The following is a 127,976-nucleotide window of genomic DNA, read 5'->3' as shown; positions in this document are numbered from 1 at the left end:
AACAAATTTGCAGGTGAAGTGTTGCCTCACCTGGCAGGATTATTTGGGGTCCTGAAATGAGGTGAATAGGCAAGTGTAGACTTTCTGTCACTGTGCCATGGGGAAGATTATTGGGGAAGGACGAATGGACAAGAGAATCATGACAGTTGCAATCCCTGTGGAAAATGGAGATTCGGGGGGGGGGGGGTATGAAGATGTGTTTGCTGGTAGGTTCCCCTTGAAGATGGCAGAAGTTGTAGAGAATGATACTGTGTATGTGGAGGCACATGAGGTGGTAGGTGAGGACAAGAGGAACTCCATCCCTGTTAAGATGGCAGGAGGATGGAGTGAATGCAGATGTGCAGGAAGTGGAGAATGCAGGTCAGAGCTTACCTTCAGCCCCTTTGCCTTTTCCACCTGTCACAACTTCTTACTTCATTCCCCACCTCCACCTGGCTTCACCTATCACCTTCTAGCTTGTACCTTTCCTTCTCCCCCACCTTCTTATTCTAGCTTCCTTTCCAGTACTGATGAAGAGTCTTGGCCTGAAACATTGACTATTTATTTATTTCCATGGATGCTGGCTGGCCTGCTGAGTTTCTGTAGCATATTAATAAATGTAATTACTTTAGGTATACCCATAAACTGTTGCCTTGACATCCCACTAGCATCATTATATGTCCATGGCAACTAGGAATTTCCAAAATTGTTCACTATTGCAAGCACACAACCAGCAAGAATCGCATCTGGAACCATTAGTTCGTATTCATGCCTCAGATTCCTGCCTTGAATTAACAAATTAACAATTCTGACTGCAAAGGTAACCTGATCGACATATAATAAATTTGATGATAAATTCATGATCAATAAAATATAATTGACTTGTTACAGTTCTGCTACATATGTGATTTTAATTTTCCACCTCATCAAATTAATGAATTCTTCACAAGTACTTGATGACAGATAGGAACACTTCGCTTTGCCTTTGGGTCTAATCTTTGCCAAATAATCATCCAAAAATATATCAATTTAAAAATCAATTCCAAAATCCCCCAAATTTTTCCATTATGTGATCATACAAGCTGCTCATCATGCCTGCAAAATGCACGATCACACTCACTTAGGTATTTGATATTTGCTTCAAGCACTTAAAGATTTAAAGGCACACTTCCAAAGATGTCCTTAGAGGTTGAAATTGTAAGACTAGATCTGCAGCTACTGGGCAGGCTGCTTTTGCACACTGCATCCCTTCCAGCGAATAGTTTCAAAGTTCACTCATGTTCCAACAATTTCCTCAAGAGGCTAAGGGAATTTGGCATGTCCCCGTCCGCTCTTACCAACTCTTACTGGTGAACCAAAGAAAGCATTCTGCTTGGTATGGCAACTGCAGTGAGTTGTGGACACAGCTCAACACATCACAGGAACCAACTTGCCTTCTATGGCCTCTATGAATACTTCTTGCTGGCTCACAAAAGGAGCCAACATAATCAAAGACCCTACCCCAGACCTACCCTCTTCTCCCCCCTCCCATTGGGCAGAAAAAACAAAAGCCTGAAACAAATCCTTCCAGTCTCAAGGTCAGCTTCTATCTCACTATTATCAGACTCTTGAACGGACCTCTTGTACCATAAGATGGATTCCTGGACTCTCAATCAACCTCGTTGTTTATCGTTTACCTGCAGTGCACGTTTTTGATAGCTATCACACTTTCTCCCAAGTTGTTATTGTTTTATCTTACTCTAGCTCACTGTAGTGTGTCGTGATTTGATCTGTATAAGCAATTTGCAAGACAAGCTTTTCATTGTTTCTTGGGAAATGTGACAATAATTAAAAGTACATATACCAGGTTGTTTCCAATCATTAACTCAATATGTTCGTGCACTTTGCTCAAAAGAGATTTGGGGGAAAGCAAAAAACGGTGCATAAATAAGCTATATCTGCAAAACATAATCACCATTGTACAATTGGTGAGAATACAAATCTCAATATATCATCTTCCCTCCAATTACCTGAACAGGTGCAAAGATTTTCTTGCAGTTTTTGTTCCAGCAGGCAGTTTCAATGCAAAATCTCCCGCAACTGACGTCAATGTCATTCCGCAATCTACAATCATTCGATCAATTGAAACTCCTTCACCTGTATGACTTGGTCTCAGTTCATCTGTTTTCCATCTTTTGTGACCTGCTGCTTTGTATTTGTGTTGAAGGCCTACAGTGTCCAAAGCACTGTCTGCCAAACTATTACTGTGATCTCTGCTCTGCAGTGTCTTGTTTCTTCTCTCTCTCAATGAAGTTAGTGCTTTCTAACTTTTGAAGCAAAGAAGCACTTATACTGTTTATCTGCTCAAGCTTTACTTCTTTACACAACTATGTCATGGAGTCATAAAGTAGTTCATCTCATTCTCAAAACCTCTGTCAAAAATCCACCATTGTCTCTTGGTCCTTACAGTTTTCAGACTAATCTCCTAGCCTCCTTTCCTATCCAGTCCCTGAATGTTTTGCTGCCTCTCAGATCTGAGGCCATCTTTCCTACACACCTATATTTCGACCCCTTCAGTCTTGCACTATACTAAAATCATCCTTTCAAGGCTACAAATGACATTCTGACTGAGCAGGCAACACAGCTGACTACTAAATCCTCCACTATACCTCCACACTTCAGTTGGGTTGACCACTATTACTTGGTTCCATTTTTTATTTATCAGATTCTTGCCTGATAATCACCCATGACATCTCTTCCCACGCCAAGATTCTATCTTTGCCACCTTCCAATTCCTCAATTACATGGCAAAATCTGATAAGTTGGTAAGCTGATGGAGAAGCTCCCGAGAAGCAGGATTTATGAACATTCGGGGAGGAATAATATGATTAGGAATAGTCAGCATGGCTTTGTGAAAGGTAGGTTGTGCCTTATGAGCCTGATTGAATTTTTTGAGGATGTGACTAAACACAATGATGATAGTAGAACAGTACATGTCATGTATATGGATTTCAGCAAGACATTTGACAAGTTACCCCATGCAAGGCTTATTGAGAAAGTAAGAAGGCATGGGATATAAGGGGACATTGCTTTGTGGATCCAGGGCTGGCTTACCCACAGAAGGCAAAGTGCGGTTGTAGATGGGTCATGTTCTGCATGGAGGTCGGTGACCTGTGGTGTGCCTCAGGAATCTGTTCTGGGACCCCCTACTCTTTATGATTTTTATAAAAGACCTAGATGAGGAAGTGGAGGGATGGGTTAGTAAATTTGCTGATGACATAAAAGTTGGAGGTGTTGTGGATAGTGTGGATGGCTGTCAGAGGTTACAACAGGACATTGATAGGATGCAAAACTGGGCTGAGAAGTGGCAGATGGAGTTCAAGCCAAATAAGTGTGAAGTGGTTCATTTTGGTAGGTCAAATATGATGGCAGAATATAGTATTAATGGTAAGACTCTTGGCAATGTCGAGGATCAGAGGCATCTTGGGGTCCAAGTCCATAGGACACTCAAAACTGCTGTACAGGTTGATTCTGTGGTTAAGAAAGCATATAGTTCATTGGCCTTCATTAATCATGGGATTGAGTTTAGGAGATGAGAGGTAATTTTGCAGCTATATAAGACTCATGGTCAGACCCCACTTGGAGAACTGTGCTCAGTTCTGGTTGCCTCACTATAGGAAGGATGTGGAAGCCATAGAAAGGGTGCAGAGGAGATTTACAAAGATGTTGTCTGGATTGGAGAGCATGCCTTATGAGATTAGGTTGAGTTTTTTCCTTGGAGTGACAAAGGATGAGAGGTGACCTGATAGAGGTGTATAAGATGATGAGAGGCATTGATTGTGTGGATAGTCAGAGGTTTTTTCCCAGGGCTGAAATGCCGAACACGAGAGGGCGCAGTTTTAAGGTGCTTGGAATTAGGTATGGAGGAGATGTCAGGATTAAGTTTTTTACGTAGAGAGCGATGAGTGTGTGGAATGGGCTGCTGGTGATGGTGATGGAGGTGGATACAATAGGGTCTTTTAAGGGACTCCTGGACAGGTATATGGAGCTCAGAAAAATAGAGGGCTATGGGTAACCTTAGGTAGTTTCTAAGGTAAGGACATGTTCGGCACAGCTTTGTGGGCCAAAGGGCCTGTATTGTGCTGTAGGTTTTCTATGTTTCTAAAATCTCTTGGAGACACAGAACAAATACCATATGTTTGCCGGTAATGGTCAGCTCAACCTCACTATTTGACATCCTTATAATGCTCAGTAACTTCCTACATCTAGGTACGTGGAGGTTGGTTTGTCTTTGGATCATTTGACAGACTTAGCCTCCAAGTAAACTTCTGAAGCAAAGCCAGACCATTTGTAAGTCTGATGTTTTACTTAAAGCGTGTGTTTTTGATTGAATTTCCATTTCCTCGTTAAGTTGCTGAAATCCCCCACTGATGCCTTTTTGCTCTGATGGTTCTCCTATTTTCCCCCTCAAATTTCAGCCCATTCATAATCCTGATGGCTGTGTTCTAATTCAGACCCTATCTTGTTCAACAGACAGTGCAAGCTTCTTGGCCTACACTGGCTCCAGTTCTAAAAGCACCTTGATTTTCAGATCCTTGTCCTTGTTTGCAAGTCCCTCTGTGCCTCAACTTTATTCCCAACCACCCCTATTCTTTCTTCCTTAACTTCTTCCAGTCCATCTGTATCTTACACTTACCCAACTCTGGCATTTGGTATGTCTATGATTCTATTCACTTCGCCACTGGGGGCTCAGCTTTTCAGCTGACGAAAGCTGATAGTGAAGAGCTTTAACTGCTGATCTCCTCATGAGACCAGTTTAAACAAAGAACTGCTACAATTAATTGCTACTTTTACCTTTCCTACCATAGGATTGATCCCTAATCAGTTCCCAACACAAACCTTACAGTTCTATAGGGCTCTGTTTCATAAATTAGCCTATCATCTTGACTTCTGGTCAAGATGATGCCAGCGTACAATGCTCCCTCAGATGACATCTTCAAGATAGCCCACAGAAAAGTCCTTTTTACATCTATTTTCCACCTTTAATGTGTTTCTGGGACTGTTAGAGCTTGTGATTTAAAGTTTGGAGAACAACTGAATGATCCAGTGGTTTGCTGGCTCATAGTAGATTCTAGGAAGCAAGTGCATACTCAGGTGGCCTTTATACGAAGAAACTTCAAGATAGGGTATGAGTTGATGTTCAACTCCATCTTGCCAATTAAAGAGTCCATTAATCACCAATTAAAATGTTGAGAAAGATTGAGACAGGGAGGCGAATGTGGAAGCTGAGCAAGAGTTCAGCACTGACTGACTTCCTTTTGGTCACTGCCAAGGAGTCAGTAAGCAGCTATTGCTGTGTGGCTCACTGTGGCAGGTGGGTAGGCCTCTTTGCCTCATTTGGCGTCCCTCTCTTTCGACGAATGTTGGTGATATCATGGTTCTGTGTTTACGGATTGGACAATTGTGTTTATGGACTCATTCAGACTATGGTTTTTGTATTCTGTGTTTTTATATCACCCATTACTTTTCTGTTTGTTGTGTGAGGGGAGGGTGTTTGAGGGGTTGATATTCTGTTTTATTCTGTTAGTTTGTTTTTTGTGTGAGGGCGGGGTTGTATTATGGGGGTCGATGTTCCTGTTTTGTTTTGTGCAGGGGGGCTGTTGGGGGTTTAATGTTTCTCTTAGAATGACTTTCATATTCTCTCTTTGTTTCATGGCTATTGGGACAATTCAAATTTCAGAGTTGTATGGACACTTGCTTTGATAATAAATGTACCTTTGAACCATGTGTCATTCTGTTACAGCATTTAGAAAAAGAGGCTTTTTCACCCTCCAATCTAATTAATAGCCCATGAAAATTCAGCCATATTACTAGAACTGGACTGGACACCAATTACCCTTTCCTGTTCAGGACAACTCAATTATCCTGTCTAACAACTAGTCAACAGCCTGTCAGGTTTATCAACCTGCAATGTACTCAAGTAGAAAATGCTATACAACTCACAACTGTATTGTTATAACTCAAATGCCTTATGTCTGACATTTTTTTTGAATATTGGTACAACACTTATCATTCCAAATCTTTAAAAGTGCCCTTTTTCTAGAAAGCAAGCTGTTAACTTGTAGCGTATTTAATATTCCTGTAATGTTTGAGTAATATTATAAATATATTGTTTAATTAAGCAATTATGTCATTTACATAATTCATTATGGGTTATAAGCAAGATGTATGTGATTGGCATATGCCATTACATCATCAGGTCAAATGTGAGTGCCTCAGTAAAAGAAAACAAAGTAGATAAAACATATCCCTGGCTCTCGTGTTTTTCTTTCTGAAGATACAGAACATAACAATGTTAACGTGCTAGTTTTAAAATGAACCCGAGATAGCTACCTACCTGTTGAAACAGAGCTCAGAAAAGAAGAGAGAAGTTTGAGTTAAAAAAAAATCACAGAAACACAGCAAGTTTCTTTGGAAGGGGAGAGAGATGTTAGCATTAAATTAAAGGCAGTAAATGGACGAAATAAATAAGCAACAAGTACAGTCTTAAATTCATAAATTCAACAAGTACAGTGTTAAATTCATAAACAATGAGTACCAGTTGATAATAATAACAAATAAGAAAGCAGAAAAAGCTGGCTACATTGGAAAGATAGATGTGTTTGATTGCACAATAGATAACTGGATGACATATACTGAACAAATTGAGTAGTATTTTAAGGAAAGTGGAAGAGCTGATAAGAAGCAGCTAGTGTTGCTGAATGCAATAGGTGCCAAAACATATAGTTTGTTTAGAAGTTTAATTGCTCCAATCATACCCACTGAAATTACCTTTGCTGCTATTGTGAATATAATGCAGGAACATTCAGAATCAAACCCATTAATGATTGTAGAATGCTTTAGGTGTCATTTGCAGAATCAAAGGAAGGGAAGTCCATTTCAGCTTATGTGACTAAATTGAAGAAATTGTATGAGCACTGTCAGTTCAGTGATGGGCTTAATATGCACTTAGAGATCATTTAGTTTGTGGAATCTTATAAGAAAGCATTCAAAAACAGTTCCTAACTGAAGCACAACTCACATTTAAAAGAGCAATTGAAATCACTGTATCAATGGAAGCAGCCACCAGAGATACAACTGAGTTGCAATCAGGAATGAAAGTGAACAAAATTGTAGCAACTGAACAGATCTGCCTGGCTGAACAAATTGTGTTACTGTTGTGGGAGGGGCTCACATACACCAGACCGAGCCAGGTTTAAATACAAACCTTGAAGAAAATGCAACAAAGTAGAAAACATACAAAAAGCATGTTGGATAGACTGCTCAGGGAGGAGAAAAAGATAAAAAGTCAAGTTACAGTTTCAAAAGGAGCACTAATCTGAATACTGTTATTGAAAAATCTGATAATGAGAGTAACACAGGATGGGGTAGCTTTGAGATTTACAATGTGAAAACTAACAGGAGACAAACATTGTGGATTAAACCAGAAGTTTGTTCTTTATATGCCATGTCATGGTCTTTCCATGACCATGATTGTTCTTGGAAAATTTTTCTACAGAAGTGGATTGCCATGGCCTTCTTCTGGGCAGTGTCTTTAGAAGACAGGTGACCCCAACCCTTATCAATACTGTTTGGAGATTGTCTGCCTGCCGTCAGTGGTCACATAACCAGGACCTGTGATATGCATCAGTTAATCATATGACCATCCATCACCTGCTCCCATGGCTTCATGTGACCCTGATCAGGGAATTAAGCAGGTGCTACATCTTGCCCAAGTGTGACCTGCAGTCTAGCAAGGGAAGGAGCACCTTCACCTCCTTTGGTTGAGACATATCTCCACCCTGTCACCTAACACCAGAAGTGAATAGCAAATTCATTAACATGGATTTGGACACTTGCTTGGCTGTTTCCATCATTCCACAAAATGAGTTTGAACTGCATTTCTAAGTTATTGAATTGAAGTCTGCAGATATTCAACTAAGAACTTATGCTAGAGAAGAGATAACTCCTTCAGGAATGGCAGTTGTAACAACCAGCAAGCCACATTGGGGAAGTATGTGGTAAAAATAGGAGGGCCAGCAGTGTGGATACATGAGTGGCTGAGACAACTACAATTTGTTTGGAGAGCCATCTGCTAGTTGCATAGTTGCATGCCACATTCACTGCATTAGGATTAACAGAAAGCGAGTTAATAAAGGTACTGGATGATGCCACAGTGGTATTCAAGGAAAAGACTGGAAATCTCCAACATATCAAGGGTAAAATGGTGTTACATGAAATGTCACACCTGGGTTTTACAAAGCCCGTGCATTTCCTTATATCATCAATGATAAAGTAGCCAGTAAGCTGGATCACATGGAGTCTGAAGGAGTTCTTTCTAAGGTTCAATGGAGCCAATGTGAAATGCAAGTGGTTCCAATACCTAAGGAGGATGGGTCTGTCAGGCTCTGTTGAGATTTAAGGTTACCATTTACCCAATTCTGAGAGTAAATCAATATTCTCTGGCCCAGGATAGAGAATATCTTTGCAAACCTTTCTGCGGGGTAACACTTCAGCAAAGTAGACTTAGTTGAGGCCTACCTACAGATGGAGATGGAAGAAGAATCCATCTTATGGTGTTTCTCACCATAAACACTCACAAATGACTTGATTGCCAAAATAGTCTTTTTGTTTGAGAAACATCTGCACCTACACTGACAGAACACTATGGGCCAGGTACTTCAAGGCTGTCTAGACACTCTGTGTTAACTTGATGACATCACAGTTACTGGTGTGGATGATAAGGAACATCTCCAAGATCTCAAAATGGTGTTAAAAAGATTAGAAGATTATGGGCTCAGAGTACAACACAACAAGTATAAATTCTTTAAACCAACCATTACTTATTATGGTCACACCATTGACACATAGGTATTACACGAGTGTGCTTAGATAACTTACGTAAGGGTGGATGCCCCAAGGCCAAAGGATGTGTCACAGTTGTGGCCCTTTTTAGGAGCTGTCAATTACCATAACAAGTTCCAGCCAAACCTGCCTACTGTTTCCACCCCTTGAACTCATTACGATAGAATAAATAGCAATGGACAAAGCAGTGTGAGGTGGATTTCCAATAAGTAAAGGAGACACTTCACTCACACATTATGACCCACATCATCCAGTGGTGCTTCACCTTGTGGTCTAGGTACAGTCATGTCACATGTTATGCATGATGGAAGTGAACCTTCTATTTCACATTTCCTTACCGCTGCAGAGGAAAAAATTCACACAGATTGACAGAGAGTTCTGGAGTCTGGGTTGCCGTATAAAATGTTTCAACCAGTACCTGTATGGGAGAGAATTTACCCTCATTACTGACCGTCAACTGCTGATGTCCATTTCAATCCACATAAGGGTTCCACTAACAGCAGCAACACCAATGCAAAAATTGGCATTGTTTCTTGAAAGACACAATTACAAGACCAAATTCAAGAGGACAGCTAATCATGGAAATACTCATCGATTGTCCCATTTAGCCATGGAAGAGGAAACATTTGAAAAATTCACAAAAGAGGACACTCCTTGATACATTCTCCCTAATGCATATCTAAAGTCTCCCTGCTAGGGCAGAGATGATCCAAAGGTAAGTCAGAAAAAAAACCCCACACTGTCTTAGGTCTACATGGCCACCCAGACTAGATGGAATGCAGCAAAATTTTCAGTTCCCCCATTTTTTCCAGCATTGGGATGAACTTGCCCTTGGCAGGTGTTGCCTTCTGTGGAGATTGTGTTGTGCCATCCAAGCTAAGATCTAAAGTGTTGGAGGAGCTACATATCAGTCATCTAGGCATGGTCAAAATGAAAGCATTGTTTTGAACCTTTGTTTGGTGGTCTGGGATGGATCAGCAGATCGCGCAGCTTGTCATTCACTGTTCAGGATGCCAACACGTCCTAAAGATGCCAAGAGCAGCACATCTCCTGGGAGTGGCCTGCAGAGGATTCATGTGAATCTTGCAGATGATTCATGGACAAAAATTTCTTGGTAGTAGTGGATGCAGCTACATAGTGGCCAGAAGTGGTCCCAGTAGCCTCTACTACAGCCTCAGACACTGATGATGTGCTGAAAAGTCTCTTCTCAGGGCCTGGTGTTCCAGAAAACTTAGTCAGTGACAATGGACCACTGTTTGTTGTAGAACAGTTTCTGTCACTACTAAAGATGAATGGAATAAGACATATTACATCGGCACCGTACCGCCCAGCTACAAATGGCTTGGTGGAAAGCTTTGTCCAGAGTCTAAAGAATGCACTGCGAGTAATGTCAGCAGAACACACTACACTGACACTGAATCAAAAGCTCATCAATTACCTCCTTGCATATCTCAATGTAGCTCACTCCACAACCAACACCTCACCAGCTATGCAGTTCCTTGGTTGACCTTCTCACGGACGATTGAATCTCCTCCAACCCAATCTCAGAAAGAGTATGCATGACAAACATCTGAAACAAATTGAAGGCCCCTCAAACAAGGAGATTCAATGTTTCAGTCCTGGACAAGCAGGCCAGAGATGATCGAAAGTGGGTACTTGGAAGGATTAAGGACAGAACTGGACCATTCTCCTCCACAGTGGAGATTGTGTCCTGGTATCATCCGGAAAAAAAAACACATCAATCAATTCAGGACAGCAGAGACAACTGTTAGAGAAGAAAGGTGGCCAGCGCTGTTGAAACTACTTCCTGCAGTCCCAGAGTCAACTCCAGCTACCACAGAGGAGAATCCAGAATCTGAGATTGTTTCACAGCCATAAGGTTCACCTTCCAAGAAGAGTGTAGCCCCCTTGTCAGGAAAGATGTTATCCCACAAGAATAAGAAATCCTCCACAATCATAAAATCTTTAAGCCTGAATGGGACAATATAAAATTTATTATGCTGTGGATGTCTATATAATAGTTGTATTATAACCATATAACATCTCGGCCCTTCTAGTCCGTGCCGAACACTTTCTTTCGCCTAGCCCCACAGACCTGCACTCAGCCCATAACCGTCCATTCCTTTCCTGACCATATACCTATCCAATTTTTTTTTAAATGACGATATCAAACCTGCCTCTTATACTTCTACTGGAAGCTCGTTCCACACAAATACCACTTTCTGAGTAAAGAAGTTCCCCCTCGTGTTACCCCTAAACTTTTACCCCTTAACTCTCAACTCATCCTCTTGTTTGAATCTTCCCTACTCTCAATGGAAAAAGCCTATCCACATCGATTCTATCTATCCCCCTCATAATTTTAAATACCTCTATCAAGTCCCCCCTCAAACTTCTACTCTCCAAAGAATAAAGACCTAACTTGTTCAACCTTTTTCTGTAACTTAGATGCGGAAAACCAGGTAACATTCTAGTAAATCTCCTCTGTACTCTCTATATTTTGTTGAGATCTTTCCTGTAATTCGGTGACCAGATTATATACAGACTATATACTATTATATAGTATACTCTGTATATAAAATGAATAGAGAGCAATACTTTACATATTTGAGTTTATAGCTATGCAGGGAGAAGTGTAGTGTATTTAATATTTCCATAGTATTTGAGTAACATTGTAAATATATTGTTAATTAAGCATTTTATTTTGTTTACATAATTAATTTGGGGTTATATGTAAGAAGTACGTGAATGGTATATGCCAATATGCTGCCACGTTATTTGTGAGCACCTCCCCTGAAGATAAACTAAGCAGATGAAACATATCCCCAGCTCCTGTGTTTATCTTTTGGTTATTTTCTGAAGTTACAAAACATAACAGCAATGACGGCCACTTTATTAGGTACACCTGTACATCTGTCAATAATGTAAATGTCCAATCAGCCAATCACGTGGCAGACATGGTCAAGAGGTTCAATTCTTGTTCAAACTAAACATCAGAACAGGGAAGAAATGTGATCTAAGAGACTTTGACCGTGGAATGATTGTTTTTGCCGTACAGGCTGGTTTGTGTATCTCAGATACTGCTGGTCTTCTGGGATTTTAATGCACAACAGTTTCTAGAGCTTACAGAGAATGGCGTGAGAACCAAGAAAAAAAAACAGTGAGTGGTGGGGCAGTTCTTGTTGATGAGGGCGGTCAGAAGAGAATGGTCAAAAGGTTCAAGCTCACAGGAAGGTGACTGTAGCTCAAGTAGCCACGTTACAACAGTGGTGTGCAGAATGGCATCTCTGAACACACAACACGTTGAACCTTGAAGCTGATGGGCTACAGCAGCAGAAGACAACGAACGTATACTGAATGGCCACTTTACTCAGCACAGGTCATTCTAATAAAGTGGCCACTGAGTGGAGAAGCAAAGGAATTGTTTTACTTCATTCCAAATCCTTTGATCATCCTTATAAAAATTCTATTGAGGATCAGCAGATGAACCTTATTCTTTCCAGAAATTATGCTGCATTGACTTTGGCAGCAGTAACATCAGTGCTATTAAGACACTAATTGCAGCAACTATTTTTCCAAGCTGATGCAAAGTACTCAGTGAAGCCCTGTGGAAGCATGATCATAGTGAACTCAGAAGCTGAATGAACAATGCATAACAGTGCCTTCAACTCCGGAAGTACACCTTTGAATGAAATCAAGCTTCCTCATTTACAACAAACCTCATCTGATACACATCAGCAGGTCAGGCATAAAAAGGACAGGCAGAACTTGTTTACGTCCTGCATAGCTGCCAACAATAGGCACCCTGGATCAGACTCCTGAGCACTGCTGAGATCATAGGTATTTGCATGGAGGATAGCAAACCAATAAATACACAAGAATATTTTTTTCAGCTCAAGAGCAATGTACATCTTTGACAACAGGATTAATATTATGATTTATGGTGTAGTTTCTATTATGAATAATCAAGATAATTGATTTGAAGTAAACATGTTTGCAGCAGCTGCTTCAACATACAATGTAATTTAGTGACATTCTTTCAAAATATTTGTGCCTTGAATTATTTAATTCAACAATTACACATTTGCCTAATAAGATTTTGTGCTATGAAGTACTACTGTGTTATAACACAGAATATCATTTGGCAAATGTGTAATATCTTCACTTAAAATTCCTCCCTTATTTTACCTGAGGAAATTAACTGCAAAGCAGGTTCCTATCTACATGAAAGCAGCAGACGAAAATTTGTCTGTTGGTACCACTAGGTTAACTTCAAGGCCACTCATTTGTGCCAAGTCTTTATAAGCTACTGGGAATTGTCTTTGTTCACTTTTGACCATTTTAATTGAGATTTACTGTGTCAATGTAACAACCAACATTATGTAAATATTCATTTATGTTCAAGTGCACTTGAATATATATGTATTCTAATTGAGCTAGACTAAAATAGGGTATAAATACTTATTTTTCTAGAAAGCTTAGTGAAGTGCAAATACTTAAAGCAAGGGGAACTATGATACGTTCTTAATTTGATGTTATCTCTGTGGCCTTAACTACAAACATCAGCCTGGAAACAGAACTAAACCAACTTAGTCTCAGTGGCCACTTTATTAGATACCCCGTAACCTGCTCTTTAATGCCAATCAGCCAATCACGTAACAGCAACACTTCCTTTATCAGTCTTTTTATTAGTTAAATAAAAATAGTACATATATAAATAAACAAGAGGAGAATTATCACAAATAACTATATCAATAACAGTTTGAATAAAAGGAAAAATAAACATTATCAAGATCAAACAAAGTATTAATCTAATAGTTTATAATAAAGAGAAAGGTAATTGATTCTCCTCTTATCCATAAAAAGAAAATAAAATAAAGAAACTTTTATAATTGACATAAACAGAAAAAAAACCCCAAAACATAAAAAAAAACAAAAACAAAGGAAAAAGAACTTGGCAGCTCAAATTGAGAGTGAAAGCCACAAACACAAGGAAAAACTTTCTGATCAAATCCAAAGCTTTGTCATGTAACAGCAACTCAATGCGTAAAAGCATGCGGACATTGTCAGGAGGTTCAGTTGCTGTTCAGAATGGGGAAGAAATGTGACCGAAGTAATTTTGACCATGGAATGATTGTTGGCACCAGACAGGGTGGTTTGAGTACCTCATAAACTGCTGATCTCTTTGCATTTTCATGCACAACAGTCTCTAGAGTTTACAGAGAATGACTGAAAAATACACCCAGTGCTTGGCCATACTGTGGGGGAAATGCCTTGTTAATGTGAGAGATCAGAGGAGAATGGCCAGACTGGTTCAAGTTGACCGGAAGGTGACGGTAACTCGAATAGCCACACCTTACAGCAGTGGTGTGCAGAGGAGCATTTCTGAATGAACTGTGGCGAAATGAAACACGGCGAACTTTGAAGTGAAAGGGCCACAAACATTTGAAGTAAAAGATCACAAACATATACTCAGTGGCGACTTTATTAGGTAGAGGAAATACCTACTAAGGAGGCCACAAAAGTGTAGGTGCATTATATGTTGCTGCATGCATTGGTAATGCCAATATAAATCCCTCCTAAAAAAAAAGTACTAACCTGGAAGAAAAGTCCTTTGCAAACTCATTATAGCACTCCCTAATTTAAGTCCGACCTCAGGGTTCAGATCAATTTACAAAGGTCGTGATGGCACACAGAGAAGGTCACCAATGTGATTCATTCCAAAAAAGAACAATTTTATATCATAGAGCATTGCAAAAAAACAAGTGATGTGTGAACCAATTTCTCTGCAATCTTATTTACCTCCTGGACAGTTATCGCCACATCCCTCAGTGACAAATTAGATTTTCACAAACCAGACAATTTTAATTGACATATAATATATCAAAGCTGCAGTCAGCACGACTATTAATATCCATTTGAATAATTCCACTGCAGCATCTTGGAGCATACACACACACAATTTGCTTTAAGCTCTTTAGATCATATCATGAAAATCTTCTAAATCTGCTGTGAATTGGCTGGCCCAAAGTTTTATTTAAAGCAGGAAGCAAAACTGAAAAGTCCAAGCAGTCAAACTATTGCCATGGGAGATTTCAGAATAGTTATGTTGTTACAGTGTTACATAGTTAAATTGAAATTATTCTGGGCCAAAGTAAAGACCATCCCCACTTTTACAGCTGTCTAGATTGCACTTAACTAAATTTACAAATTGCTATATAAAAAGAATTTGAGATATGGAATAAAATTTGCTGTTACTGAATTTATGCAGAGGTAAATAAACAAATATTTTTGACTCGTGTTTCCTGATACATGCAGATGATGTGACTTTGTTATAGAAAATTGCAAAATGGACTGTTCTCTGGAAACGCAATGTTGTGTATCTGATGAAATTTTAAGTGTGTGTTCATATATTGCATGGAAACAGGCCCTTCGGCCCAATTCAGCCATATCGACCAAATGAGTGAGCTAAGTGAACTAGTCCCATTTACCTGCATTTGGCCCAAATTCTCTGAAACCTATCCTACCCATATACCTGCCCAAATGTCCTTTTAAATGTTGTAAGCGTGACCATCTCTACTACTTCCACTTGTGGCTAGTTCAACGTACCCGCAACCCTCTGTAGGTAACAATACGCCTGAGCAGAATGAATATACTTGGGAATGGAAAATCATGTTTGAAGACTGGAGGTTTTTGATGATATATCGGAGCAGCGAAGGAACATCAGTGGCTGTAATTGGATTTTCTGAAGACTTTTAATAAAGCCCCACACAAAGGGTTGGTGAAGGAGATTAGAGCACTTGGAATTGTGGGTAATATACTGGAATAGACAGAGAGTTTGTTGATAGACAGACTGTAAGATTAAACAGGTCAGGATGCTGTGCTTTGTCCTGTGATTCAGAGGTCAGTGTTTGGACCTCACTTATTCACATTCTGTATCAAAGATACTGCTGAAGAGAACAAGGATAATGTTTCAACGTTTGCTGATGACTCAAAGCTAGGTGGGTATGCGTTTGGTGATGAGGATACAAAAAGTCCTCAAGAAGATGTTGAGAAGCTACGTAAGTGAGCAATAATATGACAGATAGGATACAGTAGAGAAAAATGTGAGATTATCTATATTGATAGGAAGAAATAAAAAGGTAAGGACACAAAAAATAGGAGCAGGAGTAGGTCATATGGCCTGTTGATCCTGCTCTGCCATTTAATAAAATCATGGCTGATCTGGCCATGGACTCATCTCCACCGACCTGCTATTTCCCCATAACTCTTAATTCCACTATTATGCAAATATCTATCCAGCCTTGTCTTAAATATACTTACTGAGGTAGCTGCCACTGCTTCATTGGGCAGAGAATTCCACAGATTCACCACTCTCTGTGAAGAGTAGTTCCTCCTCATCTCCATCCTAAATCTACTCCCCCGGATCTTGAGGCTACGTCCCCTAGTTCTAGTATCACTTACCAGTGGAAACAACTGTCTTGCCTCTATCTTATCTATCCCTTACATAATTTGATATGTTTCTTTAAGATCTCCTCTCATTCCTCTGAATTCCAGCAAGTACAGTCCCAGGCAACTTAATCTCTCCTCAGAGCAAATAGAAATGCCATGTATTGTGTAAATGATGACAGATTGAGAAATCTTGATATTTGAAAGGACTTGGGTGTCCTTCTACACAGGACACTGAATTACATACAGACCCAACATATGGTGTATTGACCTATATTTAGGTGAAGATTTGATCACAAGAGTGAAAACATCTCACTTCTTTTATGTAGCATTTTTACTAAACTACAGCTGGATGTATGTGTACAAGTTTGGTTTCCCACCTTTTCTTGCTACAGAGGGAAAGAGCAATGATTCACCAGATAAGATCCTGCAATGGAAGGCATGTCAAATAAGGAGAGATTGAGCAGGCTAAACCTCTAGTCTCTCAGTTTAAAAGAATAAGAGATGTCCCTAGTGAAACATTAAAAAAAATTCTAAGAGGACTGGAGAGGTTAGTTTCTATCAATGTGAAAAAGAAGCTAAGACAAATCAATATCTCCATAATTCCTTGTAGATTTTCCATGACACGTAAACAACAAAAAAAAAACACTGGAATACAAATATGGTGACATACAGTATATGTACTTCGATAATAAATTTACTTTGAAATTTACTTTGAACTTTGAAATAATTTGTTTCAAGTCGCTTAACTTTCAGAATCTGTTATGAGTCAAAATGCTTTTTATTAAAAGCTGGGCATGTGATTTTTGTTCCTTATCTTCTTACAGACTACGACAGGACTGGCAGCACAGTGAAATTCTAGGAGTAAGATACATGATCAAAAACGTTCAGGCAGATCTAAGATACAGCTGGGTTGTTTTTCAGCAAGAAATAGATCAAAAAGTTTTATTTTAAACTGTTTCATTCCAAATGAAACATTTGGTAAGTCTGCAATGGTTAACAAATGCTGTTTCTAAGAATCAACTGAAAATGTATTAGTGGATATTTCATTATGACTGCAACAATGATGTCAATCATTCCCAAAATTTATACCAGTTTCACAATTTTAAACAAAATCATGTTGCTGTGAAACAATTATCAATGGTCCTGGGATTTTTTAAAGTTATGGTTGTGGTGTGCATTCATATACAGTAATTCCCTGTTTGAACAAACTGTTCTGAAAGAAATTTGTGGAAGGCCTGTGTACTCAAACTCTTATTGTTAGACAGCACCAAAACAAAGAATACTTTTTCTTGAAGATATCTAATCAAAAACTCAGTAACAAAATGTGAAGGAAGTGTTTCTGTTTCAAGGAATATGCAAGAAAAATTACAAATGATCAAAAGTAAAATATTTCCTGTTGGGCGCAAATAGAATGAGAGAACGGGGAAACATGTTACATTAGAAATAATGTGAACATGGCCATCATTAATACAAGAGTGCCATGAAATTAGTGAGAAATGAGGTTTTTTAAGCATTGTTTCTTGCAGTCTAGACATTATTGATGATGATTTCAGTTACATTAAGCTTTCTCATAAGACCGTTCTCTGAGCTAGTTCTCTAACAGCGGGAATTTTTCAAAGGGAAGGCTGAAATTTCTAGGATTTCAAATAAAAACAGAAACTTCCTTCGGTCCACAACCCATTTCAACACATTACAAACTGCACTGGGAAACTGAGATTACTAAAGCAAGGATTAGAATATTTAATTTATAGAAACATAGTAAACCTACAGCACAATACAGGCCCTTCAGCCCACAAAGCTGTGCTGAACATGTCCCTATCTTAAAAATTACCAAGTGTTATGCATAGCCCTCTATTTTTCTGAGCTGCATGTACAAATGTACCTGTCCAAGAATCTCTTAAAAGACCCAATCATATCTGCCTCCACCACAGTCGCCAGCAGCCCATTCCACGCACTCACCACTCTCTGTGTAAAAAACTTCTTTTCTTCTTGACTAGATTTACAACAGCCTTTGTATACCATAGTTCCTGTACCCTGTATCCTTTCCCTGTCTTATTGGAATGAACCTATGCAGAACTCCATGCAAATATCCCCTGAACATTTGCCACATTTCTTCTGTACATTTCCCTGAGACCATCTGTTCCCAATTTATGCTTCAAAGTTCCTGCCTGATAGCCTCATATTTCCCCTTATTCCAATTAAATGCTTTCCTAATTTGTCTGTTCTTACCCCTTTCCAATGCTATGGTAAAGGAGATAGAATTGTGATCACTATCTCCAAAATTCTCTCCCACTGAGAGATCTGACACCTGACCAGGTTCATTTCCCAATACCAGATCAAGTACAGCCTCTCCTCTTGTAGGCTTATCTACATATTGTGTCAAGAAACTTCCTGAACACACTTAACAAACTCCACCCCATTTAAACCCCTTGCTCTTGGGACATGCCAATCAAGATTTGGTAAATTAAAATCTCCCACCACTACAAACCTGTTATTATTACACCTTTCTGGAATGTCTCCCTATCTGCTCCTCAATGTCTCTGTTACTATTGGATGGCCTATAAAAAACACCCAGTAGAGTTATTGACCCCCTTCCTGTTCCTAACTTCCACCTACAGAGACTCCGTAGACAATCTTTCCATGTCTTCCTCCTTTTCTGCAGCCATGACACTATCTCTGATCAACAGTGCCATGCCCCCACCTCTTTTGCCACCCTTCCTGGGCTTTCTGAAACATCTAAAGTCTGGCACTCAAAGTAACCATTCCTGCCCCTGAGCCAAACAAGTCGTCTGTAATGGCCACAACATCATAGCTCCAAGTACTGATCCATACTCTAAGCTCATCCACTTTATTCATGATACTCCTTGCATTAAAATAGACACATCTCAAACCATCAGTCTAAGTGCGTCCCTTCTCTATCACCTGCTTATTCTCCCTCTCACACTGTCTCCAAACTTCCTCTATTTGTGAGTCAACCGTCTCTTCAGTTTGGTTCACAACCCCCAGCAATCCTAGTTTAAACGCTCCCCAATAACCTTAGCAAACCTCCCCACCAGGATATTGGTCCCACTGGGATTCAAGTGCAACCCATCCTTTTTGTGCAGGTCTCTCCTGCCCCAAAAGAGGTCCCAATGATCCAGAAATCTGAATCCCTGCCCCCTGCTCCAATTCCTCAGCCACGCATTCATCCTTCCCCTCACTCTCTTCTTATACTCACCGTCACGTGGCATAGGCAGTAATCCCGAGATTGCTACCTTTGTAGTCCTGCTTCTCAAATTCCTTCCTAACTCCCTGTAGTCTGCTTTCAGGACCACTTCCTTTTTCCTGCCTATGTCGTTGGTACCAATATGTACCACAACCTCAGGTTGTTCTCCTTCCCACTTCATGATATCATGGACACCATCAGAAACATCCCGGACCCTGGCACATGGGAGGCAAACTACCATCCGTGCTTCTTTCCTGCATCCACAGAATCACCTGTCGGACCCCCTAACTATAGAGTCCCCTATCACAGCTGCCATCCTCTTCCTTTCCCTACCATTCCCTTCTGAGCCACAGGGCCAGACTCTGTGGCAGAGGGTCACTTATACCACAGTAGTTTCAAGGCAGTCATACACAGGAGAAAGATTTCAATATTTTAATCAGCTGGGCAATTTTACCATTCTTATAATTGCTTTGTGTTTACTGTTGGTGTGGCCCACAGTTCAGTCGACCAGATTAAGTAAATGCCATGTCAGCCTCGTTAATAACACTGAAATCATAAGGAAGCACATGACAAACAAGCAGGTTGCACCTAGTGGGAAATGCATCAGAGCAGCCATCTGAAGTTTCATATTTCACACAAAATTCCCAGAAGTTATAGTGTATGCAAATGAATCTCAGTTTACTGCTGGGATTGTTTGAAGGATGAGGCTTCTCAGTTTGTTAATTATTCACGCCTTTCCCACTGGGGTGTTCCAATTACTGTTGCTGCCAAATATATCTACACCTTTCACATAAATGAAAACTCAAAGAATATCTACCGCATGACAACAAACAAGCCATGATTCTGACCAAAGAAGCCAATGGATCCGACACAGCAAGACCACTCCAACTCTCTTCTTAATCTCAATTGTTGCCAAATACCACCTCCGCCTCCTACTGGAATGAAGCAAGTCTGCAAGATAAATGGGAAATTGTTGAATATCCATCACCTCCTCTCCAAAATTAAGGTCAGTCCTATTTGTCATTGAGCTGCAAGTACAGAGAGCACTTGATTACATGCACATTTACGGGCCAAGCTCAAGCCATTATTGAGGCATTCATTGAAGAATGAGGATTTCAGTAAATATCAGCAGAATCATGCTCCTCTACTAATCAGTTTCTGCTGCGCACCATCTCCAGCAGCCTATAAAGGTCTACTTGGAGACCTTAGAAAATGCAGCTCACTAGCTACTATATCTCAGAAGATACCTTCCAGCCAGGGCAGACAAGGATGATGAAGTTAACCACCACCATTCTTTGGCTCACTGATGTGAAGTGTGTGCAAAGCCCAAGGGTGAAAACCTAGCACTCTGATGATCTACAGAAGACCAAAGATGCTTTGTTTCCTGTATGTTTTAGAGACATGGAGTATTTGCACCCAAAACACTGGAGAGCTACCACCAATCTTTCAATTTGCCTTGATGGAATCAGCAAACCAATGTTAGCATCTTAACTCAGACCAACAACATTAGCTCTCAACTTATACTTCAGGGGCATCGGTGACAGACAGGCCACATCATCCATATGCACTACACTTTGCGTTCCATCACGGGAGTAGATTACCAAGAGAAAACAGGAAACAATTCAGTGTTGTTCTCAATACCTCCATGAAAAAAATGTCACATCTTCACTAACTTGTGGATATCCCTGGCCCTCAAGGAAAGAAATGGGCAAAGGAGCAACTGAGAAAGCTTCGAGTCTCTTCACTAGGTGCTCACACGAGCCAAGCATAAGCTGTGAACAAAATGCAGAACCTCATTAAAATACCTTCTGCACGTGTTGGAACAATGCATCTGGATCTCACATCAGCTAAACTGGAAATCTGCAGACCTGCAGTGGAAGTTGGCTGGTGTGCACCCTCTCAGCTACCTTACAAGAAGAGCCACAATAAACAGGAGAAACATTATTTAATGATAGTTAATTTTGCTGACAGCATTTGAGAGTAATTATAGTCAAATACCTTAAAGTTGGGGAAATATTAGCTTGGGAGCCTACAAATCTTACTCAAATTCTACTTTATTGATCCTGTAGTCAGTTAATTCCTCAGCACTTATTTCCCGCCCAGTTTCATACCTGCTGTCGTGAATCATGTATAGTATAATCATATTATTACATTAAGTGTGTGAAGTTAATGCAAATTGTAATTGTTGTTGACACCATTTACCAAGTTCTTAATGGTTATTGCCTAATTTAAATTAATAAGGTTAAGATTTGAAATGAAGGAATTCCATGCTAATCACTCACATGCTAATATTCAAAGAACATAAAAATCTGAATGTTAATAATAATAGCTTATCAGTACATGCAGTTACTGCAATGAGACAGATTATACTGGAGATGGGTAGCAGGCATTTTCTTGCACTCTTCAACTTGAATATAATTTGTGCTGTAGCTTTGTTTGAAGTACAAGACCACAATAAGTAAACAAAATACTTGGATTCAAGGAAATACAGTGACTCAGAGATGTTGTCTGACCTGCTGAGTCTTTTAACATTACAGCTTTTTATTAATTTCAGATTTACAGCATCTGCAGATATTGAATTTGTTTCTACTTTAATATCCCTTTGGTATTTTGGTGTCACATTAGTTTCATAACTTTCCAATAACACTTTTATATTAATTTTACGATATTAGCTGCTATACGAAACAATTATTGGTTGTTAATTATCCCTAGTGAATTTAAAGGACGATTCGCTAAGATTTCCTTACACTATATGATTTTATTAAAATACAATAGGGTCTTTAAAGAGACTCCTGGACAGATATATGGAGCTCTGAAAAATAGAGGGCTATGGGTAACCCCAGGTAATTTCTTAGGTAAGGACATGTTCGGCACAGCTGTGTGGACAAAAGGGATTGTATTGTGCTGTAGTATTTCTATGTTTCTATCTTTCTATTATTTTTAGACTTCTAAAGGATGCAGAATAAGAATCGATTGCTGTTTTGCCACATAGCGGTGAATGTGCAGAATTCTTCACACAATGATTTGGATTTATTTCAGTCTTTAACTTGAGTCACACATTCTCAGTGTGATGTAGCCTTCTAGAAGCTACCACTAATAGGCAATACCAGATTTTTCAGCTTCTCCTGAATCTGTTCAAAGTATTTTGTTATGGAATTTTGTACAGTATACGTCCCCTAGAGATTCACTTTTTACAGGTATTCACTGCAGAACAAAGAAATACAATAGAATCAAGCAAAACTACATTCAGATAAAGACTGAAAATCAACCAATGTGCAAAAGAAGACAAAACGTGCAAATACAAAAACAATTATAATTAATAAATATGTGAATAAGTAATATTGGCAGCATGAGTTGGAGTGTTCTTGAAAGTGAGTCCATAGGCTGTGAAATCAGTTCAGTGTTGAGGTGAGTGACGTTATCCACGCTGGTTCAGGAGTCTGATGGTTGAAGGATAATAATTGTTCCCGAACCCAGTGGTGTGGGATCTAAGACTCCTGTACTTCCTTCCCAATGACAGCAACGAGGAAAGAGCATGGCATGGATGGTGGAGATTGTTGAAGGTGGATGCTACTTTCTTGTGGAATCTATAGGGTTGCATTGAGACTTACACCTATGGCAGGAGCTTTAATTTGGGAAGAGATTAAATTTTCTACACACCAGTAATTTTTCTATCTATGGCTTACAATGTCTGCGTGTTCAACAAGAGAGACATTTTGTTCTAATGTGTTTTATGCAAGTCTTCTCAGAACTAGATCTAAGTAGCCAAAAGAAAGGAAATTATTAGCCATGCAGGAACTAGTGTTAGTCTATATGTAAATTCCCCTTCTTTCTACTTAATGGTTTCAAGGATTTAAATAATGGAGTATGTGTAGCTGTGTAGTATCTACCATTTGAAACACAGTAATCTCTTCCTGTAGATAAACGTTTAATCTTCACGAACAGAATAAAATAAACAATTTTGCAGTGAATAGTCTAAGGACTTAATAGTGTTCGCATTTCAACATCTAGAATGATTCCATTCATAAATAAAGTTGGAAATTTACAATCACCAAAAAAATGACATCCTTAAAGCTTTGAATTATTCTTGCTAATTATGCATTGTACAGAGAATTCTTTATTTCAACCTTTAACTTGAGATTTCAACATAGGTTCTTAAATTATTAAAACAAACAGAAGGTCAGATATAATGTGTGAAGGGAAACAAAACAAGTTAACATTTCATGTTAATGGTAGTTGTCAGAATTTTTAATTATTTAAAGAATCCTTCCCTTTCATTTCTTATCTTTTCTGGGATCTACGGATCAAAATTTCATCAACAAAGACAATTATTTCTAAGTTACAATTCCTCCTCCAATGTACATTGGCATCTGTTGGTTGAATTGTACAGGTAAACTGTAAGTTAGCTCTTTGGGTGCTTGGGAAATTGTTCAGATGGCAAGAAGGTATTTTTAATTGATTGAATATTGAATTTTTGTTATGCAATGTGTTATTGGCAATATATTACTGCTTAAACACTGCCAACATAAACATAACTTCTAGCACAACAACTTAAGGAACCAACATTAACTTATTTTTTTCACAATCTTCAATCTTACTGGAATGCAGTTCCTTGTGGCACATTCTTGATACATGCTTTTACCAAAGGTCATATTGTTATGAATGAGGAGCAACTCTGATGAGCAGAAAGGTGCAAAGTCGCTCCCCCCCCCCCACCTTTTTTGAGAATCACAAAATCGCTATTATTTCAGGTCTGATACCCAGGAAATGAGAGTGATTGACAACGCTCATGAAAAATTGATGAGAGAGAAGCCACAGGTTGGAATGTCTCCTATTGACAAAAAGAGAGATTACTGCTATTGTCTCTTGTAGAAGGAATTGTGTATTGAGTACTGTTCTATTCATTGAAACCCCTCAGGGGGCAACCAGAGTGGTCTGGTTGAGGGATTGCATCATCCCAACCTGATAAACACCTGAGACCCCGTGAGTGGGGATAAAAGTAGGGTCTGGGGAACATCCCTCAGATGCACCAGGAGAGATGCTACGAGACCGGTGGGGGCTTGTGTGTGTGTCCACCCTTGCCTGGGTGATGAGTCCTCCATGGAACGGTCTAGCTAAAGGACGGAGACGGATCAAGATCGTAAAAGGAAAGTCAGCAAGTTAATAGCTGTTATTCTCTCTCTCTTTCTCTCTCTCCAACAATTGCAACACTGCGAACAACAACTACTGCAGCCTGTATGAATGGAACTGAACCTTATATTTCCATTGGACAATTCATTATCCCCTAGACAATGATAGAGCTTATTTCTTATTGATTATTATTGTACCTGCACTTTCAGGTTTAGCATTGATGACGTATATTATCTGTATATTTGCATTGATATTACTTTTGTGTATTTTTACTAATAAATACTGTTAAAAATAGTATCATCAGACTTCAATGGATACTCCTATCTTTGCTGGTAAGACTCCCAGTTACGGGGTTTGTAACAATATTTTAACTATTTTGGCCTCATTGCATCCAATCAACAGTTATCATAGATCATCCTGAAAAGATATAGTGAACAGAATATGAACTGGCGCTTCCCTACAGATCAGTTGGTCTCAGAAAGCAAACGGAACTTTACTTTGTTAGAGCCATAAAGCTACAAAATGAACTATTTTATGATTCGCCACTCAATAATGTCAATAATTTTATTTCTATTGTTATTTGGAGTTATAGCACAGTAATATGCTCCTCTGGTTCAGAGAGCTATCTCCTTTACCATGACATTGGAGAGGGATAGGAACAGACAAGTTAGGAAAACATTTAATTGGAACAAGGGGAAATATGAGGCTATCAGCAGGAACTAGGAAGCATAAATTGGGAACAAAAAACACAAAATGCTGGCAGAACTCAGCAGGCCAGACAGCATCTATGGGAGGAGGTAATAACGATGTTTCGGGCTGAAACCCTTCATCAGGAGTGAAGTAACATGGGATGGTCGAGGGAGGATAAGAAGTGGGGGGAGGGATAAAGTAGAGAGCTGGGAAGTGATAGGCTGGAGGGAAATGGGCTAGGGGAAGGTGTAGAATTATGGGAAATAAAAGAGAAAGAAAGGTAGGGCTGGGGGAGAGATTATAGTGAGGGGGGAAAAAGAGAGAGAAAGAGAACCAGACTAAAATAATAGATACAGACGGGGGTGAGGGTTGGGGGCAGGGGTATCAACGGAGGTCAGTGAGTTGGATGTTCATGCTGGCAGGAAGGAGGCTACCTAGGTGGGAGATAAGGTATTGCTCCATCAACCTGTGTGTGGCCTCATCTTGACGGTAGAGGAGGCCATGGACAGACATGTCGGAGTGGGAGTGGTCTGTGGAATTGAAGTGTGTGGCCACAGGGAGATCCCGCAGGACCGAGCGCCGGTGTTCGGCGAAACGGTCTCCCAGTCTGCGGCAGGTCTCCCCAATGTTTAAACGGCCACATCGGGAGCACCGGATATAGTATATCACCCCAGTTGACTCGCAGGTGAAGTGGTGCCTCACCTGAAAGGACTAATCTCTCCCCCCAGCCCTACCTTTCTTTCTCTTTTATTTCCCAGAATTCTCCACCTTCCCCTTAGCCCATTTCCCTCCAGCCTATCACTTCCCAGCTCTCTACTTTATTCCTCCCCCCACTTCTTATCCCCCCTTGACCATCCCATGTTACTTCACTCCTGATGAAGGGTTTCGGCCCGAAACGTTGTTATTACCTCCTCCCATAGATGCTGTTTAGCCTGCTGAATTCTGCCAGCATTTTGTGTTTTTTATTTATTTCCAGCATCTGCAGATTCAGTCGTGTTGCCTATAAATTGGGAACAGATGTTCTCAGGGAAATGTATGAAAGAAATGTGGCAAATGTTCAGGGGATATTTGCGTGGAGTTCTGCATAGGTGTGTTCCAATGAGACAGAGAATGGATGGTAGGGTAGAGGAACTGTAATGTACAAAGGCTGTTGTAAATCTAGTCAAGAAGAAAAGAAGAGCTTATGAAAAGTTCAAAAAACAAGGTAATGATATAAATCTAGAAGATTATAAGGCTAGCAGGAGGGAGCTTAAGAAAGAAATTAAGAGAGCCAGAAGGGGCCATGAGAAGACCTTGGCGGACAGGATTAAGGAAAACCCAAAGGCATTCTACAAGTATATGAAGAGCAAGAGGATAAGACATGAGAGAATAGGACCAATCAAGAGTGACAGTGGAAAAGTGTGTATGGAACCGGAGGAGACAGCAGAGGTACATACTGAGTACTTTGCTTCAGTATTCACTACGGAAAAGAAGCTTGGTGATTGTATGGATGACTTAGAGCAGACAGAAAAACTTGAGCATGTAGATGTTAAGAAAGAGGATGTGCTGGAGATTTTGGAAAGCATCAAGTTGGATAAGTCACCAGCACTGAACGAGATGTACCCCAGGCTACTGTGGGAGGTGAGGGTGGAAATTGCTGAGCCTCTGGTGATGATCTTTGCATCATCAATGGGGACAGGAGAGGTTCTGGAGGTTTGGAGGGTAGCAGATGCTGTTCCATTATTCAAGAAAGGGAGTAGAGAGAGCCCAAGATATTATAGACCAGTGAGCCATACTTCAGTGGTTGGTAGGTTGTTGGAGAAGATCCTGAGAGGCAGGATTTATGAACATTTGTAGAGGTACAATATGATTAGGAATAGTCAGCATGGCTTTGTCAAAGGCCTTATGAGCCTGATTGGATTTTGTGAGGATGTGACTAATCACATTGATGAAGGTAGAACAGTAGATGTAGTGTATATGGATTTCAGCAAAGCATTTGATAAGGTACCCCATGCAAGGCTTATCGAGAAAGTAAAGAGGCATGGGATCCAAGGGGACATTGTTTTGTGGATCCAGAACTGGCTTGCTCACAGAAGGCAAAGAGTGGTTGTAGATGGGCCATATTTTGCATGGAGGTTGGTGACCATTGGTGTGCCTCAGGGATCTGTTCTGGGACCTCTACTCTTCGTGATTTTTATAAATGATCTGAATGAGGAAGTGGAGGGATGGTTTTATAAATTTGCTGATGACACAAAGGTTGGGGGTGTTGTGGATAGTGTGGAGGGCTGTCAGTGGGACATTGATAGGATGCAGAACTGGGCTGAGAAGTGGCAGATGGAGTTCAACCCAGATAAGTGTGAGGTGGTTCATTTCAGTAGATAAAATATGATGGCAGAATATAGTATTAGTGTTGACATTCTTGGCAGTGTGGAGGCTCAGAGGGATCTTGGGGTCCGAGTCCATAGGACACTCAAAGCTGCTGCGCAGGTTGACTCTGTGGTTAAAAAGGCATACAGTGCTTTGGCCTTCATCAATTGTGGGATTGAGTTTAGGGGCCCAGAGGTAATGCTGTAGCTATAAAGGACCCTGGTCAGACGCCATTTGGAGTACTGTGCTCAGTTCCAGTCGCCTCATTACAGGAAGGATATGGAAGCCGTAGAAAGGGTGCAGAGGAGATTTACAAGGATGTTGCCTGGATTTGGGAGCATGCTTTATGGGAATAGGTTGAGTGAATTTGGTCTTTTCTCCTTGAAGCGATGGAGGATGAGAGGTGACCTGATAGCGGTGTACAAGATGATGAGAGGCATTGATCATGTGGATAGTCAGATGTTTTTTCGCAGGACTGAAATGGCTAGCATGAGAGGGCATAGTTTTAAGGTGCTTGGAAGTAGGTACAAAGAGGGGTAAATTCTTTATACAGAGAGTGGTGAGATCGTGGAATGGGCTGCCATTGACGGTGGTGGAGGCAGATACGATTGGGTCTTTTAAGAGACTCTTGGATAGGTATGTGGAGCTCAGAAAAATTGAGAGCCAAGGGTAACCCAAGGTAATTTCTAAGGTGAGGTCATGCTCGGCACAGCTTGGTGGGCCAAAGGGCCTGTATTGTGCTGCAGGTTTTCTATGTTTCTTAGCCCTTTCTTCCCATTTACACCGATGTGACCAATTAATCTATTAAACTGGATGTCTTTGGAATGTGGGAGGAAACCAGAGCACCAGGAGGAAACACATATGGTCACAGGGAGAACATACAAACTCCTTACAGACAGCAGTGGAAATTAAACCCGGGTCGCTGGTGATGTTATAGCATTACACTAATTGCTGCATTACCGTGACGATAAAGGTAACTGTAAACAAGCATTTTTCTAAAGGGTTAACAGATGAATCAATGTAAGGACAAGAAATAACAAACTAAATTAAAACTCAAGGAAAAAGGAAACACATTAAACTAGTGGGATCTAGAAGAAGCAAAGTATAAAATAATATCACTGTTGGACAAGGACTGTAAACCATCTAAGATGCAAATAGAGCTGAATCAGAGTTTAATGCTCTGAATGATTACTTAGTTCAAATATTCATTAAGGACCAAATGAATAACATTCCTTCCCTGAGCAGAATTAACCTAAGTAGAATTAATTACCCAAAATAAATGAGATGGAGGTCTTTCTAGGCCAGAAATCTTGAGATTCTATGGTTTTTTTCTTACATTAAGATGAGGTATGTTGCTGCTTTCCAAATCTGCTTTGGCATGATAACCAATAGTAAGCACAAGTGAACGTAAACTCACAATGCATCTTTCTGGACATGTCAAAAATTACTGTAATGATTTTCAAAGAAGATAAAGATTACTGTACCTTTATTTGTCATGCGTATATTGAAACATCAAAACTCACAGTGAAATATATTGTTTTACGTTAAACCAACACAATTCCAGGATTGTACAGGTTGCAGCCCACGTGCGTCACCACACTTCCAACACCAACAAAGCAGGCCCACAACCCTAACCGAATGTCAGAGGAATGCAGAACACTGGAGGAAGCCAATGTGGTCACAGGGAGAACATACTAACTCCTCAGAGAGAGCAACAGGAATCAAATGCCCATTGGTGATTGCTGGTACTATAAAGTACTGTGGCTAACCATTATGCTACTATGTGAAAACTTACATGAGTTACAGAGAGAGACCTATGTTTGGCAGAGGGAGACTTATTTTGTAACTAAAATCACAACATATTATTTTTCAGTTGTATCTTTTAGTTCCTATTTTCAGAAATACATTTATTTAAATGCTGATGAATATCGTAAACTGGATCAGGGAGTGCAAGGAAGCTGAATTAGCATACACAATTTGGATGACAAGATCATTCAAGCACCTTAGGGTAATGACTGTATCTGCTGATAATTCAATTTTCTGCTCATTAGCTAATCATGTTAAGGATTTGAGTACTGATGAAAAGATATAACTGTGCTATTCACTGGTAAGAAATAGTTAGGAAGACATGAACATAGAGACATTACAACAGATTATTCGATTTAACTCATGTAGATAATATCAAAAAAATGACACTGTTCTGAATTAGGGATACAAAAACACTACTCATTAAAATTGCTTCCGATACTTAGGGATGTACTTGACAGCATACATTACAAATAAGAATGTAAAACTGAAATAAATTCCCAGATAATTTCCTGTTAGTGCCCCCTTATATTGAGATCTCACATAATTCAGCAGAAGAGTTCAACTAATATTTTTGATATTTTAATTATGATCCTTCAAATTAAGGTTCAACATTGTGCAGGAAGATAAAGATACACTTGGAATAACCACATTATCTCTTCTCAAAGCAGGTATGTGTGTTTGTAACCATGAAGCTAGTATATCCTGAATTGCATGTACCGGTATTTTTATGAAAGTGGTAACATTTCTTTTTATAGTTTATGTAATTTTCTCGTTCCTCTCCAATAATACAGGGATCTTATGGCCAAAGCTTGGTTTCAAAAGTGAAAGTCATTTCTTGAACTTTTCCACCAGGTTCGTATTATTCATGAGTGAGCCCTGACAGTGAACATCTGCAGGATGTTTATTCCACCGAGGTACAACACTGAGCATCATAGGAAGTCATTCCTGCCTGTGGCCATCAAACTTTACACTCCTCCCTCGGAATGTCAGACACCCTGAGCCGATAGGCTGGTCCTGGACTTATTTCCACTTGGAATAATTTACTTATTATTATTTAATTATTTATGGTTTTATATTGCTATATTTCTACACTATTCTTGGTTGGTGTGACTGTAATGAAACCCAATTTCCCTCGGGATCAATAAAGTGCGTCTGTCTGTCTGTCTGTCATTGCCAAAAGACATGATCATGTCTTTGCCCAACATCTCGGTGTGTCCACCTCCAACAGAGGTCACTGGATAGCCGTCAGTAATGGAAAGTAATGAAAAGGAGAAAATGCTGAGAGTATACAAAGTGTCAGTCACAATCAGACTAACACTATGCAATGGCATTTCAGGTATAAAACTTCTGTCAGTCTCACATCAGTATGCAAGCCTCACATGCTATTAGCAGTTGAGTGAAGAACAGTGTTTGGAGAATTCAGACCATCTCCAAAGAAGATGATCTACGTAGGAATGATATTGCTATGCTGGGAAGAAGACACCAGCTTCAAGATTCCCATACATTTGATGTTAATGATTCAGCCCAGTTACATGGCTCACACAGCTTACAGCTTTTTCTAGTCATCTGTTCAACTGATGTGAACTTTTGACATTTACCAATTAGTCTTATTGTGAAAAAACCATGAAGACTTAGTGAGTGCTTTTAACATGGTAATTACCTCTTGCAGAACTACTTGATCATAAGAATACAGTTTTTGATATTTAGATTCTAATTCCTGAGTCCTTGGTAATTGCCAAGAAATGGATTGTATAGCATTGTGAACTATATGGCTCAATTTAATTAACAAAAATATTTACTTAAGAAAACTCTGCTGAGTGAGGATGCCACCATTGCTGTGTTCTCAGTGTGTCTGGCACACAATAATACAGAGGAGCCCAGCAGTGACTCCTCAATGGCCTGTAGCATGGCGGCTTTGGGGACTGAGAGTCATGATCATATGGGCCACAGGTTCTTAGGGCTCCACACACAGAAACAGTTCTTCACAGTGCTTTGGAGGCCTGCCACAATGTTATGTCACTAATTTTGCTGATTCAAGGCCTTGCAACTCAGTACTGTGCATCTGCCCCAGAAAGATCTTCTCAATAGGTTGCAATGGCTCTCACACATACTCTAAACTTCCTCTTCCATATCCACTTGTGAGCCCCAGCTCTCTCTGAAGTTTGCATTTCTCATAAACACTCCATTGATCATTAATCCACAACTGTAGTCTCCCCCACCACAAACTATACTGATATATGAACTTCTCCGTCTCTTCCAGCTTATCCACCCAATCTGCCAATCTACTACACAACTCCACTATAAAAGCAGCAGGATATCCTGCCCAAACCCTCAAGCACCCAGTCCACTCCTCATCCCAACCCATCAATCAGTCAATTGTGCCTCCCTTCCCACTCTGTATGACAGATATTTGAGTAACAATTACACATACTTGAAGTACATCGCTTGAGTTTTAAACTTGCACTCCCCTTGACTTCTTATCAAAGTTGAGACTATGAAAAGCACTGGTTGGGAGATTTAGCAGTTGCACCGACAGTGAAAAGCAGAATATTAGATGCTCTCGGTTCAAGGACAAGATAGTTGCAGTGCAGAACAACAATCACTGGCCCGCAATGGCCGTTTCTATGAAGGACTCTATGAATGACATTTTATACCAGATTGCAAGATAAAAACTAGCTGATTTTGTATTTTTACAGCCAATATATGGAGGAAATTTGAATTGTAATGATTAGGACAGAACTTGAAGCCTACATCTCAGATTTTAAAAATAAACATAGTTACTATGTACACAGTCACACTTAAGGCATAATTTCTTAGTAAAGATATGTACATTAATCACAATGTTTTCTGTATTTTTATTTGCTATTTCATTCATCTTTCCATTTTTCCATTCTGAATTTCATCATTAGGATTATTCTGCTCCACAAGTGTACCTATTCAAAGTCAAGATAACTGGGCCACTTTGTTCACAAGATGAACATTTTATGTGTCAGCTATATAATGTGTCTTTCATAAAACCAAAATTTCTCTCTCAAAATCACCATGGCTTAGGTAGGCTGTGGAACCCGAAGATATCCAATGAGAATAATTCCAAGCTCAGGATTCAACAACAATTTGACTCCCTCACTGAGACAATAAGTTTATTTTAAGTTTGTTGGAACTGTGAATGAAATCACTGGTGAGATACTGAAGCTGGTGGATAAAGAAGCTTTTAGTCAGCAAAACAAGCACTCATCATACTGGAGACAATCTTAGAAGAAGGGGCTCTCTGACACAATATTACATGATATTTTTATATGCTGAAGATCAAAGGTAACTGCAGCACAATTCTTTAGTTGGAATGTATCCACAATGCTTCCTTTGAATTACAAATAATTTTCAAACACATAGATCTTCACATCAATACACCAGACTCCCAAAATGAATGTTAATTTCCTCTACCTCTGAGCTGCATTCATGCAAATGCAGTCAGCTTCGCTCAATGCACTATTTCCTGGTTTGCAGTCAACCCCAATCTGCAGCTCCAAGAATATCATTGTCCAGAGCTGCATTTTAAACTCAATCTACAATTCACATTCTGATCTAAAGACTGTTTGCTATTGAAACTAATATTTGCTGTATTCCACAATTCTAGAATACACCCTAGCAAGGCAAAACCTTTCTGATGGAACTTTCTTGCAATTTTAGTTATAATTCGGAAACTATTCCTGCTTTTGTGTATAGTTGAATGATTTTAAATAAACAAGTTTGGAGATTCAACATTTCATCTTTAATTAGAAACACTGTTTGCTAGATATAAAGATTGTGCAATGTATCAGTTGTTTCCCATGAGAAGATTAAATCATTATCTAATCTCATTCAATATAAGCACATAACATATCGTTCCTGAATAAATTCTATGTCTTTTCAGATTGATGCAAGTTGTCAAAAAAAGTTCAGTTTTATTCCTTATGCTGTTGAAACATATTTGGGAAAGCGCAAGTTAGTTCAGAGTAGATATTTCTTGCTGCAATAGATCCTGCAATACTTTGATTCTTTTATAAACTATGCTGCAATCTTTTTGTGAGTGAATTTACTTTTCAAACTTTTGATGTAGTCTTTAGAGGTTACTGCTGTGAAACTGCCCCAAAAGGCATAATGGTATTGAGGTGGAAGATCATCCATTATTTATTGAATAGTAGAATAGTGTCATGTTTACCAGTCCCTTGTCATTGTGCTCATTTGTATGTAAAGGGATCATAGAATAGGCACGTGGTGCTCTAGACTGGCACGAGAACCTCCAGAGCATTGCAGCTTAGCTCCATAAGAGGAGGAATTCATCAACAATGGGAAGCATGAGCCTCAGACAACTTGGTCAAGATTGTGTGGCGTTGCTGGGTAGAATTTCATACACTGTTCCCTCTAAGCTTCAATGGTGCATGGTCCACATAGTAACTGAAATGCTCCAGTACACATAGCTTTTGTTGCAATGCAGATGTAATAAAGACAGATGAGAAAAAGTTTACAAAACATGAAATATTTTCTTTGTTGTACTGTATTTCATTATACCCTTCAACTAATAAATAAATTCAGATGTACCAGATTTTCTAAAAGTTTCCATCTAAATAGTCATATTATCATATTACAAAAAAAAACTTTTAAAGTTCCATGCAGTTTTCAAGCCATGTAAAAATTTCCTGGTCTTGTGATGCATTTGTGGGCAATATTTCTACTGGACCAATCTGTATTTCTTTGATCTTTGGGGTTTCTGAGGAACAGTGGGACCTTGAGGTACAAGACCATAGATTCTTGAAGGTGGCAACATGGTTAGGAAAGAAAGTGTGATACTCACTTTCATTAGTTGGGACACTGAGTACAGAAGCAGGTTATACCTCAATTTTATAAAACCTTGGTTAATTCTTAGCTGGAGTACTGTGCACAACTCAGGTCACCATGAAGAGGGTATGACAACAACTGGGAGGGTGCAAAGGCAATTCATCAGGCTACTGCCTGGGATGGAGCAGTTCAATGATGAGAAGAGGCTAAAGAATGTAAGTCTATTCTTCTTGGATTAGAGAAGGCTTTAAGTGTGGTAATGATTGAGGTGTATAAATTATGAGAGGTATAAATAGGGCAGGCTTTAGGCAGCTTTTATCAATATCAGAGATAGATAAAACTAGAGGATGCAGATTTAAGATAAGAGGGAAATGCTTACAGGGAGTATGAGGGGGGATTGTTGTGCTCAGAGAGAAGTAAATTGTTAGACTGCACTGCTTGAGAGAGGATACAAACCTGGGTCAGTGACAATGTCTACGAAATGTTGAGATGTACACTTGAATCACTTAGGTATATAAAATGTGGACCAAGTGCAATAATTAATATGGAAGGGTGCCCATTGGTCAGTGCTTCCACATAGTGCGACCCTCTATGACAGTCACTCAAGGGAAAAGGCAGTGAGCTCACTGGATGAGGACTGCCTGGGTGCCAAGTCATAGAGAGTTCTCCAGGTCAATTTTAAGGGATCAGTGTCACCATGATGGCCTATTATTGTTAAATTGACATGATAACACTGCATGATAATTATATTTTAGAAATAAGAGTGGCTTACAATATAGGTGGGTTTTCTTGAGAAATTCTAGACCAGAACAGGATGATACTATGATAAGTACAATCCCATTAGGGAAGCCAGTAGCCATTGAGTTAAATGCCTTTGGGAATGTGAGGATGGTCTCAAAACAACAATCATCGACATGCCAAACATTCTGCTTGAAAACTGCCAGTAAAGTTACAGAAGTTTGAAGAATCATGGAAAGGTGGAGATGGATTGAAGTAATAAGACTTCATGGAACATCCTGCATCGACTGTAAGTATATTATGAAGGTAGGTCTTTAAGCGTATAGGCTGATAAGTTGCATTGTTGGAAGTTTAGCTGCATCTTTGAAGGAGAGCAAGAGGTTACTGAGTGTACATCTTGAACAAGTGTAACGATGAACATTTAGAGCTGCTACCTAAGTATTCCATTGCATCAAAATGAGGTTGCAGATTGCCATCTCCTTTGGCTGAGTAGCTCTGGTGTTTTGTATTGTTCTGCTCCAAAATATTTGTAAGTGTACTTGACTGTATTTTCTTAAGTGGGCCATTTTATATACGAGATTTGCAAACGTAAGGAGATGCTTGTTATGAAGGTACTCAACCTCAGATTTCATCAAGATGCAGATGACTTACACTTGAAAGCTGAAGGCATGTACACAATAAGCAAAGCTGTTCAACGGTGTCAAAGAGACATTTGAGAGCTCCTAGTGTGACACTTTGCCGAGAATCAGATTTGAAGTGGTCGCTTCTGCTGACTATTTATGTCAATCCGTCTCCTTCACTTTAAGACAAGTAACTTCCTTGAAATCATGCACGGTATATCTGAACAACCCACACAAAATGGTGGAGAAACTCAGCAGACCAGGCAGCATTTAGGAAAAGAGTATAGTCGACATTTTGGGCCAAAACCCTTTGGCAGGACCCTTCCCCCCAAAACGTTGACTATACTCTTTTTCTAGATGCTGCCTGGCCTGCTGAGTTCCTCCAGCATTTTGTGTGTGTTGCTCAGATTTCCAGCATCTGCAGATTTTCTCTTGTAGATGATATATCTGAAGCATGGTTAAATATAGGCAACAGGAATTTATTGTATTCATAGAACTCTGTTGGATTGAAAGGCCCTGAATGTGTGTGTGATGTGAGAATAAATGTGTTGGAAAAGGATAATGTTAAAAGGGTAATGAGAATCTTTCTTCAATCGAACATAGTCTCACAGCATGCTGAGAAAGTATGACTTAGAGCTCTTGTTGTTGAACATGTGATGTGATTGGATCTTCACATTTCTTTTTCCACTTCCTTGGTTTCTCATGGTCGTCTCTGCTGCTGGCTAACACTCTAGGGTTTCTGATGGCTGGATTCCCCATGAAGGCCAGGAGGGTAAGACGCTGAGCCTTTCTGTGCTATGTTGAAAGTGGTCCTGTAGATGCCATAAGACCTTAAGGGATAGGAGCATAACAAGGCCATTTGGCCCATCAAGACTCTCTGCCATTTCATCAAGGCTAATCTATTTTCCCTCTCAACCCCATTCTCCTGTTTTCTCCCCATAACCTTTCATGCCCTAAGTAATCAAAAACCTATAAACCTCTACTTTAAATACACCCAATGATCTGGCCTCCACAACTGCCGGTGGCAACAAACTCCACAGATTAACCATCCTCTGGCTAAAGAAATTCCTCTTCATCTCCATTTTAAATGGATGTCCCTCTATTCTGAGGTTGTGCCCTCTGCTGCAAGAATCACCTACTATAGGAAACATGCTCTTCACATCCACTATATCCAGGACTTTGAAAATGTGATAGGTTTCCATGAGATTTCCCCTCATTTTTCTAAATTTCAGTGAGTATAGTCCCAGAGCCATCAAGCGCTCCTCATATATTAACCATTTCATTCTTGAAATCATTCTCATGAACCTTCTGAACGCTCTCCAATGTCAGCACATCATTTTTTAGATAAAGGGCCCAAAACTGCTCACAATACTCCAAGGGATATTCCAGCTTTACATCCTTAGTCTTATATCCTAGTCCTCTGGAAATAAATACTAACATTGCATTTGCCTTCCACTGACTCAACCTGCAAATTAATCTTTAGGGAATCGTGCAAGAGGACTCCCAAGCTACTTTGAACCTTGGATTTTTGAATCTTCTGCCCATTTAGAAAATAGTCTATGCTTCTGTTCCTTCTGCTAAAGTGCATGACCATACACTTCCCAACACCATATTCAATCTGCCACTCTGTGCCCATCCTCCTAATCGGTCTAATACCTCCTGCAGCCTCCCTGCTTCCTCAATACTAGCCGACCCTCCACCTATTTTTGTATTGTCTGCAAATTTAGCCACAAAGCCATCAATTCCATCACCCAAGTCATTGACATATAGAGTAAACAAAGCAGTCCCAACACTGATGGCTGTGGAGCACCACTAGTCACCAGCAGCCAATCAGAAAAGGCTCCCTTTAATTTCACTCTTTGCCTCCTGCCAATCAGCTATTCTTCTATCTACACTCGTATCTTTCCTGTAGTACCGTGGGATCTTATCCTGTTAAGTGGCCTCATGTGTGGCACCTTGGCAAAGGCCTTCTGAAAGTCTAAGTACACAGCAGCCACCAATTCTCCTTTGTCTGTTCTGCTTGTTATTTCCTCAAATAATTCCAGCAGATTTGTCAAGTAAGATTTCCCCTTTAGAAAACCATGTTCACTTTGGCTCATTTGATCATGTGCCTCCAAGTACCTTGAAACCTCATCCCTAGTAATAGACTCCAACATCTTTCAGATCACTTAAGTTGGTTAACTGGCCAATAATTGCCTTTCTTCTGCCTTCCTCTCTTCTTAAAGTGGAGTGACATTTGCAATTTTCCATTTCTGTGGAACCATGCCAGAATCTAGTGATTCTGGAAAAATCATTACTAATGCCTCCAGAATCACCCCAGTGAACTCTTTCCAAACTCTAGGGTGCAGTCCATCTGGTCCAGGTGATCTTTCAACATCCCATCCAGCCCCACCCCTCTGCAACTGGATCCTCAATCTCCTATCAGGACAGCACAGTCAGTGTGGATTGACGCTAACTTCTCCTTCTCGCTGACAAGCAACACAAGTGCATCCTAGTAATAGCAATAAGACCATAAGATATAGGAGCTGAATTAGGCCCATCAAGTCTGCTCCACCATTTCATCAAGGCTGATCCATTTTCCTCTCAGCCTCAATCTCCTGCCTTCTCCCCATATCCCTTCATATCCAGACTAATCTAGAATCTATCGACCTCTGCCTGAAATATACCCAATGACTTGGTCTCCACAGCCACTTGTGGCAATGAATTCCATGGATTCACCACTCTAGCAAAAAAATTCCTCCTCATCTCAGTTCTAAATGGACTTCCCTCTATTCTGAGGGGGTGTCCTCTGGTCTTAAACTCCACCACCATAGGAAGCATCCTCTTTACAACCTTCAATAGGTTTCAATGAGATCCTCCCCTTCTTCTGAATTCCAGTGAGTACAGGCCCAGAGCTATCAAATGCTCCTCATATGATAGGCCTTTCATTTTCAAGAACCTCCTTTGAAACCTCTCCAATGTCAGCAGATCTTTTCTTAGATAACGGGCCAAAAACAGCTCAAAACACACAAGTGAGGCCTCATTAGTGCTTTATAAAGCCTCAATATTACATTCTTGCTTTTATATTTTAGTCCTGTCGAAGTGAATACTAACATTGCATTTGCCTTCCTCATGACTGACTCAAACTACAAATTAACCTTTAGGGAATCCTGCACAAGGACACCCAAGTCCCTTTGCACCTCAAAATTTGAATTTTCTGTCCATTTAGGAAATAGTCCACATTCTTATTTCTTCTACAAAGGAGCATGACCATACATTTCCTGACACTGTATTACATCTGCCACTTCGTAACACATTCTCCCAATCTGTCTAAGTCTTTTGGTATCCTCTCTGCCTCCTCAACACTACCTATCCTTCCACCTATCTTCATATTATCGGCAAACTTAGCCACAATGCCAATAATTCTGACATCCAAATCATTGACATATATTGCAAAAAGCAGTCCCAACACAGGCCAATGGGAAACACCATTAATCACCAGCAGCCAACCAGAAAAGGCTCCATTTATTCCCAGTCTTTGCCTCCTGCCAATCAAAGATTCAAAGGTTAATTTTATTGTCAGAGTATGCATGTACAATACAACTCTGATAATTGTCTACTCCAGATAGTCATAAAATATAGAAAGACCATGGATGCTGTTGAAAAAAAAATCAACTCTCCCCATGCATGAAAAAGAAGAAACAAAACTCACAGATCCCAAAATACCCCTTCCTTGCAGCAAAAAACAGCCAAAATAACAATCACCAACCAGCTACACATACAATCCTTGATCCCCGACACCCTCACTTGCAGAAAAGAACAGCGGCAGTAGCACCCACCACCAATCCCTCCTCTTATACACAAAAGTTAACAGATCACCCACCCACCAACTAGACACAAGAAACAAAGCACTGAAAAACCGAAGGAAACCAAAATAGAGTACAGTGGGAGACATTTTTTCGTCTGCATATGATGAAAACAGCCACATGAACTCAGTCCTTCCATAAAGAGTGACCGTCGACCTGAGTCCGAGTGCGGCCGATCCAGGACCGAACATGCTGACACGGGTCCAAATGCGCCGATCCAGGCTGAACATGCTGATTCAGGGCCAAACACACATCCAGGTCCAACTAATCAGCCAATGCTCTATCCATGTTAGTATCTTTCCTGTAATACAATGGCCTTTTAACTTCTTAAGCAGCTTCATGGGTGGCACCTTGTCAAAGGCTTTCTGAAAATCCAAGAATAACATCCACCAATTCTCCTTTGATTGTACTGCTTGTTATTTCTTCAAAGAATTCCAACAGATTTGTTAGGCAAGATTTCCCCTTAAGGAAACCATTCTGACTTTAGTATATTTTATCATGTGCCTCCAAGTACCCTGAAACCACATCCTTAGCAATTGACTTCAACATCTTCCCAACTACTGAGGTCAGACTAATGGGTCTATAATTTCCTTTCTTCTGCCTCTCTTCCTTCTGAGTAACATTTGTAGTTTTCCATTCCTCTGGAACCATGCCTGAATCCATTGATTCTCGAAAAGTCATGACTAATGCCTTCACAATCTCTTCAGCTACCTCTTTCAGAACCCTATGGTATAGACCATCTGCTCCAGATGACTTATCCACCTTCAGACCTTTGTTTCCCAACCACCTTCTCCTTGGTAATGGCAACTTCACTCAATTCTGATCTTTGACACTCTTAAACTTCCAGCATACTGATAGTGTCTTCCACAGTGAAGACTGATGCAAAATACTTATCCACTTTGTCCTCCATTTCCTTGTCTCCCATTTCCACCTCTTCAGCATCATTTTCCAGCAATCTAATATACATTCTCATCTCTCTTTTACACTTTATATATCTGAAGAAACTGTTGCTATCCTCTTTAATATTATTAGCTTGCTTCCCGTCGTATTCCATCTTCTCCTTCTTTATTATTTTTTAATTGCCCTCTGTTAGGTTTTAAAAGCTTCCCAATCCTCTAACCTCATACTAATCTTTGCTCTATTATATTCCCTCTTTTTTGCTTTTATATTTTTGAACTCCTTTATCAGCCATGGTTGTATCGTCCTTCCTTTAGAATATTTCTTCTTCTTTTGGATGTATCTATCCTGCATCTTGCAAATTTTTCACAGAACCTGCAGCCATTGCTGTTCTACTGTTATCCCTGCTAGTATCCCCTTCAACTTTGGCCAGCTTCTTTCTCAGGGCTCTATAATTCTCTTAACTCCAGTGTAATACTGATACATCTGACTTTAACTTCTCCTTCTCAAATTGCAGGGTGAAGTCTGTCATACTATGATCACTACTTCCTAAGGGTTCCTTTACTTTAAGCTCCCTAGCGGAGTTATGACGGTACCTCCTTTGAGCTCATCTGCAGAAACAGCTTAACTTCTACCTTTACTGTGTCTCTTTTCCCTTTTCAAGGTGGATGGGGTCCTGGCTACACCAAAATATCAGTTCTTTATGGCTGATTGACTGGCTGCTTTTCGACATCTCAAGGACATGGCCTAGAAGATGAGCATGTGTTCAGGACTCTGATGCTTTGCGGCCCTGGGTAGAAGCCAATTCTGTTGTGTGTGTGTGTGTGTGTGTGTGTGTGGGGGGGGGGGGGGGAGAGAGAGAGAGAGAAACATTTGGCTGCTCCCTCTCTTCCCCTTTACAATGTTGTGGACCTGATCCAAGACATCCCTAACCCTGGCACCTGGGAGGCAACATACCATCTGGGTGTCTCTTTCACATGCACAGAATATCATATCTATTCCTTTAACAATAGAATCCCTTATCACTGCTGTAGTCCTCTTCTCCTCCATTCGTGTCTGAGCCACAGCACCAGACTCAGTGCCAGAGACCTGGTTGCTTCAGCTCCCCCAGTATGCTGTCTCCCCTCAACAGTATCCAAAGCGGCAGACATTTTTATTGAAGGGAACGGCCATGAGGGCACTCTGTCTGTGGTGCTTGGGAGATGTGTGTTGCATTCCCATTACATATGCAACACTGTACCTAGCAGAGTTGTCACTGAATGTTTATTCATGGTCTTCGGCTGCTGTAGCTCATCCACGTCAAGGTTCGATGTGTTTTATGTTCAGAGATGCTCTTCTGCACCCCACTGTTATAACATGTGATTATTATCTTCCTGTTGGCTTGAACCACTCTGGCTGTTCTTCTCTGACCTCTCTCATTAACGAGGTGCTTTTGCCCACAGACTGTGGCTCATTGGATATTTCTTTTATTTTTATTTTTATTCTCTGTATACTCAGAGATTGTTGAGCATGAAAATCACAAGAGATCAGCAGTTTCTGAGATACTCAAACCACCCCGTCTGACTGAAACAACCATTCTATAGTCAAAGTCATTTAGATCACATTTCTTCCCCATTCTGATGTTTGGTCTGACTAACAAATGTACACCTTGATCATGTCTGCATACTTTTATGCATTGAGTTGCTGCTACATAATTGGCTGATTATGTATTTGTGTTAGCACGTAGTGTACAGGTGTTCCTAATAAAGTGGCCACTGAGTGTAAGCAAGAAGTGCTTTAGTTTGAGACAAGTGGACGTTCTAAGTTCTTTTTATTACAGCAAATTTTTTAAAGATGGAAGCATTGAGTATCAGCAGCTTGCAGAGTAAACTGTAACTGTGCAGAATAATTTCCGGTCTTATAATGAATGCTAATTTAGTGCGTTAGCCCTTTAAATAGGTTCCTTCTCAGCCTGCAGAATAGTTGGAAACCAATTCTTCTGTGAGTACCTGTCATGTAGCTGAGTTTCAATAATGACTAATTCTGGGCACTGTACCACTTCTAATGCCTTTTGGATGAGCTGGGATGCCAGAAAAGTAGCACTAGAGAACAAGAGAATCTCAGACCAAAGTGAACGTACACTGTAAATGACTGGTGTTCTTGCATCCAGAAAATGAGTATAAAATTGATTTAATGTGCCATATTTTCAATGCAACTTTTGATCTTGTATAGATAAATGTCTAGGTATAATTTTGTAAAAGGTCTGTAAGTTAGAAATAGACACCGAAAAGATAAGGAGTGCAACAAATCGGCACGCTAGTTTACGTGTTCAATATGCACTCTTCTTCTTCTTGAGCCCATCACCCCTCCTGGGGCACAGGCTGCCAATATCATAACTTACGGTTAAGATGGCACTACTGAACACATGCAACAGCTCTCTAATAGTTAAAAGCTAAGAAATTTGACTAAAGCCATCAACAAAAACGTTCTGTTAAATTATCGCCGCAAACAGTAAAGGGGCAAATGATGGTGCAGCGAGTTCAGGGGGTGAGCCAAGATGGTGTGCTGAAGAATCATTGGAGTTCCGATGCCCATACAACTGGCTTGGGGGCGAGGCTAGATTGTTCTGCGTACTGAAAGGAGAAGTCGAGGCCTGAGCAGAGGAGATTCGGTGCCCATACAACTGGCCCGAGTGCAAGGTTGTATCACTCTGGGTGCTGAGCTGATTTGAAGAGCTTGAGAGTGGCTTTGGGCTGGGTGACGTAATTTTAGCCTGGAGTGAGTCACTGGGCAGCGTGGTCTAGGTCCAGAGCCTTTCACTGCAGCTGGGTCTTAGTGCGAGGTACGATTCACTATTTAGATGATTTAAATGCCAGCCCAGATTGGAGGCGAGAGCTAATTTTGCTCACTCTCTGCAATGTTCACCCTTCTCTTCAGGCTGCCAGGGACTTTCACTGTTCTATTGTTTGATCGATTTAAACACTGGCCCAGATAAATTGAAAAGACAGTGTGTTGCGATTTGAGGCGAGAGCCAGTTTTGCTCGTTCCCTGCAATGGCTACTCCTTTTTCCATGGTGCTGATGCTATGAAGACTGCCCCTGCTCCTGTGCTCTGTGCCAACTAACATGATGAACTGCTAAGTGAGGCTTTGGGCCTACTCCAGGTTGCTCTGGAGTTTGGATCTGAGAACTCAGTTTGGTTCGGAATGTTGTTGCTCGCTTCAAATGTTGGCATGATTTGTGTTTTCCCCCTTCCTTTGTGCATCTTTTATTTTTATTCTTTTTTTTTGTTAATTGGGTTCTTTCAGGTTTCCTGCTTTGTGGCTAACTGTGAGCAAGCAAATCTCAAAGTTGTGTAATTTATTCATTCTTTGATAATAAATATACTTGAACAACAGCTTGCCAAAGCCCCCTGTCCTGTGCCAGTCTTTCAAGTTATCCACAGATGTAGCCCTTCTTCTGGTGACCTTCATCTCCTAGGGATGAGGTCTTTGGAGCTTCTGTTGGCATTTCTGTAGCTCTGAGTTTTTACGAGATGGGTTTGCCCAATCCTCTTCCTTTCACAGTCAGGCTTGAGACTAACCATGGCGGAGTTAATACACATTCTTACTTGGTGAAATTCCATGCCACAACCCTCATCTCCTAAAATTTACTCTACAATTTGTTGCACATATCCACTGACAGTGGTGATAAAAACAAATAATAATAATAATAATAATAATAATAGTAGTACTTAATTAACATTACATGAAGGAATTCTGTTTGAATCTACAATATTAGATGTTATTCCGAGCTTGACCTCCACATCATAAAATCATTATACAACCAGAATTTTACTAAGATTAATATTTCTGAGGGGAACAATCATTGCCTGCTCGGTGCTAAATCAAACTGCAAGAATTAATTTGTTATGATAATGAGCTCACAACACCTGTGAATATTGCCATTCCAATAATAGAATAGTTTATAGTCAAATTTCTGTTCTGTAACAAAAAAATATATTTTAATAGTGAACCAGAAAAATATTGGCAAAACTCCATCCTGAAGTGTCCCAACAGCAAGAGCATAATATGTATATATTTTTTTGCGATTTCTATTGAATCAAATGCCAGAGATCTCTATAAAATATTTATCTGAGTATAAACCAAACAAAGTAATACGCTTTTATAGTATTTCCTAACTACTTAAGGCAGGGTACAAGCTGCTTGAAGGAAAAAATTTGAACATTCCCATTGGAAATGTACCACAGCAGTAATTGACTTTATAACTGGAAACAAGCTTTCTTATTGGAAATAAAATTTAGATGTTCACTAGGTTGAGTTAATTTAGCTACCCATCAGATTGCACACCTGTTTACTAAGCATGTTATTAAAATATTCCTAGATATTTTTACATTGATACTGAATTCAGGCAAACCACATTTCTTGTTATTTTTGAGAAATGAAATATCCGGTCATTGAATTTTAAGCTACAGTGATTCACAGTTAAAATGTTGTGGAAGTATTGCACACTATGATTAAAATAAATCACATCTCATGGTAATGCATGCAGTGGAACAACCTTACTTTTGACAGGAATATGCCTCTAGCAAAGAAATAGCCTAGCTAAGTCTTAGCACTTGATAAGCAAAATGAATATATCATAATATTTTAATATATTTTTTCATACTTTTCATTGCTTAGTGTGCTTGTTTTCACTTTGTAGCATTACAATTGAAAGATAGTGTCTAGAAAATGAATTTTAGGTATTCTTAATGCATAAAATGGATGTATATTCAAAGTTAATACTTAACTACAAAGGTAAAACATCACAATCTACCATTCCAAAGTTGTTAAATAAATGAAATGAGCTGTTCACTTTAAAAGCATTATCTTCTGTTCAAGATGGTGCTGAGCTGCAATGTCCATCGAGGTTGTGGCTGAGTCGCAGATTTTTTTTTAGCTTCATAGGGCAGTTAGAGGTCAGGGGCAATAAATGAAGAGTCAGGGACAGAATCAGCCATGATTGAATGGTGGAGCAGACTGAATTGGCCAAATGACCTAATCTGATCCAGTCTTATAGTTTTATAGTGGTTGGAATCCAAGTTAGAGCACTCACAGTCAAAGGCCAGCAATCCCTGGGGGGGTCAGGTTTCCAGTCGCTGAAGAGGAAGACCCTGTGAGTGAGGGCTGGTGATTACCCCAGATCGGCGAGTCCTGGGATTGGAGGGTCATACAAGCAGGAAACATGAGGGTCAGTGGCCCACCCAAGTCAGCAAATCCTGGAGTTGGAGGTCCTTGCGAGTCTGGAGGACAAGGCCTGGTGTTCAAAATTCTATGACTGGTGTGCACTAGAGTCAAAACCAGAGGCTGAAGCCCAAAAGTAGAAAACCAAAGTCACCATGTCTGAAAATCAGAGGCCCAATATCTACAAGGTGTGGAGGTTGGAGGCCCAATGTCTGTGAGTCTAAGAGTCTGGGGCCAAGGACTGGTGGTCAGAGACCTGGAAGTGGCATCTGTGTATGTGTGAGGGTGGGAATGGGGCTTGGTGTTGTTGCATCTGCTGATTTGTGCTGTTCTGATGAACATTGTGGGCAAGCTATTTGACTGACAGAATGTGTAGCCACACTTGTTGGCTGCCCCCACACATCCTCAAGTTGAGTTGGTTATTAACATAAACAACAGATTTCACTCTATGTTTCAATGTATAGTACTTTGTGATAAATAAATTAATTTGAATCTGAGGTGTGGGACATTCAATGGACAAACAAAACCGGCATCAGGGTAAATGATACTGTGCTCTGTCCAACTTCATATTAGAAATAGTGCTAACAGATATTTTTTGTTGTTTTTATAGGTGATTTATGGAAACAGTTCTGATTTCTTGGCAAAGGAATCTATCGCGTGTTTGTGCAATAGCACTTATATTTCAAAGATCTGTAATAATTCACAGATATCTCAAAATTAGAAATGGACATTATGGCCATGCAAACAATACTTTCTGGGTCTGCACATAAAAGCTAAATTTGACAGGTCAAATTCACGTATTGAAATAGTCGATAATATACAATTGAAAGAGCATTTTAATTATTTCTATATTAGTAAGTATAAAGGAAACACTAAGGATCAAGGAAACACTAAGGTATTAAAAACATTGACATACCTTGCAAATGAAAATAATAAAAAATGAAGAAGGTTAAAACATCCTGAGTTTGTAATTTGCAATTCTATCTACAGTCTTGGATAGAGTATCTTTATAAGTTCTAGGTATATTAAGTCATATGCTTAAGCAGCTGCAGATTAATGAAATAGACATAAGTAATCTTGGCCAGTCCCTCATGTGTGTATGTTGAGAAAATAACATTCATATTTCACAGAGACAGAGTGAATGAAGACATAAGAACATCAGAAATAAAAGCAGATCTAGGCTATTCAGTCCCTTGTTTCTGCTCCATCACTAATTAAGAATCACGGTTGATCATTTCCTTCAGTGCCTCTTTCCTGTACTAACCTGAAATACTTTGATTCCCTTAACATCCAAAAAAAAATTACTAGCTGCTCTGAATATAAAAAGTGACCGAGCCTCCTCAACCAACTTGGGTAGAGAATTGCAGATTTATTAACCTCTGGGAGAAGAAATTTCTTCCCTTCTCAGCACTGAAAAGCTGACCCATGGAGGATGTTTGAGGATGTTTAGTAATTGGTGACATTTCCTGGTTTAAAAGCCTTTGAGTTTCTTAATATGTACACTTACTAAACATACACCAACATTAACTATCGCTGTTATTGCTAATGTGACAGTTATGCTAAAGCTGAGATCATATGAAAATTGCATTTTCTGCTGCTGATGGTTTGTAGGCTTGGTCAATTTTTTTCCCATTTTCTTATTTTGGCATTTTTGGGTGCTCGGCAACTCATCCATCTGAAGTTAACTTGAATAGGTGGATCAATTATTGTAATTTAATGAACCAAATCACTTTAGCCAGTGGTAATTGAGATTTCCAGGTCACAGATCAATACAAGCCATTAAAAAAAGTTATTTGCTATTTGTTCCAGTGTTTGCTCTATTTAACCCTGAGACTATGAGAAAGCAATAATTGCATAAAGATAAATTTTCTTGCTGTTGGAATATCATAAATTCATTTTATAACAAGTTTAATTACATACAAAACACAGGAAACATTCTCCACATTTTCCAATTATTTATATATAAAATCATACCTTTAAAAGTTAATGCTTAAAGATAGCAAATAAAGATGTCAAATTTTATTTTATTTCTTCCATAAATTGCATTGTAATAAAAATTATAGATCATTCAAAATCATAGCTACATCAAGATACCAGCTGTTGAATATCCTACTGAAAAGCTAATACACAGCAACAAGGAATCTAGTTTATAACATATAATCACAAGTTATTAAAGAAAACATTAATTATTTTCCAAGTTGGATCTAAATATACATTTTAACAACTTAACTTTCATGTCATTTATGTAGCATCTTTTAGGTAGGAGATTTCTCCAACATTACAACTTCAGCATTAAATGACAAAGGTATAAATTTTTAATTAATTTCTAAAGGAAGATGATGTTCTGGGAGAACAGTTATTTGAAGTTATTTCCCTGAAATACAAAGTAGAATTTTCATGAAAATTTATTACTGCTTGCTTGAAATTTGAAAATGAGCTAACATTTTGAAGTAATATTGTTACTTGTCATGAAGTGTGCTGTACACTAGTCTGTATAAGGATATCTCCATCGCAGAATGGCTCCATCTGAACTAACACTTATTATGTGTTTCAAATTGGGAGAGATCTTAATACGTTGAATGTTACCACTGTGACCTATTCCAATATGTGTAACTTCTCCTTCATTGTATCCCCACAATTTAATCAATTTATCTTCACCTCCTGATTTAAACAGATAGAGATTCAACAATATAATTAGTACAAAAAGTAAATATTGTTATGAAATTGCATAAAACAATATATTTATATATATTGCAACAATTTTAAAGAATACTGAATATTAGTAAATTCAGGTTTTTTTTAAAACACATTTTTAATAATAGAACAGTTTTAATAATAGAACTGTTAATTTATTCCAAGACAATAATATTTTCATATTATAAGCCTTTGTAGTCATTTTAAGGGGATATGTATTCAGTGGATGCCTATTAACTCATTAGATAAATGAGAAACTAAATAAAGGAAAAGTAGCAATGTAGCTCAAAATTTTTACGTCATGCAGTAACAAGCAGTGAGCAGAATGTGGAATTCCCAGACATTCTTGAGTTTTATCCAGGCAGTTAGAGTGTTACATAGAAAAGGTTACCAGCCTTCAAATAAGGACATAGCTGAAAATGCAAAGTGTGATAACTATGCTGACCACCAAAGCAAATAGGAGTAGGCTTGCCTATGTTATCTAATAGTTTATATTTCTCTTTAGGGACTGAGGATCTACACTGCGAGGTTGAACGAATATTGAGTAAAAGGATACTTGAAAAAGACATCTACATAAGCACACAAACATGAGGAGATCCGAAGATGCTGGAAATTCAAGCAACACACACAAAATGCTGGTGGAACGCAGCAGGCCAGGCAACATCTATATGGAGAAGCACAGTCGACGTTTCGGGCCGAGACCCTTCGTCAGGACTAACTGAAAGAAAAGTTAGTAAGAGATTTTAAAGTAGGAGGGGGAGGGGGAAATCCAAAATGATAGAAGACAGGAAAGGGTGGGGTGAAGCTAAGAGCTGGAAAGTTGATTGGCAGAAGGGATACAGAGCTGGAGATGGGAAAGGATCATGGGATGGGAGGCCTAGGGAGAAAGAAGGGGGGAGGGGAGCACCAGAGGGAGATGGAGAACAGGCAAAAAGTGATGTGCAGAGAGAGAAAAAAAAGGGATGGGGTAAATAAATAAATCAGGGATGGGGAAAGAAGGGGAGGAGGGGCATTAATGGAAGTGAGAGAAATCAATGTTCATGCCATCAGTTTGGAGGCTACCCAGACGGAATATAAGGTGTTGTTCCTCCAACCTGAGTGTGGCTTCATCTTGACAGTAGAGAAGGCCATAGATAGACTTATCAGAATGGGACTGGGACGTGGAATTAAAATGTTTGGCTACTGGGAGATCCTGCTTTCTCTGGCAGGCAGAGCATAGGTGTTCAGTGAAACGGTCTCCCAGTCTGCATCGGATCTTACCAACATATAAAAGGCCACACCAGGAGCACCAGATGCAGTATACCACATCAGCCGACACACAGGTGAAGTGTCGCCTCACCTGGAAGGACTGTCTGGGGCCCTGAATGGTGGTGAGGGAGGAAGTGTAAGGGCAGGTGTAGCACTTGTTCCGTTTACAAGGATAAGTGCCAGGAGGGAGATCAGTGGGAAGGGATGGGGTGGACGAATGGACAAGGGAGTCGAGTAGGGAGCGATCCCTGAGGAAAGCAGAAAGGGGGGGGAGGGAAAGATGTGCTTGGTAGTGGGATCCCGTTGGAGGTAGCGGAAGTTGCGGAAAATTATACGTTGGACCCGGAGGCTGGTGGGGTGGTAGGTGAGGACAAGGGGAACCCTATCCTGAGTGGGGTGGCAGGCGGATGGGGTGAGAGCAGATGTGTGTGAAATTGGAGAGATGCATTTGAGAGCGGAGTTGATGGTGGAGGAAGGGAAGCCCCTTTGTTTAAAAAGGGAAGACATCTCCTTCGTCCTGGAATGAAAAGCCTCATCCTGAGAGCAGATGCGGCGGAGACGGAGGAATTGCGAGAAGAATTGAATGCGCAGAAGAGCATCTCCGAATACATAGCATGTTAAACCTTAAGTGAATGGGCTATACCAGCATCAGCAGAATATGAACATACACTCAGTGGCCACTTTATTAGGAACAGGAGATACCCAATAAAGTGGCCACTGATTGTATATCAGAGAGATTTGGAATTTTCTCCACATATTATGGTTGTAGTTTTATATGTTGTTTTAAGATACTGTATGTATTGATTGCACTGATGTATAAATGCATGCACATTCCAAGACTGAAATTTAATATATTAAAATAAATTTAATAATCTGAGAAATAATCTTCGTGCAACTCAGTGGAATTTAATTCGTAACCTCTTCAGTTGAACAGTTTCAGTCTGAATGACATCATACATTATCTAAGTGTTAAAGAATAAAGTATTTGCAATCATATGCAGGCAGAAGTGTCAAATGGACTAACAATCTGGGCGTTGTCTTGAGGTCACCATCATTACAGAAGCCAGGCTTGAGCAAATTTGATTCACCCCATATGATACCAAGAAACAGATAAAAATATTGGAGGTAGCAAAGGCTATGGGGACTGACAACTTCCACCAGTAAGAACTGGTTGAAGAATTTTATTTCAAAACTAGCTGCAGAGACTGGTACGGACAGCCCAGCTCATCTGTGGATGTGAACTTCCCTCCATTGAGGACATTTACAGCAACAGGTGCAAAAAGAGGGCCTAGAAGATCATCAGCGACACCGGTCACCCCAACCATAAACTGTTTCAGCTGCTTCTCTCTGGCATACAGTACCGAAGCATTAAGCCAGGACCAACAGGCTATGGGACAGCTTCTTTCTCCAAGCCAATAGACTTATAAATTCACATGTCTGAACAGTGCGATGGCATCATAATGCAAAGAGTTTTACTCCCTCACGTTGTGGGATGGATGTAAAATTTAAATAAATACAATTCAATCCATGTTCAGCTATTTTTAAGACAGAATTCTATAGAGATCGAAAAGATAGAAAATAATAAGCAAGTGAGTAAAGGCTACCTTAAGTAGATAGGAATGCAGAGTTGAGTTTGCAAATGGATCAACTATGAGCTAAGTGGGGGAATAGGAGTGGCTCGCACATGCTCCTAACTTGTAGGTTCATATGCTTTTAATGAAAAAATGCAGTGCAGTTACTTGGTTATTTTATTCCAAAAGCATTTCCCAAACTGATGACTTCACCTCAAAGAACAAAAAGAACCACAGGCACATGAGAACATCACTCACCTGTAAGTCATCCTTAGAAACAGCTACCCATACAATATTTACAAGATGAATACTTGAAGCACTAAGGTGTAAAAGATTATGGACAAAGTGTTGGTTTGAGTACTTGACATGTCAGGACAAAACACCTGTATTTGTGTTACATGGCTCCAAGAATCTAAATTCTGAAAATCCTTTTGATGTACTTTCTCCAGAAGAACTGCAGCAGTTCAAGGAGACACATTGCCACTATAGTTCTCAAGGATTATTAGGGATGGAAAATAGATGCTAGTCTTGCCAAGATCCTGAAAAAATGACTATTACCACAGATTGAACATAACCACCACCCTCTGATCAGTGCTGCTAATAAAAGCCAAAATCATACATGAAATATTACTAACAATTTTAAAAGAAACAGAAAATATCATGAGAAGTTGAAAATTATTAACCTGGAAATTTAGGAAGCACTCTAAACTGCATTGTTACATTATCCCATGATAAAAATTGCCAGATAATTATTTCATGGATATTTAGGATTTTTCTTACCAGTTACAAAGAAGTCACCATTTGCTGTGATGTCCATTCCATTAATGGAACCAGATAAGGAGCCATCCAGCTCTCTGATAACTGATCCATCAAATACTTCCCAATATCCAATCTTAAATTAAAAATAAATTGTAACATTACATTGTTGAAATAATACATCTTATTAATTTCATTTTGTTTTTGTTATAGTCAAATGATAATAAACTTGACTTGACTTTTGGCTGTAAGTAATCCTTACATATAGGGAGTATTACCTTTCCACAAAACAGCATGTAATTTTCCATTGAAATAACTAGCTGTCAGTTCTTATATAATAGTCTACTACACAAATTAGGATTATATTTCTCCCTATCACATGTAAAGATGTAATTTTATAATGTTTTCTAACTGCAATGGTAGTATGAAAGTCTCACTCTGATAAAACAAAATTTGATAAAATGGAAAATCATGTTACTAAATTGATAAATTAGCTTATAATTTTCACCAAGGTACAGTGAAAAACTTCTCTTGCATACTGTCCATACAGACCAAATCATTACAATAGCATATTGAGGTAGTACAAGGTAACGTGATTTGAGAGAACAGAATAAAATGTTACAGATACAAGGAAGGTGCAGCGCTGGTAGATAATAAGGTGCAAGGTCATAATAAGGTAGATTGAGAGGTCAAGACTCCATCTTATCGTATAAGGAAATCATTCAATAGTCTTATAATAGTGGAATAAATGTTGTCCTTGAGCTTAGTGTTAACTGCTTTCAGGCATTTGTATCTTTTGTCTGATGGGAGAGAGGGAAGAACTAAAATCATCTGAAAACCCATGGAAAAGAGTAGAGTAGAAGATAAGGGTAAAAGGAATCTGGCTTTGCTCCATGAACTTTGTCTCTTTGACCTACTGTCATGGTTTAATTTTAAGTACTGCTTTGATACTTGTTTACAATTTGCTTCTTTCTTTGCCAAAATTTTTATCAAGCACTGTTCTCTCAGCAACTTCCAAGATTTAGATCTGAATGACCAGAATCTTGCACCAAAATTCAGATGAATGATTCAAGACTTCATTAAACAGATAAACTGGGGGCAGGATGTGTTGTAGTACTAGGGGTATGTTCTCCCTAAAAGGACAAAAAGATATGGATAGGTTGACTGAGTGGGCAAGAAGTTGGCAGATGGAGTATAATGTGGGAATTGTGACATTATCCGCTTTAAAAGGAAGAATGTAAAAATAAAATATTGGTTAATAAAGTGATACCATAAAATCTTCTGGTACAAAGGCATCTAGGGCTTCTAATAAAAGAAACACACCAAGCATGCAAACACATAAGGTAATTGCAAAGGTCATAAAATGCTTGCCTTTATTGCAAGGATTGTGAATATAAACATAGAGAAGTTTTGATAACTTTTTTAAGATTGAGGGGATTGGAAAGGTGCATGTGTAGAAAATATTTGAGAGGAGACATCTGGAGCTTCAGAATATTGGATCACCCTTTTAGACAGGATGAGGAAGGATTTATTCTCTCAGAACCTTGTGTCTTTTTGGAAGTCTCCAGCAGACAGCTGTACTGTGGAGATGAAGTCATGAATTTTATTTAAAGCAGACAGGAAGACTACAAGGTAGTTAAGAGATGGGGAGAGAGTGAGAAAGTAGTGATGAAGCCAAGATTGGATTAGTCATGATTGTTTTGGCAGAACAGATTGTGGGGTCGACTGTTATCACCAGCTCCTGGTTTTATGTTTATTCTGAGGTAAAACTGACATAAATCAGTTACAATTGATTTTCTGTATGTAAAGCTGGTAGAATCCTGTACTCATTCCATTGCTTTACAGAAATACTCCTGGAAATTTAGAACCTACAAATTTAGTTTTGTGATTAGAATAAAATTTACTTTTGCAAGGCATGTAACATTGCTGTGTCCATATTATTTCTCCCAAATTGGTTGTTGAATGACACACCAACTAATTATAATCACATTTCATATCTTAAATTTATAGGCTGGGAGTGTCGTAGTTCAAGCACATCAGAAACAAATGTTCTGTGAAGTAGATAATTTGAATAAGCCAGGCAGAACAAAAGAATCATCATGAGCACTCCCTTGCAAATGCATAAGTTATGAATTAAATGTATGGAGGATTTCGGAGATTAATGGTGACGATTTTAAGTAATTAACAGTTGAAAATGCAAACTGCAGTATTTCAAATTAAATTGTAAATTCAACGATGTCACATGAAAAACTAATGACATTTTAAAGATACATAGAAACGGGACTATAACACTGTACTGATGATACTTCGAGCACTTTCCCTTCACAACAGCATAAAAAGTAGAAGCAGGAATAGCTCTGTCATTATTATCATGCCATTTTCAGCCCTATCCCCACATTCCTTGATTCCTACAATATCCAAGATTTTATTGATGTCTGCCTTGAACAGATGCAGTGAATTTAGCCACTGCAGTCTTTTAGGGGAGAGAATTCACGAAGATTCACTGATCTATGGTTGTGGAAATATCCTTTTATCTCAATCTGAAATGGCTTCTCTTAACTTGAGGCAGTAGACCCTAGTTAAAGACACACTACTTGGGGAAAGGCAGCTCTGCAACTACTTTGTCAAGTCATTTATGTATTTTGTACTTTTCATTGAGATGATTTCACATTCTACGATAGTTGAGAGATTATAGGCCCAGATGGTTCAATATCTCTTCACAGGTAAACCTCTACATCCTAGGGATAACCTGCACTGCACTGCTTCTATCACAAATATATCCTTCCTTGGGTTGGGAGATCATACCTGTGCATAATATAGCAGATGAAGTCTCATAATGGGACTAATGCAGTATACATTATATATGGTTATTATAATCACATGGATGTATGGGAGTAATTAACAAAGTGTGCACAAGGAGCTTAACTGCAAATGGAGTGCAGCTCCACAGAATTTTGGAATTTATTCTCACTTTCATATGCCCTTGAATTAGCTAGTGTGTATTGAAGGGCACACTCTAATTTTGATTTGGTGTCTGAAAGAGTCAACTGCTGCACATGAGGTAATTGGGTGAAGTGAGGAAAAGTACAGGAATGTAGATTTGAGGGAACAGTGGCTGAGTAGCCTGCATCTTTTCTTTTATCTTATGAAAACACCTTGGAAGAATTACTATGTGCATTGAATTTATTCATACAGATACCTCAATTCAGGGGAAAGTATTGCATAGGTGAGGCACAGGTGACTTTGGGATTGTCAGGAGATTGTAGGGTAGAATTCAGCTTAAATGCTCCAGAAATAATGCCATTTCATAAATCCAATATCAACTTGTGGAAATGAATCCCATTGCTAACTCAACACTTAACAAGCCCATCAAGCTGTAGTTTGGAAGTCACCATTACACCTGCTTTGTATGAGCAATATTTGCAGGAATTAGTATACTGTGTTCAGTGATCAAAATGTGGTCTTCTCTACACTGGAGGATCGAAATACAGATCGGGTGACCAATTTGCGGAACACCTGCATATAATCTGAAGGAGTGGCCCTGATCTGTTTCTGGTCTTGCACAATGTTATAATGAGGCCCAACATGTGGCTGATGAATAGCACTTCACCTTATGTGTAAGCAAGGTACAGCCTTCTAGATTCAATACTGAAGAAGAAGAAAAAGAAGAAAGCCCTGAGTGGAGTCATCGGGCTGCCGTCCTGACGGCGTTTTTTTAGCAGGCTTCCTTATTTTTACAAGGCCGAGTTGCTAGCTCAAAGCTCAACCCAGCACGGATGGAAAGTGTGCAAGGGGGCCAGCTGAATTCAAACTCGGGAGCCTTCGCTCTGAAGTCCGGCACTGATGCCACTAGGCCACTAGACAGCTATTCAATACTGAATTCAAGAAGTCAAGTTAATTCACCTTCTCTGTTTGTATCAGAATAGGCCAACTCTGCTGAGGGTCATCAATCTGTAATATAGTTTCAGTGTTTCTCTCTTCATCAGCGTGGCTTGGCCTGTTTAACATTCCCTACAGTTTTGCATTTTATGGGTTTTGTTTGTAGTTTTTTTTCTTTGACCATCCTCATCTCAGCCTCACCTTATTTAAGATGCACCCTCTAAACTATCTGTCACTATTTTTGTAACTTAAAACTTGTTTTCTCTATTTCACTATTTGAATAAAGGATTTCAGACCTAAAGCATTAACTTTTTTATTCCTCAGAAGCTGCCAGACTTACTCCAGATTTTCTGCATTTTGGTTTTTATTTCATACTTCCAGCATCTGCAGTTAATTAATTTTCATTTTAACTGGATTATAATAACAGTTTGCAAATGTTTCCTAGGACTGCAACTCATAAGCCAAAGAGCATAGCAACATTGGATAGAAAAATTGACATGCAAGTAAACATAGCAATTTTACAAATCTTTTCATAAGTGATCATGCCACTCTTACCAAAGAGGCATTGAGCGATTGTTTTCAAATCTTAATTTAAAAATTCAGTCAGATTTATGAATGTAAACATAAACTAGGTGCAAATCCTGCTCCTGACTTTCAAAAATCTGGAGATAATATCAACACAGGAATGTCTTAGAAAAGAAGACTGTAGAATTTGGAAGATGAACCGACACTACAAAAGGTGGAAAAACAGAACCCTACTTTTCTCGATACCTGGCACTGCAGAAGAGAGGAGGGTTCTGCAGAGAGAAGCAGGTTTCTGCTGTTCCAGCTATTTTATGGAGTTCTTCTTCATCTGTGTTCTAGAGTCTTCTTTTATGAAAAGTTCTTGTGTTGATGTTATCTCCAGAGGGAACTTTTCTATGTCTGTACAGCTATCACAAGTGGTGTATATACCTAGTATCAGTTGCCTCAATGTATTTTAACATCAATGTTTCATGAGGATCAGAGAAGCAGAGCAGGTAGTGGCAGTTAGTTACAGCCTTCTGGAACAAGATATGCTGGCTATTGGACTTGATGGCCCCAGTCTGCTGGTGGCTGTCAAACTGACACCTGTCATCAAGCTAAGGATCTTGCAGTTGACTGCACACAAATGGATTGGAAACATGACTGAGTTAAGGATTGTTTGCCACAGTTGGCAGAAACTTAGTTTGTCCTGAGAACTGTCAGACTGATAGAGTGCTAGGGTTTGTGATTCTGGCTGGCTTCCCATCAGTGTCATCAACTGCATATTAAGAAACTCCCACAGTGCCCATGAGTGTTCATCAGCTTTGAGTGCTTCCAATGCATCATCTTGCACCTGGTCTGCAATCTTAAGACGACATTTCTAAAATTCATGTAAATTTCCACAAGATTCCCAAGGAGTTGTCATTAACATGCGGGTCTATTCTTTCAGATACCAAATCAAAAATGGAGGTAACTGTACTTGATATTTTCAGAATATTTGAGTAACATTGTAAATATATTGTTTGATTAAGAATTCTCTGTGTTTACATAATGAAATGGAGACACCATTTTTTCCCTTGTTAGGGAGAGAAAGCGAGCCTGAGGTATGTCAAATTACCGGGTGAACAAGCAGCCTCTGGGGTACTGCAAGTCTGTGTCTTTATTCTTGCTTTGCTGCACACTTGAGTGCTCAGTGGAGGGTGCTGGTGGGGGAAAGGGGGATGTTGCTTTGCTGCTGCTTACACGTGGGAGGGACTTTGGGGTCCTAACATTTAACTGTTATTCATTCTTTGGGGCACTCTGTTTTTGTGGATGGTTGTGAAGAAACGAAGAAAAAGAATTTCAGGATGTATATTGTATACATTTCTCTGACATTACATGTACCTTTGAAACCTTATTATGGGTTATAGGTAAGAAGTACATGATTGGCAAATGTCATTGCAACACCACATCATATTTGAGTACCTCATTAAAAGTAAAACTAAGTAGATACATTATCCTAACCCCTATGTTTTTCTTTCAATTAGTTTCAGGAGTTACCAAACATAACAGCATCCTTCAGTACATACCAGCTAATTCAATGGCATACGAGAGCAAGAATAAATTTCAGCATTGTAGGAAAATGAGAATGGAAATGCTCTGTTGGATGCATGAGAGCTTCCTTCTGCGTTGTAATGTACAAGTTGAGTGGTAGTGGTGGTATGCTGCTGATACACAATAATACACAGCAGCAAGTGATGGACCTGTAGCAGACATCAATTCCAAGAGCACTTTTCTAGCTGATCAGGACCAGGAGAGCTAAAACGAGGAAGATAATCAGGTATTGCAAGAGTAGTGACAACACAAGTTGCCCCCACTATTGCAAGATTTGTTCAACACATCAATGCCTAATTCCCTTATTCTCCACCTTAAAAATTGGTGTCAACAAATAATTTTAAAATTTAATACATAATCTTGCATAAAACATTTTATTTTCACTATTGTGTGTTGTGTGAATAGAATTTTCTCTTCCTAGTACATTTACATCGTGCAACCTCTGTGGTTTCACAAGAAGCAGAGGAATGCTGTACAAACTTCTACCCTGACTTCAGGGATCCTCTTGATTGAGATACACTGTGTTTTGGAGTTCTGGGTGACGTTGCTCAGAAACTGCTTCACCTACACTATGATAAGATGTCATTCAATTCGGGGTAATGTAATGGGTTATTATTGTTCATAATAGAAACTGTTCTACATAATTCACAAACACCATCATTGAGTTGTTGTGTTCACTTTAAGAGAGAGTGTCTAACATAATGATGTCAGTGTAAGGTGATTGTTTTTTGGGTTTGTTCATACCCCAAGTAAAGGTCTGTGGCTTTTGTTAAGTATATAAAATTAATCTCGCATGGAACAAAATCCTACATTGGTGACCCGATGCTCTCAGCCAATTCCACAGTTACTCAATGACATATTGACTAATGCAGTCGCTTTGAATCTGTTAAGAATATTGGGAGCAGCATGCTAACATGTGGTTTGACAAGTGGAAGCCCAGTTCACGCTGCACATGATAAATATGCCACTCTGAAAACTCGCCTATTACAATCTTTAGGACTGTCTGATTCTGAGCACTCCAAACAATTGCTCTCTGGGCCTGGTCTGGGTGATGCTGGGCCTTCAGAACTAATGGACCACATGCAATCACCATCATTAAAAAAAAATGATTTAGATGATGGAATAGATGGCTTTGTTGCCAAGTTTACAGATAATAAGAAGATTGGTGGAGGGGCAGGTAGTGCTGAGGAAACAAGTAGGATGCAAAAGGACTTAGACAGATTTGGGGAATGGGGAAGAGAGTAGCAAATGAAATACAATGTTGGCCATGCACTTTGGTAGTGGAAATAAATGTGCAGACTATTTTCTAAATGGAAAAAACAATCCCAAAATCTGAGATGCAAAGTGACTTAAGGAGTCCTTGTGCAGAACACCCTGAAGGTTAACTTGGAGGTTGACACTCACAATATGCTGGAAGAAATCAGCAGGCCAGGCAGCATCTATGGAAAAAAATACAGTTGATGTTTCAGACCGAGACCCTTTGGCAGGACTGGAGAGAAAAAGCTGAGGAGTAGATTTAAAAAGTGGGGGGAGGGGATAAAGAAACACCAGTTGATAGATGAAACCTGAAGAGTGAGGGATGAAGTAAAGAGCTGGGAGGTTGATTGGTGAAAGAGATAGAGGGCAGAAGAAGGGGGAGTATGATAGAAGAGGACAGAAGGCCACGGAAAGGGGGGGGGAGGAGCACCAGAGGGAGACGATAGGTGGGCAAGGAGATAAGATGAAAGGGGATGAGGAATTGTGAAGGGAGGTGGGCGGAAGGCATTACCAGAAGTTCGAGAAATTAATGTTCATGCCATCAGGTTGGAGGCTACCCAGTCAGAATATAAGGTATTGTTCCTCGAACCTAAGTGTGGCCTCATTACGACAGAGGAGGAGGCCATAGATAGACATAACTGAATGGGAATGGTAAGTGGAATTAAAATCGGTGGCCACTGGGAGATCCCACTTTTTCTGGCAGACAGAGCTATCATGGTCGGCGTAACATTCTCCCAATCCACGTTGGGTCTCACCGATATACAAGAGGCCACACCAGGAGCACCGGACATAGTAAATGAGCCCAACAGACTCACAAATGAAGTGCGAATCACCTGGACCGTGTTTGGGATGAGATGTAGGAGTAGGTGTAGCACATGTTCCACTTGCAAGGATAAGTGCCAGGAGGGAGATCAGTAGGGAGGGATGAATAGACAAGGGAGTCACGTAGGGAGTGATCCCTGTTGAAAGCTGAAAGTTGTGGGGGGGGGGAGGGAAGGATGTGCTTGGTGGTGGGATTCCATTGGAGACAGCACTTGCACACTCGACCATTTGCTAGTTAAGTTGGTAGTGAGGAAAGCAAATGCAATGTTAGCACTCATTTCAAGACATCTAGAATACAAGAGTTGGGATGTGATGCTGAGGCTTTATAAGGCACTGGGGATGGCTCACCTTGAGTATCGTGAACAATTTTGGGCTTCTCATCTAAGAAAAAATGTGCTGGAATTGGAACGGGTTCAGAGGAGGCTCACAAGGATGATTCTAGGAATGAAAGGGTTATCATACGATGTATGTTTGATGGATCCGGGTCTGTACTCACTGGAATTTAGGAGGTTGAGGGAGGATCTCATTGAAACTTTTTGAATGTTGAAAGGCCTAGGCAGAGTAAATGTGGAAAGGATGTTTCCCATGGTGGGGGAATCTAGAACAACAGAGCACAGCCTCAGGATAGAGGGGTGTCCATTTAAAACAAAGATGCAGAGAAATTTCTTTAGCCAGAGGGTGATGAATTTGTGGAATTTGTTTCCGTAGGCAGCTATGGAGGGTAGATTTAAGGCAGAGCTTAATAGTTTCTTAATTGGACATGGCATCAAAGGGTATGGGGAGAAAGTCAGGAAGTGGGGCTGAGGACAGGAAAAAGGATCAGCCATAATTGAATGACAGACCAGACTCAATGGGCCAAATGGTCTATTTCTACTCCTATGTCTTATGGTCTTAAGGTCTTGTGGTTTCCACTACATACCACCTACATCACAACATAACCAAGTGCATGTTAGCAGACCTCTGGATGAGCCAGAGGCACCTGCTTTTACTCCAACCAAGGCACATAAGACCCAAACCACGTGGCTTCTACAAGCTCCAGACAGACTCACAATGCCTGTTTTGGTGAATTCTTGGGGGGGCGGGGGGTGGTGCCTGTGTAGGGTGATGTAATGATTTATAGATGAACACATATTGTTGATAATAGAAACTATTCTACATAGTTCACAAACACCATAATTGAACTGTCTTCACTTGAAGAGACAGTCATATAAAGACATCAGTGCAAAGCAACTGCTTTTGGTTTGTTCGTAATGGAAGTAAAGAGCTATGGCTTTTGTTGAGCACTTTGAACGACATTCACATGTTTTGCTTACAAAATTCTACACAACCTTCAGGACTCCAGCAGCTTTAAAAAATATATATATTCAGGCTCATGGGCATCATTATCAAGACCGACAATTAATACACAACTCTAAAGCCCTAAAGAAGTTGGTTCTGAGCATTCTTGAACTGCTGTACTGCTCTGGTGAAGCTGCTCTCATAATGCTACTGGATCTGAAAAATACTAGGTTCTGACTAACTGGGAGGAATTGAGGTGGAAAAGTTGGGAAAAAGGCTGTGTGCAAGAAGTGGAAGCGTGGTGATCATAGCCTCCACATCAATAAACTATTTCAGCATCATCATCTTAAGAGCACCTGAATTTTCCTATCGTGAAGAGGTATTTACAATTTTGCTCTAAATAAGTGAGCTGCTGAATGGCCAAGGCTATGGTTTCAAATATCCATTCGAGGTGCCAATCATAGTGTGCAATCCCCCAGGTCATACAGACACTTGTGTGATTGCTGCATTTGATTCTCAATGCAATCACTCTTCAAAGACCAGTGACATCAAAATCACTTATGTTAACATCAGACCTCTCCAATTTCTCTGAAAGCACTTTCAGTATGGTGACAACATTTTCCAGTGCCTCTCAGCTCTTCTGCTGTTACTCTTTCGGACAGCCTTCGAGGTACATCAGCCAAGCAGAGTATGAGTTGGATTTCACAGTTTCAGGTTCTGCTCTTATTTATTTGCAATTTATAAATCACTGTCTGTCTTGAAAACTAAACTATCTTTCTTACTGAAGTATTTCAATTTGTGGAGAGCAGCAAGAATCTTGTGAGGGTAAATCTATAGAAAGACATAAATGCAGTCCCATTCATGTCGACTAAGCTCAATCAGTAACTCCACCAAATTAATGCTCCATGGAGAAACCCCACCTTCTCTGTTTTAAAGCAAAAAGATCTGGATAGCAAAGAAAATGGTAGGGTGTGGAATATTTAATAGATTCTGCCAACAGATTTATTCATTAATAAGTAGGAAAAGGCATTGAATGCTAGTTTTGATTGAGTAATCTGATTTCAGCAGGGCATACGTTAGAGCTTTTTAGTTATAGAATTACACATCATGAAAATAAGCCTTTCAGCCCAACTTGCTCATGCTGACCAAGGTTCTCATTTATGCTGAATCCATTTGCCCACATTTGGCCCATCCCTCTGAACCATTCCTATCCATATACGTGTTCAATGGTCTTTTAAAGACTGTTATGCTAGCTGTCTCGGCACTTCCTTTCGCACCTCTTTTGAAACAAGTTTAACTACTTCAAAGTTAGTCTGTGGTCAGGACAAGAGCATGTGACTGTGAATAAAGAATGTGGTGAGACATAGAGGAGCTTCAGCCCTTCAGCATGTCCAAAAGGTTTGAGATCCTTGCTTCTTGTCTAGATGGGAATAGGGGCTATTGAAAAGGATGAATAATCAAACTGTGGCCATCCTAGAGAGGGGAAAGAAATGTAATTACAATTGGGATAGCATAGGGGAAGAGAAACAATTTGCTTTCACACAGATCAAGAGTCCTAAAAGCTCTATTGCCTGACTGGTGTCCATGTTTGAAGCACCTCTTTTGACCTCCAGAGGAACATGGAGAGGTAGGAGAAAGATACAATTGCTGTGGTCCACATGGGTAAGAACAGGGAAAGAGGTTTTGCAAAACATGTTCACTCTGCCTGTAATGTTAGAAATTCCCATTTGTCAACTATTTTAATTCCACACCCCTTCTCACTTTGACATATTGGTTCATGGCTTCCTCTGCTGCCATAGTGAGGCCACTCTCAGGGTGGAAGAGTAACACCTGGGTAGCTTTCAACCTGATGCCATGAACATCGATTTCCTCAACTTCCGGTAATTTCCCCCCCTTCCCCTTTCTCTCTTTTCCATTTACCATTCTCTCTTACTCTTTCTCTTCTCCTCACTTGCCTAACACCTCCCTCTGGTGCCCCTCCTCCTTCACTTTCTCCTATAGTTCACTCTCCCCTCCATCTCTCTCAAAGCAGATTCCTGCTTCTTCTTCAGCCCTTTACCTTTTCCATCTATCAGCTTCTCACTTCATCTCCCCTCCCCCACTCACCTACTTTCCCCTCCATCTGGTTTCACTGTCAGCTTCCCCTACACCCAACTTCTTATTTTGGCTTCTTCTACCTTTCCAGTTCTAATGAAGGGTCTCGGCCTGAAAATGTTAATTCCTCTTCTTGGACGCTGCCTGACTTGATGAGTTTTCCAGCTTTTTGTGTGTATTACTCAGGATTTCCAGCATCTGCAGAATCTTTTGTATTTAAGTTTTGCTAAGGGAATTTGAGCAGCATGAGACTAAATTAAAATGCCGAACCAATAAAGGTGATGATCTTTGGATTGTTACCTGAGTCACACACAAATTGGCACAGGGTTAATAAGATCAGAGAGTTAAATGTTTGGTTCAATGACTGGTATAGGAGAAGTGGGTTTGAATTCATGGGCATTGACACAATACTGAGGAAAGAGGGAGCTGTTACGGTCAGACAAGGCTCCACCTGAACCCAAGTGTTCTGTTGAATTGCATAACTAGGCTTGTGGATAGGATTTTAAAGTAAATAGTGAGATTGGAAGGGGGGGGGGGGTTCAATACCTTGGAAAAGTTTGGATAAAGTAAAAGGTAAGTAGAGTGCAGGAGAAGTTATTGAAATCTCCAGAAAAAAGAATAAGACAGAAAGTTTTGAAAGGGATAGAATTTAAATTCAGGAGACAAATTTGAAAAAAAGGGTGGTAAATACAGGAATAAAGATATTATACTTGAATGCACACAGTATACAGAAAAAAGGTAGATGAACTTAAAGTGCAGCTAGGAATTGGCAGGTATGACACTGGGGACATCACAGAGTCATAGCTGAAAGAAGATCACAGCTGGGAGCTAAACATTGAAGCATAAACACCCTATCAAAAAGACAGCCAGTTAGGCAGCAAGATTGGGGTGGCTCCATGGGTAAAAAATGAAAGCACATCCCTAGAAAGAAGTGATATAGGATCAGAAAATTTAGACTCCTTGTAGATAGAGTTAGGAAACTCCAAGGTTGAATTTGTAGAATGTTTATGAGACTGCTTTTTAGAACAAAGTGGTTGTTCCCACTAGAGAAAAGGCAAATCTGGATTTGAGGCTGTGCTGTGAACCTGATTTGATTTGGAAGCGTAAGGTAAATGAATTCTTAAGGAGTTAGTGATCATAACATATAAGCATTCACCCTCCAGTTTGAGAGGGAGAAGCTAAACTTGGATGTATTGGTAACACAGTTGAGTAAATGGAACTACAGAGGCATGAGAGAGGAGCTGGCCAACGTTGATTAGAAAGGGATACTAGCAGGGAGGATAGTAGAGCACCAATGGCTGGAAATTCTGGGAGTAAATTAGAAGATGCAGCATTGGTTCATCCCAAAGAAGAAGAAGCAGAAGAAGAAGAAGACAGGATGAGCAACTGTGGTTGAGAAAGGAAGTCAAGGAAAATATAAAAACAAAAGAGAGGGCTTACAGCATAGCAAAAAATAGTGGGAATCTAGAGGATTGGGAAGCTTTTAAAATCCAACAGAGGCAACTAAAAAAGCCATAAGGAGAGAAAAGATATGTGAAAGTAAGTTAGCTAATAATATAAAAAGGAACACGAGAAGATTTTTCAGAAATACAGGGAGGCAAGAATGGGCACCAGACTATCGGAAAACAAGATTGGAGAGGTGGTGATGGGAACAAAGAAATGCCAGACAAACTGATTAAGTATTTTGTGTTAATCTTCATTGTGGAGACACCAATAACATGGCAAAAATTGAGAGAATCAAGAAGCACGAGTGTGTGTACTCACTATTACAAAGGAGAATGTGCTCAGGGAGCGGAAAGGTCTGAAGGTATTTTCCTCTTGGGGCAGATGAACTACACACCAGGGTTCTGACAGGAGGAATTATTAGTGACATTTTAAGAATCACTAGATTCTGGAATTGCAAAAACTGTTAATCCACTTTTTAAGAAGGGAGTGAGGCAGAATAAAGGAAATTATAGGCTAGTCAGCAAGATGTTAGAGTCCTGAACTTGGGGGCATATAGGCAGAACTTTGTTTCATGAAGGGGAAATCTTTCCTGACAAATTTGTTGGAATTCTTTGAGAAAATAACAGGCAGGATAGACAAAGGAGAGTCAGTGGATGTTGTTTCCGTGGATTTTCAGAGGGTGTTTAATAAGGTGCAGCAAAAGAGGTTGCTTAACAAGATAACAGCCCATAGTATTACAGGAAAGATACTAGCACGGAAAGTAGATTGGTTGACTGGCAGGAGGCAAAGTGTGGAAATAAGGGAGCATTTTCTGGTTGGTTGCCGATGGCTTGTAGTGTTCCTGTTAATGATCTAGATGACAAAATTGATGGCTTTGTGGCCAAGCCTATAAATGGTACAAAGATAAGTGGAGGGGCAGGTAGCGTTGGAAGAGTGATGGTACCTATAGAATACAGTGCAGAGAAGTGTATGATCATGTACTTTAGTACTAGGAATAAAGTCATAGACTATTTTTAAACGGAGAGAAAATTCAGAAATTGGAATAGCAAAGGGCCTAGGAAGTCCGAATGCAGGATTCCCTCCAGGTTAACTTGTAGGTTGAGCTGGTAGTAGAGACAGCAAGTGCAATGTTAGGATTCATTTCAAGAGGACTGGAACATAAAAACAAGGATGGAATGTTAAGGCTTAATAAGATGTTGGTCAGACCACGTTTAGAGTACTGGGAGTAGGTTTGGACCCAAAACTGAGGAAGGATGTACTAGCATTGGAGCTGATCCAGAGGAGGTTTACAAGAATGACCATGGGAATGAAACAGTTAATGTACTAGGCGTATTTGATTGCTTTGGGTCTGTACTCGATGGTGTTTATAAGAGTAAGAGGTGATCTCATTGAAATATTTCAAATATTAAAAGGCCAGATAGAGTTGACATGGAGAGGATGTTTCCCATAGTGAGAGTTTAGGACCAGAAGACACAGATTCACAATAGAAGAGTGTCCCTTTAGAAATGAGATGAGAAGAAGTTTCTTTAGCCAGAGGGTGGTGAACCTGTGGAGTACATTGCCACAAGACAGGTCTGGAGGCTAAGAAAATGAGTATATTTGAAATGGAGATTTATAGTTTGTTGATTAATACAGACATAAAGTCACAGGGACAAAACAGGAAAATAGGGCTGAGAAAGAAAATAATTCAGCCATGATTGAATGGCAGAGCAAACTTGAGAGGCCAATTGGCTTAACCCTGCTCCTATGTCTTATGGTCAAATAAATGTCACCTTGTGCAATAAAATTGCCCTTCAATTTCCTATTAAATCTTACTTCTCTCACCTTAAACCTATGCGCTATAGTTCTTGATGCTACAACCTTGGCAAAAGGACTAAGTGCATTCACCTTATGTCTTGTATTATACTGCTTCCTTCCATCGTTTGGATGAAAAATATGGCATAGTCACATACAGAAGGAATACTGTATAATACTCATTATCAAACTTTATACATAAATGGAGATTTTAGAGGGTAAACAGCATGGACCAGATTAATTCTGCATAAAGACAAACTTACTGTCTTCAAGTAACAGAAGAACAGAAAGAAGGAAATGTCAAAGATGAACATATAACCATCCCTGAAACTTATCACCTTAAGTTCATAAGATTTAGAAGGAGAATTAGGCTACTTGGCCCATCGAGACTACTCTGCCATTCAATCATGTCTGATCCTATTTTCTCTCCTCAACCCCATTCCCAGCCTTCTTCCCATAAGCCTTTGATGCCTTGTCCAATCAAGAACCTATCTCTGCCTTAGACACCCAATGACCTGAAGCTTTTACTATCTGCTTTGATATTGTTTGCTAGCTTGTTTTCCAGCTTGTTTTCATATTTCATCTTTTCCCTTCTAATGATTCTTTTAGTTGCTCTCTGTAGGTTTTTAAAAGCTTCCCAATCCTCTACTTTCTCATTAAATTTTGCTTTGTTAAAGTTTTCTTTAGTAAAATAAAATTCATAATACAATGAAAAAGCATTTGAAAAATATTGAATGTTTATTTAATGCAACATTTTTAGTTTATATTGGTATTAAAATATATCACAATCTCACATTGAAATGGTCATTTTATTAATGCGAAACCTTTCTTACTCCAGAAGTAACGATCTTACCTTTCTGTCTTTTCCACTGGTTATTATCTGATATTCATCAGGATGATAACAGACACATTTGAAAAGTGTGTTTGCCAAAATCATTTGATTTCTTGCATACCGCCTGGTAAAAATAAATACATTATTTAAAAATACAAAATACATTTTTTACAGTGTTAAAGCTCAGTTAAAAAGAAATTCTTTTTACCTCCCTTCACCCTCTCAATGTTTTGTTCCTTTTCTTAACAAAGCTACATAGTTCAGGAATATGGTTAGTACCACAATCCACTCGAGTCTAGGCATTGAGTGTTAGCAAGCTGTTTTCATTAGAGCACATTCTGATCTCAATCCTTCCACTCAGGATTTCTTGGCAAGCTTTCCACTATGGTGTCCTCGAATTAACAATCACTATTGTTGAGTCAGAATGATGATATTTAATTTTGCTTTTATACCTCCTGGTATAAATAGGCTAATTACAGCATTACTGTATAAAAACAAAATGCTATGGATGCTGGAAATCTGCCATAAAACAGAAAATGTTGCAAATAGTGGTAGTGAATGATCCAACAGCAGCTATATGGTTCACACTGTAAGTCAATGAAATTTCATGTGAGTGTTACTGAAAGGTAAGCATCCTGAAACATTAACACTGCCTCACCTGCTCAGGGATTACAACATAATCTGTTTTTTTTTATTTCTATAAGAATTCTTGCTTCAACTGAAATCAAGAAATGCACCACAGTTTGAATCTGGAATATTATTCAACCTCATATATCAATTTCATGCAAGGTTATGAGTTTACCTGCTGAATCATAGTATAAAAAATTATTATTCTGCAAAAAATAATACCTGCATCTTAGCCTTGGATTGCAACATTGAGAGAGGAATTATTTAGCAGTACATTTCACATTAGATGGTCACTTTTGCCATCTGCTGGTATGCAAAGGTTAACACATCTTTTTGTGCATTTCCCACATTATAATATGGGGGGCAACAACTTGTTTGTAATGTTTAAGTAAAAATGTGAAGTGTTTTAAAAATGTAGAAGTTATGCTCAGAGAAAAGTGACTCACTTAAATCTTTTTTCTACTTTAATGGAAAGCTAGCCACGGTCAGCAAAGTTCAAGTTCAAAGTAAGTTTAAGAGAAAAAAATACATATTTATCACCATCTACAACCCTAAAATTTATTTTCTTGTATGCATACTTAATAACTCCAATAACCATAATAGAATCAATGAAAGACAACAAACAATGCCAATACAAAAAGAAAGAAGAAATAATAGTAGTAATAAATAATTATTTCCACATTTTACTGTCTCATTTTCTAAATTTAAAATATATTGAAGTAGGATTTTTTGAGCTAATCTACAAAGCTTTGTGCATCATGTCAAATCAAAAGAAAAATTCCAAAAACCTGTCAACAATTTACTAAAATTTAAAAATCAAAATTTCTATACTTTGTAATAAGGCAATACTGTATATGACCTTACCAACTCTTCTAATTTGCTCATGTAAAAAATTGGAGCATCATTTAATATCTCAGTAATATTTGACTAATCTTGTATATATATTATTTGATTAAGCATTCTTATTTGTATTGTAGCGATGTACTACATACAGAGCCAGAGACGACACGCAGTCGGTAAGTCGTTTCGAGACTAGTTTATTCAAACTTTGCAGCGCTGGTGTAAAGGGGGTTTCTTCTTTTTTCTTTGTTACTGTGTATGTAATCAAAAGGGCTTCTTTTGTTAACTAGCAGGAATGCTTCTTTGTTGCGAGAGTGTTGGAAGCTTGTTTGGGTTAAAATTTACTGATAACGAGAATGGTATTCCTTTGTAAACCAAATGGGGATTAATGTTCTTTCTTCTGAGTCTGTAAGCTTTTGTTGACGGGCTTTTGGGCAGATCGGCACGAGGGGGTTGAGAGAGAGGACACAATGCTGTAAGCTGGGTGAGGAACGGACCCCAAGCGGGGGTCCGAGGCTAGGAGGTACTCCGAGGAGGGGGGATGAAGCTAGATGTGCTTGGTTGACCACTCGGAGGGTCCTGAGCTGCGAGTCGAGGAGTTCGGAGGGGATCGAATGGTGGCCAGAAGACCAGTAATTGAGCTCCAACGGTTGTGCACGAAGTGGTTTGGACTTTGATAAGTTTGGCGCCTTTCCTTTATTTTTTTCTCTTCATATATACTGTTTTGTTATTAATCACTTAGTTATAGTAACCTTTATCAATTGTACTCATTTAATCGCTTATGGTGTACTGTCTGTTTTTGGGCGAGGCGGGGACATCACACAGTATCCACACCAGCTGATTACCCAGTTTGGCGGGGCCGAAGGCTGCTCCCCCTAGACGAGAACGAGCTGAGCGAGCCTGAGGTGACCCAGGGGGTTACACTGGCATTTTATCCCCAGCGCCCGCCCGGAGCCTCTCCGGGCGGAAATGACATCAGAGGTGCATTACCAAAGTCACTCCCCGCGCGCTGGCTATTTGTGAGCCGGTTCGCATGTGCAGAAAGTGGGTCGTCACAGTATAAATAATTATGGATTTTATGTATAAAGATATGAGTTACCACATGATATACGCACATCTTGTTTAAGGTAAACACAAAGGTAGACTCAGATTTTGGACTCTCATGTCTTCCACTGAATTAGTTTAATGTTTTGAAGTTACAAAACATAACAGTAGTGCTGAGGTATTTTAAACATGAACCTGAGATGGCTATCGACCTGTTGAAGCACAGTGAGACAGACAGTACATTTCAAGTTTTTAAAAAAGGCAGTAAACGAATGAATTCAGGGTTCATAAGGAATGGGTACTAAGTTATAATAATCATTAAAAAAGCAGAAATGCTTAGCTACATCATTAAAATTTGCATGTCTGATTCCACAAGAGATAACTGGCTCATGTATACTGAAAAATATTTTGAAGCAAATGGAACAGCCAGTGAGAAACAAGTGCCAATTTTGGTGAGTGCATTGGGTTTAAAGGCATACAATTTGCTTCAAAGGCTGATTGCTCCAAAAAAACCAGCAGAAATAAAATGTGATGATATTGTCAAAGTAATGCAGTGACATTTAGAACGGATGCCGTTATTGATTGCACAACACTTTAGGTTTCAAAATCAGAATCAAAAAGAAGATATGTCCATTTCACCATATGTGGTTCAATTGAAGAGATTGTCTAAGCATTTGTCAGTTCGGTAATGGGCTTGATGATACACCAAGAAATTATTTAATTTGTAGACTCTTACAAGAAAGCATTCAAAAATGGCTCCTAACTGAAGCACCTCACATTTAAAAGAGCATTTGAAATTGCTGTATCAATGGAAGCTGTGCACAGATGCAATAGAGTTGCAGTTGGCAATGAAAATTGCAGCATCTAGACAAAGGTCAACCTGGCCGAACAAATTGTTTTACCATTGTGGAGGGGGCTCACATACACCAGACCAATGCAAATTTAAAGGCAAAACTTACAGAAAATACAACAAAGTAGGACATGCACAAAGAACATCTTGGGTAGCCAAAATAAATGGACTGTACAGAGTAGAGAAAAAGATAAAAGTCAAGTTGCAGTTTGAAAAGAGCAATAATCCGCATGCTGTTGATGAAAAGATTTGATAAAGATGGGAGTGGTGCAGGACAGCGTAGGCTTGAGATTTACGATGTGAAAATTAATAACAGACAAGCAATATGGCTTTTGCCAGAAGCAAACGGCAATTAAAATGAAATTAGAGACGAGCTCAGTTGTTACAGTCATTCCAGGAATGAGCTTGAGTGACATTTCAGAGATACTAAACTGAAGCCTGCAGATATCCAACTAAGAACATAAACTGGAAAAAAAGATAACTCCCATGGGAATGACATTCTTAATGGTGAAATACAACAACCACCAAACCACATTGGGCTTGTATGTGGTAAAAAAAACAGGAGGGCCAGCATTGTGGGGAATTTAGAATGGTATTGTATGCTGCCAAAACTGTCTCCAAGCTGTACACCATAAACCGTGGTCCAACAGACGGCAAACAGGTGTTGATGCCAAATTCTGTGCCTTTGGTTGGAAAGCATACTGGACCAAGGAAGGACCATGCTACTCAGAGAGATTGTGAAAATGACTAAAGCAGTGCTCTGACTACAACAGTTTTTGCAGACAACAAATCTGAGAAAGCTTCTGATATGTTAATCAGGTAGTTAATTGCAAAATGTGGCTTGCTTTTAGGCTGGAAGAGAGATCAAGGAACTTTTAGGAAAGTTGCAAGCTTTCAGGTTTTGTGAGTATAAATAATCAGAATCTATTCTGCATGCATTAGTTTCTTGCATGAACTTCAAATGGGAGAAAAAAGCTGCTTGTAAAAGTAGGTGCAAAGACCAAAGCCCAGCTGGATGAATGGAAGACTAAAAAGAAAGGAGTCAGTGCAGATAGAAAACAGAGGAATCAGCAGAAGGTGTTATGAATGTGGAAACCAAGAAGAGAGATCAGCTTAAAAACGATGCAATAGAAAGATAAATAAGAGAATTTTCTGGTGAACTAAATGCACCTCCACAAGATCAAGATGCACAAACTAGAAGACAAAGGAATGAGAAGAAAGGTGTACAGAAGAGTCAGAATCACTTCCTGCAGTCTTAGAATCAACTCCTACAACCACCATGAAGGAGGAAACAGCACCTAAGATTTTTACTGTTGCAAGTCTCATGTGCCAAGCAGTGTGATACCCTTGTTAGGAAAGCCTTAATTGCACAAAAGACTATTTTCTAAATGGAGAGAAATTTCAAAAACCTGAAATGTGAAGATACTTGGGAGTCCCAGTGTAGGATTCCCTAAATGTTAATTTGCAGGTTGAGTTGGCGGTGAGGACGGCAAATGCGATGTTAGCATTCATGTCAAGAGGACTAGAATGTAGTCTGAGGCTTTTAAGACCATGTTGAGGCCTCACTTGGAGTATTGTGAGCAGTTTTGGGCCCCTTATCTAAGAAAGGATGTGCTGACATCAGAGAGAGTTCAAAGCAGGTTCACAAAAATTATTCTGGGATCCAAAGGCTTATCATATTTGAAGCATTTTATAGCTCTGGTCCTTTACTCACTGGAATTCAGAAGAATGAGGGGTTCTCATTTGAAAGCTATTTCATGTTGAAAGGCCTCAATAGAATGGATGTGGAAAGAACATTTCCCATGGTAGGGGAGTGTAAGACCAGAAAACCCAGCCTCAGAATAGAGGGACATCCACTTAGAATGGAGATGAGAAGGAATTTCTCTAGCCAGGGAGTAGAGAATCTGTAGAATTCATTGCCATGGGCAGCTGTCGAGGTAAAGTTATTGGATATATTTAAGGAAGAGGTTGAAAGATTAGTCAGCACATGAAGAGTTACAGAGAGAAGGCAGGGGGTTGGGGCTGAGAGGGAAAAGGATCAGCCATAATGAAATGGTAGAACAGATTTGATGAGCCTCATGATTTAATTCTGCTCCTAAATTTTATGGTCTTCGGAAAATCTGGCTGAGTGATGCCACAACAACAACAACCACCTCCTACTCAATGTGAGCAAGACCAAAGGGGCAATCATGACTTCAGGAGGATAAAGCCAGAGATCTAACAACGAGTCCTCATCTGGGGATCAGAGGTGGAGAGGGTCAGCAATTTTAAATTCCTCAGTGTTATAGAAACATAGAAAAACTACAGCACAATAAAGGCCTTTCAGTCCACAATGCTGTGCCAAACATGTACTTACTTTAGAAATTAACTAGGGTTTCCCATAGCCCTCTAAGCTCCATGTACCTATCCAAGATCCTATCATATCCGGCTCCATGACCATCATCGGCAGCCCATTCCATGCACTCACCACTCTCTGTGTAAAAAACTTACCCCTGACATCTCCTCTGTACTTGCTTCCTAGAACCTTAAAACTATGCCCTCTCATGATAGCTATTTCAGCCCTGGGAAAAAGCCTCTGACTATCCACATGATCAATGCCTCTCATCATTTTATACACCTCTATCAGGACACTTCTCATCCTCCGTCGCTCCAAGGAGAAAAGGCCAAGTTCACTCAACCTATTCTCATAAGGTATGCTCCCCAATCCAGGCAACATCCTTGTAAATCTTCTCTGCGCCCTTTCTACAGTTTCCACATACTTCCTGTAGTGAGGTGTCCAGAACAGAGCACAATACTCCAAGTGGGCTCTGACCAGGGTCCTATACAGCTGTAACATTACTTCTTTGTTCCTAAACTCAATCCCGCCATTGATGAAGGCCAATGCACTGTATGCTTTCTTAACCACAGAGTCAACTTGTGCAGCAGCTTTGAGTGTCCTAAGGACTCGGACCCCAAGATAATTCTGATCCTCCACACTGCCAAGAGTCTTACCATTAATACTATATTCTGCCAAATTATATGACCTACCAAAATGAACCACCTCACACTTATTTGGGTTGAACTTCATCTGCCACTTTGCCCAGTTTTGCATCCTATCAATGTCCCGCTGTAACCTCTAACAGCCCTCCACACTATCCACAACACCTCCAACCTTTCTGTCATTAGCAAATTTACTAATCCAACTCTCCATTTCCTCATCCAGATCATTTATAAAAAACAAGAAGAAAAGGGGTCCCACAACAGATCCCTGAGGCACACCACTGGTCACCGACCTCCAGGCAGAATATGACCCGTCTACAACCACTCTTTGCCTTCTGTGGGCAAGCCAGTTCTGGATCCACAAAGCAAAGTCCCCTTGGATCCCATGCCTCCTTACTTTCCCAATAAGCTTTGCATGGGGTACCTTGTCAAAAGCCTTTTTGAAATCCATCTACACTACATCTACTGCTCTACCTTCATCAATGTGTTTAGTCACATCCTCAAAAAATTCGATCAGGCTAGTAAGGCACAACCTGCCTTTCACAAAGGCATGCTGACTATTTCTAATCATATTATGCCTCTCCAAATGTTCATAAATCCTGCCTCTCAGGATCTTTTCCATCAACTTACCAACCACTGAAGTAAGAATCACTGGACTGTAATTTCCTGGGCTATCTCTACTCCCTTTCTTGAATAACAACATCTGCAATTCTCCAATTCTCCAGAACCTCTCCCATTCCCATTGATAATGCAAAGATCATTTCCAGAGGCTCAGCAATCTCTTCCGTCGCCTCCCACAGTAGCCTGGAGTACATCTCGTCCGGTCTCAGAGTCTTATCCACCTTGATGCTTTCCGAAAGCTCCGGCGCATTCTCTTTCTTAATGTTTATATGCTCAAGCTTTTCAGTCCATTTTAAGACATCCCTAAAATTGCCAAGATCCTTTTCCATAGTGAATACTGAAGTAAAGTATTCATTAAGTACCTCAGTTATTTCGTCTGGCTCTATACACACTTTTCCACTGTCACACTTGATCGGTCCTATTCTCTTACGTTTTATCCTCTTGTTCTTCACATACTTGTAGAATGCCTTGGGGTTTTTTTTAACCCTGCTCACCAAGGCCTTCTCATGGCCACGCTGGCTCTCCTAATTTCATTCTTAAGCTCCTTCCTGCTAGCCTTATAATCTCTCACTGATTGGCCACAGTTCAGGCTCTGAAAACTATTGTGAAGCACTGCTTTTTTAATCTTCAATCACAGACTGTGTTAAGTCACTTCTTTTCACACTCCTGTTCAATGATAGGGCACAGTTCAATCTGTCACCACATCTGATTCGATCTACAACAGTAGGGTCAGCAGCAAACTTAAATATGTGCTTAGCTAGCCACGCAGTTATAAGAGTAAAGTGAGTAGCGCAGAAGGCTAATCAAACAGCTTTGAGGTGTACCTGTGCTGATGGAGATTGCAGAGAACTTGCTGCCAATCTGAACTGACTGCAAGTGAGAAAGTCAAGGATCCAATGCATAAGAAGGAATTGAGGCCAAGGTCCTGAAGCTTATCGAGAAGTTTTGATGGAATAGTAATATTGAATGCTGCACAGTACTCAATAAAGGGCATCCTAATGTATTGATTTTTGCTGTCTAGATGTTCCAGGGTTGAGTGAAGAGTCAATGAGATGGCATCTACTGTGGACCTGTTGTGCTGGTAAGCAAACTGGAGTGATCCAAGTAATTTCTGAAGCAGAAGTTGATATATTTCATCACCAACCTCTCAAAACACTTCATCACTGTAGTGTATGCAGCTGCTACCAGACAACAGTCATTGAGGCAGGTTATCATGTTCTTCTTAGGCACTGATATAATTAAATCCTGCTTGAAGTGGGTAGCTGCCATAGACTGCTGAAGCAAGAGGTTAAGGATCTCAGTGAACACTCCAGCCAGTTGATTAGCACAGGCCTTTTGTACTCAGCCAAAAATCCTATCTGAGAAGGATGCCTTCTGTGAGCGCACCCTTCTGAAAGATGCTCTGTGATTTCAGCATCAGAAAATGAAATCACACAATCATCAGAAGCTGTGGGGAGTTCCTGATAGTTCCTCCATGTTTTGATGGCCAAAGCAAGCATAGAAGACATTAAGCTCATCTGGAAGCAAAGCCCTGCTGTTACATGTCACTTGATTTCACATTCAAGTTTTGCCACTGCTGTCGAAGATCCTTCATTGATTCAAGTTTAGTCTGGAATTGCCATTTTGCCCATGAGATGGCTTTGCAGAGGTTGTACATGGACCTCGTGTAACTTACTTGGTCACCAGACGTGAATTCCTCTGATCTGCCCCTCAGTAGATTGCAGATTTCATGGTTCATCCAGGACTTCTAGTTGGGGGAGACTCTGAATGATTTTGTGGGGACACACTCATCTATGACTGTTTTTATGAAGTCTGTGACAACCGTGGTGTATTCATTTAGATCCACAGATGACTCCTTAAACATGACAAAGTCCACCAACTCAAAGCAATCCCATGGTTGCTCCTCTGTCTCCGATGATCACCTTTTTGTTGTACTAATCATAGTGTCACAACCACAGATTCAGCAGCGCAACAGATATGGCAATTACACTCATGAATGTGCACGTGTCAGCTAATTAGTATTTCATTGTGATAGTATTTAACTTCATTCATTCCATCGTAGTATTCGTTGAGACATGGACACAGCACAGTAACACTTTGCTGCCTGTTTTGCATTTGGCCTTGACTGAGAAATTGGACTGTCGAGTCAAATGACTCTGAAGACTAACAGTATTCGTTTTATCCTTAGTTGTTCTTTTCAGCTGCATTGTAGGCTTCGTTTTCCATTCGAGAGCTAGTTAACGGCCCTGTTTGGCCTACTGTTTATTGTTTTCTTTTCCTTTTAACACTGTTCGCATTAAAGTCTGTGAAATATCAACCCGCTTCGGTGTCTCTCACTCTGCACTTGGGCCATATCCGAACTTGGTGACAGAAAGTCTCGACCACGCAAAGGTGGACCCAGTGAAGAGAGAGCAGCTGACCTTGACCATGAGATTCATTGGTCAGACTGATTTGTTGAGGCAACAATGTTCCATTGGAATTCCTATGTATGAACTCTTGTTTCTGTCTCCAGCGTGACAGAAGGATCTTGCCAAGTAATAGACCCAGCAAAGTTTGAACAGTGACGTTTTGACATTGGAGTCTTGAAGAAAGGGGGCTTTCTATTCTCAGTGCACATCCTGACTCTACATTCCGAGAGTCCTGAGTCTACTTACCGAGCTTCTCTATTCTACATTGTGTTTCTCCAGTATCCATTCCAAGCTTTTCAAGTCTCAAGTACCCAGGTTCCCAGCATTGTGGTCCCGTGACTCAGATCTGCATAACAAATGAGTGCTTCAAGCAAGCTTTTCAATTGATTCAACAAATCATCATTCAAGTCAATAGTGTAAATTCTGGAAGAGCCCTAGTCCAAAAGCTGATCCCTGGCTGGAGTGTGCAAATACACAAGTAAAGTTACCCTATCAAGAGTATTTTTAACCTCTTGATGAAAGTCATGGTACAGACTGGGAAAATTGAATTTTCCTTTAGCAAATTAAACAGATCTACAGAGAACCAGCTAGCTTAGCAATGGAAGAAACTTGTCTATGCTGTCTTGATCTTAAAATTGAGAGTATATCCTAATTGCCTCTGGAAAAATTGTGAAAGATAAAACACTGAGCAAGATTTGAAAAGGTTCCTTCTCTAGGTTTCAAGTTTCATGGTTTCAAGGTTTCCCAAGGACTTTTCTCTATGTTCCCAGGGTTTTCTTTTCCGGTCATTCCAAGACTTATTCAATGTGTTTACAGTTTTTTAATGTCCTCCCCATCTCAAGGACTCCCAAGCATCCCTCTCGGTCCCACCCTAGATTTCTTGATCTCACTTGAGGTTCCCTGGTCTCCCAGTCTGTTGGAGTTCCTAGTCTCTTGGATTCCCTGGTCTCTCAGTCTGTTGGGGTTCCCAGGTCTGTCTCTCTGGATCGCCAAGTCTCCCTGCCTCTCAAGTTCCCCATGCCTCCCTCTCAAATTTCCCAGGCTTCTCGAGTCATCCCGGGATCACGAGTTTTCAGGGTCTTCCTGGGCCATCAGGTACCAGCTACGGGGGGGGAGGGGGGGGGGAGGGGAGGAGGGAGGGTTCGTGTAGTGACTTCAGGCCTGTGCAGGGCATCAGAGCACTGGGCTCTGAGGTTCTTAGGTCACCTGAATTGGTTAATTGTTGCTTAACAACAGTTATTAACGGTTTAAGAGTTCCTTGTGTTTTTCTTGAACGACTCGCTTTGTAATACGGTTTCCTGGTGCGTGCTGTTTAAGTTTATTTTGATAGGCTCAGGGATTCTGTGTTAGTTTTATTGTTGAAGCAGATGCCCGATTAGCTCCAATCGGAGGGACTTCATTATGAGAATGATTTCTCTCATGGTATCTCTTGGTCAAGCTACCTCTGTAAAAGCTCTTGTGTCTGTCTCTACATGGAAGTCTTTGGCTCCAATATTGGCAGTGCGCACCATGGCACTTATTTACTAGCATCTCTGAGGGGCATCTTAGACAAGTCCCTCACTTAGGACTTCCAGCAGACATAGGTCTGTGGCCCCTCCGGGGCTGTGCCTAGAAAGGAGGGCCCTGTCACAACCCTAGTTTCGGTAGTGCAGCAGATAGAGGAACTGCGCTCGTAAATGTGCACGTGTCAGCTAATTATTACTTCATTGTAATAGTATTTAATTCCATTCATTCCTTTGTAGTATTTGTCAAGACGTGGACACAGCACAGTAATGTTTCGCTGCCTGTTTGCATTCGGCCTTGCCTGAGAAATTGGACTGTTGCGTCAACTGACTCTGAAGACCAACAGTATTCATTTTATTCTTAGTTGTTTTTTTCAGCCGCATTGTAGGCTTCATTTTCCATTCAAGGCCCTATATGGCCTAGTGTTTATTATTTTCTTTTCCCTTTAAAACTGCTCACATTAAAGTCTGTGAAATGTCAACCCGCTTCAGTGTCTCTCACTCCGCATTTGGGCCATATTCGACACAAGTGACACAATGGAGCTTTGTTCTTTAGCCACTGCCTGCATGCAAGTAAGAGGACAGTCAAGTAATCAGATTTCCCGAAATGTGGTCTGGGTATGGAATAGTAGGCATTTCTCATTGTAGCATCACAGTGGTCTGGAGTGTTGGGATCCCTGGTGCTACAGGTTATGTGCTGATGGTACTTGGGCAGGCATTTCTTCAAAAGAGCTGGATTGAAATCCCCAATATGAAATGTATTGGATTGCAGCAGAGTAAACAAGGGATGAAAATGGGAAATCCAGAAAAACCGTAGGAGTCATTTGTAAGTTTTCATGGAACACTGGAAATTGTGTTAGCAAGCTTCGATCAGAAATGCTTAGAAGTTAGGTCCACTCCAGAAATTTCAGCATGTTATCTGAGCTATGTTTTAGCAGCCTTCTTCTTGGAAATCCGTTGGGAATGGGTCATCTCTCCTTGTGGTCCTGGCACTTTTGATCGAGGTCCTTCAGCCGCTGCTCTTCGAATGTGCTGGTGCCTCTGTAGGCTGCCAGGTGCCAGACATTGTGGTCTTTGGCCAAGGCCTGCCAACCAGTCACAAGGAAATTGCATGCTATCAAGGAAACTTTCACACAGTCTTTATAGCGCGTTGTGGAGTCTCCCTACTTTCTGGTGCCATGTGCCAATTTGGAAAAGATACCATCTTCGCAAGGTCTTCCATCCAGACCACATGTCCAACCTATCAAAGTTGAGCCCTCCCGATCAGTGTCTCTGAGAAAGAGCTCTCAGACTGTTGTAGCACTTCTGCGGTGGTGTCTCTGTCTTGTCACGAGATGCCCGTGATCTTGCAAAGGCATTGCAGGTGGAACTGGTTAAGCATCTTGATGTGCCTACAGTATGGGGTCCATGTTTCACAGGTATACAGCAGAGAATTCAGGACGACTGCTCTGTAGACTGCCATCTTGGTCTTCAGCTGGATGCCACATTCTTCCCACACATGTGTTCATAGCTTGCCAAAGGATGCCTCAGTTTTTACAAGTCTGTTTGAGACCACTCAATCTAGACTGCAGAAGGTGAGGCAACTTCACAGGTAGGTGAAGGCATTAACATTGTTGAGAAGTGTGCCTTCAGCCTTCAATCTCAATTCATGGTTCCGTAGGGTTGGCATGGGGTGTGGGCTGAAGTAGAAATTCTGTCTTCTGCATGCTGATGTTTAGGTCAAATTATCTTGCTGTCACAGTAAGGCAATCAGCGAGCTCCTGCAGGTCCTTTTCACTGTGCGTGGCAAGGGCACAGTCAGCTGCAAAGAGGAAAGCTTATACTATTGCTTCTAGCACTTTGGTCTTGGCCTTGAGGCATTGCAGATCCAAGAAGCATCCATTAGTCCTGTAGCAAATTGTTATTCCTGCATCAGTGTGTGAGGGAGCAGAGAACAGCATCGTGGCAAGCAGTAGGCTGCGAGAACACATATCTATTTAACACCATTAGCTACTAGGAAGGAGTCATAGGTGCAGCCTTTTTCGATGACCCTGGCCATCATGGTTCCAAATGGTTGTCAGAGCCAGGGTGGTAGTAGGGATAAGCTCCCACTACCTATAAAGTGCTCCCAATGGCGTGTGTCTCAAATTAGCCTCTGATAACCACGTCCAATTCCTGACCTTCATATGGCAGAATTGTTTAGCAGTCTTACTGTTGTGGTGATGAGTAGGGGACCCTTTCAGATGAGGCATTGATCTATATTTTTAGTAGTTAAAAGACAGCTACATTCAAGTCAGTGAATTTGTGTTACACAATTTCTAAGGAAAGCACTGTATGTCTTTCCTTTGTTATGGAGACCAAACCAGCCTCAGCTGCAGCTATCTTTACAATTACAGCACATCTCACTCTTGCTTACTGACCTCTGTCTTCTACCCTTGAACTAAAAGACAAACCATTATTTTTCGATCTAATTTGCTTAACTCATAAAGTTCCCTCTAACTACCAATATTTGTTCCTATCACTTAAAAAAGGCCCAGAAGTTATTTTCCATACCTGTTCCATAGCTGCTGTACGGTGAGCTTAAGCATGGCAGTTGCAATCAGGGCTGCCCCAAAAAGAGATTCAAAGACAATCTGAAATCGTACATCAAATGGGTAGATCTCCAGCCTCGACAACTTGAGGAGTCCGCAGCCGACGGGGCTGCGTGGCGCACCCTGACCAAAAAAGCAGCATCTAGATCTGAGGATGACCGAAATCAGAGCCTTGCAGCAGAACGAGACCGACGTCACATAGCTGTGTATGCACCTGTTCTAACAACCGCCATTCCATGTCCAACCTGCAGCTACATGTGTGCTTCAGCCCTCAGCCTCTAAAGCCATATGCGTATCCACAGATGACTGCACAACGTTTAGTCTTCCTTGGACCCCGAGAGACAACCACCTTTATGTACCATGCCAATACATTTAGAATAATTCAAAATGGAATCAACTTTACTGCGTTTTGCACCTCACTCCCTGAGGAATGTGGTCTCATTTAGCTGTATACATGTGCATACTTGAATGATAATGGACCTGAATATGAACACATCCTCCAGCCCACTGAGTCTGCACTCATTTACACTAATCCCACATTCCCAATAACAGGACTACTCCAACCCACAGACTCTATGATTTGAGTTACACACAAGGGACAATTTACAATGGCCAATTAACTCCACACGTTTTGGAGTTGAGAGAAAATTGGAGCAGTGGATGTAACCACACTATTTCAAAGAGAATCTGCAAACTATACACATAAAATGTGATTGGTCTGTGCTTTATGCAGACTTTGAATGTATAGACCTCATAGGTACATGCAGCTTATCAAAGGGTTGCTGACTGTCTCTGTAACAGTCCATAAGTTAATCACATAACATAGTCAAGGATCAAGGGTCAACTTTATTCATCATATACATTTATATTGTTCAGGAACTTGCTGTGTGTATGTCAGGGTGTGACACGTAGCATGTATTGTGTGGATAGTCAGAGGCTTTTTCCCAGGACTGAAATGGCTAACGCGAGAGGGCACAGTTTTAAGATGCTTGGAAGAAGGTACAGAGGAGATATCAAGAGTGAGTTGTTTACACAGAGTGGTGAGTGTGTGGAAGGGGCTGACAGCAACAGTGGTGGAGCCAGATATGATAGGGTCTTTTAAGAGACTCCTGGATAAGTACATGGAGCTTAGAAAAATAGAGGGCTATGGGTAACCCTAGGTAGTTTCTAAAGTACATGTTCAGCACAGCATTGTGGGCCGAAGGGCCTGTATTGCACTGTAGGCCTTCTATGTCTTTAATGTACATTAAATAGTGAGAAGGGTTTACATCCAAAAGGGTGGCACAGTGGTAGAGCTGGGGAAGTTGCTACCTTACATGTTCCAGCACAATACTGATCTCTGTGTATACACTCTGCACTTGCTGTTGGGGTGCCTCATACAAAACTAATGCAGGCAACTTGTGGAGTGACAATTTATGTATTTTTAAGGAAGGAGAAACTTTCTCTTCATCCTACCAAAATGCATAACTTCATATTTGCCCACTTTATATTCTACCTGTCACCTTTTGGGAATGTATTTATCTGTTCAGGATTACATGACCTGCAGTCTTCTAGCCCTTGAAATGTCTCTTCCTGTGTTTCACCTTACTGAACCTGATTCCCCGACACAGGTTATTAAGATTTTTATTATTGTTGCAAACTGTCTCAGCTATTTCCTCCACCATAATTTCTTCATTCTGCATGTCATTAACCAACATTTACTTTTGCAAGCTATGTATGGCTCAGTTGGCAGCACTCCTTATTCTGATAGGGCCTTGAGCTTCAGTTTAGAACCACAAGCAAAAAATCCAGGCTGAAACTCCAGTGAGAAAGTGTTACATTGTGAGATATTCTACCAAGATACAAACTAAAAGACTCATGGCACCACTTTGAAGTTCTAGTGTTAGTCCTCCTATCACAGCCATCACTTATCCCTGAATCAAATAAAACTAGATCAACTAAACCTGGTTATTATCCCAGAAGTCTTTGTGTCCAAATTGGCTACCACTATTTCCTGTATTACAAACATTGCGATCCATTAAAAAAAAGTCAAATAGATTTAAAAAAATCAATTGGGCAGTTTTGAGATTGTAGAATAATGTGATTTCAAGACTTCCTTCTTTAAGTGAGAAACAGCATGTTAAGTTATGGCTGATTAACCCAAAGAGACAAAGTTGAGAACGGGAAACAATTTGATTAAACATGTAATATTATAGTAGAGATACGGATTTATATTCCTTACATCATGAAAGTAAATTTTAAACCACTTACGTTATATCCCAGATGATACAAGTGCCATCAAAACTTGCTGATACACATTCTTGATCATTTTTTTTAACTTTAATGCATGATATCATAGATGAATGCTCCTTTAGAGCTTCAATCAGCCTTTGGCTTTTTGAACCAATCTCCCACACCCGCACCTGAAATCAAAAAGATTGTTCTCAAATGTTTGACTAGAATGGTTGACCATCTGGTATTTGGGAGAATGTTATGGTGCTGCTGGGATTTAGGAAGACTTTAAAAAGACAGGAACAGTCTCAGTTTTAATGCTTTCTTAGGTTGTGTACTTTGTAAACATCTATCGATCCACCACCTACACAGGGCCTTTATGTGCCCGATGCCCTAACGTTCCCAAACCCATTCCAAATGCACATTCGCCCTCTTAACTAATCAAAGGCCAGACATTCTCAACAGGCAATGAAGATTTCAGAACTCTACTTAAATCTCTGTCTTTAAATTCTGCATCTGATCATCTCCTCCATCTACAACAGAACTCAGAATGAAGTGCTTATTTCAGGAGTCTGATGTCAGGCGTGCAGGAGACATAACCTGCTCAACATTACCAACCAAATGTAACTAGGGCTTCAGTACAAGGAATGTTGTTTTAAGAGAGATATTGACATTAGTATTTTTCAGTAATTTGGAGGATTTTGCACAAACAGAATTGGTAGTACCTTTTCAATATTTTGAGATACTGTTGGTAATCAAGCTTCAGAACTTAGACATGGGCATATATGACTTCTGCTGAATAGACCATGAAATTATTGTAGGTTTATGGTCTTCATCTTCCTTCATTAACTCAAAAAGGTGTGCTGGTGTACTGAAGGTGATGGGGAATTTTATTGTCAGCTTGCCTTTGCCAAGATGTGGCTTGTGGGAAATGGTCTACATTATCCAGGCTCACTGTGAACTGTTATTGGAAGAGTGAGTGCAGTGCAATGTAGTAGAGACCTCTCTCTTGCAGACATTCAGTGTTAAGGTTTATTTTGCTACCTATCCATATTTTACCAGACACATCAATCCTCTACATTACTTGAAGCATCAGAAATTGAGTTGGTGGCTACAAGGTCCTCTGCTGCAGGGCAGGTTACATTTTTGGATGTCCAAGATGGGATGTAAAATTGAAAGTGAGGACACTGTTATCCCTGAACAATCAACTTCACAGATCACAGACTCAGCACTGGGCACCATTAAGATGGCCACAACAACTCTTCCTTGGAGATGAAAATATGTAGACCAATTATTTTCAGTTAGTTGCTGTTTGTGCACCAATTTGTCCTGAATAAAAATGGAAATAGGTCAATAACTTTTCTGCAGTGTATTTGAGTAATAACCGACAATATATAGATTTATTGAGTTGAGGTGAGTTATGCAGCCATACATATGTATGATGGAAAATATGAACATAAGGTTAAGTCTGAATTTGGAGACCTGTTGCTTCATAAGTGATAGAGTGTGATTATCTACTTGCTGCCTGAGGCTAAGAGTATAATTTGTGAAATCAGGCTTTTCAAAATGCATTCACTGAATTTGCTCACACAAGGTCACAGAGTCTTCACAGCTTTGGACTAATGAGGCTGTGGCACAATGGATGAAGTAAGGAGGGAGCCAAGTAACAGAAAACAAAACTAGTAGTGAATAGGTTCTTCTCAACATATATGTAGGAATCAGTATTAGTTCATCTTATTATATGCTAGTACTGAGGAAAAAGGCATAATTTCAGATAGTGCAGGTGATGTAATTCTTGGAAATATAGTAAAGGTAAAATAGTAAATGTGAAGTGACAGATTTAAATTGGAATGAGATGAAGCAACGTGAAGTGAATGGCAGAATTTTAAATGTGGAAAGGAAAGAGAGAGATCTGAATTGGTTCATATGCATAAAATTTTGAAGGTGGCAGAACAATGCTGTTTAATTTATTTATTGATTCACTAGACCTAGGTATTGCTGGCAAGATCAGTATATACTACCCATCTGAAATTGTCCCTGAAATGAATAGTTTCCAAGCTCATTTCAGAGGATTATTAAGAGTCAACCACATTGTTGTGTCTGGTCACATACGAGACAAACCAGGGAAAGAATGGCAAATTTACTTCTCTGAACCAGATGGGTTTTTACAACAATCTCATGATTGCCATGACTGATATTAGCTTTCCAATTTCCAGAGTTATTTCAGTACTTAAACTCATATCCTTTAAGACCTGCGCTGTGATTCAAACACGTATCTCGAGATCAATCATTGGATACCACTGGATATCAGCCAAAGAACTTAACTGCCACAGGATACCCATCTTTATTAAAAGACAAGTATAAATGCAAAGATGCCAAGCATTTGCAGAGCACTGGTAAGACTTAGCTGAAGCACTGCTTCCAACTTTGGACAAAATATATCTGACAAAATGTGAAAGTCTTTGTAATATATTTTACTGATTATTGGGAAAGTCTTGGTTTTTCTCCTTTATAGCACAGAAGATTAAAGAGAAAGAAGGATGGAGCAGTTCAAAGTTTTGAAGAACTTTGTATCCAGAAAAAAAAGGATAAACTTTCCACTGGCAAGATGCAACAAGAAAACACAGCTCTTAGACAATTAATAGAAAAGAACAAAAGAGAAAGAAGAGAAACACATTTAAGAATAGTATCAAAATTTGGTTCAATATCACTGGTGTATTGTATGTCATGAAATTTGTTGTTTTGCAGCATCCGTACATTGCGATTGTTGTTGTTGTTGTTTGGTCGTTGAGTTTGTGATCTCGCGGACTCCTGCACACCCGGCCTCCTTTTGGAAACTGCCTCTCTAAGATACCCCAAGGTCATTCACATTGAGTAAAATTACCTATCCATTGTAGTCTCTGTCATCCTCTCCTTCTTTTACCTCTGTTTTACCTAACATTAGAGTCTTCTCCATGGAATCCTATCTTCTCATGATGTGGCCAAAATATTTGAGCTTTTGTCTCATAATCAAGCCTACTAGGGAGCAGTCTGGCTGTGTTTTTTCAAGTATTGACTTGTTGGATCTTCTTGCTGTCCAACAAACTCTTAACACTTTCCTCCAGCATCCAAGTTCAAAGGTGTTGATTCTTTTGTATTCAGCCTTACTAATAGTCCAGCTCTCACAGCCATACATCACAACTGGAAATACCATAGACTTGACTATACAGATCTACGTAGACAATATTATGCCTCTGCTCTTCAGTATTTTATCTAAATTTGCCATTGTTGCCCTGCCAGAAGTAAGCACCATTTTAATTTCATGGCTGCAGTTACCATCTATATTAATCTTTGAACCGAGGAAGACAAAATCCGTCACTACTTCCACTGCCTTTTTTATTTATTAGCACAGAGCTATTAGGACTGGTTGACATAATCATGCTTTTCTTAATACTGAGCAACAAGCCACTTTTGCACTTTCTTCTTTCACTTTGATTAAAAGCTTCCTCAGATTCAGTCATTAGATGATGTGCCTGGAAATGAAAAGAAGGTCCGATGTTGTAAAGATCAATACACCATTGGAACTTGAAACGTAAGGTAAACTAGATGTGGTCAAAAATGAAATGGCATGACTAAACATTGACATATTGGGAATTAGTGAACTAAAGTGGACTGAAGTGGGTCATTTTACATCAGACAATTACCAGATCTTCTACTGTGGGCAGGATACCTGATGAAAGAATGGAGTGGCTTTAATTGTCAAAAAAAGTGTCAAAATCAGTGATTGGATACAAACCCAAAAATGATAGAATGATCACAATACAACTTCAAGGCAAGCCTCTCAACATCACAGTGATCTAGGTTTATGCTCCAATCACAGATGCCAATGAGGATGAAATTATCCAGCTTTATGAAGAACTGCAGCACCTCCTGGATATGACACCTAGATATAAAGGATGTTACATTTATCATTGGAGACTGGAATGCCAAAGGTGGGAATCACAGAACACTTCGAGTAATGGGCAACTATGACCTTGGAGTATGGAATGAAGTGGGACATCGAATTTTGCCAAATTAGCTCTCCGGTTATAGCAAATATCCTCTTCCAACAGCTTAAGAGGCAGCTCTATACATAGATATCACCAGACGTCAACACTGAAACCAGATTGACTATATACTTTGCAATCAGAGATGGAAGAGCTCTATACAGTCAGCTAAAACAAGACTAGGAGCAGACTGTGGCTCAGACCATGAGCAGCTTGTTGCAATATTCTGAATGAAACTGAAGAACATCAGGAAAACCAAATGACCAGCAAAGTTTGATGTTGGTAGCATCCCTCAAGAACATGTTGTGAAGAACAGATTCAATGGATTACACCTGGTAGAGAGAAAGCCGGAAGAACTGTGGATACAAGTAAGGGGCATTATAGAAGAGGTGGCAACAAAAAATATCACAAACAAAAAGAAGACCAGGAAAGCAAAATGGCTTTCTGTGGAGGCTCTACAAGTGGCGAAGCAGCGAAGAGAAGTAGAGACCAATGGACATTGAAAAAATAGCTCCAACTGAATACAAAGCTCAAGAGGATAGCAAGAAAAGATAAGGAAACTGACTTAAAGGAATGATGCAAAGAAACTGAAGAAGTCAACAGAATTGGAAAAACAAGAGATCTATTCAAGAAGATTAGAGAAATCAAAGGGATGTTTCTATGCAAAAATGAGTATAGTAAAAGACAAAGAAGGGAAGAACCTTAAAGAAGCAGAAGGCATCAAAAAGAGATGGCAGGAATATACAGATGAATTGTACAGGGAAGATCCCAACAGCAAAGACATCTGCAATGACTCCCTCATCGATCTAGAGCCGGACACTCTGGAAAGTGAATTCAAATGTGCGATAGAAAACATTCCCTATAATAAGGCTGCAGGATGTAACAGGATTCCAAATGAATTGTTTAAAACTTTAAAACATGATGCTGTAAACGTGTTGCATGCAATTTGCCTGCATATCTGGAAAACCCAACAATGGTCTTTAGACTGGAAAGATGCAAATACTTTCAAATAAGTATCTAAATAAGTAGGGTAACAGTATGCAGCCTTGTCCTACTCCTTTCCCAATCTTGAACCAGTATGTTGTTTCATGTTCAGTTCTAGCTGTTGCTTCTTGATCTTCATACAAGCTTCTCATAAGGTAGATCAGATGTCCAGGTATCCCCATGTCTTTAAGGATTTCCCATAGTTTATTATGGTCCACACTGTCAAAGGCTTTACAGTAGTCAAAAAAACATAGATAAATACTTTTCTGGAATTCCCTCGATTTCTCCATTATCCAGCGTGGGTTAGCAATTTGGTCTCCGGTGCTACTGCGTGTTCTAAAACCAGTTTATACATCTGGCAGTTCTCATTCCATATATTGCCCGAGTCTTGCTTGCATGATATTTAGCATTACCTTGCTAGCATGAGAAATTAGTGAAATTGTTTGGTAATTTGAGCATTCCTTTGCATTTCCCTTCTTGGACCTCTTCAAGGACCGTTACCTTGTCATGGTGAGGGGGCTTGTATATCTCAGTCATGCTATGAGCTATACCATGTAGAGCTACTCAAGGACAGGTCAAGGCAGAGATCAGACTAAATATGGTCCATTGGAGAAGGAAATGGCAACCCACTCCAGTAATTTCCCAAGAAAACCTTATGGTTAAAAGTAACCAGAGATATAAGAGAATGACACCAGACGATGAGCCCTGCAGGTCTGAAGGTGCCCAACATGGTAATATGGAGAATGGAGGACAAGTACATTCCAAAACACAACAATAAAAAACTATAAATTACAATAAGAATTATTTTTAAAAAATTAATAAGTATGCAAAAAGAGTGGGGTAATGCAGGTGGATTTATTGTCCATTCAGAAATCTGATGCAGAGGGGAAGAAGCTGTTCCTAAAATGTTGTGTGTGTGCCTTCTAACTCCTGTACCTCTTCCTTGATGGTAGGAATGAGAAGAGATCATGTCCTGGGTGATGGAGATCCCTAATGATGGATGCTGCCTTTTTGAAGCATCGCCTTTTGAAGCTGGTTGAGTTTTCAACTTTCTGCAGTTTTTTTCCAATCCTGTGCAGTGCCCCCTCACACCAGACACTGATAACTGATGCAACCAGTTAGCATGTTGTCCACTCTACATCTGTAGACATTTGAGAGTATCTTTGGCAACATATCGATTCTCCTCAAACTCCTAATGAAATATAGCCAATGCCATGCCTTCTTTGCAATTCCATCAACCTGTTCGACACAGGATAGAACTTCGATGTTTACACCCAGGAACTTGAAACTGCTCACCCTTTCCACTGCTGATCCCTCAATGAGGAGTGGTGAGCGTTCCCTCAACATTTGAGCTGCACCTAGCCACACAGTGAAAGGTGCAGAGAGTACAGCAGTGGGCAAATGACACATCCTTGAAGTGTGCAGTGTTGATTGTGAGCATGCAGGTGACATTATTTCCAATCCACATGAGGAAACTAAGCTTTCATTGTGGAGTTCAACAAAAAACTCAAAAGAAAAAACTTCAGAGGAATGGGGAAAGAAAGAGAGGAAGAGGTTACTTAAATAACTTCCTCAATATACAAAAACAGGCATGATTGACAAGATGTTCTTCTACTTTGCTTCAAAATTCTATGGCTTAGAAATTCTGGTGCACCTAAACCATGGCATAGATTTATTGGCACACTAGTAGTCATTGACCTAGAGTATCAAGATTCAATTTCCTATGATGCTGCAAAAAGCTGTGGCATTATTATTAAAGTTAGGTGCTAGAGGTTGAAGCAGTTGCAATGGTGATGGCAGGAGTATGAAGTGAAGGGGAGCAGGTAGTGGAGAGAAGGATTGGAATTTACTAGCACTTTTCTTGTAGTGGGTGGTGGATGTGTGAATTGGAATACCCAACATTGTTGTGCAGTGGTTGACAAGAATTTACCTAAGCAATGCTCCATGGGGGACAAAATCGAGGCTGGGCAAACTTCTAGAGATTGCGTGCTATGGCAGTGGTGGACAGGAAAGTGAATGCAAGGACTTAGATAGATTTCCACTTGCATTCTGGAACTCCCTGGCTGTTGGAATAAGAACGTTCTCTGGGATTTGCCCGATGATATGCATCCCTGGTCCAAGTTCTAAAATAGTCCAAAAAGAGTGACACACAAAAAATTGTCTTGCCGTGTAGACATGATACAAGAGCTGTTGGGGTTGGAAGAATGGTTCATGATAGGATGTGGCCCGTCAAATATTCCAAGAGATGAAAATTCTTCCTGAAAAAGGCCATTGTTGGGTTTCACTCATTATAAGAAAAAACAATTTTCAATTGCATAAAACTGAAAACTAGCAATACTACCTTAAAAATGCCTGTTCACAAGAAGATTATTCTTTATACAGACCTGTCCCTCACCACCTCCACTGATTATTTTCTTGCCGTCACTAGTGGCAGCAATTGCTGTGACACCTTCATGATGAGCGTTATTGATTGTATACATTAATTTGCCAGTCTCTGGTGTAAAAGCTCGAATCTTCCCATCGTTCCAAGCTAAGGAAATTTCACATTGAAAAATTACATATTAAATAAACAGAATGGATTCAAATTTAGAATAAAGTTTATTTGATTTTTAATAGATTTGTTTCTTACCACTGATAATACTCCTCCCATCATGCATAAATTCAATGGAATTGCAGGTCATGTTTGGCACAACAATTCTCAGTAGTTCTTTATTGGTAGGGGTATGCCATATTCTTATTTCTGCCTTGGAACACGTTCCAAATAGGTCTGATGTTCCACTATTTTGAAACAAAAAAAATGTGAAGTTGGCAGCTTTAAAGACTTGCCTTCAAAATCAATTGCAAAGGATGATAAGTATTTTTAAAAATGTATGCATCTTTCAGATCTTTTGCACATAGATGAGCAATAGTTATTCATTGTCAAATTAATGGTTTGGAAGAAAGACAAATGCAATGAATTAGTATGAGATAATAATGATTAAAAAACCGAAAAATTTTTTGTAGCCCTTTGCATTAAATTTCCTCATCTGTCTCCTCACCTATTCTGTTATTCCGTCATCAGAGTAGGAGGTAAAAAGAATACCAACATCCAGTTTCACTTTTTAAATACCAGAGAACCATTGTTCTGATATTTTGTTTCTTTTTCCATCTCTAATGCTTTTTAAAACCAATTTCCTATTTAAGTAAGACTATATTTATTAGATCTCAACCAGAATCAATTGTTCTTCTACATTATTGCTTCAGACTTTCTATGTTTTAGTGTGTTTTATTTTTCTAGCATTTGGTTGCCATGAACTTCTGATGCAACAGCTTGAAGTTTTTTTTTGTCCTTGGCAACATAACTGAGATGAATAGACTTTCTAATGAGAGCTGTGAGGGATATTGATTTATCCACCTGAAAATGACTTTGAAGAAGGACTTCCAAAGAGTATAGCTAAGAGAATATGTATTACAGAGTTTTTGGAATACAAGGATATCTGCTGGTATGGATGAAGGAAGTTTCGCAGTAAAGTGACAAATCAGATATACTCTGAACAGTGTTAAAGTGCCTATTGTGTCTTTCTGAAGGTTTTCAGAATTCTGTCATTGTAGAATGTACCTTTATTATCACAACCTTAATTTTCACTTTCATGCATCTCTCACAAGCAACATTTTTATTATACTTTCAAAGCTACAATTATATCTGTGAATGTTCTATGAATTATGTGACTCAGTCAATTTGACAGCTATTAGCACATTACATCTAGGTGAAATTCAATTCCATTGTTATTTTTTTAAAATTCAAATGGTAGCCCCAGAGGAAAATCACACTCTTACACTATGTGGCAAATGGTAGGGCATTGAGGAATGCAGTTATATGGTTATCTGTTCACATCATTTCTCAACTAATCAGAAGCCTGATTCTCTAACTTTGCATTTTTCCCTTTGTCACACAAAAAGATCAAAACTGTTGATATAATAATCTGTGGTTTCTACATAAAGTGTCTGAATATAAAATACTTTATTAATCCTTTCTGTTAAAATAATATAGATGGATAACAGAGTATGTTTCATGAACGTACCGGGGATATGTTACGTCAAGGACAGAGTCACAGTGACATGTTGTGATCAGTTCCTCTTTGAACTCAGTGAAGTTACATCGATATATCTGGGAGGTAAGGGTACCAACAAAGAACTGGTGTCCTTGACCACGTAGACTGATAGAAGTAATCCCACCATCCACCTGGATTTTTCTGTATTTAATAAAAGAGTTGTGAATCTACAATAGTTGACAGGACAGAATAATATTTGCTGTGTACAGGTCATCTAGCTTTGTTCAGTTTCATTTGCGTGTAAGTCTTTTTTTCATCAGTAATATTAAAATACACCCATTTTTATAAACAGAAATGTATTAGAAATATTTTGTTGAAAGGTTAAATGCAAATTTAATTTGCTACATACTTTCAAGACGTCAAAACTGAACAATATAGTCCAAGATTGTGATTTAATGGAAATGCTTGGAACTACAACAGAAGGTTTTAATAAATTGAATATTTGGATGCTAACAAAGAACATAAAAATGAATTAAATCTTATAATTATCTTCGGATGCCATTGTGGCATAGTGGCTAGCATGATGCTATTACAGCTTGAGCCGTTCTGGAGTTCAGAGTTCAATTCCAGCACTGCTCTATAAGAAGACTGTATATCCTCCCTGTGGAATGATTAGGTTAGGGTTAATCGGGTATGTCAGGAGTTGCTGGGGTATTGCTCAAAGGGCTGTATCTCTGTATCGCTAAGTAAAAGTAAAGTAAAATAAAATAAATTAAGGAATGGAATAGCAAAGGCCATGCATACACGATTTCTTAATTCGTATTATGGTAGGTGGCCCAAGTTGCAATTAAGTAAATGACACCCACTCCTATCACACTATCCAACATTACTGCAGGCTAACTCCAAGATGCCACATCAATTAAATGTGTAAATACAAACCAAATGAGTGACATTACTATATCTCCTGCCAACAAGGAAATTAAAAGCTTTTGATCATTAACTTTGATGCCAAAAAACATGAGAGCTTGATCAGATGAGCTTGATCTACATCTTGAGAACTATAGGAAATGAAAAAAAAATCAAAGGTGAATCATCTGGACCACTTTTACATAGATCAAATGCTAATTTACAGTTGTACTTCCAAATTCCTAAGAGTGTGTTGCTTGCCTGCTACCTGCTAAGGATGAAAGTTGAAATTATGGATTGTGGAAAAGAAAACACACAATTTTTAGACCTGTTTTCACAATGAATTAATTCCAAATGTCTTATACAATTTCAGGGTGAATTGAAAGATAAATATAATTTAAGTCAATAACAAAATTTTGAACAATTTTAAAAGTTTGTGTTTTACATTTCTTAATAAAACACTAACATTTAATCACTTTTGAAATTCACTTTTTAAAACACTATTTATCACTTGTTATCACAGAAAGTTAAATTGTTATTATTTATATATACATAATTAAATGTATTCCAACATACTTGAGTGTTTTGAAGCCTGGTACTTTGCACAGAGCTACAATACCATCTCCAGATCCAACAAGAAGATCCCCTGATTTCAGTTCTACTATTGCAGTAACACCCTTCAGGTAATAAAACAGATTAAATATTGTAATTTTAAAATTTCACATCAGCAATAATACAATTATAGCTAATACCAACCTCACTGTGTGAAAAATTATAAGATCAATTCTCCTAGAGAAATAATAATCATTCCAGTTATCTAGATAATGGTTTTACTAAGTAAAGATGTTCACCTTATATTTCAGCATTCCTTAATAAACATACATCTATTTCCAGCCATTGCCTTTCTCCACCCTGTCTAAACTCAGATACTGCTGACATCTTTATCTATGCTGGTATTAACTCTGGACCTGACATTACCAGACAAACATGATTTCCTTTATTCTATCTCCATAGTTTGTCATTAAAAACTCTCTTACCTCTTTTCAACATTTCTTTAAATATTTCCATCATTTGTTCTTATATTTGCATTTGAAACTTGTGCTGCTTTATAGTTGCCAAGAGTTTTGGGATGCTTTGATGCATTAGAGGCCCTACATAAATCAATGTCTTTTGTAATGAGAATATTAATTATTTCAACTTACCAAACTGAATTTATTCTTAATAGGCCCATAATTGTTAAGGAGGCCAGTTTTCATGCTGACCATCAAAATATCACCAGTAGTAGTTCCACAATAGAAGAAATTATCATCCTTTGTCATCTATTAGTGGGAAATTGAATAAATCAGGTCAGTTGACCTTTGCAAATGTCACTCTTAATTAAAAGCAGAAAAAAACATACCTTCAACTAAATAATTACATAAGTTTTATTTTTACAGAAAGAAAAACATTTAGATTTATTTTACCTCCAGTCTAATGTAACATTAGACAGCTCTGTACTTGAAAATTATAACATAGAAATGTGACTTAAGCAAAACATTCTTCAATAATATGGCCCTTCAATTTAGGAAATGAAATAAGCTGCTCAGATCCTTGAGCCTGCTTCGTTGAATAATCATTAGCCAAGTAAGCAGCTTAAGTGAGAGTGAGCACTTAAGAAATTTTAAAAAACAGAATCAATTAAGATTGATTTATCTTGCTTTCATTTTATCAATGCCTTAGACTGGCTCCTCTGTCCAGTTAGGAATGTGGTTGAATCCAATTTGAACTCCCTTTGTTTTAGTTGAATCACTTAAAATGATTATAATTTCTAATTAAAATGAGCAAAGCTAAATAGTATACAAAAACAACTATATCATCCACAACCTTATAGTGCAGTAAAATCTCAATTTTGCTTCCCAGTGCCATAACAATACACATGTAGATATTTCTTAACACCTAATAATAACACTGGATACTTTTCATACAATCCACTGGCAGATTCCACTGGGTCTCCAGTTCAAGGGATGAATGGGATGGAAGACAGATTTGAAAGATTAACCCCCTCTGGATATACAGTTAAGGAAGGAATGGTGGCAATACAGTTGAAGAAGATACTTAATAGGCTTTCAAGATGACAGATACTGAAAGTAAAGTTCATTTCTGATGGAGTCATGCTTGGCCTGCAGTGGGAAAATATACTGTTTAAATTTTTGTTAATAAATCTACACTATTATAGAAAACAACATAATAAAAACATCAATATCAATCAAATATATAAGACAAGAACATTCTAGAAACACTAAAGAACAAACAATGTTTCTCTCTGTGCCTGCTTCTAGCATTTTCTTTTCTTGTTTCAGAGTTCCAGCATCTTCATATTTTGACTTCATACAAAATATTTGACTTTCTCGGATATTAAAGTAAAAGGAGAAAGTAGCGTAATGAATAAATAAACCCAAAGGTGAAAAGCGGTATTCCTAGTATTAGACACACAATTTACTGCAGAGTGAATCAATTCCCAATTGCAACAGAAATTAAGGTTATAACATGGTAACATCCAACATTTAACCACACTCACTGTTCCCAGTTCCAGACACACACATCTTTCCTGATCTTTGCGATAATTAATGGGTTTAAAACAGCCATCAAAGTACCCAGTTTGAATATTATCATATACAACGTTGGCTAGTAGTGCCTGAAGTTCTCTGAGACTGTTAAGAAAATGTAAGCGAGGAGATTAATAACTTAACTTAACTTAATGGAAGTTAACTTAAATTAACTTAATGGAAGGAGTGAATCTCAAGGATTAGTTAAGCATAGGATGATCTCGACTGCGGGACAAAAGTGCAACACAACATTTTCTCAGTTTCATTCAGTAGAAACTATATATTGTATGAAATAAAAAAAACTGTGCCCACTGTAAGGAATCTGTTATGCCAGCCATGTCTCAAAGATGGTAATAATAAATAAATAGAAGTCTAGGCTAAAAGAGCAAAGTACCTAAGTGAAGCCATTTGGTCATCAGACCCACGTGGGAAACAAGATCCTTAAACAGTACATAGAAATAAATTCCATGGATCCCCCTGAACTTGACTGGCAGTGGAAAATTTGAGGTGACACTATAGCAACCAATATTTTACCTGTATCAGAACAAAGATGAACAAAATGGGTTACACCTGGAAAAGAACATTTGACGTGGCATCACGTCAAAAGGAAAACAGGCGGCAGAAGAGGGAAATAAGTTTTAGAAACAGGTTTATCTTACAGAATCCCAGAGAGCACAAGAACCTGGGACCAACCCTGAGAAAAGAGGAGCTACAAGTCTGGATTCAAGCAAGTTGGGTGTCACAATTCTAAGACCTTGTATTTTAATGGGTACTGTACAGTGTAGATTATGAGATCTTTTACCTTGCAGTTAGAGTTTGATAAAGTTAAGCAAACCTATCATCAGTGTTCAAGGCAGTGTCTCTAATATAAGTGTGACTGATACAATAGTATCTGGTCTGGAACTACACCCAACTATATTCTTGCTGGGGAACTACAAGAATAGCCAGAGTTGTCGTTGGTATGCAGTTAAGTATGAAAGTCAGGGGAGCTGTGAATTGACATGGATCATTATGTAGCTGGAGCTAGAAGGTCAGTGAAATTAAGTGTGTTCATGGAACTCGGAATCAAGGAACCAAGGGTCAAATGCCTGAGGAACTTAGTTGTATGCCCAGAGCCATAAACCTAGATTTCTAGCTGCAAAAGCACTTACAGTTTACTTTTTTTTGCCACTCATATTTCATATTCTACCTTCCCTTTCTTTATCAGTTTCTTTATCTTCCAAGTTCGATACTGCTCCCAGTGTTTACAAGTCCACTGATATTTTTGGCCTTCTGATTTAGTGCTTCCTTTAATTTTTTTTTCTGTTAGCTACAGATGGGCCCTTCTCCTGTGGATTTTGTACCACAAAGGAACAAGTTTTTTTCATATATAAATCAGGTATCAGTGTCTGGAACTGAGAACAGTGAGTGCGGTTAAATGTTGGATGTTACCATGTTATAACCTTAACTTCTGTTGCAATTGGGAATTGCTGAATCACTCTGCAGTAAATTGTGTGTCTAATACTAGGAATGCCACTTTTCACCTTCAAGTTTATTTATTCATTATATTACTCTCTTCTTTTACCTTTATAATATTGGTAATAAGTCAAATATTTTGTATGGTCAAAATATGAAGAGGCATTACTTGTGCACCATCGTAGCTTTTAATAGACTTTCCTAATCAAGCACAGCCAATTTGGCCCTCAAATATACACAGTTTTCTTTGGATTTAAGAACCTAGTTTTGCATTGAAATAAATCAATTTCAAACTTAAGGTAAAATTTTGTTGTAATAAGGTCACATGGGAAAATGATCTGATGTGTAAATTTCCCAGCTGGTAGGATAGACACATATGGTTCATCCATTAAAAGGAACTGGATTTTCTGGGATTTGTAATGTTTCTCTGTTTCAAACAATGCATTAATGCAAAATAGTACTCATTCATGATAATATTTGATTTATAGCTGTACTTTTAATAAATTGGACTTTATAAACTATAGCTCACTTCAACACAGTTGATCATTCTTTTCAACACTCCAGTCTGACACTCAGTGGGACGAATCTTTCTGTTGGGTAAGTCCAGCAGCCAGAGACGAAGTGTACCACTACAAAAATAAAACAAGTTTGGAGAATTTCATTATTAATGTGATTTTGCAGCTGTACAGCAATAAATTAGAAGTGAAGTTCCTGTAACATTTCAATATAATTACAGCCAAAGAATAGATCTAAATTGTCAACTTAATCTATGGATATGCACATTGATCGTGATTTGTTTCAAAAGACATTATAGATAAACTTCCTCTATTATTTTCTCTCAAACAAGATTTATTGTAACCCTACTCAGCTAATAAACATAATTCAAACAAATGGCAAAAAAAATCTAATTTGAGTTTTCTACATTGCTTCCCATTTGAAATGTGTATTAATTTAAACTGAAGATGCTATCTGTATCTAGTATCCGCATTATAAATAATTTCTAAATATCCTTTGTTTAACATTTTTAGCAGTGTTACATTACTGGGAATGGTTCTGGATCTTTTAACCCTTGTTATATTTTTATAGCACTAAAGAAAACTAAACACAAGATAATTTCCACAGCTGGATTTACTTAAATGGAATGTGCTCAGTGTATTAAGTGTTGATGTATATTAGCACATCAACACTTAATTGTCTTAACATTAAAGATTGAGGGCATCTTACGATAGTGTGTGTTTTATGAGTTCTCAGATTGTCTACAACAGTTCTGCTTGCTTTAAACCGCTGTTTAAGTTACAGCATATATTAAAGAAATTCTCAATGAAGCTCAGTATAAGTTGCCAACAGGAAGACTAACAAAGGAATTTTCACTATATTTCCAAATAATTTCAGCAAAAGCATACTTAGGAAGTCTTTTCCAACTTACGTTCCTGCTGTAATGAAGACATCATCCATGTTGCTGGCAAATTTTACAGCTAGTGCATTTCCTGCAGTGGGAACAGTAGCAGGATGGCCACAGATAGATGTTTTTGTTGCAATATTCCAAATAACAACACTGTAAAATGACAAAGCAAAACTTAATTTGTTTCTTGGTTTTAGTCATCAAGTCCAGCAGAGACAGAAACTATAGTACCTCAAGCTTTTGAACAGTTTAAAAGTAAACAAAACGAAAAAACAGAAATTAGAAGACATAACTCTTGTTTTCTCAAACATTACTTTGAATTCTGTTACAACAACACAGATTTAGTTCCATTTGTTATATTACAGGGTAGTAAAATAACACTGATATTGATATTCTGACAGAAATGCCCATCAAAGCCAGCATGGGAATTGTTAACCCTTTCACTTCACCCAAATACCATTAAGATTTCCTTCATTTTATTAGTTCTTGCCAATCAAAAATTGACCCATTGCACCCTACTCACTGTTTCCTGTTAGTCAAATATTCTTCTATCCACATCAATATGTTATCTCCTGTACCGTGTTATTGTTTTTTTTTCACAATAACTTTTAATATGACAGCCATTTAAAAATTTTGGTAAAACTCCAATAAATTGATCAAAATGATTTCCCTTTTACAAAACCAAGTTGAGATTGCCTGTCTGCCATACTTTTTTTCTAAGCTGTCTGTCAAAATGCCTTTAATAACTCTTTCTAACATTTTCCCTATGATAGGTATTAAACTAACTGGTCTGTAGTTTCCACTTTCTGTTTCCCTCCCTTTTCAAATACAGTAGTAGCATACAATATTTTCTGTGGATGAAACCTTCCCCAAATCTAGGGAATTCTGTGAAACTAAAACCAAAGAATCCATTTTGTCACCAACCACTGCTTTAGGGACCCTTGGATGAAGTCCATATAATCTACAGCTTTGCCTATCTGCAATTTGTTCTGTACCAGTTCCTCCCTATAATTTTCCCAAATTCATCCCTCTCTTCCAAATCTTGATTTAATGTTGTTTCTCTGGTTACTTTTGTCCTCTATTGTGCAGATTGATGCAAAAATAGAGTTTTTAATTTACCTGTCACAGTTTTATCTTTCATTACTAATTCCTCACATGTATTTTCTATATGATTGATGCTTATTTTGGTAATCCTACTTAGACTCTTTGCCAATTTTTAAATTTCCTGTCCAATCTTATCTTCTGCCACTTTTCAATATAATTATGCATTTCCTTTAAACTTAATATTGTACTTAATATTTTTCTCAGCTGGAGGATCTCTTAACCTAATTTGTCAGTTCACTCTTTAGTGCGGCTTTCAAGTCCTCATAATTGCCTTTATTTAAGTTTAAATAGTGATTCATCATATCATTTTTATGTCAACTAGCATAGATTGCATTAGTATTTACAGTTCTAATTTACTGATCTGACTGAATGAATTAACCTTTTCTTGCCATTTACCAAAGAGGACAGTGTGGTCATGAACTGCTAACTATTAGTAATTCATTGATAAGTCACAGTTAAAAATACTGAAATACTGTCAAAGGAATTAATCAGTCATTAAATAGAGCTCTGGAGAAAGGTCACTTGTCTAGAAGCATTAGCTACATGTCTTCCTCTACAGATGCTGTTTAAACCATTGAGCAGTTCCAGTTTCCTTCAAGTGGGCATAATTAATGAACAACCAAAATAAAATGAGCATAAGGATTGTTCCAATATATCAGACATTTAAAAGATTAAATTTGAGTTATACAAAGCCAGATGTAAGCAGAGCAAAGATTAACAGAAGATTGTATGAGTAGCATAGATTTACTTTGCAGGGCCAAAGACATTTGGTGGATGGGGGGGGTGCGGTGGAAAAGAGGGAGGGCTATGGGTAAGTGGACTTGGCAGTGCATGATAGTGGTTGAAGAGGAGTAAATTTAAGGCAAATCAGAGAGTAGCAATGATATGGGAATTCATGGATTGAAAGGGTGATAGAAGCTGAACAATCATGGCTTTCACAAAAGAACTGAAGAAGTATGCAAAGGAAAAGAACTTGTAGGGCCACCCACATGGAACTGATTAGATTGCACTACACGGAACTGATATGGACTCAATTCACTGAATTTCTGTTTCACGGTAAATGTATGATTCAAGTACCATAGATGCTTGAACTAAAACCAGGACACTGCACAAAACAAAATATTCAACAGATTAGCTAGCAACTTGCAGTAACAGATTTTGTTTTACATCAATAACGTTCATCATATCCATCAAAATAGTAGCTCTTTAATGAATATAAATTTGTTCTAAATCATTGTTTAAAATTATTACAATATAGTGTGATTAATCGGTGACTAAACATTTTAATAACTGAATTAAGAAAAACTTGCACTTCGATGACAATTTTCATTACCTTGGCACATGCCAAATCTTCGTAGTTCTCAAAGTTTTTTGGGAGTGCAGTTGGTGTTGTAATGTAGGATGCTGGGCAAAAGTAAGCTCCCAAAAACTCCAAAGTGATAATGACAAGATGATAAACATGAGAAAATCTGCAGATGCTGGAAATCCAAAGCAACACACACAAAATGTTGGAGAAACTCAGTAGGCAACATCTATGGAAAAGAGTAATCAGGAGTCCTGATGTAGGGTGTCGGTCTGAAACTTCGATTGTTTACTCTTTTCCATAGATGCTGCCTGGCCTGATGAGTTCCAATGACAAGATAATCTGGTTCCTATTATGTTGGTGGAATAAATATGGGTGAAGACCCTGAGGAATTTGGATCAGTTTTTTATTTCCACTCGTGATTGCCCAACAGATAATTCAGTAAATAAATTAATAATATTAAAATTGTATTATATTGGTATATTCCCATTTTCATTCCATATACTTTATGTTAGTCTAGAATAAATGAATTATCCCTACCTTTTAAATTTATTCACAAAATTTATATTAAAAATAACTATGTTTTGTTACATCTGCAGCTTTTCTATAGTACCGTCTATTAAAGGAAATACTGTATGTATATTGGCAACCTAATGCAATGTCTTATTCTCATTATTACCTGCCATCATCTTGACCTCCAACAGATACCAAATAGAGATCATTTGGGGAAAATGCTAATGCTTCAACTTTGGCTTGGTGAAGAGTCATAGTTGCATGGACTGCTTTTTTAAAATAATCATAGATAAGGATATCAGCCTGCAAAGACAAAGAATGCCTGGCTTTCAGTCTAGAATATGTTAAATAACTGCCATGTTATAACTTTATATGGTGTATATTCTACATTTCCCCCTTAAAATGTATTTTAAATGGTAAGAAAATCTGTACTTGAAAATATTGCCGATTTGCTGTGTAAAGAGATAAAACAGGTCAAGGTGCATTCCAGAAAGCCATTCTGTGCTCTATTTAGTGTTACACACATTAAGACAAATAATGACTACAGCTAGAAGACTAACCACTCACACTTGCAATCTGGCTGAAAGTTACTGGTCCTCCAGTGTAATGAGTACATTCCATGATCCGGGATGACTGAACACCGACATTTTGTTCAGCTAATACAAATACATTACAGGAAGGCCACAACTTAAGGCTCTACTACCATCATACACTGAAGAATTAGGGCATGTGTTAAACCTTTTTCACTTTTAAGAAGATAGTTGACCTGAAGGATATTGTTATCATATCAATGTAATGGAAATAGAATGATGAGGCTTACACTAAAAATGACAGCATGGAAGTTCTGCATTATATACATGTGTAGATGTTTTAAACATATACAACAAGGAAACCAGCCCTTTAGCTCAACTTGGCTATCTTAACCATCTGAGTTGGATCCACTTGGCTCACACCCCTCTAAAACTTTCCTATCTGTATATTTGCCCAACTGTTTGCCAAAGGGTTTCGGATCGAAACGTCGACTGTACTTTTTTCCATAGATGCTGCCTGGCTTGCTGAGTTCCTCCAGCATTTTGTGTGTGTTGCTGACTTTTAAATGTTGTCTCATACCTGCCTCAAACACTTCCTCTAGCAGCTCATACCATACATGCCTTAATCTCCATGTAAAGAAGTAACCCTCTGTAACATTTTAAATATAACAACAAATAGAACAACATTAGCTATTCTCCAATCATCTGGCACCTCACCTGTGGCTAAAGTTGTTTTAAATATCTCTGCTAGGGCCTCTACAACTTTGCACTAGCCTCTCACAGGATCTGAGGAAACACATTATATGGCCAAGGGGTTTATGCACCCTAAGACAGCAAACATCTCCTTCTCTGTAATCTGTATAGGGTCCGTGACCTATGTCCATCTCCTGAGTAAATAGAAATGCCAAAAAAAATCCACTTAAGATCTCACCCACCTCTTCCAGATGCATGCATAGATTACCACTCTGATCTACCAAAGGACCAATTTTGTCCCTTTCTATCCTTTTGCTCCTAATATATCTGTAGAAGTCCTTAGGATTCTCTTCCACTTTGTATGCAGGAGCAAACTCATGCCTTCTTTTAGTCCTATCTAAGTGTTCTCTTGCGTTTCTTATATTCTTCAGATACTGTACTTTATTTGTTCTGAAATGTCTTTACCTGCTATGCAGGTCTTTCTTAACAAAGGCCTCACAACCTCTTGAAAACCAAAGTTCCCGAATCTGTTACTCTTTCCTTTTATTCTAACAGAAACATACAAACTTTGTACTGTCAAAATTTTACTTCTGATTTCCCACTTACCAATTATACATTTGCCAGAAAACAGCATGTCACAATCCACACTTGCCAGATCTTTTCTGATGCTATCAAAATTGGTCATTCTCCAACTGAGAATCTCAATCCAAGAACCAGACCTATCCTTTCCATAATTACCTTGAAACTAATAGCATTGTGATCACAAGATGCTAAGCCCTCCCCTACACAAACTTCTGTCGCCTACCCTGTCTTATTCCTTAAGAGGAGATCTAGTATTGCACTCTTGATGCACCATCAATAACTCACTCTGAGACGTAAGGCGAGATATCGGGCTTTATTGACTGGAAGAAGGAACAAACAGTGAGTGACCACCATACTACATCCTGGAGACTGAGAGGCTGGGCTCAGGCCTTGATCGCCTTTATACAAGGGTCTGTGGGAGAAGCCACAGGAGCAGTCAGCAGGGGGCGTGTCCAGACAGGTGTATGTAGTTCACCACAACTCTACAAGAGAAAATCTGCAAATATGTAACTGAAGACTACTTCTTTACATGGAGATTAAGGCATGTATGGTACGAGCTGCTAGAGGAAGTGCTTGAGGCAGGTACAACATTTAAAAGACAGCAACACACACAAAATGCTGGAGGAACTCAGCAGGCCAGGGAGCATCTATGGAAAAAAGTACAGTCGACGTTTTGGGCTGAAACCTTTTGGGTCCTAGCATTTTGTGTGTTGCTAGTATTGCACTCTCTCTAGTTGGGACTTCCATGTACAGTTTAAGGAAACTTCCCTGAACACTTTTGACAAATTCTTTTCCAACCACCACTTTTATGGTATGGGAATCCCTGTCAATAGGTGGAAAGCTAAAATCATCTAGTATCACAACCTTAAGGTGTTTGCAACAGTCAGCGATCTCTCTACAAATTTGCTCCTCTAAATCCCATGCACTATTGAGTAGTCTATAATATAATCCCATTAATGTGGTCATACCTTTCTTATTCCTCAGTTCTACCCATACAGTCTCACTAGATGAGTTCTCAGTTTGTCCTGTCTGAGCACTGTTTTGATATTTTCCATGACTATTCATGCCACCTCTCCTACTTAATCACAAATAAAACAATGGAACCCTAGAACGTTGAGCTGCCAGTCCTACCCCTCCAGCAACCAAGACTCAGTAATGGCTCCAACGTCATCATTTCATGTGCTGATCCAATCTCTAAGCTCATCCACCTTTCCTACAATACTTGCATTTAAATATATGCTGCTCAGAACATTAGTCCCACTTTGTATGAACGCTTAGCAACATCTTTCTCCACATCCACTCCACTTTCTGTTCTGGCACAATGGTTCCCATCCCCCTGCAACTCTAGTTTAAACCTGCCCCCACTCCCCACTTATGCAGCATCAGCAAACCTTCCTGCTGGGGTATGTCTCCCTCCAGTTCAGGTGTAAACTGTCGCTTCTCTACAGGTTCCATCTTCTCTGGAAGGGAGCAAAATGATCCAAAAATCTGACACCATCTCCTTGGCCATATGTTAAACTACATGATCTTCCTAATTCTGGCCTCATAGCATATGACATGGGCAGCAATCCTGAGATCACAATCCTGGAGGTCATGTCCTTTAACTTACCGTGTAACTCCCTGAACTCTCTTTGCAGGACCTCACCACCCCTCCACCCATACTACTGCCAGTGAACTGACAGCTTTGGCTTCTCTCTGCTAGGTCACCCCCTCAACAGTATCCAAAGCAGCATACCAGTTGTTGAGGGGAATGGCCACAGGGGTACTCTGCACTGGCTACCTATCCCCTTTTCCCCTCCTGTCACCCAGTTACCTGTGTCTTGCACCTTGGGCATAACTACCTCCCTGTATGTCCTGTCTATCAACCCATCAGCCTCCTGAATGATCTGGAGTTCATCCAGTTCTAGCTCCCACTCCTTAACACAGTCGGTTAGAAGCTGCAGCTGGATACACTTCTTGCTGGTTTCGACATCAAAGACACTGGAGGTCTCCCTGCCTTCCCACATCCCGCAAGAGCATTCCACTATCCTGCCTGGCATCCCCAATGCTCTAAATGTGCGATAAGAAACAAAGAAATATACCTTCTTTTTATAAATACAGCTCTGTGGTGATATAGTTCTGATTAACTTTTTTATATATCGTAAGGTTGGCTTGGAGTTGAATAGTGGGAGGGTGGGGTGGTAACTAGCTTTACCTGACTCTACTATGGGTGCTCTACTATGGTTATGAATTGTAATTCGATATGTTTGTTTTGCACTGTATAAACATTTTTAATTTTTTTTGTTTTCATGCATTGTAAAAACTCATAAAAAATAAATAAAATTTAAAATCCAGATTAGTTAAAAAAAAACAAAGAAAGAATAAATTTAAAAAAATCTATCTAAGTTCTTTTTATTGGAATTTGCCAACCTAATTATACACATTCTAATGTCTCCTCAGGAACTGTGATACGCAAAATATGCTGACTGCTCCTGCTCACTTCTTTTAAGCTCTCTCCTTCTATACAATCCAATGTCTCCCGGGGAACTGTCACACACAAAATGAGCCAACTGCCCCCATTCGCCTCTTTTAAACTCTCTCTCTCTCTCCCTCTACACAATTTAATGTCTCCTTAGGAATTGTGGTATGAAAAATGTCAATGAAAAACAGACTAAGATGAATGAAAGAAATAGACTAAGAAATTTTAGAATATAATAAATAGAAGTAAGCCATATGGTTTTTCTGTGCCTGCTTCATTGAGTAAGGGCTGACGTTTACCTCAGTGCATTTATTCAAAAAGGTCATAAAGGATGAACCACGTGATAACAGCTGGTGTGTCTATTGTCACTGATCAGCAATATTCTTAAAAATTCTGATGGACAAAATTAACCTGCATGTGTAAATGCAGGGATTAATCAAAATAGCATGTCTTTATTAGGGATGATCCTGCCTGACAAACTTGACTAAAAATCAACAGCCTTAGCTGGTATACCGTGGGCAGTTTTGAACACAGTATTGAAATTATGTGATAGTACTGCAGAGGTCTGGAAGGCGTTGCCTAAGGTGCTTGGAGAGTTGCTGTAGAGCATCCTGTCAATGGTATAAACTGTTGTTATTGCTCATCAGTGGTGAAGTGACTGAATGGTTGGGGAAGGGGTGCCTGTCAATTGGGCTGCTTATTCTGTTTTTTAAAAATTGTTACAATTTTTTAAACACAGCCTTCTATTATTTTCCTCCAAAGTAGACTACCTGAAATTATCCCACGTATTCCATTGACTCAGTTCTATGCCTTTGAAGGTTTATCTTCATCTTGGTATGGTAAATATTATCTTCATGCTAATCACTGATTTACTTTATGAATAACTGGATTCCCAGCAGTGATCCATGTTGACATAATCTTCCGACCAAAAAAAAGGTCATATATTCCTAAACTTTGTTCTCTGTCCCCCACCAATCCACAGCAGAACTTTACCAATACCATAGATTTATTCAAAAATCCAACGGTATTTTAAATTTTATTCTATTTAGAGATGCACTATGGAGTAGCACCTTTCGGCGCTTTGAGCAACATTATCCCAGCAACCCCCAATAACCCCAATTTACTCCAACCTAATCAAGGGACAATTTACAATGATCAATTACCCTACCCAGTACATCTTTGTACTGGGTAGGGTAACCAGAGCACCCAGGGAAAACCCACATATTCTACAGGAAGGATGTACAGAGACTTCTTACAGATAGCGCTGGAAATAAACTCCAAATTCAGTCACCCCAAACTGTAATAATGTTGTGGTAACCACTAACCTACTGTGATGCCCAGATGAGTTAAGAAGCCTCCAGAAATGTGAGTATGAGTTCAGTTTTGTCATTACACTACAAATTGTCAAATATAAGTAAAGTATTTTTCATACCTTACTTTGACCTTGGAAGAGATTATCATTTGAATGTCATAGTGGAAGAAGTTTAGAGCTAGACTTTTCTGCTTGAAGCACATGCAAGTATAGTTAGAATGCCATGCTCTTTTGTTAGAGCAAGTTTGAACCCAAGTGTGGTCATCAATAATTATTTAGTTCAATAGGCCAAATATTTAGCAGACTAATAAATGTATTTCTTGATCATGTAACAAGGCCATTTGCAGCTGTTAATTAAGTATTCCATTTAGTTAAAAGGAAATTATTATCCCCCTTCTGAACTCCTTTGTATTACTCCCATCTTATACATCCATTATATTGTTTGCCTTCAAGCCTTCTTAAGCAGCCATTTTGATGCTCATGTGTGAGCTTTAGAAATGGAAAAAATTAAACAGTTGCTCTCAGTCTCCAATGATACTGATTAAAATGTAACAAGAGCTATGCATAAAAAGTGAGAAAAGTGTACAAGTAATGGAGAATAAAATACATTATCGTACAATCCTTTAATATTGATTTACTAAGAGTTATTTTATAATAATACGAAAGCCTTTTTTGCAAGGACTTACTGAGACAAAATTGAATCAGGATCTTCATACTGCTGCTTAGGGACGAGAAAGTCCATTTTAAATTAAGCAGCTTTCTAAAATCATTAATGGTTCTAGTAAAGCTGTACTGTAATGGTAAAACTGACTGGATACTAATACACTATTGTGGCTTAAAAGATCCCGCAAATGTGTTAGTGACTTGTGAATGAGTGTGCTGGAAGGGGTGGAAACTCATTAAAAATCATCGATGCCGTAAATCTGAAATAATATCAGAAAATGCTGGAACAGTCATTGGGATGGGCAGCATCTACGGAAAGGGACACAGTTAAAATTTGAGCTCCAAGGTCTTTTATCATAAATTCCTGACCTGCTGAGCTTTTCTCATCATCTTATGTTGAAATTATTAAGTTTTCACTTTGGGAGGAGAGCATGAGTGATAGTTCTAGTACAGCAGAGTATAGCTATAAATGATATGACATCTGTAGCTGGGACCTTCAATGACGCTAGCCTAGGAAATTGAGATCAGCTATGACTGACTGTGAAAAAAAACTGCGTACATGTGTAAACTTGTATTTGAGATAATGTAAAGCTACAGATATCAGTGAAGATACCCTACAGCCTGCATAGAAAACAGAAAATTCTCAGAAGAAATCACATTAGGACTATAGCTCCGTGATAAATTCCAAGGGCATGAATCTTTGGTGATGAACCCTGTAAATCATCCTGTGAAATGAAACCTGAGAATGCCAGTGATGCCGTAGAGATGTCTGTAAAATGGCAAATCTACAGACAGCTGGTTAGATTTGCTGGAAAAAGAGTTATCTCCCATACTCCCTTCAAACTTATGGCGGCTTTATTCCCCTTATCCCTATTCCCTTTAAGCTTACTCGGATTACAGAAAAAAATCTAGAAGAAATGAATTAAAAGTGTATTGGAGTATAAACTGTAATAATATCCAACAGTTCAGAAGATCTTTTGGTCTCAGTTAAGGACATGTTCAGCACAGCTTTGTGGGCCGAAGGACCTCTGTTGTGCTGTAGATTTTCGATGTTTTCAATGTTTCTATCACTAAAATCATGAGCATAGAAGATAATGGAAGTTTTACTCCATCTGTGAAATGAACTATGCACATCAAACAAAAGCAGTAGTGTGTTTCTAAACATATAAATCATATCTGATTAATAGATAACAACTTACCATATGTTAGTAAGTCATATATGGATTCCACAATTTATTTTACGTTTTATTCCTATATCCCCATGCCCATTTCCCTGATCACAGCAAACGCTTCCCCAACAATGCCACTCATTGAAATATTGAATAAAAAAACACTTCAAACATAACAAAAGTACATAGTTTCTTCAATATATAAACAAGATATGGTCAAGGGAGGCAGAGGAGCATTTACAGGGTTGCTTTGAATTAATGGACTGCACTATATTCAGGAATTCGTTTGCAGATCTGAATGAATGTCACAGCCTTCATTAACTTCATCAAGACCTGTGTGGACGAATCTGTGTCTTGGAGAAAAAAAAAGTTTTCCAAAACTAGAAGGCCTCGATGAACCAGGAGAGTCACAGTTTGCTGAGGACTGGATCTGTGGCACTCAAGGCCAGTGAGCAGAATTCAACAAGTCGTCCAGGTACAACCTACCGAAGGCCATCATGACGGCGAAAAGGCAACCCTGTGTGGAACTAGAGATATAATCAGATACCCAACAGCTATGGCAGGATTTGCATGCCCTTACTTCCCATAAGGCGAAACCTAACGGTATAAATGGGAGTGATGCTTCATTCCCTGATAAACCGAATGCCTGCTGTGCATGCTTTGAAAGGGACGAAAACACTAGTCGTGCAAATCACCCTGTGATCTCTGTCTTGGAGACCAATTATCAGAACGTTCTTCAAGATGGTGAAGCTCCACAAGACATTAGGTCCCAATGGTACTTAAAACCTGTGCCACCAACTGGCTGAAGTGTTCAAGGATATCTTCAACCTCTTACTAAAGTCTGAGGTTCTCACTTGCTTCAAAAGAGCAGCAATCATACTGATGCCCAAGAAGATCAGGGTGAGCTGACTTAACAACTATTGCCCAGTGGCACTCAGTTACTGTGATGAAGTGATATGAAAGATTGGTTATGGCTAGAATTAACTACTGCCTGAAGCATGGACCAGCATCCACTACAATTTGCCTATAGCCAATACCGATCTTACTGGCTCTCCACTCTGCTTTGGAGCAACCAGCTAACAGAAAAATATACTGTATGTCAGATTGCTGTATGTTGATTACAGCTCACCATTCAGACAGACAGACAGACATACTTTATTGATCCCAAGGGAAATTGGGTTTTGTTACAGTCGCACCAACCAAGAATAGTGTAGAAATATAGCAATATAAAACCATAAGTAATTAAATAATAATAGGTAAATTATGCCAAGTGGAAATAAGTCAAGGACCAGCCTATTACCATCATCCCCTCATTATTAATTAACAAGCATCTAGACCTGGCCCTCCATACTTCCCTCGGCAACTGGATCCTCATTTTCCTTATCAGACCAAATTCATTGCAGACCAGTAAGAGTATCTCTTCCTTACTGACAATCAGCCCAGGCTCAACTCAAAGATGTGTGCTTAGCACATCACTCTGTTCTCTTTACATGTGACCATGTAGCTAAGCACATCTCAAATACCACCTATAAATTTGCAACTCGCAACACTGTTGTTGGCAAAATCTCAGACAGCAACAATAGGCTTTCAGCAGTGAGATAGATTAGTTGGTTGAGTGGTGTTGCAATTACAACCTTGCACTCAACATCAGCAAGACCAAGGAATTAATTGTGGACTTCATGAAGGGGAATTTTGAAGAACACACATCAGTCCTTATTGAGGGGTCAGTGGTAGAAAGACTGAGCAGCTTCAAGTTCCTGGACGTTAACATCTCAGACATCTTGGGTCCAACATACTGATGTAATCATAAAAAAAAGGCATACAACAGCTCCAAGTTATAAGGAGGAGATTTGGTATGAATCAGAATCAGGATTAATATCACTGACATACGATGTGAAACTTATTGTTTTGCAGTAGTAGTAGTACAGTGCAATATATCAAAAGTACATTAAGTACATTTATATAAAATAAATTAAGTAAATAGTGCAAAAGGGAGCAAAAATAATGAGACAGTATTCAACTACTATATATATATATATATATATAAGTAAAATATACTACATAACACAACTACTTTACAGCATCCACAGACATTCAGGCCTAAACATTTAAAGCCTTGTGGCCGTGAAACAGGTTCCGGAGCCTCCTCTGTGGTGGTTGTAGGAGTTGACTCTGAGACTCCAGGAAGTTGTTCTAACAGCTTGGGACACATATCTTCTGCACATGTTGGTATCCTGAATAGAATCTGGCAAGATTCACTGCATGATGTGGATCATAATTCTGGTCACCGAATTATAGGAAAAATATCAATAAATTAGAGAGAGTGCAGAGACGATTTACTAGGATGTTACCTGGGTTTCAGCACTTAAGTTACAGAGAAAGGTTGAACAAGTTAGGTATCTACTCATTGGAGCGTAGAAGGTTGAGGGGGGATCTGATTGAGGTATTTAAAATTTTGAGAGGGATAGATAGAGTTGACGTGAATAGGCTATTTCCATTGAGAATAGGGGAGATTCAAACGAGAGGACATGATTTGAGAGTTAGGGGGCAGAAGTTTAAGGGAAACACGAGGGGGTATTTCTTTACTCAGAGAGTGATAGCTGTGTGGAATGAGCTTCCTGTAGAAGTAGTAGAGGCCAGTTCAGTTGTGTCATTTAAGGTAAAATTGGATAGGTATATGGACAGGAAAGGAATGGAGGGTTATGGGCTGAGTGTGGGTAGCTGGGACTAGGTGAGATTAAGAGTTCGGCACGGACTAGGAGGGCCGAGATGGCCTGTTTCCGTGCTGTGATTGTTATATGGTTATAAAGTGTGAGTACAGTGTCTGACATCACTATTTCCTTTACTGCCTGGAAAGCCACCTCTCTCTGCTTCCTCCAATGCCATTTCTTCCCGATCTGCAGTAATGAGATCAAGGGGCGCAGTAACCAGTTTTAGCAGGAACCTGTTATAGTAGTTGACAAATCCTAAAAAGAACAGCAACTGTGACACATCCTTTGGCCGTGGGGCATGCAACACTGCTTGAATTTTCACATCACACTTGTGAAATCCTTGGGCATCAATGGTGTGACCATAGTAAATGATGCTTGGTTTAAAGAATTTAAACATCATGCTCTGAGCCCATGATCTAATCTTTTTAATGCTGTCTTGCGATGTTGGAGATGTTCCTTGTATTCCTCATTGGTAACAATGATGTCATCAAGGTAACACTGAGTGCTGGGCAGCCTTGCAGCAACTGGGCTATAGCTTTCTGCCAGAGTGCAGGTACAGATGTTACTCCAAAAATAAGCCTAATATAGCGATAAAGCCCTTTGTGAATGTTTATGATGAGAAACACTTAGGACTCTTTTTCCATTTCCATTTGTAGATAGGACTCAGCTAAGTCCACTTTCCTGAAGTGTTTCCCTCCGGAAAGGTTTGCAAAGGTATCCTCTATCCTGAGTAGAGGGTACTGATCTACTTGCAGTACTGAGTTAATGGTGAACTTAAAACCACCACAGATCCTGACAGACACATTTTTCTTTGCTACTGGGACCACTGGAGTTGCCATTGACTCTACTCAACCTCCTTGCGATCTATCTCACTGGCTACTTTATCACGGATGGTATAAGGAACTGGATTAAGTTTTGTAAAACTTGGATGTGGCATTTTCATTTTCATTAAAAGTTTTACCCTTCATATGTTTCAGTGTTCCATTGCCATCCTTGAACACTGCTGTGGCCCCATTCAGTACCTTTTCTAATTTGCTATTGCTGGGGACGTGGCATGCAAGTTGTGGATGGATCTCCAAGCAAGTTGTAGTTGTTTCAGCCAATCACAACCCCACAATGCTGGCCCTCTTGCTCTTAACCTCATACAACCCCAATGAGATTTGTTGGTTGTTGTATTTCACTGTTACAAATGTCATTCCCACAGGAGTTAACTTTTCTCCAGTATAGCAAGTTCTTAGTTGGATGTCTACAGGCTTCTGTTTAGTATCTTTGACATGCTGTTCAAACTCATTTTGTGGAATGACTGAAACAGCTGAGCCAGTATCCAATTCCATTTGAATTAATTTGCTGTTCAATTCTGGTCTAAGCATATTGCTTATCTATTGTTAGTTTTAATATTATAAATCTCAAGGCTACATAGTCCTATGTCACTCTCAACATTTTTCATCAACAGCATGCCGATTAGTATTCTTTTTGAAACTGCAACTTGACTTTCATCTTTTTTTCCATTTACTTTTGTCTGCCCAACATGCTCTTTGTGTGTCCTACCTTGTTACATTTTCTGCAAGTTTCACCTTTCATCTTGCATTGGTCTGGTGTATGTGAGCCGCTGTAGCAACTGTAGCACAATTTGTTTGGCCAGGCCGATTTCTGTTTAGACATTTCAATTTTGTTCATGTTCATTTTCATTGCTGACTACAATTCTATAGCTTCTCTGCTTGCTGCTTCCATTGATACAGATATTTTAAATGTAAGTTGTGCTTCAGTTAGCGGCCATTTTTTAATGCTTTCTTGTAACAAATTGAACAATCTTTCAGTGCATTATTAAGCCCATTGCCAAACTGACAATGCTTGGACAATCTCTTCAATTCAGCCACGCATGTTGAAATGGACTCCCCTTCCTTTTGATTCTGCTTATGGAAGCTAAAGCATTCTGCGGTCAACAATGGCTTTGGTTATAAATGTTCCTGTGTTATTTTCATAATATAAGTAAAGCTCATTTCAGCATTTTTGGTTGGAATAGTCAAACCCCTAAGCAAACTATATGCTTTTCCACCCAATGCACTCAGCAAAACTAGTACTTGTTTCTTATTAGCTATTCCATTTGCTTTAAAATATTGCTCAGTTAGCTCATATGTTGTGCAATCAAACATGTCAATCTTTCTGATGCAGCTAACCATTGCTGCTCCTTTTTTAATGATTATTATCACCTGGTACTCACTGTAACTGAACTCATGAACTATTCTGCTTTCTGACTTTTTTTAAACTCAATCGCCTTTCCTTTTGTGAAGAAAACATGCTATGTTTTTGTTTTAAAGACACGACTGCTCCTTGCTACGCTTTTTAAAAAACTCAAATATCTGGCTGCATTTCAACAGGTAGGTAGTCATCTTGGATTCATTTAAAACTTCTTCATCACCACTGTTATGTCTTATAAAACAAGGAAGCCGAGAGATGTAATTCTTAGTTCATTTTTTTACTTTAAGCAAAGCACACACTTATTACATGTATGACACATACATTTCACATATTTTTACATATAACCTTTAATGAATTAGGGTGTATGGGATGTCAGGGAGGGGTAACACCTGTAGTGTGAAGACCTGTCATACCTTCCGAGGTAGATCCTCCACCATTGGTTCTCACCTGGCACACAAATCTCACCTATGGCTCCAAGAAAGCTGTTTGCATGCAACAGAGGTCACACAGAGCAACAGTTTCGACAGGCCAGACAAACCAGGTGAGAGTAGCTGTTGGGTTTTTCTGAACCCTCGGTGACTTCAGGCTTGTCTACCCAAAGCATATGCAGACTGGGTTCAGTGGACTGCATGGAGGAAACCACCAGCTGGTTTCCCAGCACACATTGTAGAGCACGAAGAGCAAGGCAAGACCCATAAATAGCCCTGGTTGTCCACTGCATCCTGACCCATTTCCAGCCGTCTTGACTCATCGTGCCACTCGATCCAAATAGACTAGGATGAGAAAGTGAGGTTGACAACTTGAGAACTCTCCCTCACTTTAATCAAATTCACATGCAAGTAATAACATTGAAATATAAGCATAAAGTACGAGAAACTTCACAGGCTTATCCCATGAGTGGGAGGTACTTCCTAGCCCGGATTGGACTCATCAGTCACCTCCAGGCACACAAATAACAAACACACCCACCCAAGGATGTCAGTGGTCCTCACTGCTTGCCATGGACGTGCACACACAGTGAATTATTTAATCAAACAAGTGTTACGTACTCGTGACACATGACAGTGGTGCCCTTGTCATGTGACTGGGGTTGAAGCTATACTGGACTTGAGGTTATGATCTTGAGATGGTGGAATGACGTCATTTTCCCGCCAGTAGAGATCATGTGACGGGGTTTTTTTTAAACAGGTTATAAAAGGTAGACCCCACCCTGTGAGGAGGGGCAGTTCGTGGCTGAATTTGCCAGGTTGACTTCATGCCACTGCGTGTTTTAAGTGATGACGCAGTTTAGTTGAAGGATGAAGTTTTTATTTAATGCCTAAAGTTTAAGAGGTCATTGTCAGCAGGTTCTTTATGATTCTGCTAGTTCGAGAAATTAGTGGAGAGTGAAGATTGGAAGTTCGGAAGTTAAAGATCGAGGAGAATCGCTTTCTACGGTGAAACGGGGCCGACCTTTGTTGATCCTTATCTGGAAGGATTTCATTGAGTATCTTCGTGTTAATCCCTAGGTTTAACTAGAAAGGATTGAAGGTAGTGGAGAAGGAAAGGTCAGTGCCTTTAAGCCGTTCTGTTTCGTAAATTCTTCGTGAGAAGTTCGACGTCGGGGATTGGAGCAAGCGACGTGAAAGAGAATTTAAATCGTCCTATAAAGTCTCTCCTTTTAAATGGACTGTGAGCATATCGAACTTTTGGCAATACCACTTTTAAGAACTGTTTTTGGAATATCACTTTAAGAACTGTTTTTGGAATATCACTTTAAGAACTGTTTGGGCTGCCGCTCAGCAGCTGTTTCCGGTTACGGTAGTGTTTGTTTACTTTTGGGGGGTTTGTTTTCTGTGTTTAATAAACGTGTTGTTTGTTATAAGAAACCCTTGCCGAACTCATATATTTATTGTTGCCTGAGTACGTAACACAAGATACATAATCAAACAATATATTTACAATATTACTCAAATACTACTAAAGTATTAAATACACAACACCATGTACACAACTTTGTTGCTCCTTTTTGAACTTTTTTTGTAACTTTTATGTTTTTTCACTGCATTACTGCTGCAAAACATATTTCATTACATATAAATCAGTGATTAGTAACTAAATTCTGAATCATCTTTGATCCCTACTTTTGGCTTCCTATTGCAAAACCAAAACTGTAAGTTAATACTTTTTAAGAACTAAATACTTTCTATTTGCCTCTGTTTACAAATAACTTTAATTCTACATGTTTACTCATATAGTAAACCAAAATGTAACAGGTTTTGTAAACAAATCCAATTTATATTTTCTTCCCACTCACTGTCATACACCATGGCATTTTGTTAAACAAAAACAAGTTCCTAATGTTCTACATTCCCAATCAATTATTGTATTACATTTTCTCATCACAAATTCTATGAAACAATATGTTTTTGCTCATTTCACATCTCTAAAATTTGCTATTTATTGCCTTTTTTGAAGAGTACATTATTCTTACCTTGAAACCCATGTACGTGACTTGTCCAGTGGCAATATACTTTCCACTCTTACTAACCGTAACAAAGGAGATATTGTTTGTGTGACTTTCCAGGAAAGCTTGTTGGCTACTGTTCAAATTTTGTATTATAGTTGTACATCCCAGGGGGTAAATTATATTTTCACCATCAGGGTGCACAGATAAGCCACAAGGCACCTTGCCTGCAATACAAAAGTAGACTGGCATACTGTTTGATCTAAACCAAATACAAGAATCCCTGATTACATTCAACACTTAATATTTTGCAAAAGGGACTTCCAGAAGTGACTGCAAAATCTGAAAAAAGCCAATATAGTTAAAAGAAATATAATAGGTGTGTAAAGATTAATAAAGTAACATAATGGACACAATTTAACACATATAATAAAGGTAATGATGATGCATGAGAGATACTATATTATATTCCAACTGCCGTGTTCTCACCCACTCATTTAGCTTGCCCATATTGTTTTACCTCATCAACAAATTGGATATATAATATTTGATTCCCTCAACAAATTATTGATATAGATTGTAAACAGCTGAGGTCCAAACACTGGCCCCTGCAGAAGCCCACATAGCCTGTGAAACTGACAATGGCAAGTTCATTTTAACGCTTTACTTTCAGTCTGTTAACCAAGTCTTAACTTATGCCAATAGATTACCCCTGAAACGTTGTGCTTTCTGATGTTTCTGACCAATGTCCTGTGTGGGACCTTGCCAAAAACGTTCATCAAAATTCAAATACACAAGGTTCATAGGTTTCTGTATTTCCTTACTCTAATAATTGTATTTGTAAATAATTCCAATGAAAATTATTTCCTTTTAATAAATTCACAATGACTTTGCTCAATCCTATTATTCTTTGTTTTGTGCTTACATCCCTCAACATAGATTTCACTTTACACACATAGTTCCCAATCTACAGAATTTTGCAATATGATAACCAATGGAAAAATAATTAATGACAATATGAGGAAATAGCAGTTGTGTAATTTTTATTTGGAATCTGGAATGCACTGCCTGTAGATGTGGTAGAAGCAGTTTTCACTGAGCGTCCAAAAGGAAGTCTGTTAAACATATTGTGAAGAAATATTTTTCAAACAACAGAGAAAAGGCCAGGCTGAAATTAGTGAATTCCTCTGGAAGCAATCCAACATGGACACAATGGGCTGAATGACTGCTTCAAGTGCTATAGCAATTCAGTGATTTCATGATGCAAAGCATCCACTCTTTATCAACTCCTCTTTCAAACCTCCAGAATTTGGGTCATCACATCTTTCAGTTTCACCACTCCCCAGGGCTTTTGCTTTACTAATTCCTTTCAGTGTTGTACTCTTGCTGGATGCTGGATTCTCTCAGATTTCTGGTGGAGACTTTTTCTGTGACATTTATTAAACATTTGTTTAATATTTCTGCCATTCCTTATTCCATCATTATAATTTCTCCAAATTATATCTGCTAGGAATACACTTTTGACCTTGCAAGTCAATTCCTTTTTAAATACATGGAAGACCTCTCACAATCTAATTTAACTTTCTTGACACTTTGATCATGACACCTTCCCTTTCTTTATCAATCTTTTTCTTGTCCTTTGTTGAATACCAAAATGTTCCTGAAATTCAGACCGACTGCTATTGGTGGCAACTTTGTAATTGTTTGATTTAATACTATCTTTAATTCCACCACTTAGTGAAGCACAGATCAGTTTTCCTAGACAATAAGACAGTAAGAAATAGGAGCAGAATTAAGCCATTTGGTCCATCGAGTCTGCTCCACCATTCCGTCCTGGCTGATTTATTATCCCTCTCAACCCCATTCTCCTGCCTTCTCTCTATAATCATTGACACCCTGACTAATCAGGAATCCATTAACCCATATTTTAAATATACTCAATGACTTGGCCTCCACAGCTGTCTGTGGCAATGAATTCAACAGATTCACTGCCCTCCAGCTAAAGAATTTCCTGCTCTATTCTAAATTGATGTCCATCTACTCTGAGGCTGGGCCCTCTGGTCCTAGACTTACCCACTATAGAAAACATCCTCTCCACATCCACTCTTTCAATATTTCATAGGTTTCAATGAGATTCTCCTCATTCTTCTAAACTCCCTTGAGCACGTCCAGAGTCATCAAACACTCCTCTTACATTAACCCTTTCATTCCTGGAATTATTCTCAAGAACCTCCTCTGGACCTTCTCCAATACCAACATGTCTTTTCTTTGATAGGAGCCCGAAACTGCTTATAATACTTCAAGTACAGTTAGTCCAATGCCTTATAAAGTCTTAGCATGAAATCCCTGCTCTTATATTCCAGTCCTCTCAAAATGTGTACTAACATTGCATTTGCCTTCCTTACAACCAATTCAACCTCCGAGTTAACCTTCAGGGAATCCTGTACAGGGGCTCCCAAGTCCCTTATCACCTCTGATTTTTTAAATTTTCACCCCACTTAAAATATTGTCTATGCCTTTATTCCTTTTACCAAAGTGGACGACCATACACTTCCTTATGCTATATTCCATCGGCCGCTTTTTGCCCATTCTCCCAATCTGTCAAAATACTTCTGCAGACTCCTGCTTCCTCAACACTACCTGCTCCTCCACCTATCTTTGTATCATCTGCAAACTTGGCCATAAAGCCATCTGTGGGTGAGAAAGAGATTGCTGGGTGGTATGTTGCCTCCCAGGTACCAGGGCCTCAGAATGCATCCTTAACATTTTAATGTGGGAGGGTGACAGCCAGAGGCAATGGTCCATGTAGGAATAATGATGTGGGTAGGTCGAGTGATGAGGTTCTGCAAAGGGAATTCAGGGATATATGTGCTAAATTAAAGGGCAAGACCTTCAGATTGCTACCTGTGTCATGTACTAGTGAGGTCAGAAGTAGGAAGATTATGTATTTTAACACATGGCTAAGGAGTTGGTCTCGGATTTTTGGATCATTGCCCCTCTTTCACAGAAAGTGGGGCTTGTACAAAAGGGATGGTTTTCACCTGAACTGGAGCGGGATTTCAAACCCTAGCAGGAACGACCGTGAATGCTGCATGGTGGAGTTTAAACTAGCATTGCAGGAGGATAGGAACCTGAGTACCAGAACAGTTAGTGGAGAAGTTGTGGAGACAGATGTTGATAAGACCTCAGGCAAAGTCAGAAATCAAAAGGTTGAGCGTGGTGCGACTAGTGTCCTGAACTGTGTGAATGAGTACAGGAAGTATCGTAGAAAAGGTGAAAGAGATCAACACCCAGAATTATGATGCTGCAGTCATTAATGAGACTGGATTGCAGGAGAGGCGACTGGCAGCTCAATATTCTGGTATTCTGTTGTTTTAGAGGTGTCAAGGCAGAAGAGATTAAAGAAGATGGGGTGCAAGATAGTGCTTCGGGCGCATATGTCAAAAGATAAATTAGCCCATATTTTTTCCAATATTAATCCTATTTGTGATAGATGTAACATTGAGGTGGCTACTTTCACACATATGTTCTGGTCTTGTATCAAGTTAGATAATTTTTGGAAAGAAGTCTTTAAAATTTTATCCAAAGTCTTGAATTTGGATCTACAACTGAAACTATTAACAGCAATTTTTGGGATTATTCCTTCGGAAGCAGGAGATAATCCTGCTTCCGCTCTATGGGTGACAACTTTTACAACTTGTTGGCTCGGAGAGCCATTTTGTTTAAATGGAAGGATTCTAACCCACCTACTGTCTTTTTTTTTTGGCTTTCCTCCGTTACGTCCTGTTAAAGTTTAGAGAAAATAAGAAGTCAAGACATTGGATACATCCTTTAAATTTGAGGAAACTTGGCGACCCTTTATTCATTATTTTCATAGGCCCTGACTTATGGCCCTTCCAGTTACCTTTTTGAAGTTTTGGATTTGATCAGAAAGTTTTTCCTTTTTTCCTGCTTTTACCCTCAAGATGAACTGCCCAGTTTTTTTTCTGTTTTTTGTGGTTTTTTGTGTTTTGTTTTTTTTAAATTATATACTATTAGATTAATTCTATGTATGATCATGATCATGTGTATTTTTCCTTTTATTTGAATTGTTATTGATATAGATTTTTGAGACAATTCTCCTCTTGTTTTTTTATTTTTATATATATACACACACACTTTTATTTAACTAATAAAAAGATTGATAAAGAAAAGAAAAAAGGTGGGGTGATGTTACTAGTCAGAGAAAATGTCATGGGCGTGCTCCCTCAGGGCAGAGTGGAGAACTCGACTAGTGAGGCAATATGGGTGGAACTGAGAAATATGACCACGTTAATGGGAAAATATTACAGACTACCCAACATTCTAAGGAATTTAGAGGAACAAATTTGTAAAGAGGTTGCAAACTGTCGTAAGAAATAAAAAACAACACACACAAAATGCTGGTGGAATGTAGCAGGCCAGGCAGCATCTATAGGGAGTATAATCAATGTTTCAGGCCGAGACCTGACAAAGGGTCTCGGCCTGAAACGTCCACTGTACTTCTTCCTATAGATGCTGCCTGGTCTGCTGTGTTCCACCAGCATTTTGTGTGAGTTGCTTGTACTTACAGCATCAGCAGATGCTGTAATATGCTGTTATGCTGTTATGACAATGTAAGAAAATGGTGTTATACTAGGTGATTTAACTGTCCACATATTGACTGGGAATTCCATGCTTTAAAGGGACAAGATGGGATAGAGTTTGTCAAATGTGTTTAGGAAAGTTTCCTTCATCAGTAGGTAGAAGTCCCAATGAGAGAGTGGATGATACTAGATCTTCTATTAGGGAATGAGACAGGGCAGGGGTCAGAAGTCTGTGCAGCGGAACACTTTACATCCAGTGACCACAATGCCATTAGTTTCAAATTAAATATGAAAAAAAAGATAGGCCTGGTCTGCAGGCTGAGATTCTAAATTAGAGAAAGGCTTATTTTAATGAGATCAGGAATGATCTGGAAAGTGTTTTCTGGCAAAGGTATACCTTCAAAAACAAAATTTTGAGAGTACAAAGCTTGTATGTGGCTGTCAGAATAAATGGTAAAGAAAGCAAGTATAGAGAACCTTAGTTTTCAAGAAATATTGAGGCCCTGGTTAAGAGAAAAAAGGTACTCGCAAATAGGAACAAATGAGGTACTTATGAAATATAAGAAATGCAAAAGAACACATAAGAGAGGAATCAGGAAGGCATGAAGTTGCTCTAGAATACAAGGTGAAGGAGAATCCTAAGGGATTCTATAGATATATGAAGAGCAAAAGGATTGTAAGGGACAAAATTAGTCCTCTGGAAGACTAGAATGGTAATCCACGTGTGGAGCCAAAACAGATGGGGGGCTATCTTAAATAAATTCTTTGCATCTGTATTTACACAGGATACGGACACAGAGCCTATAGAAGTGAGGCAAAGTGGCATCAACTTCATGGACCCTGTACAGATTACGGAAGAAAAGGTATTTGCGACCCTGAGGCAAACTAGGATGGATAAATCCCCAGGGCCTGAGAAGGAGTTCCCTCAGACCCTACGGGAGGCAAGTGCAGAAATTGCTGTGGCCCTAGCAGAGATACCTAGATCATCCTTAGTGTCAGGGGAGTTACCGGAGGATTGGAGAATAGCAAATGTTGTTCCACTGTTTAAAAAAGGCTCTAAGCAGCAACCAGGAAATTATAGGCTGGTGAGACTGACATCAGTTGTGGGAAATTTATTGGAAGGTATTCTTAAGGAACAGATAAATAAGTATTTGGGTGGACATGGACTAGTTAAGGATAGTCACCATGGCTTTGTGTGTGGTAGGTCAGGTCTAACCAATCATATAGAGTTTTCCGAGGAAACAACCAGTAAAGTGGATAAAAGCAAGACAGTGGATGTTGTCTATGTGGACTTCAATAAGACGTTTGACAAGGTCCCATATGGGAGGCTGGTCAAGAAGGTTCAGTTGCTTGGCATTCAGGATAAGGTAGTAAATTGGATTAGACATTGGCTTTGTGGGAGAAGCCAGAGAGTGAAGCCAGAGGTAGATGGTTACCTCTCTGACTGGTGGCCTGTGACTAATGGTGTGTCACAGGAATCGGTGCTGGATCCTATGTTGTTTGTCATTTATATCAATGATAATGTGGTTAACCAGATCAAGAAAATTTCCAGGTAACACCAAAATTGGGGGTGTAGTGGACATTGAGGAAGGCTATCATGGCTTGCAGATGGATTTGCAACAGCTGGAAAAATGGGCAGAAAAATGGCGGATGGAATTTAATGCAGACAAGTGCAGGGTTTTGTACTTTGGTAAGACCAACCAGGGTAGGTCTTACATAGTGAACAGTAGGTCACTGAGGAGTATGGTAGAACAAAGAGATCTGGGACTACAGGTCCATAATTAGTTGAAAGTGGCGTCACAGGTATATAGGATTATAAAGAAAGCTTTTGACAATTGGCCATAAATCAATGTGTTGAGTCCAGGAGGTGGGATGTTACGTTGAAGTTGATAACATTGGTGAGGCCTAATTTGGACTACTGTGTGTGATTTTGGCCACCAACCTACAAGAAAGATATAAACATGTAGAAAGTATACAGGGAATATTTACAAGGACGTTACCGAGTCTGGAGGGCCTGAGATGTAAGGAAAGGTTGAATAGGTTAGGACTATATTCTTTAGAATGTTGAAGATTTGATAGAGGAATACAAAATTATGAAGGGTATAGATAGGGTAAATGCAACCGGGCTTTTTCAAGTGAGGTTGTGTGGGACCACGACCAGAGATCATAGGTTAAGAGTGAAAGGTGAGAAGTTTAAGGGGACCATGGAGGGAAACTTCTTCACTCAGAGGGTTGTGAGAATATAGAACAAGCTGACAGCACAAGTGGTGCATGTGAGTTCAATTTCAACATTTAAGAGAAGTTGATAGTAGGGATATGGAAGCCCGTTTAAATGGTTTCAGCATGGACTAGATGGGCCAAAGGGCCTGTTTCTGTGCTGTACACCTCTATGACTCTATAACTCCATAACTCCAACATCCAAGTCATTGGCATATAAAATGAAAAGAAGCAATCCCAACATAAATTCTTGTGGAACACCAGTAGTCACCAGCAGCCAATCAGAAAAGGCTCCCTTTATTCCCATTCTTTGCCTCCTGCCAGTCAGCCAATCTCCTATCCATGTTGGTATCTTTCCTGAAATACCATGGTCCCTTATCCTATTAAGTTGCTTCATGTGCAGCAGCTTGTCAAAGACCTTCTGACAAGTAAACAACGTGTATTGATTTTCCTTTCTCTATCATAGAAACATAGAAAACCTCTCACACCATCCATCTGAGCACATCCCTTCTCTATCACTCACCTATCCTCCTTCACACACTGTCTACAAGCTTTCTCTATTTGTGAGCCAACGCCTCTTCCCCATTCTCTTCAGTTCAGTTCCCACCCCCTAACAGTTCCAGTTTAAACTCTCCCCATTAGCCTTACCAAACCACCCCACCAAGATATTAGTCCCCTGGGATTCAAGTGCAACCCGTCCTTTTTATACAGGTCACACCTGCCCCAAAAGAGGTCCCAATAATCCAGAAATCTGAATCCCTGACCCCTGCTACAATTCTTCAGCCACACATTTATCTTCCACCTCATTATATTCCTATGTCATTGGTACCAATATGTACCACGACCTCTGGCTGTTCTCCTTCCCACTGCAGGATATCATGGACTCGATCTGAAACATCCTGGACCCTGGCACCTGCGAGGCAAACTAGCATCCGAGTTTCTTTCCTGCGTCCACAGAATCACCTGTCTGACTCCCTAACTATAGGGTCCCTGGCTGTTTATTTACTCAAGGAATTCCAACAGATTTGTCAGGCAAGATTCCCCTTGATGGTAACCATGCCAGCTTTGGGCTATTTTATTATGTGCGTCCAAGTATTTTGAAACCTCATTCTTAATAATGGATTCCAACATTTTCCAAACCACTGAAGTCAGGCTAAGTGGCTTATAATTTCCTTTCTTCTGCCCCGTCCCTTCTTAAATTGTGGAGTGATACTTGCAATGTTCCAGTTCGCAAGAACCATTCCAGAATCTAGTGATCCTAGAAAGATCATTACTAATTCCTCCCCAATCTCTTCAGCTACTTCTTTCAGAACACTGGATCTAACTTCAGACCTTTCAACTTCCCAAACACCTTTTCCTTAATAATAGAGATTACACTCACTTCTGCCTCCTAACACTCGAAGTTTTCTGGCATACTGCTGGTGTCTTTCACAGTGAAGACTGATGCAAAAATAGTATTTAAGTTCATTTGCCATTTCTTTGTCCCCCATTACTACCTCTCCATGGTCATTTTTCAGCAGTTGATACCCACTGCTGCCCCTCTTTTACACTTTATACACCTAAAACTTTTTAGTATCCTCTTATTTGATTGGTTAACTTTCCTTCGTATTTCTTCTTTTCTTTCCTTATAGCTTTTCCAGTTGCCTTCTGTTGATTTTTAAAAACCTCCCAATCCCCTGACCTCCCACTAATCTTCGCTATATTATATGTCCTCTCTTTTCTTTATATGCAGTCTTTGACTTCCCTTGTCAAGCTACAGTTACCTCATCCTCCCTTTGCAGTACTTCATCTTTAGCATGTTCAGTTCTGTACCTTCCAAATTGACCCCAGAAACTCCACCCATTTCTGTTCTGCCATCATCCCTGCTAGCATTTCCTTCTAAACCACTTTGGCTAGCTCCTCTTTCATGTCTCTGTAATTCCCTTTACTCCACTGTAATATTTGACTTTACCTTCTCCCTCTCAGACCACAGAATGAATTCTATCATATTATGAGCACTGCCTCCTGAAGATTCATTTACCATACATCCTCTAATGAAATCTGGTGCATTACACAACACCTAATCCAGAACTGCCTTTCCCTCAGTACTCTAGCTGCTCTAAAGAGCCATCTTGTAGGCATTCTAGAATTTTGTTCCCTTAGGATCCATCGCCAACCTGATTTTCCTAATTTACCTGCACATTAAAATCTCCATGACTATCATAACATAGCCTTTTTCGATACATGCCTTTTCTATCACCCATTGTAATTTGTACCCCACATTCTGGCTACCGTTCAGAGGCACATTATATACAAAATTCCCATCAGGGTCTTTTTAGACCTGCAGTTTCTCAACTCTACTTACAAGGATTCTACATCTTCCAATCCTATGTCACCTCTTTCTAAGGAATTGATTTAATATTTTACCAACAGAGCCACTCCATTATCTCATCCTATTATGAAATGTCTATCCTTGGATGTTAAGCTTCCAGCTATGCTCTTTTTTTGGTAACAACTCAGTGGTGTCCACACCATTGTACCTTCCCCAGAAGAGATCCCAATGATCCAGCAATCTGAAACCCTGTCCCCTGCACCAATTCCTCAGCCATATATTCGTCTGCCTAAACATCCCATTCTTACCCTCACTGGTATGTGACAGAGATGACTAACTTGGAGGTCCTGCTTTTCAGCTTTCTACCTGTCTTCCTATAGTCCCCCTTCACTACCTCCACCCATTTCCTATCCATGTCATTAGTACCAGTATGTATCATGACATCTGGCTGCTCATCTTTCTCCTTTAGAATGCTGTGACACAATCCAAGATATCCCTGACCCTGGCACCGGCACCAGGGAGGCAAAAGACCATCTGGGTATCTTTCTCACTTCCACAGAATCTCCTGTCTGCTCCTCTAACTAAGCAATCCCCTCTCAGTACTCTATTCATCTTCTACCCCTTTCCCTTCTGAGTTTTTGAATGCTTGAGTTTTGCTGAGTTTTTCTGCTTTAAAAGAATATATGTACAGTGCCCATGTTGTTAGGTACAGCTTTCCCTAATAAAATCATGCTGACAATTTAGATTAATTCCAACTTTTCCAAATATAGATCAATCATGCATGTGCCATGAACTTTTCAGCAATAACTTCATTATTACTAAGTTAACTTCATTCATCTGTAACCAATTGAGTTATCCCTGCTCCTTTTCTTGAACTACACTTGCTGCCCTCCAGTTATCTAGCTCATGAATTAAATATTTAAAAAGAAAATGCTCCAATAAGCTTAACGAGCTAATTTTACTTCATTCCCAGGTAGACGAAGGGTCTCCGAAGCGAAATATCATTTCTGTTTCTCTTCCCACAGATGCTGCCCTTCCTGCTGAATATTTCTGTCATTTTCTACTTTAATTTTAGAGTTCCAACACCTACAACATCTTTTTTGAGGTTTCAAAATTTAAAGTGCAGTCTGCCTGCTCTAATGCGTCCCTCGCAAAACTTAATAAGAGTTTCTTTAGTTCCCTTGGTGTGTGGAGACACGTGAGAGGGAATGGGGAGCAAGCAGTCTCTAAGGTAACAGATCACGATGCTACAGCAAGGGTTGAGTCTCGGGTCGGCAGCTGCACCCTCGCAGTTGGCGGGACTCGGGCATCGCTACGACCACTCTTACCGTTGAACCCGATGATTGACTCCAGCTCTAACTGAGAGAGGTCCCCGTTTTCCTTGGCCATGGTTGTTGAGCCGGAGCAGTTGCACAACGAGGGAGCCGGCTCCTTGTGTACGGACGGTTGCTAGGCGACCGCGCACATGCGCAGTGCGACCGAATGTCCGCCCCCTTTCTGATCACGTGAAGAAGTCGGCGTTCCACAGAGACATGCGCACTGGGGCGGGTGGCCTAGTCCCTGAGATCGTCGTTGTATTGACAAGTTGACTGACAAAATAAATTTTAAAATTCTTGCGAAAGTCATGTGGGTGATTACTCTGATGACGGAAATGACCTTTAAATTTTTAAAGGTTAAAGCAGAAAATGATTCACGAGTTCCTGTAAGAATATACACATTTTGAAACAAAAAATCCATTTATCGGCAGAGCCTGATTTGCTTTAATTGTAATAAAATGTGTCTCTGCACACTTATGTGCAATGATATGTTTAATTCTATCACGAAATCTAGAGAAAATGAAACGAAACATCTAATGATGATTTATCGAAAGGGCTACACATACTGAATGTTAACAGCGGGGGTTCCATGGTGTAATGGTTAGCACTCTGGACTCTGAATCCAGCGATCCGAGTTCAAATCTCGGTGGAACCTTGTAATTAACCTGCAACGTTCTTTTGAGTCTGTTTATCAAATAAAGTCACTACCGTTGATTTGGAAGATTACATTTATAGCTACGGTTAGCGGTGCTGATTCACAACTCTTCACTGTTCAAGACGGGAGTCAAACACTCATTACACTCACCCTATGGAATCATCTTTATTGCGGCCATTCTTTCCCTCATTGGCCAAGAACTGTCACAGGGAATCCCAATTGTGTGTGTAATGGACAACAGGATTTCCAGCCCAACCGGTTCAAGGTTAAGAACCTGCTCCATGACGTTTACTTGTCTCTGCTGCTGAACTGGGGGTCTGTGGACAGACTCTCTTTGTGCACCTCAGTTCTGAAATTTATTTGCTTCCTTCCACAAATGAGAAGATCTGCAGATGCTGGAAATCCAAGCAACACGCACAAAATGCTGGAGGAACTCAGCAGGCCAGACCACATCTATGGAAAAGAGTAAACAGAGGACGTTTTGGACCAAGATCCTTCATCCTTGTTTTTTGTTTGCTTGCTTGATTTTATTGTTGGCCAGATTTGTTTTTTTTTTTTTTCTCTGCACATTGGGTATTTGATGGTCCCACTATGGGATCAGCTATATTGGATTGAGTGTTATAAAATGAGCCAGAGGTGATTAGGGAGCTTAAGTTAAAAGAGCCCTTAGGAGGCAGTGATCACAATATGATTGAGTTCAATGAAATTTGATGGGAAGAAAGTAAAGTCTGATGTAGTTGGATTTCAGTGGAGTAAAGGAAATTACAATGGGA

General features: G+C 39.4%; 1 protein-coding gene and 1 non-coding gene across 4 annotated transcripts; one reads left to right on the top strand and one right to left on the bottom strand.

Moving 5' to 3' along the window:
- Positions 1-47,613: 47,613 nt before the first annotated feature.
- Positions 47,614-126,714, bottom strand: cfap52 (cilia and flagella associated protein 52). 3 transcript variants are annotated; one of them, XM_059948707.1, is made up of 14 exons: positions 126,561-126,714; positions 116,128-116,327; positions 101,504-101,640; positions 98,442-98,570; positions 97,545-97,644; positions 94,178-94,294; positions 93,552-93,652; positions 92,100-92,270; positions 90,668-90,816; positions 90,423-90,568; positions 83,069-83,220; positions 67,399-67,501; positions 51,903-52,014; positions 47,614-48,270 (listed from the first exon to the last, which is right to left on the bottom strand). In XM_059948707.1, the coding sequence occupies exons 1-14, from the start codon at positions 126,619-126,621 to the stop codon at positions 48,095-48,097; spliced, it is 1,854 nt and encodes a 617-aa protein (XP_059804690.1). In that variant the 5' UTR covers positions 126,622-126,714; the 3' UTR covers positions 47,614-48,094. The 3 variants fall into 3 exon arrangements, with proteins under 3 accessions (XP_059804690.1, XP_059804692.1, XP_059804691.1); XM_059948708.1 differs by lacking the exon at positions 47,614-48,270 and adding an exon at positions 51,030-51,441; XM_059948709.1 differs by lacking the exon at positions 116,128-116,327 and having other exon boundaries at positions 126,561-126,670.
- A 417-nt stretch (positions 126,715-127,131) lies between these two features.
- trnaq-cug (transfer RNA glutamine (anticodon CUG)) lies at positions 127,132-127,203 on the top strand. Its single transcript has one exon. It is a non-coding gene; the product is annotated as a tRNA-Gln (tRNA).
- Positions 127,204-127,976: the final 773 nt, after the last annotated feature.

Source organism: Hypanus sabinus, chromosome 23 (assembly GCF_030144855.1).
Source record: "Hypanus sabinus isolate sHypSab1 chromosome 23, sHypSab1.hap1, whole genome shotgun sequence".
In the NCBI taxonomy this organism is placed as follows: Eukaryota; Metazoa; Chordata; class Chondrichthyes; order Myliobatiformes; family Dasyatidae; genus Hypanus; species Hypanus sabinus.
This window is presented reverse-complemented; position numbering and strand designations above follow the sequence as displayed.

Coding starts and splice junctions, on each gene's coding strand:
- cfap52 (XM_059948707.1), bottom strand. CDS start 126,621: ATGGCCAAGGAAAACGGGGACCTCTCTCAGTTAGAGCTGGAGTCAATC. Junction 98,571..101,503: donor GGAGGTCAAGATGATGGCAG/GTAATAATGAGA, acceptor GTCATTTTACAG/TGTTGTTATTTGGAATATTG. Junction 90,569..90,667: donor TGGGAGGAGTATTATCAGTG/GTAAGAAACAAA, acceptor AAATTTCCTTAG/CTTGGAACGATGGGAAGATT.